This window comes from Lycium barbarum, chromosome 6 (assembly GCF_019175385.1).
Source record: "Lycium barbarum isolate Lr01 chromosome 6, ASM1917538v2, whole genome shotgun sequence".
Taxonomy (NCBI): domain Eukaryota; kingdom Viridiplantae; phylum Streptophyta; class Magnoliopsida; order Solanales; family Solanaceae; genus Lycium; species Lycium barbarum.
The window spans coordinates 119937338-120081516 of record NC_083342.1 but is presented as its reverse complement, the minus strand read 5'-3'; the positions used below and the strand labels follow the sequence as shown (position 1 = coordinate 120081516).

General features: G+C 34.9%; 13 protein-coding genes across 14 annotated transcripts in view; 6 read left to right on the top strand and 7 right to left on the bottom strand.

The window, feature by feature from the left end:
* The first annotated feature begins 4944 nt into the window (after positions 1-4944).
* On the top strand, positions 4945-13139 carry LOC132645927 (cullin-1-like). Of its 2 annotated transcripts, none has more exons than XM_060363185.1 (9): positions 4945-5102; positions 5840-5999; positions 7780-7879; positions 8712-8870; positions 8996-9043; positions 9122-9325; positions 9448-9525; positions 10845-10931; positions 12645-13139. In XM_060363185.1, the coding sequence occupies exons 2-9, from the start codon at positions 5869-5871 to the stop codon at positions 12681-12683; spliced, it is 846 nt and encodes a 281-aa protein (XP_060219168.1). In that variant the 5' UTR covers positions 4945-5102; positions 5840-5868; the 3' UTR covers positions 12684-13139. The 2 variants fall into 2 exon arrangements, with proteins under 2 accessions (XP_060219168.1, XP_060219167.1); XM_060363184.1 differs by having other exon boundaries at positions 4946-5102; positions 8712-8897.
* Positions 13140-22011: 8872 nt separating this feature from the next.
* LOC132645926 (sucrose nonfermenting 4-like protein) lies at positions 22012-33926 on the top strand. The gene is made up of 13 exons (XM_060363182.1): positions 22012-22728; positions 23487-23574; positions 24929-25093; positions 25732-25839; positions 25970-26029; positions 27417-27506; positions 28573-28707; positions 30156-30300; positions 30367-30540; positions 31938-32001; positions 32111-32180; positions 32777-32894; positions 33416-33926. The coding sequence occupies exons 1-13, from the start codon at positions 22613-22615 to the stop codon at positions 33508-33510; spliced, it is 1428 nt and encodes a 475-aa protein (XP_060219165.1). The 5' UTR covers positions 22012-22612; the 3' UTR covers positions 33511-33926.
* A 1945-nt stretch (positions 33927-35871) lies between these two features.
* On the top strand, positions 35872-38475 carry LOC132645924 (microtubule-binding protein TANGLED). The gene is made up of 3 exons (XM_060363180.1): positions 35872-36281; positions 36921-37063; positions 37161-38475. The coding sequence occupies exons 1-3, from the start codon at positions 36192-36194 to the stop codon at positions 38269-38271; spliced, it is 1344 nt and encodes a 447-aa protein (XP_060219163.1). The 5' UTR covers positions 35872-36191; the 3' UTR covers positions 38272-38475.
* Positions 38476-39681: 1206 nt separating this feature from the next.
* On the bottom strand, positions 39682-42945 carry LOC132645925 (chaperone protein dnaJ C76, chloroplastic). Its single transcript, XM_060363181.1, has 7 exons — positions 42548-42945; positions 42289-42369; positions 42050-42087; positions 41793-41872; positions 40806-40889; positions 40488-40596; positions 39682-40217 (listed from the first exon to the last, which is right to left on the bottom strand). Exons 1-7 carry the CDS (start codon positions 42830-42832, stop codon positions 40076-40078), a joined length of 819 nt encoding a protein of 272 aa, XP_060219164.1. The 5' UTR covers positions 42833-42945; the 3' UTR covers positions 39682-40075.
* Positions 42946-57215: 14270 nt separating this feature from the next.
* Positions 57216-61035, top strand: LOC132644527 (receptor-like protein EIX2). Its single transcript, XM_060361117.1, has 3 exons — positions 57216-60169; positions 60527-60692; positions 60892-61035. Exons 1-3 carry the CDS (start codon positions 57216-57218, stop codon positions 61033-61035), a joined length of 3264 nt encoding a protein of 1087 aa, XP_060217100.1.
* Positions 61036-61440: 405 nt separating this feature from the next.
* LOC132645922 (probable 3-hydroxyisobutyrate dehydrogenase-like 1, mitochondrial) lies at positions 61441-62797 on the bottom strand. Its single transcript, XM_060363179.1, has one exon. It carries the CDS (start codon positions 62733-62735, stop codon positions 61704-61706), a length of 1032 nt encoding a protein of 343 aa, XP_060219162.1. The 5' UTR covers positions 62736-62797; the 3' UTR covers positions 61441-61703.
* Positions 62798-66291: 3494 nt separating this feature from the next.
* LOC132644526 (receptor-like protein EIX1) lies at positions 66292-67855 on the top strand. The gene is made up of 2 exons (XM_060361115.1): positions 66292-67210; positions 67326-67855. Exons 1-2 carry the CDS (start codon positions 66292-66294, stop codon positions 67853-67855), a joined length of 1449 nt encoding a protein of 482 aa, XP_060217098.1.
* Positions 67856-68008: 153 nt separating this feature from the next.
* On the top strand, positions 68009-69322 carry LOC132644525 (receptor-like protein 46). The gene has a single exon (XM_060361114.1). It carries the CDS (start codon positions 68009-68011, stop codon positions 69320-69322), a length of 1314 nt encoding a protein of 437 aa, XP_060217097.1.
* A 957-nt stretch (positions 69323-70279) lies between these two features.
* LOC132645921 (DNA polymerase zeta catalytic subunit) lies at positions 70280-90420 on the bottom strand. Its single transcript, XM_060363178.1, is given in 20 exon segments — positions 70280-71950; positions 72360-72458; positions 72936-73288; positions 74337-74454; positions 75238-75930; positions 77296-77462; positions 77795-78409; positions 79277-79580; positions 80869-84503; positions 84726-85100; positions 85185-85276; positions 85363-85534; positions 85642-85794; positions 86938-87006; positions 87843-87885; positions 88348-88460; positions 88543-88592; positions 88971-89028; positions 90007-90092; positions 90192-90420. Coding segments are annotated over 20 exon segments (8490 nt in total). The 5' UTR covers positions 90304-90420; the 3' UTR covers positions 70280-70767.
* Positions 90421-93998: 3578 nt separating this feature from the next.
* On the bottom strand, positions 93999-100247 carry LOC132645920 (probable linoleate 9S-lipoxygenase 5). The gene is made up of 9 exons (XM_060363177.1): positions 99921-100247; positions 99296-99579; positions 98684-98924; positions 97086-97427; positions 96843-96928; positions 96637-96744; positions 96261-96556; positions 95897-96160; positions 93999-95821 (listed from the first exon to the last, which is right to left on the bottom strand). Exons 1-9 carry the CDS (start codon positions 100138-100140, stop codon positions 95071-95073), a joined length of 2592 nt encoding a protein of 863 aa, XP_060219160.1. The 5' UTR covers positions 100141-100247; the 3' UTR covers positions 93999-95070.
* Positions 100248-103309: 3062 nt separating this feature from the next.
* LOC132645919 (probable linoleate 9S-lipoxygenase 5) lies at positions 103310-107073 on the bottom strand. Its single transcript, XM_060363176.1, has 9 exons — positions 106926-107073; positions 106361-106650; positions 106030-106270; positions 105602-105934; positions 105389-105474; positions 105180-105287; positions 104761-105065; positions 104408-104671; positions 103310-104309 (listed from the first exon to the last, which is right to left on the bottom strand). The coding sequence occupies exons 1-9, from the start codon at positions 107041-107043 to the stop codon at positions 103556-103558; spliced, it is 2499 nt and encodes an 832-aa protein (XP_060219159.1). The 5' UTR covers positions 107044-107073; the 3' UTR covers positions 103310-103555.
* A 2644-nt stretch (positions 107074-109717) lies between these two features.
* Positions 109718-122185, bottom strand: LOC132645917 (probable linoleate 9S-lipoxygenase 5). Its single transcript, XM_060363174.1, has 9 exons — positions 121877-122185; positions 117750-118042; positions 112562-112802; positions 112090-112431; positions 111919-112004; positions 111685-111792; positions 111290-111597; positions 110921-111184; positions 109718-110799 (listed from the first exon to the last, which is right to left on the bottom strand). Exons 1-9 carry the CDS (start codon positions 122067-122069, stop codon positions 110046-110048), a joined length of 2589 nt encoding a protein of 862 aa, XP_060219157.1. The 5' UTR covers positions 122070-122185; the 3' UTR covers positions 109718-110045.
* Positions 122186-142466: 20281 nt separating this feature from the next.
* Positions 142467-144179, bottom strand: part of LOC132645916 (probable linoleate 9S-lipoxygenase 5) — a 4031-nt gene continuing 2318 nt past the window's right edge. The window contains exons 7-9 of the mRNA XM_060363172.1: positions 143842-144146; positions 143494-143757; positions 142467-143392 (exon numbers count right to left, since the gene is read on the bottom strand). Of these exons, the coding sequence (XP_060219155.1) occupies positions 142639-143392; positions 143494-143757; positions 143842-144146 (1323 nt within the window). The 3' untranslated portion in view covers positions 142467-142638. The remainder of the gene's footprint in view (positions 143393-143493; positions 143758-143841; positions 144147-144179) is intronic.

The following is a 144179-nucleotide window of genomic DNA, read 5'->3' as shown; positions in this document are numbered from 1 at the left end:
GTGTGTCAACGAGCGCCTGAATAGGCTCCTGAGATGGGTCTGGTGGTGAATATGAGGTAGTCCCCTGGACGAGATCCTGTTCGAAGTCCAAGTAAAAGTTATAAAAATTAAATAAATATTTACCTTATATTGAATAAAATTAATTTTAAGTAAAAAACTTGCATGCGCCTCGGTAGTCTCACGAGAAGACACTTCTGTCTCGGCAAGCTTATGAGAATGCTCCTGAATTGGTCACTCCTGTGGATCCACTGGCGCCGAATCCTAAATTATGAAAAAAAAAAAAAACGAAATAATAAGTAACATACATATTTAAAATAAGTACTTTAAATAATAAAATATGTATATTAAATATTGACCTTATATTGAATAAAACAAATTTTAATAAAAAGCTTACCTGTGGCTCGACAGTCACATGAGAAGACACCGCTGGCTCGGCAGACCCATGAGAAAACGCCTGAGTGGGTGGCTCTGGTGGATCCGCTGGCGCCGAATCCTAAAATATAAAATATTATTAAATAATGAGTAACATATAAGAACAAATAAGTATTTTAAATACTAACCGGGATAAAAAACTCATCGAAGTCCAGAATCCTGGCTCCCTCTAAATTCCTCACAGGCCACTCATCAGCTAATGAAGCGCGTAACGCCGCCCAATCAACGTTATCACACTCCTCCATGTATGCATTTTGGCTCGGCTGTGATGAAGACCCAAGTATCTCAACAAGTAAGAGCGTCAGCGTAAACGTAGGTGAGCTGCCACCGGCCTGGAACGGCTATGGATGGATTAGACCGTGAACGCCCTCTGGAATGGGATCGGCCTCATCTACCAAATGGTGTTCTCCACCACCAGGTCCTCTAACAGCAGCACCGCATCCTCTACGCACACGGCGTCCTCCGGCAGCACGACGTCCTCTGCCAGCACGACCTCCTCCTCTGGGAGCACCCAGTCCTCTTCCTGGCGCTGCCTGATACTCAGCCTCAGGAACATGCTCCTCCCTGCGCCAGAAAATCATCATCAACGGCAGCCCGATCGTCCCGCTGGTAATGTCAGAGCTCATGACAGATGTCAGAGGGTATACTTTGTGTATGCCCAAACTGTCGTAAGACACGCTCGGGCATGTGGTCCTCTACGATGTTCAGGTGTATCAATGGACACCGCGACCTCCAAACCCCCTGACCTGCCCTGCAAAAGGCCGGCAAACCATCTAATATAACAGCGTACGGCGTCCATATAAATAGCTGCATAACATATAAATACAAATCAGTGATCACCAAGTAGAAAAGACGTTTAATTAAATTAATAATGTAAAGTTAAATAGTTTTACCGCATTGTCCGTTATGTGATCAAGCTGGTCCCAGAATGGAAGAATACTGTGGTGTGTATCCACATCCCGGTCAAAACCCGCTATCCACCTCCTCGCATAAGACATGTCAATCTTGAGGTGATGCCTAGGTACGGGCTGAAAAAGCAACATCCTCTCCCACGCCCATAACTGTAAGCGATATTAGAAAATACGATTTTTAAGTCGTCGTTTAAAGAGGTTTGTCTACATTAAAGGAAGGCACACTTAAAATATTACCTGGAGAAGATAAAAAAATCCACACACATCTCTGACAACACCAATAGACGCTCGGCACAGGCATCTGTAAAAATACGCCAAAACAGCATCGCCCCAGCTGTAGTCTCCCAAGCGGTCCAGATGCTCCAAGAAAACCAAATAACGTAAACTGACAAAGGCACCCGATGAGTTCGGAAACAAGATGCCCTCGAATATAATAAGTAGGTACAAACGGGCATGACGATCAACATCGTCCTGCGGGGTGCCGTCCACAACCAGATGCAGACCCTCCAAATAAGTGCAGAGCGCACTAATCTTAGCCCGACTCTATCCCAAAATCTGGCCCTCGGCATCAGGCACGAAGTAGGTGAGCCTAGTCAACTCTGTCGCCCACGTCTGACCAGGAGGAGGCTCGTACCGAGTGTATAGTGGCTCTCCATCTACCCGCAATCCAAAGAGGACCTCCACATCCTGAAGTGTAATTGTGGCCTCACCAGTGCGAAGATGGAAGGTATGTGTCTCTGGCCTCCACCGCTCAACCATGGCCGTGATGAGCGCCCAATCGTGCTATACCCGACCAACAGACACGCAACGGTAGATGCCGCCTCGAAACAATATATCCAAGACGCGAGGGTGTGGGGGGTGCTCGCGTAAAAGAGTCCACGCTCTCTGCAGCCTGCGGGGATGGAACCTAGTAGATATCCCTATAGTACTGGCCCATAATAACTTTGACCTATGATTGCCTTTCAAAGACAATACTGATCTATCAGCGGGCCCCGAGTGAGTAGCGGGCCCCGGGTGATCATCGGGCCCCGGGGGAACATCGGGACCAGGGGGAACATTCGGATCCATGAAAGAGTTTAGTCTCTACAAACTAAATTAGTCATTATTCTTGAAATGAAAGATAAATTATATTAACTAATTAATAATTTGTAGGGAATATGTGAATTATGTAGTATTATATCTTGTGAATAATTCACATGGGATATGCAGTAAATTTAATATGTGATAGTAAGGACACATATGTGATGGCAAAGACTTTTAAGTTAATTACTTTTGAATTTGTGATGGCAAAGACTTTTAAGTTAATTAGTTCGGGAATTGAAATTCAGCAGTAATATTTGTTTAGAACTCTATTTTAAATATGTGATATATTTTTAGTTGACCAAATAGCCAACACAACTACGATAAAATTAGACTAAAAGAGTATATTCGTCGACCACATATTTTCCTACAAACTTTACATTTTTTCGTTAACTTATGTATTTATGAAAAGAAGAACTTTAACTATTCTTTTTTAGATAATATTTTTTTATTTAACATATATATTCACACTTTTAAAATAATATAGATTAACAATTCATAATCATTTACAGCTTGTTTGGATGGTTATTACCTATTGTATTATATTATGTTGTTAGTTTAAATACAATGTTTGCTTTGATTGTTACTTTAATTTTATTGTTAAGTAACGACGAAAGGTCCTATTTTATGTAACCACTGATTTGGTCCTATACAATACAACACAATACGATACATTATGAAACAATACATAACAATCATCCAAACAAAGTGTTAACAAAATAATAATTCATTACCAATCAACTTCTTTCAATTCATAAACAATATTTAACAACTAATAAATTCATAATCAATATTTAAAAAATAATCAATTAACAAAATAATAATTCATTAACAATTCATAAATAATTAACAAATTAACAACTCATAAACTATAACAAATTAACAATTCATAAACATTTAACAAATTAACAATTCATAAACATTTAACAAATAATGAATTAAACAAACAAACAACAAAAAAAATGGAACAGTGGCAAAAGCCACTGCCAGTCCGAACAATAACAAAAAAAAAATGTTTTTTTTTTTTTGGAAAATAGCAAGGATTAAATGTTAAGCATGCTTAGAATATAATGTATATAACAAAATAATAACAAAAGTTCATAGTAGAAAACCTTAATCGAAGATTTTTTGTAGAGTTATTTTAATCGAGTTGTACGTCGCTTTTTCCCAAAATTCGAACTTAGAATCTTGCTCCTTGACTTGAATATACCGAGAATCTAAACTTTCCGGACGAAATTTAATAGAAAATGACGTTTTTGGATGTGGGGAGCACCTCGGTTTCGCCTTCAATGGCGTTTTCAATTTTTTTTTGGCCACTAGAGGGACCAGTGGTGGAACCCGATGGGTTTAATGTGGAGTCCTATAGCGCAGTATTTAACTGCGCTATAGGTGAGAGAAAAATTGCTATAGCGCAGTAAAATACTGCGCTAAAGCACTTAACGAGTCTGTTACGGTTAAGTGCTTTAGCGCAGCTAAAGGTAGTTTTGTAACTTTTTTTGTTGTTGTTAGGGTAGTTTGCTTCAAAATGGTTTTTTTAGGGGCATTCTGATTCCGGACTCAAATTCCAATGGGGGGCAAAGTACGTAAAGAAAGAAGAATTATTTCAAAGTGATTTAAATAGCGCAGTTGAACTGAAATTAGTGTAGTTTGAATTCGCGTCCACTTCACAGCAAAGAAAGGAAGGCGGGAGGGTTAAAACTAATGAAAAGAATAAACTCACTTGCAGCTATTTACGATCTTAAATTTGGACATAAAAAATATTCACTTTTTCCTGGAATAAATTTGGACATTTAATTTGAAATTGTATTTGCCTGTTTTCCAATTCACTTTGAAGTTTAGATACATTCAAGCATGAACATTATTTGACATTCAACTTGAAGTTGTATTTACCTGTTTTCTAACTCACTTTGAAGTTTAAGTAAATTCAAGCATGAACATTATTTCAAATATTGTTTGCAAAAAATTTAACCAAATACAATTTCAATTCCAAAATCAACTCCATAAATCTCAAATATAAAGTGAACAAATTTTGAAATCTATGGCGAAACGTTACTTAGTGTTGCACATGGTTTGGATGAGCAAATTTCATCTAAAAAGCACCAAAGTGACCATGTTCATTTCATTGAATCTATAAATAAATTTTTTTGGGTTTCGATTTTCATTTACTCAGGGTTCTTCATTTTTTCTTTCAACTTTCTTTACTCTTTCACACACGTAGTCCCACTTAACATACATGTTGGTACATTACATTAATAAATCATGGAGTACTACCTAGTGGAAATGCTCCACGTATAATGTATGCAGATAACAATCATAATCACAATTACACAATACAATAAAGTAGAGGTAACATGATACTATATGCTACTGTAATTGAATAATTCTTGCTTCATTTAAGGTGTAACAAAATCATAGTAATAATCTAAGTACTCCACATTTTAAGCATGCACCGAATATCCCGACAAAAATCCATAATCATGAATAAAGCCAAAGAGTAAAACTAACCAAAACGACAGCGTTCAAAGTACACCTGGCAAAACAGCTTTTGAGGCAACTTTCTAACTTTACTTATTTAACTTTTTTCCCCAGTTTTCATGCATTCATTCATCACATATACAAACAGACGTTAACAGCAAACTACTAAATTTCCCTTCCATTTTCTTCAATAAACCCTAACTGGTAAGACTGTTATTCTGCAAATTTCCTCTCTGTTTTATTTGTTTTTATTTTTTAGAAATTTTCACTGATTTATCGTTCATTGTGTTCTTCTTGATCCTTTTTTTTATTAAAAAAACTAAAATGTACATGTATACAATGGTGCTCGTACAAAAAAGAAGTATAAAAATAAGGGTTTGCAGTTGTGTGTGTATATATATATATGGGCTTGTATAGAAAATAGAATTTGGAAATACTAGAGAATAAAAGTATTTGGAATGTATGTGTATGGTGATGTGAGTTGTTGTACTCTGTGCTTGCTCTTTTGTACTTTTTAAGGTTTGCATGTTTATTTATTGTTGGGGTTCTCTTTCGAGCCGAGGGTCTATCGGAAACAACCTAGACCCCACTTGTGGGATTACACTGCGTATGTTGTTGTTGTTGTTGTTCTTGCATATTTGCTTATTTGTTGGGATTGTTTTGTTGATTTTGTAACTTGTGCGTGCTTCTCTACCCCATAAAGGTAGGGGTAAGGTTTGCGTACATCCTACCTTCCCCAGGTGAGACCTGTGGGATTACACTGGATATGTTGTTGTTGTTGTTATTTGTTGTTGGGGTTGTTTTGTACCCTGTGTGTGCCTCTCTACCCCATAAAGGTAGGGGTAAGGTCTGCGTATATTCTATCCTACCCAGACCCCACTTTGTGGGATTACACTGAGTATGTTATTGTTGTTGTTGGGATTGTTTTGTTGGTTTTGTAGAAATCCGAATAGGTTGAAGAATTGAGAGAATGAGTAACGTGAGGAAGCTGGAGGAGTGCATGAAGACGCTAGAGGAGGGCATTATGAAAGTGAAGTTGATTTTGGATGGTTACCCTGCCTGTACGCTCTTCACATCGGAAGAATATATGAGATATTATGAGTATCCTTGAATTTTTGTTATGGTTTGCCTTATTCTTATTGCTATTAGTATTACACTATGTTTTGAGGGGAGATTGTTGTTTTGATAACCGAGAAATCCCCGAGGCCAGTGGTAGATGGTCCGAAACTCGACGGATAATAATGGGCCTACCCCCTCTACCTTCCTCCACTTAAATACCAAGCTTTTGTATGTGGCAGGGGTTTGAATCTCTGACGTGCCTAGCCCACACATCACAAGCTATGTTCTACCGCTAAGCCAAAGCCTTGGGGCTGTTTTGAGGGGAGATGTAAGGAGAGACAAAATGGATGACTTATTGGTAAATTACTTTTAGCTGTTTGGTACAGTGAAGGAAGTTAAAAGTGATGTAATTTTTCTTTGGTGTCCGATTTTGGATGGATCGGGGACTCTCTCTTTTACTCCCTTACCAAAAAAAAAAAAAATGAGCCTTAAGTTTTTACTCCGCCAGCCTCTCATCTTCTTACTCCAACCAAATGCAGCGTTATTTCTCCAGTAGCTCAATTGCCAAAAGATTATTTTTCAGTTCCCAGAAACTGATACTTTAATCAGCTAATGATGGTTCAAATCTTTCGTTTCTTTGTTTTAGCTTGATGAACCTTGCTGGGATTTTGGAACTACCAAGCAGTGGCGGAGCCAGGAATTTTATTAAGGGGTGTCAAATTTTTTATTTTTTTTTTATAAAAGGCCAATGACTGAAGTCAAAAAAATAACCATGTCGCCAACCGGGATCGAACACGCAACCTTGTTAGCCTGAACCTTTGACACCCCTCAACCACTCGGCTAAGCCCTCAACTTATTACAAGAGGTGTCAATAGTAATACATATATGTATAAAATCAGAATTTCACATACCTATACAACGTAATTTTCCGGCGAAGGGGTGTCGCTTGACACCCCTCGGGACCAGGTAGCTCCGCCCCTGCTACCAAGGATAAATTTTCTCTCTATTTATGGCAATCAATTTGGATGTGTATCATGGGTAGACATTGTAGGATCTATTTGGTTTTGCTTTTATTGTTATTGTGATTCCCTTTTAAATGGAGTAACATGATTACGAGGATTCATATAGTTGACCCCAACTTGTTTGGGACTGAGTAGTAGTAGTACTGTTGGTTTGTTAGAATCCTTTCTATTTGTATTTTCCTTATTGGTATTCTAATTTGTTTTATAATGAGCTGAACCTGCTTGAATCAAAATGTGTTGGAAATTATGAGTACAACAACAATGATGGCTGCTTGTTCAAGTAATATGCAATTATGCAGACAGGTTTAATCAAAATGATTTGTTGTTTTATTGTCTGATTACCATTTTAATTTTATTGTCTGAAAACAAAGATGCAAGAGAAGTTAATGCATGTACATTTATCCAACTTGTTTGTATGTTAATATCAGCTTGGCTCCTACCAGCATATTAGCTAACATAATCTTTTTTCCAAGTGATGTGTTAGCAACTTAGCATAACTTCAGAAGTGAATGTTGGTTTTGATTTTGCTCTCTTACCCCCCCCCCCCCCCCCCCCACACCACAACACAAACACAAACACACCCCCTAATAAAAAGAAAAAGGAGGATTGTGAATCACTAAGAAAGAACTACAGCGAAGGAGGTTTATCTTTTTATTATTTCTGCCTTTCTACTTGTCCTGTTTGTTTTTTTAGTAAAGTCTACTTGTCCTGTTTGTTTAATTCTTAAGAAGCAATATAGTCCCAGAAACTCTGGTGTGTTATTATTTCCTCTCGCAGTTTGCATCTTTAACTCTTGACAGCTGTGTTTATCTCTTGTCTATTCGACCTCCCCCATATGATTCGTCAACAGAACTTCTTCAAAGGTATCATGCTGCCTTGGATGAGAGTATATACTTCAAGGTGAGAATTTATGGACACTCAGTGGGATCATATTTTCTCTAAAATTATCACTTTAGTGTAATCTTAATTCTTAACTATGACTATATCTGCTAAAGTTTTTTAATTCAATGTAAAAATTATTGTCTGCTAAAGTTTTCTAGTTCAATGTAAACTTGTAACCTTGTTATCTTTCATTTGGTCATCAGCGTACAACGTGTCACTCTTATATTTTGAAAAGGTAGAATGCAGATGTTGTACAATTTATTTCTCTTTGCTGGTTAATTTGGATATGAAATGCTTCACAAAATTGAATTTTCTTTGTAATATTGTAATTAAATGCAACCAAGATTCTGCAGTAACAAAGATGACTTGGCAAAGGAAAACTTTTTTCACAGAAAAAGGAATAAGAGAATTAATATCAGAGCTCCAGCTGTTCAAAGCACACTGTTCCATTTGATCAGCACAAGCCTAAGTTTAAGAGTGTACTCGGTGGTTGGGTAAATTTAGTAAGTGATCTAGGTGCTCATTGAGCATATTACATATCTCTATATACTTTGACCTATACAACATTTTCTTCATGTTGTAATGAAGTGCCAAAATATTTGGAGAATATATATTCTCAATGATGAGTTCTGGATCAGAGGTTATTTTAGCTAAAGGAAAAATGTTGGTCCTTTTCTCTTGAACTTTGGCCATGGATTGCAGACTAAAACATCTATCCAGTTTTAGTAGTTTTCAGCTGCATTGGCAGTAAAGCAATGCAATGAATGTGGGTTTATCTATTATTAGCAACTTCTTCTCCTTGTCTTGGCTAATATCCTGTGTTGAATATCACTTTTCCCTTTGCTTCTAGGTTCTGCCTTTTCTGAAAGATAAGAGTGGCACCTCTCTGTTAGCTGAATTATTACGTGTCTGGACAAATTACAAAGCAATGGTGAAGTGTCTTGGAGGGTTTTTTCATTATCTTGATAAAAAATGCACCGAGCAGAAAAGCTCTGCACCGCTTAAAGAGGTTGCTCTTTCTTGTTTCCAGAATAGGGTAAATGTCCCTGTATATTCTACAGGAAATCATCACTCATTTAATTCTTTTAGGCGCAAAAACTTCGTAATGTACTAATTTTCATTTGTCCATTTCAGGTTTGCTGTGATCTCCTTCCAAAACTTTTTGATGCTGCACTTTTACTGGTACTTTTAAGTAGAATGTCAAGTTTGTTGTTGATTCCAACTGTGGACAGCTAGTGATTTACAGTATGCCACATGTAGATAAGTCAAGACCGCAGGGAGGAACCAATTGACAGGAGCCTACTACAGGGCCTCTCTACCTTCTTTTTGGAAAATGGTGGGCCAAAAAAAGGAACGTACTATGACATGTTTGAGGAGAAATTGCTTACAGATACATCCAATTGCTACTCTCGAGTTGCCTCTGAGTGGCTCCTTAGCTATTCTTCGACAGATTATATATTGAAGGTTTTCTACGCTCGTCTTAAAAATAGCAGTGTGCTGAATGAATTTGTTTCTTTCATATGATTTCTTATATCTGATAAACCATTCTTCTCTACTATCGTTCTAATTGAAGGTGCTATTGTTAGGTTGAACAGTGTTTGATTGATGAAAAAGTGAAGTTGAGTCAGTTCCTGTATCCTTCATCGGTAGAGAAACTACTTCAGGTACTGCTGTTTATTCCTTTACTTTCTTACAGTTTGTGATCAAGTTCTTAAGATGTTATTTGATGATATGAGCGAAAGACTTCAAATATTGTGGATGTTTCACTAAACTCGTCTGCTCTTATCATAACGGAGAGAAATATGATCGAAGTCTTTATTTTGAGGGTATAAAGGTTCCATCCTCCTTGTTCGATATCATACATGTATGAAGTTCGTAATCCGTGTTTTCACGTGATTTATGTTTTTATTAATTTTTTTCCTTTCTGAGAAGCTAAGGGTCCGGTTTCATGTGGTTTAGGTTAGTCTCATGTCACACATGATCAATTGAGCATTGTGATTGTGAAGATGTTACATGGCTAGGGATATTTTTTTTATCTTCATGAAGTAAGCAGATTCATTAAATTGGCATCGAGTAGATGCAAAAAGTGCAAGAGTGCACCATTGAGATTACAAAAAGAGATTGAGCTAGCTCCAGATAAGTAAATTAAGTTAAAACTAGGGAGCTAGCAAAATTGGTCTAAGCTATTTACAGGGTCAATTTTGATCAACTGAATAGGTTTGTAAGACATCTAGCCTTCAAGGAGTAATTTAGAGTTGAGACGCAATCAAAACATCTCCTGTTCCTCTCTGTCAGTAAACACCAAAAGATACATGGCTAGGGATATTTCATCACTTAGATTAAGCTGATTGTCAAATGATTGTTGAGACTGGCTTTAGCATTGATGACTAGTTAAATGCTCAAGTCAGAGACCTCCCAGACAACCCTTTGCTGACTTATTTTGTATTAACTGCTCTACGTAGGAGAACCACGAGGATAGACCATTCTTCTTGAGTTTCGTGTGCTTACATGAAGCCACAACATTGTGCCAACAAACTTTTAATCAAGTGTAGTTCTCTCTCTAGAATATCATACCTTTTAGCGATACTTTTTGCCCTAATATCGCCTGGTGGTAGAACGGTTGTTCCTTTCCTCTCTATGTTAGTAATAAGTGAGTGCAGCTGCACTGGAGTTTATCAGTTTTGTGACTGGATGCGAGACACTGTATAACTATAGTACTTGAAATAACATCTTCAAGTGCTTCTCATACACATGAGCTTCAGTTGATTTAGAAACCAATAAATTGTACTATCCTCCTGAAGAATGTTACCTTTTCAGAGAATGGTCACTGTAATTTTTTCTGTCACCTAATCTTTTTTGTTTGATAAAATATGCTAGTGAACAACTCATTGCATCTAATTGATGCCATCAATGAAACTACTTACTTAATAAAAAAGAATGTCCTTGGACCAGTTAGTGATTCTCGACTGAAAATTCTTTTCAGGTTGTGCATCTGAAGTTAATTGGTGAAACTACAAGCCAGCTGATTGAAAAACAGAAGGCTGAGAACCTCAACTCAACAAGATATCAGGTTGCTTCTTTTTATGAGTCTCTATATGCTAAAAGAGAATACATATAAATGGTCTCAATAGATTTAGCTTTTCATACCTATCTTGTACCATCTCCAGCAAAGTAGATGATCCATATTAGTCCTACCATCTTGCTTTTGGGTAAGTTTTTTTTTTAATTATAAAGTTAATTGTTACTTTTGGAGTTTCAAAAAAGTATTTTTTTTAGTTTCAAAAAGTTGTTGCTTTTGGTAAGACACTTGATTGATGCATGGGTAGTAGATACATCACCTCCTACAAATTTATATGGCATCAGTATATGCAAAACACCACAACTTGCACCATTATTGTCTATATCACTTGAGAAAATTAAGATGGATTGTTCTGTACCTAACTATCTTTTAATTTTCTTTTGAAGTGGAACATTGAAAGGTAGTGGTTCTGAACTCGTGAGATTTAGGAGAAATTCAATCCTGTTTTCTTAATCCTACAATGCAAGTAGGAAAAAAAAATGAGCTAGTTTTCTGGAGATCAACTTTGTCGAAGTATAGACTACATCTCAATTGGGTTTCTCTGAAGACATCCTTTATAAAAACTTAATTACGATCAAAGCTAGTGTATAAACCAGAATACTGTTAGAAGTGCTTGATAATTAAATGTATCAATGTCAATGCTAGTATATAAACCAGCATATGTTCATATGTACTTGAATTTTTAGTGCATCAGTAACCAATGTTCATCGTGTAGTAAAATTAAGTAGTTATATTATGTAACTAAATGAGGATTCTGTAACTAATCCAATATTAATGAATGTCCATAAAAGATCCTTCTAAGTCAAGATCAACCTTCAAATTTAGCCAACTGAGGATTAAATGCAAATTGGATTAGACACTGAAATCAATCCTGATCCAGTTTAAAAAATGAATTAGATTCTTTTTTTAAGTAAAAAATGAATTTATATTGAATATGATCATAATTTGAGAGTTGACAGATTGAGTATTCAAAACCAATTTTACTTTACATGTGAGCTCTCTCTGTAGAATCTGTAATGCTTTAGGCTCAACTCAGCAATGACCTTCACATGTTTTCTGTCACATTGTCTATTAGTTATGTTCTATTTTATTTCTGTGAATGATTAGCTATTCTCATTCCACCTCGGCCATTAGTTTCTGATGTAGCATGTCTTTTTTTTTCAAAAAACGCTGCTAAGTGTTTCATGATAAATTTATTCAAGTGTTGGATCTTTTCCTTCCCCCTTTTATCTTCCCACATGATTCTCTAAAGCAAATAGGAGGGTAGCATCTGGATGACCCTGGTTCTGGTGCTGTGACGTGGGAAGTTTTAGAATAATAGCAGATGTGCGCTTTAGGACAAATATACTCTAATAGCTTATTAATTGCTACATTATCCTACCATGCCTGAAGTCTCTCTGTCCTCGAAACATATCAAAGATCTTGCAGAATGTTCAACTACTGTTAATTGCATGGTCTTTCATTTAACCTGAAATTCACATTTGAAGAGTAAGAAAAGTCCACTGCCCCGGCTTCCTCCTGGTTCTTGATCCCTGGAGGAGAATATGTGGTAGTTCTGCAGTACCGTTTCTGTAGCATTAATTATAAAAATATTACAAGTAATTACTGTCAAGAGTAATTACATATAAGTAATTTCTGATAAGAATAACATTACATAATTTACTTAGTAAAAAAATAACGTTACTTATTTTGTATTTCTTGCAGGAATTACTGTCCAGATGTGCCAATTTAAGCATTGGGTAAAGTGCCACATTTTTTACCAACATTATAGTGTCAGATACCTCAGGAAAAGGAACAAAAAACACTAACAAAAAGCCCCAACAGTGTTATTGACCAGTGAAGATTTTGATGATCTCTCCCACCGTCTATTTTTTGCGGCTCCTCTCTTGGTGCTGTTTGGAGTTAGGCCCCTAATTCCTTTTTTGGCGATACTCATATCTGAAAGTGTCTAGGTATTTAGCAGAGCAAACATACTTACAAGTTAGGAGTAAATATTCTTTACCAATTTGCATATTTCTGCAGTTTATGTTCTACATCTCTTACGGGGAGAATATACTTCTAAGTTGCACGGATGCAGAAATCTCATACATATTTGCCGACTGAGGAATGGAATCGTAATTACCAAAAACCTGCAATAGCTCAGATATTATAACAGACTTTGCCTGTATATAATTTGATTTAGTTTCAATTTGCCTACAATCTTCATGAGCAAAATTTTCCATCAAAAGCTAACCATTTTACTGTCCTCGGCCCAGTCTCTTGGTCATTCTCTCCTTAGGATGACATATATTCAGTGAGTTAACGTGCAGGATGCAGCATATGAACTTGCATGGTAAACTTGTAATTGCACAGGAGAGAGAGATATACAAGCTTTTGTATCCATAAAATGGAAATGGCTCTTGGAGTAATAGCAGTTTGAAATCGCTAATTATTTTCCTAGTTTCATTGAAAGTTAAAACTTTTCTCCTAGTTTCAGTTCCCTAACTTTGTATTCGTACGATCAACAAAGTCAGCTTGATTTGATATCTCTGGATTACTTTTCATTGATTGCCATTGGTTGTATTTCCCCCTATTTTTTATTTTATTTTGGTTATGTAGTTCCCAATATTCGTCTAGCTGTAAAGAATTCAATGTCTCTCCTTTACCTGGAGCCACCTTCACACACAACTCTTCCTTTTGCTCGCTGTTGCGAGATGTTTCGCCAAATTCATAAACTCTGTTTAGGAAATATTCTGCAAGATCTAAGTTTTGAGCTCTGGCTATCGTATCGTTCATCATTTTTAGCTCTGTCCACATCAAAAGTACCATGATTGGACCATGCTTACGAGTTTTCCCAATCTCCAATTTTTTTTTAGTTTCACAAAGCCGCCTTCTCCGACGAAGTTTATACCAGAACAATCTCTTCAATGGTTCCAACTGACCTCTTGTTAAGGTCGGGTTTATATCCAGACGTTTTGGGTAGGTCCAAGTTAGGCTATGGTACAGGGCAAGTACACAAATAGCCGCCTAGAGGAACGTTGTTTAAAGAATACATAGTTGAAAATCACAAAGTATTTAATATTTAGCTGAAAATCACAAAGTATTTAATATTTAGCTGAAAATCACAAAGTATTTAATATTTAGCTACTTTATAGTCAAATTCAAACCTGCGATACTGAAATTGAAAATTCCAGGAACTTCAAATATAAGGGTGAAGTTTGAGAATGTCAAACCTAAATTCAGATTCAAATGATTGTAGTTGATAAATTGCATGTGCAATTCAAACATCAATCTTTTGAGCTTGAAATTAAGCTTGGAAACTCTTAATTTCAGACCTTTTGAGTTGGGAAGTTTTCAAACTTCAGACATACAGGTCTAACGTTGGGGTCTGTTAAGCCTAACTTCAGACCCGTAAATCGAAAGATCAGACTATATAGATCAACAAGGTGCACAATCCGTGGCGAAGATCGGATTATAAGACAATGGCAAAACCTAGGGTCTTTTCATTTGTTTACTATGTCGTCTTCATTGTGGTTTTTCTCGCAAGCTTTACTTTCACTTTCTTATGTTATAATTATTATTATGATCTTGTAATATATTGATCCATCTTGTACATGTTGAAGTAACAGAAAACAAGAAATATAATCTCTTCTTCTCACATTAACGGTGAGTCAATCCTAAGGTTAATGAGATACAATATATGTGTGAAAGTTGTAAAAAAGAAGAAAAATAAGGGGAAGCAGTTAAGTTTGACGTTTGCCACACTAGCTAAATTGTAAATAGTTTATAATTGAAAATGTCTTAAATAAGGGTGTTCAAAGCGGATACTTGATACAATTCATGCAATACCGTATTAGAGTTGTTGACCGTAATCACTCGGTTCAAAAGAGCCCATTCGAAAAGTTTGATCTTTTTTGTTCGACTATAATTTTTTTATAAGCAACCGTCATTAGAAAGTTACTCAATATTGTAGGTAGAACGATAATTCAAATTGTTATTTCTTGATTACTAAAATATTCAAATTGTGATCTCTTTGATTAGGAAAATATTCTTCCAAAAAGAGAAATATTAATTTCATTGCAAAATTGTGTCAATTCTCGAGAAATTGGGATAATGGCATAAAGGGATGGTGGTCGCTCTTTATTGATTTACAATTAAATGGAATCTAACCGCTTTATATAGCAAAATCTATAATTAACCTTCGTGATTATTTCAATCTAGTATAGACTATTTTACCGGTATTAATATGTTGATTGGAAAAATAAAATGTGTTAAAATAAGTAGACGAAAATATACTTCGATATTTATATTGTTAAAGAGCAGATATCGTGTTCTCCAAAGAGTTTAAAATGGTTAATTATTGAGCTTTAAAATTTTTAAAGGCAATATAGGCAGATGATTATCATAATCTCAAAACAAAAATTGGTTAAACTGTTAATTTTGTAATATGAATTATTTACTTGCACATTGCTTTGAAAATTTTGAAAAGTACAGCTACTAGGATAGACTTCGTCGGAGTTTTCTCTTGACCCCAACAAAATTCAATAAAGAATTTTAAAATAGTCCTTGATATTTTTCACTCATGTATAAGATTCCCAAGAATAAGTCGTGTTAATCTTTGGCTTCCATTTGATTTCCTCAACTTTGAACACATTAATTTCTTTCGTCACTCGAGCTCATCATATAATGTTCTCAGCACCGACATGTCTTATGCTTCTTCAAGGGGATCTTTCAAACTTTTTAGGAAAATAATGCGAGATGAGTTATTTATGATTAAATTCATATAGGACGTGATTAAATTTTTCCTTTTTTTTTAATGGTTTGAAATGTCAGAGAAAAAGAGAGAAAAATGGTGGGATTTGGTGAACTGAAGATTTTGCAATTCCTCTCGAGATGTTTCAAACATCTTTCTAAGATTTTAAGAACCCTCACTTCACCAAATTCCTTTTCTCTTTATTGAAGACTCAAACAGTCATTTTGCCATGTAATCTTCTCTCTTACGTAAAGAATTTCTCGCATTTTCACGTTCACTTTCTCATCACTATTACAGAGTCGTACATGAGATTTCACCTTATACGACTCCTTAGAGGTCACAAATAAATATAAGGGCCTTTCTTATTCTTTATATATATTGTACTTATAAGTTAGAAATATTATTTATGTACTTGTAATATAAAGATTTGTCTTGTATATGTTGAAGTAACCAAAAAATAAGAAACATAATCCTATTCCCCTCGTGCTAACTGCGAGTCAATTCTTTGATTTATTAGTTTCTTCGCAAAATAAATTATAAGTTCAAAAGCAAACAGGTTTGAAGTTTAAAATAATTTTAAACATTGAATGTGCCTTAAATAGGGGTACCCAAAGCGGATACCTGATACAATTCCTACAATAAATATTAGAGTTTTTCACCATAATCAACAGGTTCAAAAAAACTCATTTGAAAAGTTTTATCTTTTTTTTTTTCTGACTATTTCTTTCCTAAGCAATAATCTTCAGAAGATTACTCAATATTACATGTATAACTATTGTTTAAATTGTGGTTTCCTGATTACTAAATTTTTCTCCCAATGAAGTATATTAATTTCATTACTAACTTGTAGAAATTGAGGCAACGTCCAAAAGAAAGACATGGTTAGTCGTTACTGATTTGCTACTAAATGACAAACCTAATAATTTATCTACCAAAATTTATAATTACCCTTCATGATTATTTTAACCTTGTATAAATTATTTCACCAGTACCTGTATATTGATTGAAAAATAAAATGTGCAGCATCATTTTAGAAAAGTGGACAAAAATGTACCTTCTTATGTATATTGCTAGTGAGCAGATATTGTATTCTTTAAAATATGATTAGAATGTAAGAATGATTAACTGTTGATTTTTTTTAAAGGTAATTAGGCGGGTGATTATCATAATAATCTCAGAACAAAAATAATCTGGTTAGTGAAGAATTTGTAATATGGAATATATTTATTTGCACTTGTTTTATTGAAAATTTTGGAAAGTGCAGCTATGAATAAAGTTCATCGGAGCTTCTTTCTTGAGCCCAACTCAAGTCAATAAAGATTGATGTAATTCTTTAATGATTCACTTTTCACACCGTGTGTAACGAAAACATATCTTCGCTTGTTTTTGTTACCCTAAATTCCAACTGATAACAACCATTTCTTCGTATGTGACCTTATTTTTAGATGCAAACTTGAGTTCATATAACGTAAGGGGCTATTTGGTCGATGGTGAGGATGTGATTTATTAAAATCAGCATAACTAGTACTACGGAGTACTATATTAGGTAGCATTTTAGTTGTTATGTATAAAATTCAGTAAACCAAGTACAACGTCCGGTTACCGATTTACAATCGCATAACTATGTTTAAGTTATGAGGGAATTTACGTATTATTTCATCAGGGTAAACCACAAAATAACTAATACACTAAGGGGTCGTTTGGTTTGAAAACAAGTTATGATGAGATTAGTTGTATTGGGATTAATTATACTAGCATTATCTATGTTGAGATTTGTTATCCTGATATTATTTCTTATTGATTATTTGGTTTGTTGTATTAAAAGTAACATTTTTTGCATAATTTTAAAGAAAAAATTGTTTGTTTACAAAAATATCCTCCACCTTATTTAATAGAAAAATGATTTGAGGGACTTCAGGCTATTTTTGCCATTTTCGTTATTTTATCTTGGGATAACTAGTCCAAGGATTGTTATTTCACCCTCTGCCAAGGATAACTTATCCCAGTACTATTTTTTATCCTAGGATAACTTATCCGAGGATTAATAACCAAACAAGGGATATGGTGATACTAAATTCTTATCTTAGGTCTATTTTTCCTTATCCATCACACCAAACGACCCTGCATAACTATTCCTGTATTACTAATATCTGCATAACTCTAACCAGCAACCAAATGAACCCTATCTATATATATATATAAAAGGAGAGTAGTCTAGCTTAATGTTAAGCTAAGTGGCGTAATATAAATAAGTCACTTGACAACAAATTCTATTTGCATTAATTATAAAAGAAGTTATTAATTGTAGTTTGTATTACCTAATTTAATAATCATCTACTACTACTACTACTAATAATAATAATAATAATTAGTAATAATAATAATAATAATAATGAACTCACATAATATACTCATACGATATTATCAACACATAGTAATAGTAGTAGTAGTAGTTGTTAATAATAATAATGAACTCACCTAATATACTCATACGATATTATCAACACATAGTAGTAGAGTTGTTAATATAATAATAATAACAAAAATAACAATAACAACAACAACAATAATAATAATAATCAAAATATTACCTAATTTAATAATCTAAATAGTACTACTACTACTAATAATAATAATAATAATAATTATTATTAATAATAATGAACTCACGTAATATACTCATACGATATTATCAACACATAGTAGTAGAGTTGTTAATATAATAATAATAACAACAGCAACAACACCAATAATAATAATAATATTCAAAATATTACCTAATTTAATAATCTACCACTACTAATAATTAATGATAATAATGAACTCACGTAATATACTCATACGATATTATCAACACATAATAGTAGCAGCTGTTAATAATAATAATAATAGTAGTAGTTATTATTAATGCAAATAATAATGAACTCACCTAATATACTCATACGATATTATCAACACATAGTAGTAGAGTTGTTAATATAACAACAACAATAACAACAACAACAACAACAACAACAACAACAACAACAACAACAACAATAATAATAATAATAATAATAATAACAATAAACTCACGTAATATAGTCATACGATATTATCAACACATAGTAGTAGTAATTGTTAATAATAATATGAAAATAATAATGAACTCACCTAATATACTCATACGATATTATCAACACATAGTAGTAGAGTTGTTAATAATAATAATAATAATAATAATATCTATATCTATATCTATATTAAAAAAATTAAAATAATTGACATTATTAAATGAACTCACCTAATTTAGTGTACATGATTGGAAAAATATAATTAATTGATATTCTTGGATCTAATTTATAATCAAGAATACTCCTTTAAATGGTAAGATATAATATTACATGAAATAATTAATTTTAAAAAAATTAAAAAAAGGTACAGAATTGAAATGTATACGTACTAATTTGGCAATACAATAGCAATACTTAATAGTAATAAATGCATGACATCTTATTTATAGTCACCTAATTTGATGTATTCGATTGGAGAAATATAGTTAGTTGATGATGATGATGATGATAATAATAATGTTGCTCAATATTTGTGTGTTTGAATTTTGAAATGATATAAGAATACTTATATATGACAGAGAATATTCAGATGGTGTAAAATGAGTTGGAAAGTTAATCAATTAGCATTCAATTAACATATATAAAAAAAGTTAATCAATTAGCAATCAATCAATTTTATATCATCTAAATATATAAGAAAATCAAGTTAGTAAATAACTACCTTTGATTAAAGGAATAATTTATAAGTAAATCCAAATTGAACAAATAATTTATTAGAGTTTCAATTATAATACGAGTTTTACCCTTTTTTTTGTAATTATAAATTGTATAAATTGAGAATGAGTTGTGATGAACAAAGTTGAGTAGTACTCCTTCCTTTCTCTGCTTTGCTAATTTTCCTTTCATATCTTTTGTTTCAGATTTTTTCGACTGTTGTGCAGATATTTGTTTTAAAGACTCAGGCACTGATTTTGGTGGAAAAAGAGGTACGGTCTAGATGAAATGTTTGATCATCTTATATGTTTACTTTTGGAATTTGAGTTATTAATGTTTTAACTTAAAACACTGATGTTTGAATTTTTTATGGTCATTTCGTATTTCCTTTGCAGTAGTTAAATATTTTGAAGAGCTTTAATTTTTTTTCTTGATTTGAGAAAATTTAGTTATTAACGATTTTTTCTTTGTCTCTTTCGTATAAACTTGACAATTCGATTTTCATATTGTTAATAATAACATGTTGTTTTGTGTCGATGCTCTCATTGAGTTCTCAAATGAAGAAGACAAAGCTTAACCTATTATATATTGAAGCCAAAGTAAGTTAAATTTACATTTTTTTTTGTTTTCAAAATATATTCTACATACTTAGGGAGGAGCATATTTGGTTCTTTATGAGTTTTAAAGTTGATAATTTCAATTATATGTTATTTGTATGATTTTGCATCTTTCGCAGGCAAGGAGATTTTAGAAAATCAGAGAAAGAATAGGGAGGGTATAGGATTGCTTTAATATCTAATTTATTTTTATGTGTAGGCGTTTAAGAAATTGATTTATGAAGGGAGAAACAAATGGCTTCAACGAAAAAAAATTAGTATCATATTGAATAAATTAGTTTTTATGTGATATTATAATAAGATATAAATATCAATATGCTACGATTAGTTTCTTTTGATAGTTCTAGGCTTAACCTCCTATATATACCTTTGCAGTAACACATAAGTTAAATTAGATTTTCTCCTTAAAGTCACTCTTCCTCCAATCACCACTTCTTTCAAAATTATGTTTTCTTCCTTTTTTTCCCTTTCAAAAAGATTATGTATGTACACTGGTTAAAAGAATCTCCATTTATTTCAAATTTTTTTTTTATTTCACTTTGTTTTATAGTGCTACAAATGTATGGGAAATGATAAAGATATAGTAATTTTTTTGTGTGATCTGATTGAAGAATTTGTTTGTCATCGGTTAATGGTGTCATGAAGGTTCTATTTTTTTTTCTTTTATTTAATATTTAAATAAGATTGGTATAGTCACAATTATTATATGAATGTAATTCATTTCATGTTACATGTATTTTTCTGCTATCCATCATGTTTAGTTATTTGGCAGTACTTAATTATTGTTGTAATTTCAAGCTATTAGTTGATCTTTTGGTTGATTGTATGTGTTTTTATTGTTGTTTAATGATGGTGATAATCTATCTATTAATCTAAATTTGAGAGAAATATGAATGGACTACCCATAGAAAAGAAGATTGAGGACTTGGTAATTTAGCCTGTTAACCCAAGCTTATAAAAATCTTTCTTTAATTTTTTTTAAATGTTTATTTTAGAAATTGAGGTGCTTGGCTAGAATTTTAGGAAAAAATCATTTTTTTAAAATAATGAAAATATAATTCCAAAGTTGAACTACTGTGCAATTTCCATCCTTAGCTTACTTTTGAGCCTATCATTTGTTTCAAGTATACTTTGAATTAACTTAGATAATATAATTAATAAATCTACAGAATATTATTATAAAAATAGATGCAAAATTATAAATAATAATTTTTTTGAGATTATAATAAACAATTATTTCAAGAGTAAGAAAATCTATGTTATACATTTTATTAAATAGACAGAAGTGAACAAAAGACAATTTAGTATGAAGTCACATGTCAATGAAACAATATTAAGTAATGGATAATGCAATGACCATAGACAAAATCGTAGAAAAGAGAATTTTTCTAAAATTATTTTTGATAGTGTAGATATATTTGGATAAGATTATTCAAACTCAAACCATAACAGACAAAGTTAAAGATAAGAAATATTGAACAACAAAAGAATTCCAAACCTTGGCAATGTAATGATACCAAGTACTGAATATAATACCTATAACGATAAACAAAGAATAAAAACGTCAAAACTTTAATGTAGAAATATAGAGAAATAAGACTTTTGTATATATAAAAAGATTGAGTATAAACTCAAATAGTTAATACTCGTCACGTATCGCGCGGGTACGTATACTAGTAGTATATGAAAGGGTAAAGTGAAACTATTATTTTAAACAAGGAAATTTCAGAATTTAATTACACTAAAAAAAAATTATGGTTTGGTGAATGGTGAATGGTGAGTTACATTTACAAAAAGTGGGCTTACATAAAGGAAGTTTTAAGTAAGGCTCTAACCTCTTTCTCTCCGTACACGTAATCCTTTTTGTACATGCACGCACATACATACAATTATTTCACCTTTTTTTTTTTTTTGGTTTTCCCAATTTGTCCTTTTTCCTTTTCTTTTTCCCCTTTCTCTTTAACTTGTTTTTTTTCCTTTTTTTTCTTCATAGAGGATTCTCTTTTCTCTACTTTTGGCCACATTGCATACACATAACTTCAAAGATCTATCATTAATGTCGATACTCTCTATACCCACTCATAAAAACTGAATCTTTATTTTCTTTTCTTTAATTTTACCTCAAATTCTTAATTTAGGGTTTTTTTTTTGTACGGAAAAAATCTGGATTTAAGCTTAGATCAGAGTTGGAATTGCATTGTTTAGGGGGTTTTTGTTCAATCTTGGAAACTTGGGGGGTGAATTTTTAGTTTTTTTTTTTTTTTTTTTTTTTTTTTATCTTTTTTTTTTTTTGGGAGATTGGGTATTGAGGATTTTGTGTTAGGGTTTCGATTTTTGTGTTTGCATGTGTAGAATGTAAAGAGGGGTCCCCTGCTGTAGCATGGAGGATCCCAGAATTTGGGTTTTTTAGAATTTTCTTGGAAATTTAGTGGGCATTGTTTGGAGAAATTTTAGTTTTTTTGCAAGATTGTTTTATTTGGATAATTTTTTTTTTTAATTGAAGTGGGAATTTAGGGTTTGTTTTTTGGGTAAAGTTATAATCTTTGTGAAGGGGAGATGTTTAGTGAAAGTGGGCAGAATCATAGTGGGGTTGCAGGTACTGTTTTGATGCCAACACGTTTTGTATGGCCTTATGGGGGAAGAAGAGTCTTGCTCAGTGGCTCTTTTACTAGGTGAGGACCTGATGTTCTTACTGGTAGTCGTAGTATTACTCCTGTGGTTTCTTGTCTTTCCATTTCTGTTATTGTCTGTTGTTTCTTTGTACTTCGATTATCGTATTCGTTTGTGGTGGTTACTGCTCTTTTTTTTTCCGGACTGCTCTATCATGCCTTTTATAGTATTTTTCCACGGTTTATTTGCTATCGTTATTTCTTATTTCTTCAAATCCTTTTTTCCTCTTGAGCCGAGGGTGTATTGGAAACAGACTCCCTACCCCCACAAAGACAGGGTAAGGTCTGCGTACATCCTATCCTCTCCAGACCCCACTTGTGGGAATACACCGGGTATGTTGTTGTACTACTTTGAATTGCTTGTTCTTGTGCTTGAGGGTCTACCAGATACTGGCTCTCTACCTCGCAAGGTAGGGATAAGGTCTACGTACACTCTACCCTCCCACCCTCCCAGACCCCACTTGTGGGATTTTACTGGGTTGTTTATGTTGTTGTTGTTGAGTTTTAATCTTTTTTCTGTTTTTATTTTTTAAAAATAATGGAAGATGGTTCGAAACTAGGTAGATGATGGGTGGGCGCCTCTATCCTTCTCCCTTTAAATAAGGGTTGAAACCGTTATGCCTAACCCACACATCGCGCTGCGTTTACCGCTATATCAAAGCACTAGGGGCTATTCTTTTTTCTGTTATTATTCATTTTTTATGTTGGTTGTGGATGAGAAACTTTCTTTCTTTGTTTAAATGGAATTTGGTACTATGCAGGTGGCAAGATCACATAACAATGTCACCTATGGAGGGCTGCCCAACTGTGTTTCAGGTTGTCTGGAACTTAACACCAGGATATCACCAGGTTTGTGTTATAATGGAGCATTTGTTAATGCTTGTAATATGGACTTTGTGAATTTTTTGGTAGCTTTCAAACAAATAGGCTATGTTGCTGACAGTTGTTAAGAAAAATGCTTAGTGACGTCGTTAACTATGAGCTTTATGAGCTGTTATTTGGCGGGGTGTGATTGTCGGCAGCTTTGCTCCAAAAGTTAGTTCTTTTATTTTGTTTGATAGCTAAATAGGAAGTAAGTTTTTCGAAGATTGTGAAGCGTAGAGGCTATTAGGAAATTAAATGTTTCTTAGGAGCTGTGTTTTGTTTTGTCGGATGAAGGAGATTCATGGTTCTGCTTGGTGGAGAAGAGTTCGAATGTATTGGGAGGATAATTACAAGGAAAAGCAAATTTGAGTGAAGTTTTCTATTAATGTTTTAACGACTTAAACAAAAAAGATCTAAAATCATTACATTAATTGCAGGAAATCCCAACGTAATCCTTATGATGTGCGTAAGAACAGAAACTAGTGAATCTTCCAATTGTAGCATACATATTCATTGTAAACATACCAAGGAAGATGATAGTCTCTTTAAATATTTTATTATATTCACACATGTCTCTGCTTATGTGTGGAGGGATTTAAACAACCACAGTGAAATAGGAATTTGAAATGTGAGTGGTTTACTAATCAGATTGAATGTACTATCTTTTGGGCAAGTCATATTAATAGCAGAAAATGAGGCAAACGTTACCATATTATCAGACATATACATGTGGAACTACATCATAAACACAACTTAGTACAAGATAGAAGGGTTGAAGTTCTAGCTATTCGGGAACTCCCAACTCCTAGTTCCTTTTGATCTTAGGGATCAACTTCCACTATATCAGCCTGCTGAAGAAATCTTACGAGTTGTCTGCTCGAGGAAAACAGCTACCCTTTGTTACTGCATACTAGTCCTCTCAGTCGACAAGTGTGCTACAGACATGGCAGGGCAAGTTTAATGATTCATTTAGCAAAAAGCAATTTGTTCATTGCTTCATACGATCTTGTTTGACTATACTTATGCTTGCTTCTAGTTCAGTGTAAAAAGAAAGAAGAGAAGCAATTCTTTGTTGCAAATACGTAGTTCTTTTATCTCATTTCCCTCTTCTTTGATTGATTATATGTTTTCAAGAGGCGAGTTTGCATTGTTTTTTTCCTTTCATTTCTTTTGAACTACATTTTTCATCCCTAGTTTGTTTAAACATAGTTGAGATGACCATTATATGAAAGTATTAATACTTCACTTAACTTCAATTGACAAGTCAATAAAACTTAGGATTTTGATAAAATATTTTGTAATAGTGCATAAATTGATTTGCGTTTTCACTTACCTGCAGTATAAGTTCTTTGTTGATGGAGAATGGCGTCATGATGAGCGTCAGCCATTTGTAAGTGGAAATTATGGTGTAGTCAACACAATTTTCCTGCCCAGGGAGTCAGATGGAATTCCTGATGTGCCCGTTGGATCTAATATGGATGTCGATAATGATTTTCTTCGTCTGGTAAGAAGATTAACATAGCTCATATGAATAAAATATTCTATTATTTTTATGCATTTGGCTCCTTGCCTGCTTCACTTATCTTAATTCTTAAATTTGTTTCGTATATCTTGATACCTTTTCTTTCTGTTCTTGTTTTTTCATGTTTTTTTTTTGACTCATGCTGATGTTCAACAGTTCAGTATCCCCAGGGATTGTGTGGATAAGATCTCTGGGGAAAATGAATATGCTCAAGCTATCTAGTGGTTTGTTCGTTTTTTGTTGTTGCTCTGTGACACTGATAAAAAAAAGAAGATACTGCTCTGCGACACGACTTTCTCTTTTCTCAGCTTACCTTTTGTTTTAACATTATTCACTGTCGTTGGAATATTATGCAGAGGTTGAAGCTATTTGTCTATGCAATTTCTTGTCCTGGGATACATTGTATTTTACAGTAATTTCAAAGTCTTTTTTTTTTCGGCCAGTAGGGGAAATTTAAGACTTTTAAGTGTTTGAAATTTTACCTGGTACTTTGGTAGGAATTGAGCTTTGATAGTCAATGTTGAGAACTTTGCTTTTCAACAAATAAACAGTTACATCTCAGCATTACTAGCTTTCTATGTGATGTACAAATTGGTCATGCCATCTGATATTATGTGCAGGATGCAGTCCCACAGATATCACAAGCTGAAATAGAGTTATCTCGTCAACGTATATCTGCATTTTTGTCTACACATACTGCTTATGAGTTACTCCCAGAGTCTGGCAAGGTAACTATGCGCTGATGTTGTCTGTATTCTCTGCCTATTAGTCCAGGATATTTAATGAGAAGATGTAAAAGTTTTCTTTTTCTTTTCTTTTTGATAAGTTAAGAAGTAAAAGTTCCTTTTCCTTCTGTAGGTGATTGCGTTGGATGTAAATCTCCCAGTAAAACAAGCTTTTCATATTCTTTATGAGCAGGTAAATACTGTTAGAGCCCGTTTGGATTGGCTTATAAGTTGCTTATAAGCTGTTTTCAGCTTTTTTGAGTGTTTGGTTGGCCAGCTTAAAGTCATTTTGTGCTTAAAATAAGCTCAAAAAAATAATTGGGCCCATTTGACTTAGCATATCTAAAGCAGCTTATAAGCCAAAAAAAATAAGTTAGACTACCCCAACTTATTTTTTTTAGCTTATAAGCTGCAAACAGCTTATAGGCATAAGCCCATCCAAACAGGCTCTTAAGCATATTGAGGACATGCTGTTATAGGCTGTAGATCATTGATTATTTGCATCCTGTTTGTATAAGATCTGGATTTCTACCTGATGGAATTAGAATTTCTAGCTAGTTGTTTGGAAAATCATAATACTCGGTCTGTACGTGCTCGTAGTGTTCGTCACCTTCGAGGGCTTGAAGTAGTTTTCTTTTCTATGTTTTTTTTTGATAACCAAATGAAAAAAACAAGAAGAAAAAAATAGTTGTTTTTCTATGTAATTGATGATTATTCAGAACACTGAATTTGTATATTTAGATTTCTCGAAGCAATCTATGCCAACCCTTCCTATGAACTTGGCTACAAGTTATCCAAAATACTAAGGAGTTCCACTTGTTCAAAAGAAAAACTTTCATTTTTCATGCCTGCTTATAATATCTTTTGTAATTCTTGTCAGAACATATATCCCGCTTAATTAAGCCATTCGGTTTGTATACAAGCTATACATGAACTACAATACAAGGATTATTATATGGTAAATTATAGTGTTGTTGTAATTGGATATTTGGTTAATCGTAATATATGGATATACGATATTGATCTAAAATATTTTGGTTTTAAATTGAATAAAGATTCTCCAGTATTACTCTTGGTGTATTTACACCACTTTACCCAATTTAATGTATATTATTAGCATAATTTGTGATTAAAATTAATTAGCATTATTTTAAAAAAAATTAAATAAAATTTTATAATTATAAATGTTTAATTGTCTTCATTATGGAACAAATTTAAGAGTAAATTTAGAATTAGGTAGATAAAATATGGGATAATTGAATAACTAAATATTGCATCATTGTTTGGGGGTAAGGCATCACTTTATGACATGTTGTCTTTCAAAAACGGAAGTGGAGTGCATATTTATAAAGACCAACATTTTGAAGCAGTTGATTGGATTTATATGCCATTTGTACATGCAAACATTGATAATGATTGTGTTGAGTTTTGGAAATATTGGGACAATATTTACTTTTGTCATTGCGATTGTAGCTCCTGCCTTCTTTTTACTGATGTGAACAGTAATGGAATTTATCTTGCTGTTCATTTCACCAAGTAACAGCTTGGAATTGCTGACATCTGATCAAAGCTTTTCCCAGGGAATCTCTGTTGCTCCTTTGTGGGACTTTTGCAAGGGTCAGTTTGTTGGAGTTCTCACTGCGATAGACTTCATCTTAATCCTAATGGAGGTACGCATCATAGTAACAGCTTGGAACTGCTGACATTGCATTCATCAGTTGACAAAGTTTTATCTTTAAACATGCTCAAAGGAGCAACGTGGCTCCCTTTCTAGCGCCAAGACAAAAACATTCACTTCCCTGTGATAACGAATCACATCCAATGCTACACCTCAAATGAAATGTAGTACGGTCGTAGCAATAATAAACCCAACAAAGGTTGGGGTCGATCCCACGAGGAGTATGTGTGTGTTAAGATGTCAAAATATGTGAGAATTTGTAATTTCCTAAAGTATTCTTCAAATAAAAGGATGATTGATCAATTAATTCTAAAACTAGACTATTAAGCTAAGCTAGGACTTTATCAAGCACTTAGAATGCAAAATATTTTGTTTGTTTTCAAATAGGACCGGGGTTGTGACCTCAATGCGACATAGTTAGTTCATGGACATAAGTATCTTGCTTAACTACTTTCTTCAAGTCCACCTTAGCTTTGGTTTTGATTAAAGAAATCATTGGATCTGTCCGGAATTTCTCCGTCGATTTTGGTCAAAGTACACAAAAACAGTTGACCAGATCGGGTACGGATCTCACACCCACACCCATGTCGTGTCAACACGGGAGCGGCACCGAAAGTGAAGAGTCCGAGTAACTTAGGACATGATATGTGGTTATATCCTAGAGGACTATTATCCTCAGTGGAATCAGAGTATCTTTTCTTTTTATAGGTAAAAAGATATCTTATAGATCAATTGCACTAAGCCAGTGTTACAAGCGTACTTACAGGTTGTGTAAATCAGCTACTTTGTCTAACATTGCATCTACTTCTTGTACAAGTTTGCACCAAAAAACTAGAAAAAAATATGCATCTGTGTTTGAGGCAATGAATGATATCAGAGTATTTCTTATCCTTTACTTCGTTTTAGAGGGGAAGTCAAGTATGTTTCTAGGGTTCAAATGTATGGTTCCATATTTTTTCAACTAAGTCTGCAGTTTTTTCCTTCCCTTTCAATTTTAAGGGACTTGACATCATTCTTTCTTAAATTAATACAAATACTAATTTGTTGTCCAACTTCAGCTTGGGAATCATGGATCTAACTTGACGGAGGAAGAGCTCGAGACACATACTATATCTGCTTGGAAAGGGGGAAAGTTACGCCTCAGCAGACAAATTGACTGTAACTTGAATCCGTATTCAACAAGTCTTATCCATGTAAGCAAAAATCTCAGCTAATCATTAACAATAGTTTCATTATTTCTCCTGACATTTGCTTATCATGTCTTCTTTTTCCTGATTTAGACCAAAAGGTATTAGGAGTTATTTTGCTTTCAAGAATTTTATTCGTGTGCCCTTGAGAACTCTTTCTATCCTCTTGAGAGCCTTAGGCAAATCTTTCAATCAAAATCTGCTAAGGAAATCTAACAGATAGGAGAGAAGTGAGAAAAATGAGAAAAAAGAAGAAAGCCTTAGAAATTTTTAACTGAGTCTGTTTGAACGTTATTAGGTTGAATATCTGTGATGTTTGCTGTGGAGCAGTTATGTTGATTGCTTAATTAAATCAGATATGATATTGTTATTGAATTCCCTAATACACTACTGCTTGTAGCATTAAATCTATTTAGTCAAATATATTTTTGACACCAAGTTACTGACAAAATTTTGGCCTAGATGCATGTAAATTGATGAAATGACATAAAGAAATCGCGCCAAGCGTTGATTTTTTCCATTCCATAAATTTTAAGCGACTATCCTATCTGATTACGGAGACCCTGCGATGTTCCTGATTAGCGTTACACTGCTTTCATACAAGCCAGTCTTTTTCCTCTTTAAAATTTTTCTTGCTCTTTGTGTTCTACTTTTTCTATGAAATCTGAAGTATGTGCAGTTAGCACTAGGAGTGAGGAAACAGAAACAGAATTATGACATTAGCGAATGTGAAGTAAGATTTGTTGGACTAAAATGCATTTGTGTTGGAACACAGAAGTCTAAGCCTCTGGTTGTCATCTTGTTGGATAGAAGCATGATAAACAAGACCATAAAATGGGATTTGAATGATGCCAGGTGGATAAAAAAGAATGAATTAAAAGAGATATTCCATACCTATGGGTGTACTATCAAAAGAAACAGAAATGCCTTCCAGAGTGTCCTTTAAGTGGGTACATATATAGCATATTCTAGTTACGGCTGTAAAATAAACAGGCTTCTGGTTGGAAGTTTGGCTTCAGAGTCATGAGATGCACTGCAAGCTACGTTATCTGGTTGGACTCCTGATTGGTGTATAACCGTTTCAGGGGCAAGCAGTATGCTTATGCAACATAATAGGCGGAGCTGCGGCAATTGTCTGAAATCTTACTCCACATCACTTGAACTTCTTTCTGTTTTGAAGAATCTTCTTTCCAAGGCCTCCTTGAGAGTCCTTTCTGCATCTTGATTAATTCTTTTATGTGTAAATTTGTTCGTATCAGAACCACTTGAATTTCTTGCGCTTGTATTTTAGCCTTATGAATTTATTTTTGGGATGGGGAATCGATGTTTGACATTGGTGTAAAAATGTTGGTCATTTGACTCGGTACTGGCCTTAATTGTTATGTTGCTTTGCCCTTCAATTTAGCTTCTGCATATCGTTGCTCGCATTAATTTCTGCCTTTCTCATCATGCAGGGTGGGCCTTATGACTCTTTGAGGGATCTTGCTTTAAGATTTCTGCAAAACAAGGTGTCAACTCTTCCCATTATCCATTCTTCTTCACCCGATGGTTCATTTCCTCAGCTGCTACACCTGGCCACCCTTTCTGGGATTCTAAAGTGTAAGTTACTCTTTCATTTGCTGAATAAATTGTTTGCTCTTAAACTAATGTCTACGAAATGTCCAGGTATCTGCCGGCATTTTAAACATTCTTCTAGTTCCTTGCCAATTCTTCAGCAACCAATTTGCTCAATTCCTATTGGTACGTGGGTTCCAAAAATTGGGGAATCAAGTGGAAAGCCAATATCAATGCTAAGACCAAATGCTTCTCTTGGTGCTGCTTTATCTTTATTAGTTCAAGGTGATTCTTCCCTGTATTATTACTTTTCTGAATCATTAGTTAAAGTTGGGATAGTCCTTGTTTGACATACCTGTGTTTGCTATTGTATTTTTCTGGTTTCATTTTTTTTTTTGTTTCTTTTGGTTATTTTGTCTATTATTTCTTATATAACCTGGTTTTCTCTTTTTGCTTTCTGTAAGGATGTTAAAAAGGAGTAAAGAAAAGTTTGATTAGTGAATGAGAAGGAAAAAGTCACTCAGACAAAAAGTTTCTTCTATTTCAGATACTTGAAGCTAATAAGATATACGACTCCAAATTTTAGGATAACAATATGTTTGTAGAGGTAAATCCCAACTGTTTTACACCCAAGGCGAAGGTAACAGCAAAGAGATACTAAGTTGGAATGCACTTTGCTCTCGTGCATTTCCATCCCAAACACTTTACATTGTAGTAGACATAGCACTTCTTTTTTTGAAATGACAAAGTACTTTTAAGACATATACCTCATATGCTAACACCAAAGCCCCGTATAACGTTCGGAGTCATTCATAGTTGAGAGGCGCATAGCACTGGGACTGGAGTAAACATTTTGTACTACAACACTTAGCAGATGAGCAGTCAAAAAAGAGATCAAGCTCCTCACCTCACCACAGTTCAGATGGAGCCTTCTTTGGTCTTGGTAACTGTAGTGGGTCATTATAACTCAATTTACAGTTAAGGACCAGCTGCGCTCCATTTTGGGGCTCAAGACTAATAAACAGATGACAAGGACGGAGGAAAAAATATTGGGAACTTTTCCCAGTGTAAAATCGTTGAATAAGACTCAACAGTCAAGCTACCTAGCCCTCTAGATTTCAAGTTTTCTGATCAGAGTAGGTTGAGAATTGAACACAGAAAAAGAATTGATGAAAGTTAGAAATTAGTCACTTCTCTGTCACTCAGCTTTCCAGAAAAAGAAATCAGGAATATGAGGAATAGAGTCCTCGTTAAGATGATAAGATGCATTAGTCAAATATCATGAACCAAAATAGTACACCTTTAACTTAAAAACATTAGATCAAAGTCCAGCAATTGCTTAAGCTCCTCTATACTCTAATAGTTTTGCAACAATATTCTTCTCCTGAATCTCCTCTATTGCAAGACTTCCCTTGCGGAGGACTAGGACCTATGACATAAAGGTTTAGAGGCAGTCAGATGCCATGGAGATTTCATTGTTTATTTGCTTTGTTGACTGTTCAAGCATTTGTTCTAAGTTTCTCAAAATTGGTTGAATTTACTGGTAATCGGTCAACTTGCAGACAACTAGGGCTTCAGTGGAGCTTTCTCATAATTCAAATGAGATATTTTAGTAACTTTTGCTCCAACTATGTCCTTATGTTCACGTTGCCATCCAACCTATTCTTTATTGTGCATTACAGCTGAAGTTAGTTCGATACCGATTGTGGATGATAATGACTCCTTGCTGGATATTTACTGTAGAAGGTAATTAGCTCTATGTGAATCTGTAGCTATTACTTTGTGTAACCTTGTGACGTATCTACCATTACAATCCTGGTTCAACATGATGTGCATTTTTGTGATTTTGCCACAGTGACATTACTGCATTGGCAAAGGACAGGGCGTACGCACAGATTCGGCTTGATGAATTGAGTATTCATCAGGTAAACGTGTTAAGAGCTATTTGAACTACAATGTTAGATATCTTTGTTGGTACTGGACCTCTTTATGTATGTTCACGTCAAAGTTTCCTGCTACTTTTTTCTTTTTCAATCTTTCCACTGTCTAGTTCCATTTGATAACGCAGTTCTCTTCATCATATGTGGATCCGTATTCATGTAAGATGGACTGAACTGCAAGTGCAAAGTTTGAGCTAGTGGGAACTTTCTTGCGCTGACTGACTCAGTAATAGCTCTAGTTAATATGATTCTGATATGAGCAGACTATATACATTGGGGAAATACAAAATTTGTCTGTCTACACATCCTTTTGATCTTCATGTTAAGTTGTATTCAGAAATTTCCCTGTTGATTGCATCAATATTTTGCAACATTCCATGCCCTGTGAGAATAGTACGAGTTTACTTGTTTCTAGCTGTCTGCATTGCCTACCTTATGCTTTTCCATAATGTTGTAATGCCGAGGAGTTTAGACAAGAATTGCATCGACATGCATGTATATGGCACCTTTCATGCGACTTTAGGTTGCTATATATTGCCAAACTGTTACTAGATTTCTCATTTTATCTGCTTCTTTTGCAGGCAATACAATTGGGACAAGATGCAAGTTCTCCTCATGGATTATTCAATGGACAGAGGTGTCAGATGTGTTTAAGGTCCGATCCTTTGCATAAAGTAATGGAGCGACTGGCTGTTCCTGGTAAATGTCTTCAGTCTTCCATTTGTTTGAGACTTTCATTCGCATTCTGTACCTTTGCTGTGATAATTACCTTGAGACCGAGATTTGTTGGGATAACAAATGATGTTTTGGCTGCTAAACTTGTGCCAAAGGAAAATCTCTTTCTCGTCTATCTGTTTCTGATGTGATGGGGTTATGGAAACACCGAGGAATACCACCTGCTTTATCTTTTAGATGGAAATATCCTATTTGAACGACCTTTACATGAGGGCTATTATGTGTATTGCACATGTTTGTACCATTGTCAGCCTTCTACTGTTTTGTCTCTCTTGTTTGCCCTTATTTTATTTCTCGACATTGCATTTCCTTTCTGCTCATGTATGAGATTGCTATAGCTGTATTCCCTGTCACTTCCTAGTTTATGTTGCTTCCGTGTGAGTTTCTACTATATGAATCAAAGTTTACCACACATTTTCCTGCACAGTTTGTAGCCTTCAATAACTTGAATTAGAGAACCATTAATGATGTTGGGTATGTTTCAGGAGCAAGGAGACTTGTCATTGTGGAGGCTGGCAGCAAGCGTGTGGAAGGCATTATTTCAGTCACTGATGTATTTAGGTTCTTGCTTAGCTGCTGATACAGCCTGGTGGCACCTGGCCTTTTTGGGCTTTGTTGTGGTGGCTTTAATGCAGAAGCCATTGCTTGGCACTCATGTTAGTTACTCTTCAGCAACGCCCTTTTGTCATAGTTGCATTTGTAATTGGTGTTGAAATTTGTGGAGTCCTGATGGGCTCATGCTTTTGACTCCCCCCTCTTTTTCCAGGATGTGAGTTCAGAAAGAAAGGTCTGTAAATTGAGAGGATCCCCAAATTTTCCCTTTATTTATATTTTAAATTTTCACAACCTTATTATCATCAACTATGTGGTAGTATAGCTGCTCTATTTTTATATCATCTAGCTAACAGAATGGTGATTAAGGTGTCGATAGCTGTGTAGTTTCTCATGATGCTGGTTGGTTGCTGATGGAAAGTACTCTTGCTTTCCTTTTTTTTTTCTTCTTCCTTGTAATATCTCTGGTACTTAAAGCATATCTTGTTCACGGATGATGCATTTTGGTGACCCTCAGTCTGTTGTCACCTAGTAGATATACATTTATGGTTATAAATGGTCAACAAAACTTGGCTGGCTTAATTCATTCACTTCCTTAAAATGGAACCATTTGCAATATACTCGTTTCCCATTTGGATAGACTATTTTGGTGGAACGAAATCTTCAAATTAAAACAGTTGTGCATCCATTGTTTGGTGTAAACATCTAGTACGGGCAAGTGTTTCTTCTCAAATCCTCCTTTTGCACAATCTATCACAATTTAGTTCTTGATTAGGAGAAGAAAATATGTGAGGGTACTTGGCGGCTACTTGTGAGATCCTCATGTATGTGATGCACTGCCCAAAGGAGGAAATAATTATTATGGTGCGTCAAAAGATACTTCTTCCATCTTAAATTATTCGTCTAGTTGCGCTTTTCTTATTTTGACATATTATTAATAAAAAGTTCCTAAACTAGCTTGCAGTATCTGTAACATAATTTCGATGACCTTATATTCATTCTAGTTGTTGAATTTATTCATGTCCAATTTTGTCTAAAATGGTCAAATTAATTCTTGAGAAGCAAAAAGTAGACCAAGTTCGTCTAAGCTCTACTTGTGATTATTTTTGTCTAAAATGGTCAAATTAATTCTTGAAGAAGCAAAAGGTAGACCTCTTATAAGCTCCACTTGTGATTGTTTCTAGGCCGCTTCAATTTTTGTGCATCGTTGACCCTCGTCCCTCGAAATGAATCAAAATCACTTACGCTATTTTTTTCATATCCTTGTAGTTTAAAATACGAAAAAGGCTCAAATATGTCATTCAACTATCGGAAATGACTCATTTACGCCATCGAACTATAGGAAGTGGCTCATTTATGCCATTCATCAATAGTTTGACTCATTTATGCCATCGCTAGTTACCAAAATGACTCATCCATGTCATTTTTCATTAACGCTAGTTTTAATACCAGATATGACACGTGACTTTCAGTTAGAGGTCTACATTGTTTGATTAAACTAACCCAATTTGAAATACCAAGTTAATAAAAAATCCAACCCATACACCTTACCCACCCACAACCATAATCTAGTTGGAGGTCTCGTGTCATATATGGTATCGTAAAATCAGCTTTAATGAAATATGGCATGGATGAGTCATTTTGGTAACATGCGATGACATAAATGAGTTAAACTATTGATGAGTGGCATAAATAAGCCATTTCGTATAGTTCGATGACATAAATGAGACAAACTATTGACGAGTGACATAAATGAGCCATTTCCGATAGTTAGATGACATATTTGAGCCTTTTCCGTTTAAAATAATTACTTTTGTCAAGCTCAAAAGAGATTTGTGGAGAGTGCTTTTCATGCAACTCTCAATTAGTCTAGCTAGTGGTTTCTGAATGTTAGATACTCCCTCGGTCCCTCCGTCCATTTTATATGAAGGTGTTTGACTTGGCTTGAAGTTTAAGAAATGAAGGAAGATTTTTGAAACTTGTAATCTAAAATAAGACATAGAAATTTGTGTGGTGAGAAATCATTTCATTAAGGGTAAAAGGTAAACTAAAAGTTGATTGTTACTAAATATTAAAAAATATTATTTTTTTTGGGACTGACTAAAAAGCAAAGAATGTCATATGGCTCATATGGGTAGTTAAAAAAGAAACAAACACATCATTTGTGACTGGCTCTCTTTGTAGAAGCTCACACAAATAAATATCGATAAATACTTACTCTCATTTGTTATTTACACCAAACCATACAGTGCATTTATTGATTTGTATACCCCCATGTTTAACGGACCATCACACGATTGGGCCATATAAGCACTACAAAAGTCTTTATTTTTGTGTAGCCCAAAAAGATTTCAAATAAAGTAATCCGCCCAAGAGTTACAAAATAAAGAAACAGCAAATATATTTATTCTTAAATTAGCCGTTTCCTTTAATTTTGGGCGATGAATTCGACCGTTAGACCCAAATATCCGTTGGCAACAAAAGTCAAGACACACTTTTTCCTTCTTCTATACTTCTCTATGCTTCATGTACAAACTTAACACCTAGCCCCCCCTAACTCCCCCCCCCCCTCCCCCTCAAAAAAAAAAAAAAAACACACTATAGTGTGACTTCCACTTTGGAGACAAAGGTAGTTTTGAGGAGCGTAGAGAAGAAAGAAAAGACCCACAGTTTGATTTTCTTTAGTTGGGATTAAGAAGTGAAAGAAAGATGGTAGCAAGAACCCCACCAAAGTTGCAGCACAAGAAAATGGTGGTGCCTCCTCTTAACCCCATTCTTCTTAGAGAAACACTTAACAAGGTAAGTGCCCTTCATTATTACAACCAAGAAAAAAAATAAAGATATTCTTTCCTCACTCCTCTCCACATCAATGACGCTCCTTCATCTTTTAATCCTTTTAACTTGTTTTATTACTTTCTAAAGTGGATTAGGAAATTCTATTAAAGTACCAGTGATGGGTATTTCTTCTTTTTGTGAATTGCGTTCTTTTCTTTTTTATAAGTGCTCAATTTTTTCAACAGGGGATTTTCTGAAATCTCTGATAGCAAGGTTATTTGATTTCAGTATTGGATTCTGTCAATTCTGAGAAATGAGTTCTTGTTTTGTATTTAAACTGGTGTTTCTGATAAAGGGTGGTCTATCTTTGGACTTCAAAAGTTTCAATTGTCCGTATGGGAATGATAATTTGTTAATTTATTTTGATTTTCTGATACTAAGTTCCTTTGATCTTTCCCATGGTGTCTGCTCTTTCTGACAAAAAAAAAAAAAATCCTTTCTCAATTTATTTATGCTTTGTCAGGCTCAGAACTTCAATTTATTTTCTGGTGCTTCAGTTACTAAAGATCTTTTGATTTGAATTCTAAAAAGATAACTTTTGCTAGAAACGTGTTGATAATTTCAAAATTATAGCTGATTTTTCTGTGGTGATGTTGTTTGAAGGTGGACAAGTGTATGGCTCGATTACAAGAGCTTCAATATACAGTTACAGGTGGTAATAAGGTGATTTCTGGTGTAACTCTCAGTCCCCGCAGCACTAGAGGCTATTTGAAAGCTAGCCTCAGATGTAAACAAGAATCTTTGAGGTACAAAGATATCCTTATTCAATCTAGCTGATCTTTTACCTTCCTTTTTTACAATATAATGTCTTCATGTAACTCAATTCTCTGTACAACTTCAAAGGATCAAGAATGCTACTTCCCGCAAATCTCCTCCAGGGAAATTGCCGACAAATGCAGGGGAGTGGCGGCGAATGTCATTACCAGCAATGCTTCTGGGAGAGACAGTGTCTGAAATTAAACAGGCAAGTCAATTTGCTAGAGATATAGTGGAGGCAGTAGGTTCCAAGGGGAAAACGCCAGCATCCGATGACCCGAAAACTCCACTCACATTGAGGCAAAACCAGAAGCCAAGCCCTGAAAACTCCGAGCTCCGATCACGTAGAAAGAGAGAGAAACAGGTAACCATGCAAACAATGCGGTCACCACCATCAAAACAACGAGCAAAATCACGAATAAACTTCAAGGTTTCTTCTCCATTGCAGCAGAGGGAATGTGAGAAAGAAAATTGCAAGTACATTGCAAATAGAGTTTCCCCAAGGAATAGGCCATGGGTGAAAAAGACTGTCCTTTTCCCAAACCCATTGTTCCATTCATCATCTCCAACTTCACCGCAGCAGAAATTATCTAAAACACAGTCTCCCATTACTGCAAGAAATCGACAAACACCCCATAAGTTCTTGGTGAAGTCCCCGCCCAAGGCCCCAAAGCTTCAAGCGAAAATCCGAAGCCCCCAAAAACTTTATGCATCTCCTACTAGAGTAACAAGTTTGGGCACTAAGTTCTTGGCAAAGTCTCCGCCCAAAGCCTCAAAGCTTCACGCGAAAATCAGAAGCCCCCCAAAAGTTTATGCATCTCCTACTAGAGTATCAAGTTTGGGCACTAAGTTTTTGGCGAAGTCTCCCCCAAGGTTTCAAGTGAAAATTAGGAGCCCTCCACAAATTTCTGTGTCTCCTACTAGAGCAACAAGTTTGAGCAAGAGGTCCCCAAAGATGTCAACAGCTGCCAAACTGAGAAGGTCATTTTCACCAACAAGATTGGCAAACAAGATAGCTTCTTCACCCTCCAAAATGAGGTCATTTTCGCCATCAAGATTGGCAAGTAGGTTAGCTTCACCATTAAAGAGCAAAAAATCTGTACAGAAGATTGATGGGATGAGGATGATGATGAGTGGACTCAAACAGCGACCACGAGCTTCAACCACATCAAAGCAATTCTCAGTTCAGGGAATGTGAATTGATGATCATTCATTGTTTGTGCTTAAGATTGAAGGATTCTTCGTTGTTTGAAGATATTTTCTCAATGTCCTTTGTTTGGTACAACAGGAGTATTTTCCCCCTTTCTGACTTCTATATTTTTTTTCAAGGTTGTATAATTTGATTTGTAAAACTGAGGTACTTCCTCGATAAGGTAAATAAAAAGTTTTCATGTAAATGAAATTTGCTTTTATCATTTTGTTTCTCGTCTGTTAGATTAGACTAGGAGTCTCAATCTATCATTTCGTGAACCCCGTAAGATGAATGTAGGCGTACATTCTCATAAGCTGTAAGATAATGGAACTATTCCTCAATGAATGGTATGCCTTTGTGCAGAAGATAAAAGCTGTGGGCTGTGGCGACCAAGGAAATAAAATAGAAGCTGCAGCTCCGAATTGAAAGAATTCCAATCTTGAAAAGCTTATGCCTTTTTCTTAAGGTTCGCATGGCTTTCTGTATTTTTGGGGCTACACAAAAAGTCAACTATTTTTTATTTACAAAATAACCTAGTAACATGCTTGGATGGACTGACATTACTGGAAGGTGTTAGTAATCTGGAAAAATCTTCAACTATGTTACTTCTACTTCTAGTAGGAAGAATTTACCAACCAACTTAGTAAACTGAAAAAGAACATTAGTTAGAACAGAGGGAATATGCTAGTCTACTTAGAAAAGTTTCATTGAGATGACTTTACACAGTGATTCTTGTTGATAGGTCTCTGAAAGTTAGCTATTCATTTAAAAAATATAATAAAAGCTAAATGATGTGTTCAACCTTCTTTCTAAAGATGGTTTGACGCTCCTGCTGGCCCTTAACATTGTTATTGCAAGATTCTGTTTTACTTTATTATGCATCATCAGCTCCTCGCTAAGATACAGTGCTTTTCTCGACTTATATTGATGTGTTCTGGCTCATTTTATCAATTTTTCCCTTTCTCTACTGGAAAATGAAATATTGGAGAAAAGGATTGTCTAGGATTACAGAACTTGCTTCAGAATTATCGCAATGTGGTATTGTAAATTGTAATGATTAGGAAGTACGTATGCAGTCAGGTCAAAAAATTTGGCCCTTCAGATCCTATGGTGTTTCCTTCTTGCTGTATCAGAAGTTAAATTGGTCACTTTATTCTATAGATAGTGGATCAGTGGTTTGTGATATGAGAAAGTTACTTCTCGAAACTTCTGAGATGAGAATCTGAAGATGGTGTGATCTTTTGAGGTTTGTTCAAACTTCGAATGTGGGAGTAGATTGAAGACAGAGGCAGTATATTTCTCTTGTTATACAAAGCCGGTACCTTTCTGGGAAGAGCTTAACTTCTATACATTGACAGTGCAAAAGTTTTTTTTTTTATATTATCAGGTCATTTAAAAGATAACCACAGATAGCTGTCCATAAAAAGTGAGATATGTAAACAAGAACATAAGGCAAGTTACAACAGTTGAAAATATACTGATATGTAAAAAGAAAAATATGCAACAGATGAACTTTCCTAATCCAATCAGTAATTTTCCATATTTATATCAAATCTCATATCACCCAATATTCAGACAGTCAGTTGCAGCTGCTCTTCCTGACACTTGGTGGCGCATAACCACAACATCTCATATGCTGCAGATGCAGACTATTTTTAAGGACTTTGGTAACACAGCATAAGGTTGACAGTCTACGATTGAAAAATATTTTCCCTGTCATCCATGTCATAACTTAGCATAACATAGCCTTTGAAGTGGTAGTATCTGTTCAACTTCCAAGTTTCTCCTTTCCTAGGAGGACTTTCAAGATTTAGAACCAGTCTACGCGTTTGGTTGAGGCCTTAGGTTGCTTCTTGGGCTTCTGGTAGCGATTGTTCTCAAAACGGGCTTTTACGATTAGCGAATAAAGCAAGTCTTCTTCTGCTGATGTATCATAAGGTTTGCTCATGATGCTACAAAAAATAAAATTTCACGAAAGTAATGATAAAAAAAGGGAGAAAAAAAAAAAAAAAAAAAAAGGAGGCAGCAGCAGCAAAAAGAAAATTTAAATATAATCCACAACAGCTTGGAAAGAAAAAGTGAACAGACTGCATTATAACATATGATGCTATCCTGTGTAAATATATCTATAAACTTCTTTTGTGGGATACTTCTAGTTTGAGAGTTTGCCTTCTTCTTTTTTACAAAAGCAGGATGAAAGTTGAGTCGAGCAGTAAAAATACCTGCCAAGTAGCTCTTCAAGTATTATTCTTTGAGAAGGTGTAACATAATGTATGCAACTCCTGGGGCATTGACCAACTGCAAGCTGGACTTGATAATCTTCACCATGGCCTGAATATATAGAACTTTTGGTTCAATGGCTAGAAAAAGAAGAGGATAAAACCTTAATAGGCCAAACAAAAATATTTTAGGTAATTGTCTTTCAGTTTGCTATGTCTCCTTTTATTCACTAAAAATCATATTTTCACTAGAATCTTTTCCTGTTAGCAGACTATGCTATGATGATAGTAACAATTCAGTATTTAGTAAGACTATATGACCTTGAGAAGTTGCCCGTGCAGTTCCCATTAACGAGGAAAAAGTGAATGCATGAGGTGCTTTCTTAACGCATGAAAAGGGACAACCTGCATATATTGTAAAAGAGGGAGATCAGGAACTATGCAAATTCTATATTATTCAAAGGATTCTGACAAATGAGGAGATGTGCTTCCTTTAAAACAGTCTACAGGAAGAATCACTTGCAGGTTATGGCTGCTTTTTGAAAGATAATTTCACAGAAACTGGTGAAGGAGGCAATCACTGGATTCACAGTTGAAATTAAGTTATTAATAAACCGCTGCAGTAGAGCTTTGATATCTTTGGAGATTAGAAAACTACTATCAGGATAAGTAAACCATGTTCACTGGATTTTGAAATGCCCGAATTGGGAACACATTTTAAGAGCAACTCCCATATCCAGAACTTAAACCATGGTGGTTCTCTTGTATGGATAAGTAAGTCTCAGACTCTCAGAAAAGGTAATATTCCCTTTTGGGTTGCAGAAATTTTTAAACTATATACTAACTCGAAGGAGCTATGTGAAATATGGCAATCAACTTCAGTCAGATTAGGTGAAATTCTTGGATAATCTTTGAAACAAGTACACATTTATGGTAGTTCATGGGCAAAAGGTTGGAATTTATATGAAATGCTCCATTGCATGAATGGGCTATGTGATTAATAGAAACTCCTGCAGAAATGTTGTTGATGGTCTAATTATAGACTAATTCATCTCCTTTTGGCCTTTGCCACACTTATATCATTAATATAATGCAGGCCTTTAAGAAGCTGGTAGCAGGATTTCACAAGAAGCAAACTACTACCTATTGTAGTTTTACAAGTACTTTAGAGAAAAAAAACTATCGTAGTTTTCAATTCTTGGGAGCTCGGGAAAAGAGAGTATAAATTCAGCAGACTGTACTTTTAACATCCTCTATTTTCAAGTGGTGATCATGATGGAATTTCTCAAGTCGTAAACGAGTTGTTACCTTTTCCAATACAAACAGTCTCATTAACAAAGAGATCGAATGCCTCACATTCTGGCTGATCAAATGGATCTAAGCATTCCCTGCAGAACTCAAACAGTGAGTATGGCAGAGAAATATTACCTGAAGGACCAATACTCTAGAAAAATAAAAAGACGAAATGCTGCAGTGATGATCACTAGATTGGGTTGAGAAAATCCAATTGAAAGGAATCTCAGGATTTAGATTCATTAAAGATTATAAACTTATAGCCAATTTACCTTTCAATGATCTCTGACTTCGTGAAGTTGGATAACATCTGCTTTCATTTCAAATGATGGGAGTCAGCTATCATTTGAGAATGGAAATTTAAGCAACCAAAAGAAAGCATTTTGATTTGGCATTTCCTCTGTAAACCAAGAGTCCTTCAATTTTTCGAAGGGTTTATGAAACAACTTCAAACTTTTTTATTACTCAGGACGAAATATTCCTAAATTCCTTAGCAACTAGGACTACTTACCTCATAGGCTTGAATGACTCGGCGAATCATTTTATCTGAACTATCCCCATCTCTCCTTACATCAGGATGAAACTTCTTAACCTGTGTCCATCAATTATTAAACCAAACAAAATAACCATCATAATCAATTTTTAAGCATGAACGGATGAACCTTGAAAGCTCAAAATGGTATAAAAAGATAATCTTTTTGTAACAGAGAACAGGAAAATGGGCATGGATTCTTGAATGGTTTATCCAAAAATGCATATTTTTTAGTTACCTTATTCCTGAAAGCAGATTTCAGCTCATCTGCAGAGCAATTAGGAGCAACACCAAGAACATCATATGCCAAAAAAGCAGAAAGGGGTTCTTCATCCCCATAATTCTGACCATAACACTTTGCTGTAGTTGTAGAAGAAGAAAGGGTAGCAAAGGGGTTTTTAGAAGTTAAAGGAAAAGAACAGGTTGATGGAAAAGTGTGACAGTTAATATTCTCAGGAGTTCTTGAGGAGAAACCTGAAGTTCCTATTACAGAATTTTTGTTGTACAGAGATGAGCATTCCATTTTTTTTTCCCATCATTGAGGAAGACAAAAGAAGAAGAAAATAGGAGGCTAAAAGTAAGATATTTTGTCTCAACATTGTAGCCATTCAAGTGGTCCTTCTTTGCCTGTGAGACTAGGGAGTCCGCAACTTAAATAATCCACTTTGTGGGATTTTAGCATAAATATCCACTAAAAAAACAAACAAAAAGAATTGTTATCCTACAACCTTTTGCGCAGGAATTTCTGCGCAAAAAGAGTTTCTACGCAATAGGGGTTAATATAAAGCTTAATGCTCTATTATTTTCAAGTCACTCTTCACCTCCTCTATTTCACTCTTTCAATATACTTTAACTCCTGAAAATCATATCTCAAAGCTCCGAAACATCAAACTTTACTATAAAACTCGATGTTTGTGAATGCGGTTATTATTATAAGCTAAGAACATCAAGGACCCAAGATAATTCGGGTCATCATTTTTGGCGCTGTAAAGTGTCCGAAGTAAGTGCTTTTACAAGTTTTTAGGGTTTAGGTTTTTTTTTCACATTATCTACATATTTTACTTTCAAAAACCGATTTTCTTATCATGTTTATAGGATATGAATGGTTGCAAACATTTTCGATGAGAAGATGACATTCCCGTGGATAAAATGTCGGCGGCAAAGTTTAAAAAGCCTCTTGTTGATAGAGATACCGCAACTTCACGTATCACTAGATATACCATGAAGTTTGACTTGTAGTTTAAGCTTATGTAAGCTCAAGAAAAAATTGACGTTTTGGAGGTCTTGCTAAAAGAATAAAAAAAAATGATTTTTTTTCAAGGCTAACCTTAGAGACACTCAACACAAGAAAAATGCTTTGAAAAAAAAAAGCTGAAATTTTGAAAGATTATTTGTGCTATCTTGTTGTTGTTTATAAATTCTATGTATTTTGTTTATTAAGTTATTATTTCTTATGTATTTTCGGTTTAGTTTGTTATTTTTATGTATTTTGTTTTTCCTAGTTGCACGTTTTTATGTATTATGTAATCAACACCTTTTATGTACTAATTTATTTTCGTTTTCTTTAAAATTATGAATTGTTGAACTTTTTATGTATTATTACCTCTAAGAAGCTTATATATATTAATAATAGACTATAACAATCAAAGCAAATTTAAAACATACTTGTTGACACCCAATTTTGTCCCGTTTCTCCTCCGAAATACCCATTTGCGCTTCTAATATTTTTTGGAAAATAAAAAATATATACTTATTAGTCTTTTATCAATACCGCCATTGTATCATTCTATCAATTATTATTATTTACCGCATTTTTTTATTATTATTATTATTATTATTTATTAATATTATTATAATTCACAATTTTTATCATTTTCGGCATTTTACCAGCTTACGCATTTATCTTTGCATAATTAAATAATAGTATTTATTTAGTGCGGATTTTCAAAGAAAAATAATATATATTATTACACGGCTATTATAACACCATATGATTTTATTACCCGAGTCTAACAATCACACATTTTTGGTATTAAGCAATATTTTGTCACCCTCGGTATATCATTATTTAAAATGGGTCTTTTTATCCAAATTTAGAAGCCAAACTATTTTTTGCACTCAGTCCGTATTTTGATTATTCGGATTTCAAATCAAAGTCCAATCAACTCATAAATATTTTTTGACCAGCCTATATTTTTTTACCCTAATTTGTAGACCAGTCCGTGTTTAATTCGCTAGCTATTCTTTTAATACCTGGTCTAAAAATTGACCCAGTCCGCAAATGGACTGGGTCCGACTCGTTTTACTCAAAATAAGGGGAACCCTTTTAGGGCTTCCCCTCATTTTCTTCTTCCGCCTCATCACCTCCTCTGCTCCGCCTCCTTCACACCTCTTTCCCTCCTCCATCTCCGCCGCACACCACCCCATCCCCTGTCTCCCCCTGTTCTCCTTCACTTTCCTCTCCCTTTCCTCACTTCCCTCCACATTACCCCTGACACCCCTCTTTCATCGTCAACCTCCACCACACCCACGTTTCTCCTCTGACACCACCCCACACCACGTTACCACCCACTTCATCTCTGACACCTCCCACGCCACTGCTACACCCATACCTCTCTGACACCCCACTCCTTTCTTCGTCTCCACCATACCCTGTCTCATCTGTCCTCCACCTTCGCTTGTCCCCGCTTCTCTCTCCCCTTCACAAAGAAACCCTAGATTTCCCCTATAAAACTGGATTTTCGATGTTCGTTGACGGGGGGATTTTGGGAGAGAAGCGAAACCCCCCCAGAATCTGATGTTCCATTTTGATTGTTGAAAACCCTCCAAGAACAGAGAATTTTTTTTTGGTATCGAGAAAACCCCCAAAAGAACGAAATCTTTGATTCAGAAAGTTTCCTCAATAACTGATTTTCGGTTCAAGGAATCCCTTGCAAAGTAATTTCTTTTAGCTGTCACAATATCACGAAACATCGAATCAAAAAATACTCAAATAATTTTTTTCGTCTACTATGCGTTTGTCGCGAATTCGAGTCTCGCGATATCGAATTTGAAGTGTTCGAGCGTGAATCGAAGGCCCCGTACTCACTTCGCTGCCTCCGAAAAAGGTGAACTTCATTCCTTTTCCTCATTTTTCAGTTTATATGTAGTGTGTTTATATGCTTAGTTTGCTATTTAGTTTAATTGTCATTATGATATACTTAAATGTTTCTACGATGTAGCGTGCTGTTTCATTTGGTTATTTGCCGTTAGTTTGTCTTCATTATGTTTACTCGTCCAGTTTTGTGCTAGATATAAGAGTTATACCATGCGAGGTTTAATTTGCCTTAATAGGGTCAGGTGTGCTAGTTTAGTTGGTCGTTAAGCATGCTGATTATAGTTAGATGAACAAAGCTCTCCTACCTTATTTAATAATGTAAATCTGTTTGGTGTGCCTAGATTAGCTTAAATCTAGCAGGTCTTATATGATTATTTCATTCGGTTAAGCATGATTATGCGTCAGTTAGTCTAGTTTTTCTTCATTTAGAAGGTTTATGTGGGTCTGCTTAGTACGCTTACCTGATAACTGGGATGAATTGTGCTCCAATCAAACATGTTCATGTTGGTTTTTGTTGCTTTAAAAGAAGAGATGATGTGGTTGTTCTGAAGTGTTTTCTCCTTTTTCATACTCTAATATTTTGTCCCATTGATTAGAATTCTTAGATGAATCTAGGTTAATATAAGTTGGTAAAGAATGGGTCATTGGTTGTTCCCATTTCAGAGCAACACAAAATGCTGATGGTTGAGCTTGGAACTGAAAATGCTCATCTCTAAGTATAGAATGTTGATATGAACCAATGTAGACTAATTTTGTTTAAGAAAGATTGAGGAAAGGAATTTCAACTCTGAGTCATGTATCGAACTGTTTCTACTATATGACTATAACTCACTTTCTGTTAAGAAGTAAGGGTTCAGCACCTGTTAGAACTTTGCGTTTATAACTTAACTACATGAATGTTCTCTTGCCCTACTCTATTGTTCAGATTATTTGAAATTATTAACTTATTAACCCTTCTTCTGTCGATAGTTTATTATCCTGTGAGCATTTGGTCTACAATGAATAAATGCATCATTGCCTGTGTTAGCCGTAAAAAATAGTAAATGTGTTTAGGAGTCTTAAGGGGGTTGTGCTATGCTCCATTTTATTTAAATTGATCTAAGCTCATCTGGGAACTTAAGGGCTGGTATGTCTAATGGTATACTTGACTGATGTTGTGTGCCCCTATTTGCCATTATATGATTCATGAATATATTTGCATGCTGTAAACCTCTGTTCGCTGTTTTGTTGTGCATAATCTTTCCATTAAGAGCACTTTGTAACTGGTTTTTGTACGTGACTATATGTTTCAATACATTTATACAGGAGGTATACTTTAAATATACACAGTATATATATAGTCTACTGATTTATTTTGAGTTTATACTTTACATGTTAACATTATTCATTGATCATGTACTGATTATTTTCCTTCTCTTTCATTTTATGCATGACCTTCACATACGAGTCCGAGGACTCGTCTTCCGCATTCAATGTTGGGCTAAAGCCCAACGAAACTCTCTTATCGAGTCAGCCCCATCAGTTTGCAAGAAATGATATTGGGCTAAGGCCCATGCGATAGCAACAGTCCACAGCAGAGGAAACAAATATTGGGCTGTTGGCCCAGGCAAACAGCTATCAATCCGAAAATGGGCTGAGCCCATTTAATTCTTTCCCCTTCTATTTTATTTTGAGCATTTAAGTTGTGTTGTATGACTAACACTTTTGTTTGTTAATTTAGATAAACTTTAGCAAAATTAGTGGGTTTTAATTTAATAATGGGTAGTTAATTTAAGGAAAAACCAATTAATGCCATAAGGTTCATTGTTATTGATTTTCAAAAGCATGTCTTTATAACATAAAAAATGTATATTCTATATCCGTTCTTGCTCTATAATTCACCCTGCAAACAACTTTCTAGAACTCACGTTGTAATGCGATATATTTTCAGATATATATAAATGCAAATTCAAGTATATTTTATGAACATATTTTCAAGAATTATTGCATAATTTAGTTAAACAGAGTTAATGAAAGAGAAGAAAACTCACTTTTACATTCTGTTTATAAAAATAAGTCTAGATTTTTCTATATTGCCATATTCATGTAACCTAATCAAAAATTCAAATTTGTTAAGCCCTTTCTCAAAAACTATCACATTGTACGCAAACTATTACATTTTTATACAAATCTTATGTTAAACAGCATTTTAGTTAAAAGTTTAGTCATATTTATAAGTCTTCTTTAGATGGCATTTTTATCTTAACAACGCTTGTAAGTTTTATTTCATGAAATTATCACATTTCCTAAATCTTACTAAATACTATCTTTCATTTAAGGCTTCATCCATATTTTCAAGTCTCATTTAATTTTTTTTTTTTTTAGAATCTTCTTTGTACGTTATTATGTTTTTCTATGAGTATTATTTTAAACAACACTATTATACTTTCGTCTAAACCTTAACAAACATTCATAAATCATATTTTCAAAAAATGGCATTTAAAGTCTCTTTTATACAAATTATTATATTTTCTGTAAATCTTATTTTAACTAACATTATTTTCTTTTAAAAAACTTTAGCAATATCTTAAAATTATTTTCTAAATTTTAAGCATTATATTTAACTTTAATTAATTAACCTAAGTTTGGCCGGACAACCGTAGTTAGCGGATTCTAAAGGATGCCTAACCCCTTCCCTTTAGAATAATATAGAGCCCTTACCTAGAATCACACTGGTTAAACAGACTATTAATTGAGGTTTAGTTCTAACTTTGCCTTAGTTAACCTGTAGGTGTCCTAATTCACCGGTAAATTAATTAGGTGGCGACTCCTCAAATAAAATAAACAGGAATCACCAATACGTCATACCTCCTAAATCAACCCGGTTAAAAAGGGGTGTGACAATACTAATTTTCTTCAAATTGATGACTTCATCATAAATTAAAAATATAAATTAAATCATGGGGCCGGAACTTAAATGACCCAAAACCTAAGCAAGTGAACCAAAATAATCCCTAATCATGATCAGAATCGAAGTCCTCAATATCATTCTCAAAATAATATTTTGGGTTTCTTAAGACATATCTTTTTTCTGTAGATGTTAGCTCTCTACTCGTTGATGAGGCTTGTTCTTCGGCCAGCTTTAGCATGTAAAATCTGCAACGACTTCCTAGCATTCTGTTGTTTTCTTTTCTAATCCTTTGTACGACAACCTCGCAAGAATGTGGATCAGTTCGAGGCATGGTCATTGCGAATCTTGTTGGAATTTAAGCGTTGAGATTTTCCAAATCACGAACAAGACATTTTGATTTGGCATGCCGATATGTCCATTCTCGACGTAACCCGCAATAATATTCTCGTGGATCTGAATATTTCACATTGGAAAAATCATCATTACGCTATATAAAAAGGTGGGATTTCAAATCGTCTATCTTGAATTCATTGTTACTAAGATAACTCGATTCACCGGAATAGCTGCTATGATTTAAGCTTTCATCACCACTGTTATTCGAATCATTTGGAAGGAATACCGACCAATCTACATTTCTACTACTCAACATTGAATATGTTGTAGTTCAATAACAAATGAAAGACTACTTATATAGTTGCAAACCCCTAAGTACTCTTGGGGTCGTCATTATGACCATACCTATCTACTTTATTATAAAAAAAATATTAATAGGATCACAGGGATTCATCTTCATCGAACATCTCACAGTCCGAATCCCACTTGGATTTGAATCTGACGTAACCATGTTGACCAAATTCTACCCTGAGGCAACGTATTTTCATCTGATTGTTCTCTTCGCGAAAACGGTTGAGAGCAAAATTGAACTCTTGTGGTGTACCATGAGGCATTGACGTAGCACGACTTTTTGGACGTTTGAGTCCGAGTGCCCTCAATTTTTGTTCTAGCATTTCAACCTCCCTAACTAGCCAATTCCACTCAACTCTCATTGTATTATTGTATTCTTGATTGTATCTGTGGTTCGGGTTATTTGAGTAATTAAAATCATCCTCATCTAGTTCTCATGTGCTACCCATTGCTTCGAATATATTTGTTGGGGTAAAACATGTAATAGAACTAATATCAGAAAATTGGTTCCAAATTGACATAATAACTCGTTTAATGTGAATGCTAGTTGTTCGTCATTCATGTTATATACTATTCCTTGATTTGACAACACAATGCTCGTTTTGACCGCTTTATATGACACATTTATATTGCGCAACATTTAAATGCACAAAATATGAGTTTTTGGAATGAGTTCCTTGATTTGACAACACTATGCTCGCTTTTGACCCTTTTATATGACACTTATATTGCGCAATATTTAAATACGCAAAATATGAATTTTCGGAATGACATCGTTGATTTAACAACACTATGCTCGCCTTATATTGCGCAACATTTAAATGCACATAATATGAGTTTTTGGAATGACATCCTTGATTTGACAACATTATGCACGTTTTTGACCGCTCTATATGACACTTTTATATTGCGCAACATTTAAATGCGCAAAATATGACACACTTATATAAATGAACTTTTATATAACTCTTTTGGTTAAGAACTTTTATATAAGTCATTCGGTTAAAAAAATTCACATTTTAATAATGCCTAATTCAAGATGCTTCATTAAAAAAAATATACATCATTCATTACAAGAAAAAAAATACTTAAGATTCATATTCAAGACAATTTGAATGCATCAAGAAGAATTATAATACATCCATAAAATCATGAGGTTCTTTAACCACGAGAGGCTCTTTCACTACGAGAGGTTCTTCCACCACCAGAGGTACTTGCACCACCACGGCCCCGTAGGTTACACAAACGCTTATCATGGCCAAACTCCTTGTTGCACCCTATTTTTACCAAGGCTAAATAAAGTACAACTTATGGGGCTCTAGAAGGATTGATTATGTACAGAGTCGCCACCTAGCATTTAAGGTATACTAGGATACTTGTAAATTATTAATGTATGTAACTTAAAATAATCTACGAAAGCAAGTGAGATTCTAAATAAGGATTCAAATTATTCCAAAGGAAAGGTGTTAAGCATCCTTCAGAATCCACAAAATATGGTTCCCGACTAGACCTAATTTGCTTAGGTGAGGGTTGTGTAAAAATGATTGGTTATTATGTATATGTGCAAAAATGTTGATATAATTTATACTAAGGAATAACTAACATGAATGTTTACGTAGTGAAAGGTATAAGTACTTGTATATGTATACAAATACGTATTGCGTGATTATTTACAAGTAAATAAAGTGCACGATTAAAGTGACTAACAATTTTAGCTTTAAATAAACATAATATAAGGATATTTACTTTACAACGAACGATTTGCTTTTGAATGAAAAAAATAATAATTTAAACATGTGATATAAACAATTAATTTAAAAAGTTATCTAGAACTTAATAGCTTGAGTATATGAAAAGGTATAAGGAATGGACATGAAATATTCTGCAACTTAAAGTGAGTTTATTTTTTTATTTTTTTTGGTTAAACGGATATTTATATTAATACTAACTTGTTTCATACATAGTACTTGGTACATAGTTGCTATCAGAGATAGACAAAACATTAATATTACCTAGTTTGACTAGACTACTACATGCTACCGTAGATATCATTCTAGAGGTTGCCACTCCATGCTTGTCCGCTTGCAAAATGTTGTTGATGGTAGGAGGACACACTGATAGATAAGTGACTGGATTATGTGGGATGAGTTTGGATCCTTGCTTTGACAACGCATCTGCTAGCTGATTCCCTTGCCTAAAGTTATGTCGCACCACTGGATTCCCCAACCTCCTCAAAAGCAACCTGCAATCCATTAAAATATTGTGATAAATAGGTTGTGATTTTTCCAGCAGATGCAGGACCTCCACCGAATCAGTTTCTACTTCAAGTGGAGTGTAGCCTTTGTCCAAAGCTAACTGGAGGCCCTGCCAAAGAGCTTGCAGTTCCGTCATTGTAGAATTTAAACTATGAATGGCCTTGGAATAACCAAACAACCAATCCCCATTATTATCACGAAATACTCCACCAATGCCTCCTCTATGAGATGTAGGGGAAAAAGCTCCATCAGTGTTAAGTTTAGTATAACCAGGGGTAGGGAGGTGCCATTTTATTTGAACCTCTATTTTAGTATTAGGGAAAGACACACGAGAGGTAGAGTATTTATATTCAGAAGCTCGCATAACAATGTGGTTAATGTGGATATTGATAGAATCATTGTTGAAAGTATTATGATTACGGTTTAACCAAATGTGCCAGAGAATAAAGGGATATAACTCTGACCAAGTAAGGTGAGCATATATAGGGGGCAGGTTTAGGTTGTGGAGGTTTTGTAACCAGTGGGTAGGAGTATTGAGAATGTTTTCCATGTTAAGACCCATGTCCAGCCAAAGCATCCTGGCTATCCTGCAATCAATAAAGATATGAGCGATATTCTCTTCGATTGTGGGACATGAATGGCAGGAGGAATCAATGTTGATCCCAATGCGGTGAAGGTACACCTAATTAATTAATTATGAGAGTACATTCTAAAACCTAAATATTGAGGTAAATATTTAGGTTAACTTAAAGTGAGTTAACTAATTTAATTAGCTAAGTATGTACACCTAATCAATTAATTATGAGAGTACATTCTAAAACCTAAATATTGAGGTAAATCACCCGAATTATCATTTAGGTAAATCACCCTAATTATCACTTAAGTGTGCCAAGCAATTAAATTAAAATTCTAAATAAACATGATAGCTATAAATTCTATAAGTTTCGATAATTAATAAACGAGCAAGTAATTAAATAATCTCTGCCCGGCATATCAGAGAAATAAATGTTCACCTTGCTTGTACGCTTTATATAGATTTAAAATGGAAGTAGATCTAAAAAAAAGAATAAGTAGCTAATGACAGAATTTAATTATAAAATGAATAAAGTATAACAAAATTATTTGCAAGGGAGTTAAAAAAGGTTCGATTGAGTGACTAGTAATATCAACTAAAAGAATTGGGAGTTGACCGAAGACTCAGGTAGCGTAAAGGTTTTTCTTTAAAAAAATTATATATAATAATCTTTTTATTTTTTCAACAGCCCTGACATGTTTAAAGGTTACCTACAAATGCTTAAGAAAGTTAATTTTAAACAATGATTTTAGTAAACAAAAATAACATGCAATGTAAAGAATATTAATAAATACGAGTACAATATTATAAATAAGATGTGATATAAATAAGGAGTTTAAGTAAATGTTTTGTTTTTGAAATAAAATAATAACAGTGTATGTTAATTTGCCTAAAATGCGTAATCACATAACCGGATCATAAATAAATAAATACCACCTATAGGCAGCCCCCCAAAAAAAGAGGAAAATTTCACTGTACTTTATGCTTTGCATAGTTTTAAGAACGTAAAAATAAATATAGATAGAAAATCTAAGAAGATCTTCGAGAGTCTTCTTTGAAAAGTAACTTCGGATACCTGTATAAGACTTAGTAAAATGTTAGTAAGGGATAAATATTCTCCTAAATGAATTAAAGAAATGATAATAAATATATAATGGGATTTAAAATAAAAATCCGTCTTATGTGCAGGGGAAGCCACAAAAATTCGACGAAAATTTCTTCATCGGCCAAAATATATTATTTGTTTTTTAACTCACAAAAGATTAGTAGAAAATTCATGAACAAACACCCAAAATGATATAAAACAGTACATCAACCCAAAATAGTTCACCGGAGATGGAGGTTTTTTTCTTCAGTAAGGTAGTGGCGTGGGAGATCCTTGAGCTTGGGTTGGAAGTGGTGAACAAATAAAAAGGAGAAATTGTTTCTCCCAAAATCAAAAAGATGTTTCTGAGTATGAGAAAGTCGTCGTCTTCTTCTTCTTCTTCTTCTTCTACAGAAAGATGCACGAAAGAGTTTAAAAAGAAAGATCAGCAAAGTCTTCAAAGTTAGGTAAGAAAGGAAAAAAAAAAAATTAGAAGCAAAAGTCCTCAAAAGGAAAGAAGGATTAGGATTTCTTTGACTTTTAGGAAAAATGAAGGAAAACAGAACTCAAGGTGCAAGTACAAGAGAAGTTTGAAAAGGAAGGTGTTGGTAAAGAAAAAAAAAAGATATGTGTAAGAGTGGCTTTGAAAAAAAGTCAAAATTAAAGGAACATGTTTCCTTTTGCTTGGGAGTGAGAATAGGGATGTGATTTGATATCACGGATAATTTAACCAAAAATGTTAGAATTAATTGTATTTATGATAAACTCTTCCAATTTTCTGTACTGACGGACTTTATTAAATTATAACTAAATATATATAAGAAATGTAAGTATTAATATGCAATTAAAATATGTAAATAAATATTTGATTGTTATTTAAAAAATATATTGTGTTGTAAAGAAATAAAAAAACCTAATTATTTACTTAAATAAAATTACAGTGTTGCCCCATGTTTGTGCAGATGACTGTGAAAAAGTAATGATTATCTAAATTAATTTGAATGACAATAAATTGATAAAAATTCTAATATTTTCATAAATATGGATAATTATCAATAAATTGTGTTAACTTTTTCTTTTTTTATAAACAAAAAGGTGTAACAAGTTGTATTTTATGCCGTTTAGCGATCAGGGATCCCTGAGAAGTTATTTTCAAGCACGATGAGCAAAAAATGGGTGTCAACATTCCTTACATGTCGAGCACCTTTGAGAGTATGTCCTATCCAGAACATCAATTTGATTGGCAATCCGAGTTCGTACGTTAACACATATTTTACGGATATACTCCTTGTTAGAAATCATTAAAAATGGCTCGTTTGGCCAATAAGCCTGATCGGTAAGTGGGTAAAAACAACCGGCATACGGTTTAAGATAATTTTTGACCCTGTATTTCCGATGCCACATAATTTGATACCCTTTTTTCAATTGCCTCAAAACACTTAATGGCATGAGAACACGACATGTGGTATGATTTCCACTTACCATAACTACACGTTCTCGTCATCTCATAAACGGTATGAACGTTGCCTCCCCGACCTTGGTAATAACATGTCCTGCCTTCAAACACATGTTCAGTATAGTTATACTCTACCATCTCGTGTAGCTCACATTTTTTTCCAATGATGCTCGAACATTTTTGCAGGATTTGGCATCCATTTCCCACCATCTGCTAATATGGCTTTAGCCTGTCTTGTTCTAGCCACGCACCGCTCCACAACTTTCTTGTAAGTCACTCTCACCATTGCAGCAACGGGCAACCCCGGTGCAGATTTTAGCAAACCATTGAATGACTTCGAGCTATTTGTTGTTAGCATCCCCCATCTCCTGCCTTCATCTGCATATAATGTCCATTTCTCAACGTCGATTGTTTTCAACCAATCATATGCTTCCGGTTTCACTGCCTTGATCATCTCGATCTGCACAAGAAACTTTTTTTCTTGATGCTCTATTGCAGTCACCCCTATCAATTTGTTTAGTGTGCTTTTTCTAAAAGTTGTTTGAAAAATTACCTTTATGTGCCTTAAGCAGAAATGATGGTAAGCAAAGGGAGGCTGTCACCCCGCCAAATGAAACATATTATCAATAAAAACACAAAATTGAAAATATTACCGGCCATACAAGGTTTGGTGTCGAGCTTCCACTCTACAACAGTACTAGGATTGAATTTTTATAGAGCTGCCATATACCTCGGTAACTGCTGGAACGAGCCCTCCCATGTACCGTAAATCATCTCAAAAGCGCGCCTATACCCGAGATATCCCTTTCTCTTGCTTATCGTTTTACGATATACTCTCCCAATGTTTCTAATGCAATCTTTGATGGGGATCCTAGACAAATTGAAACAAATAATAATTAGCAATGATAATTTAATTGATGTCACAATTATAATGAACTTGGTCGAATAGGTTACCTTGGGGTTTCGGCAACGTTAACAAGTAACACTTAAGCAATCCTATTTGTATCCAAATTAAAATGATCTCCTCGATTCTCTTCCATGTCACAAGTGTGACGTGGGTGGAATTTTGTGATAATCTACATACTATCATGAGTAACAATACCCTGAAGCATCCATTGACAACCTTGATACTGTCGTCTGCAAACCAGTCTCCACATCTTTTGGGTTGAATCATCAAACCCTAAACTCCCTTTTTCCTTGAAGCTATAAATTTTGATGGCCCTTTGCAATGCCATTTTGGGTTCAAACATCATGCCTTTTGCAAGGTGAACTTCATCATTTACAAGATCGATCGGTTCTTTCCACATTTTTTGGCGAATTGAATCATCTTCTCCGGTGAAGACAAAGGCATCAACACGACCTTGAAGATTGTCAAGATATGGAATCACGTCAGAATGCCATTGAATTGGGCTTTCTGCCATCGGTTCGTGCTAGTGAATTGGGCTTCATGCCAGCAATTCTTGCTGGTGTGGTCGACTTTGCATCATTTCTACTACCTGTTTTTCCTGCCTATGAGGATGAACATCAACCCCATTATCTGATATATTTACGTCGTCATCATCGGATACCTCTGCATTCGTTATACCATCGCTATCACTCGATGATGTTTTTATATGATTTGGATAATCATCACCACTTATTAAAGGCCTTTTCCTACATGAAAAATAGGTAACATATTTTAAATACCAACATCAAAATACATATGGATTATTTAATATCAAGGAGATGAACCTACTGATAATGATCAATATTGAGTTGCATCAAAATTAACGTTTGGTACCACTGGCGAGTTTCGTGAATAATTTTCACTACAGAGGCAGTTCAAGTATTATAAATGCTAAACATCAAAACACTTATATTATTTAATTAATAAAAAGTATACCTACCGATAACTATTAAGTCCTTTTATGCAGAAAATTACTGTGCAAAAGGTTATATGGTAACTTTTTTTTAGCGAATATTTTGGATCAAAATCTCACTTTGTGGGTCAATTGGACTCGTGAGACTAGTGGTGAGGCTTATTTCCACAAAAGTTCGCGTCAGTGTCCTTTTTTCTTTTTCTTTTTCTTGCTGATGACATTTGCATTTACTGTAAGCTGACTTTCTTCTTGTTTTCTATGGAATTAGAGTATATATTTTTTAGCTTTTAATGTCAACCTTGGGTACTTCATGTGCGTTGAATAATCAGTCTCACAGTGTCTTATCTTCCTGCTAGTGTTAGCACGTGTTACTTCACAGGGCGACTTAAAGTTTTTAAGCGCTGATGGTCAGAACGTAATTCAACGCGCTGATGGTCAAACTCTTTCACATTATCAGGTCATTTATAAGTTAAACTAACATAATATCATAGGTTAAACTATGTAAAAAAATAATTATACTGTCGATGCTTAGCATTACTAATTATTGTAACCTTGCCTGATAAAAGCCTTTTTAAAAAACCAAATTATATCATAGCACTTCTAATTTGGTTTTAGAATATACAGAAGAAATTCAAATTGAAGTTTGTACTACGGCATTTATGTCATTCAACTAATACTAGCAGGACTTTCATCTCACCCTGCGTTAAAGATAATTAGTTGAATGCAGCAACTTTTATTGTCCGACTCCCTTGGATCTACTGTGAAAAGTCTACAGACTTGAATGAGTCACTACGACTTGTATCCGAATTAGACCAGTGCCTTCTCAAATAGGCAATGAATGAACCACTTGGCAGGCAGGACCCCTCCATTTGAAATTTGGAGAGTGACATCTTTGAATTATTTATCCTCTGTTATAGTTGTTTTTCTATATAAACAGGCACCACACAACTAAAAGCAATATACTTTAAACTTACCATCTCTATTACTACTTATAAGATCATCTCAAAATGGCATGGGGGAAAGTTTTAGTTGCTGCAGTTGTTTTCTTTCTTCAATCCTTTCTTCTACTTGTTGCAGCTGAAGCCACTAATACTGCATCTGTACCCCTCACAAACAACACTGAAGCCAAAGTAAGATGTGTTGAGAGTGAGAGAAAAGCTCTATTAAGATTCAAGCAAAATCTCACCGATCCCTCTGACCGACTGGCTTCTTGGATTGGCAAAGAATGCTGCATATGGAGAGGTGTTTTTTGTGGCGTACAAACTGGTAACATCATCAGGCTTGATCTCAAAGATACATCAGGCAATTGCTATCAGAAGAAAATGGGATATTCGATTTCAGGCAATTTGTCTTGCTTGGGTGGCAACATAAGTCCTGCACTACTTGACTTGCAACACTTGGAGTATTTAGACCTTGGTGGCAATGACTTCCAAGGACTTGCCACTCCCACTTTCTTGGGTTCTCTTGAAAAATTACAGTACCTTAACCTCAGCCATTCATCCCTTGTTGGTATTCCTCCTTCATTTGGAAATCTATCAAGTTTACAATATTTAAGCCTACGTGCATATTCCTATCCTTATGATACTGTTGAAAGCAGTGTTAAAGATTTGAATTGGGTTTCCAGTCTGTCTTCTTTGACGTATCTTGATCTTTCTTATGTGAACCTTTCTTCTGCAACACATTGGCTTGAGTCTGTTAATAAGCTTCCATCCTTAGTGACTCTCAGTTTGCAAAGCAGTAGTCTTCACCGTCTCCCTCACTCCTTCCCCAACTGGAATATGACAAACCTTTCAATTCTCAGTCTTTCAAGAAATAACTTTGTCGATTCTGTTCTGCCTAAATGGTTGTCTAATGCCACCACCCTTGAGACACTTGATATAGGATTCACCAAAATTGAAGGTCCAATATCAAATGTCGAGTGGGGTAAACTCTGTAATCTGCGGGAGTTGTACCTAACAGAGGATAAAATAAATGGAGACATTAGCCGATTGGTGGAAGGGTTGTCCAGCTGCAGCAACACGACCATAGAAGTCTTAGGTCTTGCTGGAAACCGGTTGACAGGGCAGTTTCCAAATTCATTAGGACATTTGAAGAACTTAAGGACGATTAGTATATCTTTTAACCAGATATCTGGCTCGATTCCCACGTCTATTAAGCAGTTGTCAAGGTTAAAAATTTTGGATTTGGGACAAAATCAACTGAAGGGAGCCTTACCTGAAAGTATATTTAATTTTACTGAATTAACTCAGTTATTCCTTGCAACAAATGATTGGGAAGGCACTCTTTCAGAAAATGACTTTGCAAGACTCCATCAGTTGAAGTTTTTAGCCATATCATGTGGACAAAGGTTTGCGGTCAACTTGAGTAGTGAATGGATTCCTCCATTTAGCCTCACATCTATCGAGGTTAGAAAATGTGGTTTGGGCCCTAAGTTCCCGACATGGCTGAAAACTCAAAAGCAACTTCGGGTTGTTATTCTTTCCGATGACTCCATTTCAGATCCTATACCTCCTTGGTTTTGGACAATGTGCTCACAATTGCAGCTTCTTGATCTATCAGAAAACGGGATTGGTGGAAATCTTCCAAGGTTAGTAAACTTTCCATCATCCCAAAGCCGGACAGTGGACTTCTATTCTAGTTACAACGATGGTGTTGTGGTGGACTTGAGTTCCAATATCTTCCATGGTTTGTTACCTCTTTGGCCAAATGTGACACATATGAATCTTGCAAACAACCTGTTTTCAGGATCTATTCCCATAAATATTGGTCATGTGATGACAAAACTCCGAGTTCTAGATCTTTCTGGAAATACTTTTACAGGATCTATACCATATTCAATAACAAGAGTTAAGCAGCTAATGAGATTGGACCTTTCAGATAATCATTTGTCTGGAAAGATCCCTGACTGGTGGAATGATTTGCAACAACTTCATGTCATAGATTTGTCAGGAAATAATCTTTCAGGGGATATTCCTCCTTCAATATGTTCACCACCTTCACTTTTTTGGTTGAGATTGAGTCGCAATAACCTATTTGGAGAACTTCCACGATCATTTAGCAGTTGCAAAAGCTTGCTTACACTTGATATCGGAGAGAATAAAATCAATGGCACCATACCTGAGTGGTTCGGAGAAAGCCTCTTATCTTTGCAAAAGCTTAGCATGATGGACAACATGATTGGTGGACGCATTCCAACCCAACTTTGCCAACTTTTTGGCCTTCAAATTCTTGATCTTTCCCATAACAATTTGACAGGTCCTATCCCTACCTGCTTGGGAAGTTGGAGAGCTCTTAAGTCCGTGAAAATTTACAAGTGGCATCCCAATTACTACCATTTCAGCTATGTCTTTACACCCAAGATGGAGTTGGTTAAGAAAGGAACAAGGATGACATACACTTTTACCATAGATCAAGTGAATCTTATTGACCTTTCTTTCAACAACCTTGATGGAGAAATCCCGAATGAGATTACAGGTCTCTCAGCCTTAGGTACTCTAAATTTATCTGGGAACCAATTATCAGGAAGAATTCCAGAGGACATAGGGAGCATGCAGCTATTGGAGACACTGGACGTATCCTCTAACCATCTCTCAGGTTCTATCCCATTGAGCATGGCTTCCATCACTACACTGAGCTATCTTAACTTGTCATATAACAACCTTGGTGGCCCTATCCCGTCAAAAAACCAATTTGGAACCTTCACTAATCCTTCAAGTTTTGAAGGTAATCCAGAATTGTGTGGGAAACCATTGATTACAGATTGCTCTCGACCCAGACAAAGAGAAATGAATAAGAAAACTGAAGATGATGAGGATGAGGATGAATGGTTGGGGTTTTTAGTGAGCGCGGGAATAGGATTTGTTGTAACGTTTTTGGTGACGTTTAGCAGCTTGACGGTAAAGAAGTCCTGGGGATATAGTTATTTCCATTTCTTGGAGAAAGTTGGAGAAAGAATTATCAGGTGCTGTATTGCTTTCAAGGCTTGGTTGTATAGGATTTTCAGAGTCAGAAGGAATTAGTTTCTAAAGTATTTATTAAAACCAGGAACTGTTTCCGCTTAATTATACATTTTATTGTTCTTTAGGTGTGGCGTTTGTCTCCATAGTAGTAGATTTTATTGCAGTAAATAAAGGAGTAAATAAAAAAGGATGACCTTTGTCCTTCTGTTCCTCCCTGGGGTTTCTAGTGTTTCTTAATTTTAGAAACGCTATATTTGAGATCATGTAATTCCTAAATAATAAATCCAATCACTTCCATGGTCTGTTACCTATTTGTCCAAATTTGAGACATTTGGATATTGCAAACAACTTGTTTCCAGGATCTATACCCTTAAACATCGGTCACGTGATGGCAAAACTCAAAAGTTTATAGATCTCTCTGGAAATACTTTTACAGGATTCATACCATATTCCATAACTAGACTGAAGCAGCTATTGAAATTGGACCTTTCAGAAACATTTGTCTGGAAAGATTCCGGATTGGTGGTATGATTTCAGGTCGTAGATTTGTCATGGAATTATCTTTCAGGTGGTATTCCTCCTTCAGTATGTTCATCACCTTCACTTTTTTGGTTGAAATACTTAAGCAACCACAAAAGCTTGCTTACACTTGATATTGGGGATTACAAAATCAATGGCACCATACACGGTCCAGAGAATGTCTCTTATCTTTGTGCTGGCTTAGGCAAGAAGCATCGCTTGTCTGGAAAAGGCTGCTGATAATAGCTGCCATGGCAAGAAGCATTGCTTGTCCTGGCAGACAAGACATGAAGTTGCTGACAATCAAATAAGCAACAACCCAAATTTAGATATGAGGTTTTGGAATTGATATCCTGCAATGCTGTTAACTTTCTTTCAACTATAAAGTTCTTTTCCTATCCACTCATCAACTTTCCTTGAGGTAGGAAATCATTTATCAAAACAAAATACTGGTGTAAACACCAGATTAGAGCATGAATAATACGTTTCAGTATTTAAACAAAATGGCAACAATGCAACTGAACAAGAAAGGTAGTGAAGCAAATTGACGTAAAATGTGATGTTATGATAGTTTAGCTAAAAATGTCACTGTAACAACTACATTAGATCATTGGTTTTCCATTAGTCTTCCTCCTTGGAGGAAAGCCCTCAAAAGGTTCTTCAGCTGCCTTGCAGAGAGCGCTTGTTTGGGCAACCCAAATACAGGGTCATATGTTCAAGTGCACCCAATCAGATCCAGAGTCGAACAAGTATCTGTGCCTTTTAATATCCTCATTAATAGACGAAATGAACACTAAAGAAACTGTAGCAAACAACTTCAAGTCTCAGCGCAGTGACAAATCGAGATCTTTTGCTCTGGAAATCTCATCAAATTACTAGAGATTATTACTCTCACCTTCTTTTATATGCAAGAACATTAACATTCATAACTGGATAAACGGATACAGAATACAAATGTAAGAACATTAACATTCATAAACAGATACATACTAGCCATGGATCAAAGATACAACAGGTCTAAAGTTTGCCAACAGGAGAACCCTCAGATTTAAGTGACAAATTATTAATCCTCTCAAGCGCTAAAACAAGAGCTTGAGTACCCAAATCGCCCTCACCATGAGCTTTAAGCGACAGATAAAGCTGCTGCGCCAACGCTAACCCAGGTAAAGCTAAACCCATATTCTGACATTCCCTCAAACATATCCCCAAATCCTTAACAAAATGATTCACATAAAATCCAGGTTCAAAATCCCTATTTAATATCCTGTTCCCATACAAATCCAACGATTTCGACCCAGCAGCACCCGTCGAAATCGCATTCAAAAAATGACTCAAATCCAAACCAGCCTTATAAGCATAAACTAAACCCTCACATAAACCCACCATAGATGAAGCAATAACTACTTGATTCCCTAATTTCGTAAACTGCCCTTTTCCAGGGCCACCCATGTAATTAACATTCCCAAGCAGGTTAAACAACGGATTAAGCCTTTTAACAACCATTTCCTCACCACCAGCGAATATCGATAAAGCAGCGTTTTTAGCTCCCCGATCGCCGCCGGAAACCGGTGCGTCAACGGCGGAGCAACCGGCGGCGGTGGCGGCCGAGTAAATTTCAACGGCTAACGAAGGTTCAGAAGTGGTCATGTCGACCACAACGCCGCCGTGACGGAGACCGGAAAGAACACCGGAGTTAGGGTTAAGGATGACGTGGCGAACATCGGAAGGGTAACCGACGATAGAGAAAACGACGTCGGATTGAGAAGCGACGGCTTTTGGGGTGTCGACCCACTGGGCTCCCATGGAGATGAGTTCTTGGGCTTTGGATGGAGTTCGGGTGAAGATGGTGAGAGTGTAACCGGCGTTAATTAAGTGGGCGCACATTGAACGGCCCATTACTCCAGTACCGATCCAGCCCAAACGAGTGTTGGATGGGTTAACGGCGGTGGTTGTCATTGTACGGTGGATATGAGTGGTACTGCCGGTAGAGTAGCGATGGTTGGGAAGTAAACTTAGGAGCCGCACAAATTTAGATATGTTATGTGTCATAGAGAAAGGAAGATTTATTTACTTTATTTTGAGGATAAGAAATATGGAGGTAAATCGGTTCTAGATAATATGCTGAAATCAAGTGTTGAATATATGCTACCACCCTCCAAATTTATATGATATAGTTTGATTACACGTAAAATTTAAGAAGAAAGAAATACTTTTAAAATTTATGATCTGAAATAAATCATAAATACTTAAGTGACTGTAAATTATTTCATTTAAGAGTTAAAAAGAAAGTTTTAAGTCATTTATTTCTAAATATATCATTCTTTTACGGATTAAAAAATATATATTAAATAAATTGAGATAGAAGGAGTAGTTCCCAACAGTTAATTCCGCATATGGAAATTCCTGCAGCAACTTTTTAAATTTGTTTTGGCGTGAAATAAAAAGTTATTGCTAATTCAAGAGGAAATGATTAATTTTTTCTTTGATAATTTTCTTTGATAACTTTGGACTATAGCGTCCAGAATAACTTGCGCGCCTTAATTAATTATATATCTTGTAATTTATTTATTATTTCCCAAGGTTTGAGTCTTGAATAAATTTTGATGGAAAGGAAGCACAGAATCTACAAGGTGCTTTACAAGGGAGAAATGGACAAATAGCAACTTTTTGAACGACTAATGAAGTTTTAGCTGCCATTTGAAAACTAATTAAATTTTAGGCATTTTTTGATGCACAAGATATCAAAGGGGCCTGAAAAAACGTAATAGAAAAAGATATCAAAGGGGCCTGAAAAAACGTAATAGAAATAGTATTTCAACGATCATACCCCTAGATTAAAACACAATTTTTTTTAAAACTTTGGTGCATCTTGAAATACAAGGACATCAGGAAATGTTATTGGAGTTAGAATTGTTACAGTTCAAACTTCAGATAAAAATTCCAAAGTTTGATCTATGCAATTCAAATTATAGGAAAAATTCATGGAATTTTAATTTTTATTAGTTCTAACTCTAAGAATTTTCATGAAGTTTCAGTTCACTTTTATAAGTTCGAACTCCGAGACACATTTATAGAAATTCAACTTATAACTTCAAAGACATTAGTAAGATCAGTTGCTCTAATTGCAAACCCTTTATGCTCATAATGCAGTTCAGGATAGCATAATGATTAGGAGAACTTGGAAGATAATTGACCTTCCTCTTATGCTGGGAAGAATAAGATAAAGATATGTGATGAATCGATATACAGGATATATATAACACCAGTTGACCTTTGATTATAACTGCATGTTCGGCTTTTAGCAACTCATACAGTGATACCAATTGTCTTCTGATCCTTCTATTTGTACTCATTTTTGGTAATATATAATGAACGTACAAAGATGGACTGAATTAAATTCCTGTTTCATGTCCGTAATTGTAGAATTGAAGAAGGCATTACTTGGGACAAACTATTCTCAACAATGGTCATCCTTAAGCTCAAATTTGAAATTCAATTCAAAATCACCTTAAATCTTCTTGAAAATCTCTACAATTTGAGATTTAAACTCATCAAAGATCTCTAACAAAATTCAACAACACCCACTTGAAGTGAAGCACTCTTTCAAAAACTCATTTTTTCAAGCTTGTAGCTCATAGCTCCAACAATGGCCGTCAATAAAGTATATTTCAGATGTAGGAGGAAAAAAACATGAGAATGAATGGAGAGAGGGGAATATAATTTTTTTTTTATATAAGGTAAAAGATATATTTTTAGATTTTTATTTTGGTTTATTTTATTATTTCTTACTTTGGATCAAAAGTGTATTTTTAAAACTTGGGGGTTGGTTTGAAAGCTTGGAATAGTTTTTATTTTATTATTTTTTGAATCTCGAAAATGTATTTTTTTAAAACTTGGGGGCTTATTTTGACGCCCCAATGACTTATCTCCACTTAATTAGCCTTAATTTTAAATGAAATCCTATTACCTAATAATTAAAACTGGAGGTCCAGATTTTAAAAAAAAAAACCTAGCAATGGGCCCTGTCACCACACTTGCCCAAAGTCTTTAAAGATGAATAAATTTTGATGGAAAGGAAACTCACAATCTATAAGGTGCTTTTGAAGGGAGAAATGGACAAATAGTAGCAAGGGTTTTGAACGACTAATCAAGTTTTAGCCTGCATTTGAAAACTAATTAAACTTTAATCACTTTCTAATGTAGAAATTTGAACGATTGCCCCTAGATTTAAACACAAAAACTTTTAAAACTTTGGCATAGCGTGAAATACATGGACATCAGAAAAAAGTAACTGGATTTTGAATTGATACTGTTCAAACTCCAAAAAAAAAAAAAAAAAAAAAAAAAAAGGAGTTTGACACAGCAATTCAAATTGGAGGAAAAATTCATGGAATGTCAATTTTTATTAGTTCAAGCTCCTAGAATTTTAATGAAGTTTGAGTTCCCTTTATAAGTTCGAACTTTTATCAAAAGAGGTACCAATCATGAGATAAACTTTTTACTTTATTTCACGTACCACGTCATGGTGGAACAAATTTTATCAATAAAATAACGCGATTAGTAAGATCAGTTGCTCTAATTGCAACCCTATATACTTATAATGCAGTTCAGGATAGCATGATTAGGAGAACTTGGGAGATAACTGACCTCTTCCTCCTAAGCTGGGAAAAGAATAATAAAGATAAAGATATGTGGTGAAATTGATATACAGGATATACAACACCAGTTGACCTTTGGCCATACATCAAGTAGGGATTGTAGAAAAGGATAGATTAATAAATGATACGTTTGATCAAACACATTCTTAATTGTTATTAACGTTATAAATGAATAGAGGAGGAACTGAAAAAGGCAAAGAAATACAGAAAAATTTCTGCAGAAATAATAGATTAATTTAGTTTTCTCTTCTTGGAAATTTTAATCTTTAGTAAAGCATATTACCATTCTTTGCACCTTCCAATCTAATTTTTCATTGGTAGAGTCAAACAATATTACTAATAAACAATGCCAAAGCACAGAAAATTATTTTGAACTGGAACTCAGAAAAGCTACATAAGAATAGAACACATGAGAATGTTTACTCTCTCTTCTAAATACTCTTATATTTCAGTACTAGTTTTTACATAATTATTACTAAAAAGAAATGCGCTTGCATAGTAGAGGCCCTCACTTTTTCTTTAGCGAGTTTGACGGAATGCCACAAAAAAATATCTACTTTGGTCGGAACCTTTTTTATGGCATTACATACTTCAATTCAAGGTACATAATGCATGGCAGAGGCATAATTAACTTTGGAGACATTTTAGGATAAATATTGTTTAGCTTCAATGTCAAACTCGGATACTTCATCTGAGTTAATAATCACCGTCATTAATCAGTATGTGTCTTTATTGGCTCCAGATAAGGTATACTGATGATCTCAAATAATTCTAGTCTTAATCGTCCATTTCCAGCTGGTTATCACTAGTCCTACAGATGACTTGACTTTGAAAAAAGCTTCCTCTTTTAATTGCATGAAGTACAATTATGGGTTTATCAACAGGCCAGAAAACAAAAACCAATATACCTTAAACTTGCCATCTCCATTAGTATAAGATTAACTGAAATGGCATACTGGAAAGTTTTAGTTACCCTGCTTGTTTTCATTCTTCAATCCTTTCCTATACTGGTTCCAGTTGAAGCTACTAAAACTGCATCTTTACCTCTCGCAAACACTACTGAAGTCAAAGTGAGATGTGTTAAGAGGGAGAGGAAAGCTCTATTAAGATTTAAGCAAAGTCTCACAGACCCGTCTGATCGACTGGCTTCTTGGATTGGCAAAGAATGCTGCACGTGGGAAGGTGTTTATTGTGACATCCAAACTGGTAATGTCATCAGCCTTGATCTCAATGATAGATCAGACAATTGTTATGGGAAGAAATGGGGAGATTTGATTCCACGCAATTCAAAATGCTTGGGTGGCAAGATAAGTCCTGCTTTACTTGACTTGCAACATTTAGAGTATTTAGACCTTGGTGGCAATGACTTCCAAGGACTTGTCACTCCCAATTTCTTGGGTTCTCTTGAAAAATTACAGTACCTTAACCTCAGTCTTTCATCTCTTGTTGGTATTCCTCCTTCATTTGGAAATCTATCCAATTTACGTTATTTAGACCTTAATCTATATTCCTTTCCTTACCATACTGCTGAGAATAGCTGGGTCAAAGATTTGAATTGGGTTTCCAGTCTGTCTTCTTTGAAGTATGTTGATCTTTCTTTTGTGGACCTTTCTGTAGCAGCAAATTGGCTTGAGGCTTTTAATAAGCTGCCATCTTTAGTGACTCTGATTTTGGCAAACAGTAGTCTTCACTATCTCCCTTACTCCTTCCCCAACTGGAATATGACAAACCTTTCTCATCTCGACCTTTCAGGGAATAACTTTGTTGATTCTGTTCTGCCTAAATGGTTGTCTAATGCCACCACCCTTGAGACGCTTGATATAGGAATCACCAACATTGAAGGTCCAATATCAAATGTTGAGTGGGGTAAACTCTGTATTTTGCAGGTGTTATATCTATCGCACAATAAAATTAGTGGAGACATAAGTCAAGTGGTGGAAGGGTTGTCCAGCTGCAGCAACACGACCCTATTGTACTTTAGGTCTATGCGATAACCAGTTGACAGGGCAATTGCCAAATTCATTAGGACATTTGAAGAAATTAAGGATCTTTGCTATTTGTTTTAACCCAATATCTAGCACGATTCCAACAACTATTGAGCATCTATCAGGCTTGGAAGTTTTGGACTTGGGACATAATCAACTTAAGGGAGCATTACCTGAGAGTATTTTTAATTTTTCTGAATTAACCGAGTTGCGGCTGACAACAAATGCTTTGGAAGGCAACCTTTCACAAAATCACTTTGCAAGACTCCATCAACTGAAAAAGTTATCCCTATCTTGTGGAAAAAGTTTTGCAGTCAACTTGACCAATAATTGGGTTCCTCCATTTAGCCTCATAGAGGTTGAGCTTAGAAGTTGCAGTTTGGGTCCCAACTTCCCAACATGGTTTGAAACTCAAAAGCAACTTCAGGTTGTTATTCTCTCCAGTGACTCCATTTCAGATCCAATACCTCCTTGGCTTTGGAATCTGTGCTCACAACTGCAGTATCTCGATCTATCAGATAACTAGATTGGTGGAAGTCTTCCAAGGTTAGTAAGTTTTAAATCATATTATTCAAGCTGGACAGTGGACTTCTATTCTAGTTACAAATATGGTGTCGTGGTGGACTTAAGTTCCAACCACTTCAATGGTTTGTTACCTCTTTGGCCTGATGTGACACATATGAATCTTGCAAACAACCTGTTTTCAGGATCTATTCCCATAAATATTGGTCATGTGATGACAAAACTCCAAGTTTTAGATCTTTCTGGAAATGCTTTTACAGGATCTATACCATATTCAATAACAAAGGTAAAGAAACTTTTGAGATTGGACATTTCAGACAATCATTTGTCCGGAAAGCTCCCTGATTGGTGGTATGAATTGCAACAACTTCATGTCATAGATTTTTCGGGGAATAATCTTTCAGGTGGTATTCCTCCTTCAGTGTGTTCACCACCCTCACTTTTTTGGTTAAGATTGAGTCGCAACAACCTTTTTGGAGAACTTCCAAAATCATTGAGGAATTGCAAAAGCTTGCTTACACTTGATATTGGAGAGAACAAAATCAATGGCACCATACCCGTGTGGTTCGGAGAAAGTCTCTTATCTCTGCAAAAGCTTAGAATGACGGGTAGCATGATTGATGGACGTATTCCACCACAACTATGCCAACTTTCTAGCCTCCAAATTCTTGATCTTTCACATAACCATTTGAAAGGTTCTATTCCTTCCTGCCTGGGAAGTTTGAGAGCTTTTAAGTCCGTAAAATTTTACAAGTGGCTTCCTAATTACTACCATTTCAGCTATGTCCCCAAGATGGAGTTGGTTAAGAAAGGAACAATAAGGACATACACCTTCACCTTAGATCAAGTGAATCTTATTGATCTTTCCTGCAACAGTCTTCACGGAGAAATCCCGACTGAGATTATTAATCTCTCAGCCTTAGGCACTCTGAATCTATCTTGGAACCAATTATCAGGAAGAATTCCAAAGGACATAGGGAGCATGCAGCTATTGGAGACACTAGACCTTTCCTCTAACCATCTCTCAGGTTCTATCCCATTGAGCATGTCATCCATCACTTCATTGAGCCATCTTAACTTGTCACATAACAACCTTAGTGGCCCTATCCCATCAACAAACCAATTCGGAACCTTTACTGATCCTTCATGTTTCGAAGGCAATCCGGAACTTTGTGGGAAACCACTGCTAACGGATTGCTCTCTAGCCAGAGAAAAGGAAACGGAAAGGAAAATTGAAGATGATGACGATGATGATGAGCAGGAGATAAGGCAATGTTTTTTTGTGGGCGCGGGAGTTGGATTTGTTGTCATGTTTGTGGCGACATTTAGCAGCTTGATGATAAACAAGTCGTGGAGATACTGCTGCTTCCATTTCATGGAGGAAGTTGGAGAAAGAGTTATCAGTTGCTGTTTGGGTTTCATCGCTTGCTTGAATAGGATTTTTACAGTGACAAGGAATTTATTTCTATAGTGTTATTTAAATCAGGTTCAATTTCTGTTTTATTTTTATCTTTTCTTGTTCTTCTGTTTGGTGTTTGTATTGTCTCTAGAACTTTGATTTTGTTGTAGTGAAGATATAGCAATGGCTAAGTATAAAAAAAAAGGAAGAGCCTCGTTATTATGTTCCTCCCTTGATTAAGCACTATATAAAGAGAGAAAATTAGACAAACAAAACTTTGATTTCTAATTGCTGCTGCTGACCTTTGACATGCACGTGGGCGAGACTCCTTTAAATTACAAAAGAAGTTCGCATACCCGTTCTGAAAGATGAATCTATAAACTTCGAATGTACATCTACCAGAGCAAAAACTCTCATTGAATATCCGGGTAGATTTTTGGAAAAAGGACTATTCGAGACCCTCGGGTTCATTTAAGGCACAGAACTACCCTTAATCATTAATCAAGTAGATGTAAAATGCCTTCGCCAAAACGCCCTTCCAGTCTACAGTTCCTCTCGTACGAAGAATAACAAATATTGCCCCTTAACTATTTGAAATAGGATAAATTTGTCCTCCAAAAGCACTAGAGTGGTATCTTGACTATGCAACTCTTACAATGCAGATGCTTGATTTAGCAACTTTAACGAAATAGAAATTACTAGCCTTGCTTTGCCAATAACTAAGGTATAAGAAGAAGTTACTCAATAAGCTATTCATTCTAAATCGCTCCAATTGTTAACCGCTTTTCTTAACTTCGTTTGAACAAGCTAATTACCATTACCATCTATTAAGCAATTAGTAAAGGCTCCAGAGGCATAGGTTTCAGTAATAATTCCAATCAGTAGAAGTAGCTTAATGATGTGGTGTCTTTACATTTTAGTAAACAAATGAACCGATACCATTCAAATAAAAGAAGCTCAAAATTTCTACGACCTTTCTTTAAATAAAATAGGATTTAGGCAACCAGATAAGCTAAGAAATCTCTTAAATCAGGTGTAATTCTGTTGGATACTTTCTGCATACGAATAACAGGGACCAATATCAATAGTTAGCAAATTATTGTTTACAGAAAAACGTCTATAGTTACAACACATAGATCTTATTACCAGCTGAACTAAATGAAACACTTCAAAGAAGATTGAAGATACTGCACCTTTGCGGTCACGCATAGGGTTGCTACAAGTTATCGCCTGGGAATCATTACTTCTTCCCGGTTAGCTTATTTGTATGAAGCTTTCGCCAATCAATTTGTTTATACTACAGCTTGTATACACCCAGTCAGGGAAACTGTAGCTCATCTCTTAGGGTAAGAAGCTTCTAACACCCAAGCTGACATGATCATGGTTATTCAGAAGTCGACGTGCTGTTTCTGACTTCCAGAAAGCCCTTCTGAAGATCTCATTTCCTCACTTGGGAGACCCATAGCGCTATTCCTGCAGCCAATCAACTCTTGAAATGATAAGCTATAAGTTGAGACTTATCGTACATTAATTCTAGGCCTCCTATGTCTTTCCTCGTCTAAGTAACTATCTGATCGATCACCATAATTACTATTTCTTCCTCGTTGCTGTTTATAAGATGACTCTTCACGTCCACGGCTTCTATAATCGTTATATCCATTATCTTGGTTTCTTCTGCTGCTTCCGCGTGAGTCTCTGGGAGTTCTCATGTTATCCTTAAAAGAGGTTCTTTTATCTCTTGTCCTATCACCACGACCTTCATATGAGTCCCATCTGCCATTTTGACCTGCCTTACCACCTCTTTGTTTATTTTTGTGAAATGACCTACCATTGTTGTTCTCCAAGTCGGAGAAGGGCTCATCTTCACTATAGGACCCGCTTCTCCTTCCAAAATCCCTTCTTGATCCCCGTTTATTCCCTTTAGTCTGTTGACTTCTGAAATCCTCACCATCGGAGTCGGAGCTGAGGCCATAATCGTCATCTGAGTCAAAACTCGTGGCACCTTTGTTCCTAGATCTTGGTTTAGAATAAGAAACCTGACTAGATTTCATATTAGTTTTAATTGGAAGGTCGTCATCTGTGTCAAAATCCACTTCAGCATCCTCAGAACCACGAAAAGCCCCTTTCTGATGCCTTGGTCTAAAATCTGCATCACTTGCGAGGGAACTGTTCCTTCTACCAACAGGCAAAGTGTCATCAACATTATCAATATCTTCAGAATCCGAGTTGACCTCAATATCCGAGAAATCTATTCTAGAACTTCTGTTTGCTCCACTACTGTCTATCTCATAGCTGTCAACATCATCTTCTTCATCATCAAAATCGTTAAATCCTACCCCTGGTTTCCCAGGTGCAGGGTAATCAGTTTCGTAACCTTTTGAAGGCCTGCTGCTCTTGTAGAAACCATCTTCATTGCTCCTAGAGGTATCTCTTTGTTCTTGCCTATCTAAGGGAAAACCTTCATCCCGTTTCTGAGAATCTGCATTCTCGAAGGCAGCAACGTCCGCACCATCTGATTCATCATCATCAAAATCAAAATTCCATGCATTAGAAACATCCTGGCGGCGAGATATTTTATCCATGTGTGTCCTGGGTCCTTGTTGCCTTCCCTGCTGTTGAACGACCATATAGTCATCAGCTGGGCGCTTGCATTCACAATGAAAACATACCACATTTCTTCTATAGTTCAAGAAATTACACCTGCCAATTCATAAAAGGAAATAACTGTTTTTGTCATTGCCACAAAAAGGGTAAATCAATATATAAACGAGTATGTAAACGAGTGTACAAGTTTAACACGGCATTCATCCAATCATAAACAGAATTTGCAGCTTGTTCTAGGCACAATGGAGAATAATGATTGGACATTGAAGAGAAGACAGAAAAGTTGCTTCTTAATTGTCCTCCCCATCTAGATGAACTTGTTAAACTTGCCACTGCTACTAGATTCAAGCCTCAACCTAGGCATCTATTCCGGCGCTTAAATACATACAGCAAAAATAAACACCATTTCCTGGCTAATTTAACGTTTTGCTACAGAATCAACAATTTACTCATGTCAGCAGAAAAATAGAAAGACTTGCTAAGAAAAGGCAGGTAGAGGACATACTGGGGACATTCCCACTCTCCTGGAAGCAGCTGTCTCTTCGGCCGGTTGGCATCACATTGTAAGCATATGGTATTCTTCGCGAAATTCATGAAGTCACACCTGACAGTGTAACTTGTAGTTAGCAATGTTTCAACTCTAAATTTGACAAATTATGTTCAATTTATTTTCTCAGCCGACCCTCTAAGTTCATAAGTCATAACAACCTAAATACAAGTCAACGGACATAAGGGTCAAGAGTGAACTAAGAAAGACGATAGACAATTTATCACCATGCAATTCACCCTGATCAAGGTGAAGCCTTGCTTTGTGCTGGCCATATTAACCGGTCACAGCAGACCTTTCAGGGCCATCCAAAGGAAAAAAGTTGACCAAGTAAAAGCACATCATGCCATATAATGCTTTACAGATGTCCATTGGGACTGCTTTCTAAACAATGACATTTGTACAGCATAGATGTCCAAATAAAGTTTTAAAATGGATCAGGAAATACAACTTGATAATATTGAAAACCCTTTTATGGATTTCCAAAGAAGTATGATAGCAGACTTGGTGCAGAAGAAAAGAAATGAAACCTACTTTGGACACAGCCAATCTCCTTTTTTCATCTCAATGTCGTCACGTCCTACTCGTTTTCTCGGAGGGGGAGGTGGCTGCTTCACCTTCGGAGGTGGTTTTTTAAAAACTGGAGGTGGAAGATTTGGATCTATTGGAACAGCACTCAACTTGACTACTTCGTGAAGCAATTTACGTACAACAGTCTTTACAGATTTCTTCTTCATAAGGCTCTCATTAGCAACTGATCCATTAATTGCATCGAAACCATAAGTCAATAGGACACGCATGACATCCATTGTCCTTGCTTCATCCTCCTTATTGGTAAGTAAATATGCCCTTTCACAAGAACTCCTTAAATTGCAAGAACTGCAAACCTGATACAATCATGCCATACCTTGGATTGGTTATTGAATAATAAAGATAGCGAATGCCCAGATCCATAGTATACTCAAAAAATCATGTCAGCATAGTGAATATTCACTATACAAAAGGACAACGTTCATCTCTTTACCCTGGCTCATGCCATGTTATGCCTAATGAGGTGGTTATCTTCAGATGCTTAACAGATGCAATTTCAAGCACTCCAAGTCCAAGACAAACGTTACCAACAATTCAGCTAATCTGAGACCATCTTCATATGTGACTCAAGTGAAGAACTTGATTTTTCTTTACAGACCTTAAGCTAATATATTGTGGAATTGAGTAGCCGCCTCATATAAAAGCATAATCTGCTACAAAAATGAACAATTTTATATAGTTAATAGAGAGCCTTCGGTGAAACAGAAATGACCTTGCATATTTGAGGAATAATCTTTTGTTTCTAGTTCATTTTGGTGCACCCATGGGATTCCTATTGTATAGAAGATTGGGTGCTTCTTAAGAACCATTTTTAATGTAGGCTCTCTACATTTTGGTACACAGAATATTCCCATATTAATAAAGTTAATTACTTTTGAAAAAATAAATCCCTCTCGTGTACGAGTAAATTCTTTTACATGGGCCAAGAATATGGAGATGTATTGATGGAGGAAGGCAATGAGACTCATATTCAAGACTATGCTACCATAATAGTACCATTTAAGAACACTACTGATTAGTAAGTTATGTCCTTAACATATATACTTTTTTCATGTATATTACCACTCCATAGGTTGTTTAGATAGTAATAAACGAGCCAACTGGAGCCTACTGCTTTCTAAGAAGTAAGAACTATAATAGAAAAACATTCTATATCAAAATCTTGTGCTGCTAAGTTTAAAGTTTATCACTTTCTGAAAGAAAACTTCAAGAATATAAATTGAGCCCAAACAAGAAGTAAATACAAGAAGTGGGAATGAAGAATCCATATTTCCATAAGGAATCAATAACAGAACTTGTGATAAGGCATGCAATACATATTTACAACAAAGAATCCAAACTTACATCTCCTTCATCCAGATGGACGTGTTTCCTCAATAACTTGGAAGAAAAAACCACCTTCTTGTCTGTACTAGCGCATCCATAACCAACCAAAATTTGGAGATCCTGTCTCGACAATGACCTGAAATAAATTAATCACTCTATGTATCAAGAGTTATTGTTTGTCAATAGAATATCGTGGCACTCTCTAATTGTCCTTTAACAAACAGCTAGAGCATAGAGCCCTAGTTCGGAGGAATCTCACCTCAATTCCTTCCAAGTTCAACCGTAGGGAGGGGCAGACAAAAGGTGATGGTAATCAAAAAAAGAGAGCTAAGGCTTCCTTTTGGACAATAAGAAAAAAATCCACTCAGTTAATTACCGTATCAATGCTTTTGAAAGAACAGTGAAAACTCACTGTGGGATCACTTTGGTGGTGGCCTAACCTCCAGCATGTAACGTATCGGTTCCCCATCAGGTAATCCCATCCACCATCCCCCCCCCCCCCCCCAAACTATGTTCAATTAAAAAAAAGAAAAGGAACAGTGGAAACTGCACAAGTTAATGAACTACACTCTCAGGTTGTTACCCAATTTCTTTGTTTTTTTTTTTTTTTTTTGTAACCATGGATCTCATTCATCTATCAAAACTTTAGAAGTACTTCTCACAATATAGTCATACAAGAAGAAAGCAAGAACTTCTCAATAGTGAAGTCAATTAAGTTACTAAAATAACTACCTAAGGTAAACTTGAATTAAGGGGGAAAAAATGAAAACCATCATTTCTAAGCATCACAACTAGGCAAGTTAAATGGCTCAGCAATAAGTACGATGCAGCTCAATAGAATTCATCTAATTGCTAAAAGTTCAATCCAAGCAAGCAAAATGGGAACAATAAACTACCAAAAAACTCGTTCTTTACAGACCTTAATATATCGAAACGATCTTTGCCAAAATTGAGAATAGCAGTCTGAACAGTCTTCCAATCCCTAGTAAAATCAAAACCCTCATCTTCAGCTACGTCAGCTACATTAAACCCCAAATCCTCAATCATTTTATCCTCATCTTTTCTCTTATGATCAAAGTAATTCTGCTGAACCAATCGCTCCATTAACTCGATCCACTCAGGCCATGGATGCACCAATTCCACCTTCTTACTCATCAACCCACCACCATCGCCATCACCAACAACAAACCCATCATTCTTTCTTGATTCTAACTCCATTTCAGATGCCCCCACATCAGAAAAACCATTCTTTCTTGATTCAAACACTATTTCTGATGAACCCACATCAGAAAAACCTGTTCTTGAACCAACCGGTTCTTGATTTTGGGCTTTCTTGGATTCACGCCAGGCCCGAATACGTTGAAGGGTTTGGTCCTTTTCGGCTTGTTCTTTTTCAATGGCGTCGATTTGATCGAATACGAAACTCATACGAGCTGATAAAGAAGAAGGTTTAGAGGGTGTGGTGGTGTTTGGGGTAGCATCTGAAGGTGAAAAGGAAGAGAAGGTTTTCGTTAAAAGATAGAGTTTTGGTTTAACGGAAGATAAGCGTCTGAGGAGAAGAAGAGAAAGAACCATTTTTGTTTGGATTGGGAGGATGGACAATTGTTAAACCCTCACTGCCATTGGAAGAGGAGAGAAACCTTAAACCCTTGCAAGTGAACAGAATTAAAGAAAAATAAAATGTATCTCTTAAAATTACTGCTCCCTCTCAATTTATTTGCGGCATCATTTGACTAAATTAGAAGTTTAAAAGAAAAGGAAAAAAAAGAGGAATTTTTTTGAAATTTGTGATTTAAAAGCTAAAAAGAAAAGTGTAACATAAATTGAGATAGAAAGAGTGTTACTTATAATCACGATGGGTTTATGTGATTCTTTACAAAATCTTCGAATACAAAAACATATGAAAATTATAGGGCAATTTGCAGGATTGCCCTTTGCTGGGGTGGTCTTTAATTTTTACCCCTCAAAATGGTGATCTTTAAATTCTGCCCTTCAGCAGAAATTTTGCCTGTGCAGCCCAAATTCTGTCTTAAGGCAAAATTTTGCTAGGCAGATTTGCAAAGTCTGTCTTGCGAATTCCTTTTTTTTTTTTTTTAACTGAGCTGGAATTCACACCCAAGGTTAGACGAGGGGTAAAATTTAAAGACCACCAATTTGAAGGATAATTATTAAAGACCACCCCAAATAAAGGGCAATCCGTGCAAAAAAAAAAATTATAGAGCATTTACCTTTCAAAAAATCAGTATAAAAATATGTTATCACTAAAATTATAGAGGGAATTTTAGAAATTGTTATCATTACAGCGTCATGTATTCATGCAATTAAACTGATGAATGTCTTATAAATATGATTTTATCTTAAAAGGAAACTTTTCTAGAGATTGTTTCTCACCAAATAATTAAACATAGGGGTATTTAGTCCTTTGCTTTCAAAATAAAAAAGTAATACAATGTTTTATTTGTTGGTACTAGAAAATATAAGTATTTTCTTCTTTTGTTTTTGTTAAAGATGACCGTGTTTTGAGTTTCAAAGGCCCCTTTAAATTTGAACAAATTACACTACTACCTTGCCATCGGGGTTCCAACTATATGCTCGAGTAATATTTATCCGATGATAATCGTATGATGAAGCGGAATGGGATTTTGAAACATCAATTTGCCATCACGCTACTCTTCGATATGATTTATACTCCCACAAAAAGACTTAGCATCACACGAGAACAATTTTATTTTTTAAAAAGTAAAATAAAATATTTCTTTACAACATTTGGATTACACATTCCATAATACGAAAATCAGATACGTATACAAGGGTTAATTTAATTTATAGGACTATTGGAAGATCTACTAAGGAAATATATGTATATTTACAAAAGATTCACAGAATGTGATACAACATATGTATAGACAGTGTTCTTTAGATATCTAAATGCCCTTCCACACTACATCTTGGACGCAGAAGAGGCATTAGTTAAAACCATTCCACCATACACCTGGGATAAAAACCTGCTTCGGTAGTTACAGCAGAGAGAGAGCGCAGTTCTTTCTGGATTTTCCTCCTTTCGTAGAAAACAGAGCATGCGAGAGATATGCATTTCACCCCACTTTCTACGAGCCAATCTCCTCCTCCACAGTGCCGACATATCTAGAAGGATGTGATAATCATAAGCATACATATCGGGAATAACATGCTATTAAGTGTAAAAAGAAATTGGAATATCTACGATGCAGCAAAAGTGTACGTGCCAAGGGGGGAAATTTCCCACAAAAACGGTGTTCTGTTTAGTGGATCAGTCATTGTTCTATTGATAGCAGTATAAAGGAAGAAAGGAGAAGCTCAATTAGCAGGTAGGGGAGAAGAAGAAAGGATCATTATCAACCCAGATTTTGCGGAGCCATGCATTTGTGCTAAACCAACATCTAGCAATATCAATTTTATAACAAAGAAGATAAACATAGACGAGTTAAAATACTCACAGCAGCAAGGTGTTGGATGTTTCTTTCCAATACTGCAGTTCTTCCTGTTAATGCAGCAGCAACTACAGCTTCATTTCTGGAACAATTTTGACAGACGTAACTAGATGCCTGGATCAGCTCACCGCATAGGATACAATGTTTTGACAGATAGTAATAATCAATTCTAGTTCTGTGTGCATTTGCAGCAAATGCGTGACGTTTACCAGCAGCCTCCCGCTCTGGACGAGGCATATCTGAAAACCACTGATTCAAGTTAGCTCGAACGAGCCCGAATACTCGTTGCAGAGCTGGAATTATCTGTTTCTTGATGTAATATATGTCATTTAACCTGTATGGTGAATCAAGTGAAAGAACATCCAAGGGATCTACCACGACATCAGCCAGCCTGGCACCAGGTTCACCGTGGACCACAACATAAGGCACTCGCTCTGCATACCGAGGTTCTGCCCTAGGGTCGACCCTCATTGCTTTAGTGGCAACAATTGCTGCTGGTGGAAGTGAAGAAGCCTGTGCAGAATAGGTGCCTAAGCGTACCTCTTTTGCAAAGACAAAATCCTGAAGAGATACTCTGCCTGATATAATCTTTTTCCACTGACGCACCAAGTAGGATTTCACCTGTGCACAAATAAAAAAGAACTTTTAGAAGAATTAAAAGATACTACATAGTTTGGAATTCCCATGAACGTACACATCAATTTGATGGCATTGACAATAACTGTTTCAAGCCGAACAGAGTATCTAGTAGTTTACTAATTTAACTGGCTTGAGCTATTGTAATACTTCCTCGCAATGACGTTCTAGAGCTTCCAAACTTAGATTCACAAACAGCATTCACCATACAGATAAGTAAGATCAGCTACATCCAAATCCAAACTAGTTGGGTCCATAATACAAATCATCCCCGATTGGAAAAGGTGCATGCAGGTAAGCGATGTTCATCTGGAGGACTCTATAAATTGCTTCCAAAGGAATTTCCTTCAAGACTTAGCAATCCATGTAAGTTATACTCCATGGTCTAGAAGGCTAAAGGAGCATAATGCTATGGTTAGGATGAGAGATTTATAGGAATTGAGGATAAATATTCGGCGAACACATCACATGCATATATACATACCAAAAAGACTGCTTAATCTTGAATACCGTCTGGTTCTAGCCAAGATTAGATAGAAATCAGTCATATCAGTATAAAATAACTGTTGATACATCAGCTCAAGACTTTATTTTGCCTATTAATATTGTGATAATGCAATTTACTAGTCGGGAAATTTTCCCTGCTTAGACAGGCCTCGTGCAAAGAAGATGGTTTGTAAAATGCCTGAGAAATGTGTACGATCATGCATAGAGAGACATGTCCTGACATGACAGAACTCGCTATAGAGCCCACAGCACTACTCAAGCATGTTCTAACTTTGTCAGTTTAAATATTCAATGAATTTAATAACACTAAAGGAAGCCACATAGGTCCGTGCATATGAAAATTACCTTCTCAATATCCTTATATTCAAAAAAGACTCTTAAAGAGCGCTCCATTATCTTGGACACAGCCGCACATGTATCTCTTCGTACTGTCTCAATACCTTTAGCATCAAACACTGGTTTGCTTTGGTCAAGGTTCTCGTAACTATAACCAACATATCGTTTCTTAGTAAGGAGGAAGCATGAATGGTAAACCTTTTCCATCTTTAAAGTGACTGGATTCGGATTCATTGCAGTTACTTCTGATGCAATTTCATGACCAATTCGAAAAGCTTCTTCAACAGACCGTCCTTCGAGGAGTACAAACATGCTGCGAAAACAAAAGCTTGGATTAAACTTGAAGAATGAGAACAACACAATACTGGGCGAAATGAACTCTAAATTATCAAAGGCAATACATCCAAGTCTAATGAATGAATCCATGGGTTTTCCATTTTTAATGGTACAGTATTTGGGTTCATTACAGGTGCAACTCTGTGGCATGGTTGTAAGCTTGTTTATCATGTGTCCTTTGAGGAGAAAAGACAAGCTACAAAGACAAATGAAATACCTACACTAACAAAGCTCTAAATGCTTCATATTGCAAAAAATAAACTACATTTTGATTTGACCAACGAATCAGCAAAAGCTGGTTTCTGAACTTCTAGTCAAACATCTCTCTGTGATTCCATCTCCCAAATGAGACAAATCAGATGTTTCTAACCTCAGAAATATCTCATATAATGCAGTCAAAACATGCTATTGAGAACTTCATTTTGTATTAAACAGGACACTTCAAAAACTAGTTGATGGCCAACGATTAACCACCACTTTCCAGTAGCATTCACAGACAAGATCAGATGATTGTAGAAATAAGAAATATCTCATACGATGCCATATGCTAGTGAGAACTTGATTATGTTCCCACATAGACATCTTAAAAATACTGGCAGTCCTAGCTTAGTTACCAATTCCACTACCATTCCTTTTTTTTTTTTTTTTTGATAAGGTAAGGTAATTCCACTACCATTCCTTATCCATCATATCTTGCTGCTATTACTGCTTATTATTATTGTTTATTATTCCCGATGCTTTTTCATCTCTCTTTGAGCCGTGGGTCTATCGGAAACAGCCTCTCTACCCGTCAAAAGGTTGAGGTAAGGTCTGCGTACACTCTACACTCCCCAGACCCCACCTGTGGGGTTATACTGGGCGTGTTGTTGTTCCTTATCCATCATAAGCATGTGAGATATTACAGATCACACTGTCCCAGCTCAGTCAGACACACAAAGCGCAAAGTCGGAAGCCACAGAAGACAGAGAAACGAGAGGAGCTTGAAAATAAATTATTATACCTTATACTAGACTGATTGGACAAAAAAGAATCTTCAACTCCAACAAGTGCATGTGCATGAATAAACTCATTCATATAAATCCATGTTTCAATAAAACTAGATGGTTCTTAATTATTTTCCACTACATTACACCTCCTTGCTATTTCATGTAACTCAAACAACGTGGCATTTCAAGATCAATGCAAGCATTAGATATTGATTACTGCTTGTTGAGATTTTAAAACCTGGCAAGCATTTCAATTAGATAGTCAGCATAAACTAATACCTGTCCGTATCACCATAAATAACTTTAGCGTTCCACCTATCATTTGTGTTAACAAATGAAATTGCATTTTCCAATGTTCTGCGGGCACACTGGACAATACTGTCAGCGAGCTCAGCACAGGGCATGCGTCCACTAAATCCGGCAGCTGTATACCCATAGGTCACATTTGCTATTAGCTTCAAAGCTAGTTGCCTCGCATTGAATATCCGGTGAAGAACTTGCTGTCCAGGAGCCAATTTCTTCATTGCTGTTTTAACCATAATTCTAGTATCTAAAATTTCTTCCAACAAGCGAGGTAATACCCCCTTCCGGACCCTAGGGGGTACATACATAACACCATTTGGAGTGAGCAGCATTTCATCCTTTAAATTATGCATCACCATTTTATCAGGTGAATATGAACTAACACCGAGGATATTAGCTTTCGCAGCAGTAACTTTACCAAGGCAAGTACAGAAGCAGAGGTTATATGCAATTATCATGGATGGATAAAGTGACTGAAAATCCAAGACGACAACAGGGTCTGCATAGAATCCAGATTTTGGTTCCATGACCAGGGGTATACATTCCATGGCAGGTTGAGAAGCAACTTGTTGGTTTCCAGGAGAAATGGCAACATAATTTTGTGCATGAGCCAGCCTCAGGAACATTGATTCAACACGGTACTGTGATCCCCGAGAAAGAACTGAAAAAAAGTCAATGCCAAAAACCCGTGCAAGCTCTGATGTTCGATTTACCACATCAAGATTATTCATGATCTGAAGGTTCAGTTTTGCTCTCTCAAGAACGTATTCTATACATCTGTATCTTGCACGTTCAGGACCACTTAAAAACCAATTTGTCAATACCTTGTTAGGAATTAATGGAAATTTCCGTCTCAGCACTGCTTCAGCCACGGCCTCAAGTGTGTAAAAGTTCAACTTCACTTCACCACGCATCAGCCGCCAAATGTTAAGAACAATTCTACCCCCTACATGGACACCACTGGCGTGAGTTCGGCCCCATTCATCATCAATTATTGCAGCATCTTCATGAAACATTGGGTCAGCAGCAACACCTTCAGAAAAACTATGACTTATTTTTCCTCCTTCAGAGTCTCTTGAAGCTACATTGGCCTCAGATGGAGTGCGAGATATTTTGTTAAGCAAACCAATGCCAAGGTATGCAGCCCGTTCAGCAAGAAAACCAAGGGAACCACCTTGAATATCCCAGCCCATAAATATGTCTGGATCAGAAGAATTAATCATCTTTATGAAATGAACAAATAATTGCCACTCTTCAGAGAAAGTTAATACTTCACATTCAGATACTCCATCAAGGTCCTTTTGAACAGATTCACCATTGCAATGTACAAGTACATGAGTATTAGATATAAGATCATCATCTTCCTGAAAAACGAGAACAACAAGTCTTACGGCATCAAATCGAGGATCAGGTCTCAGATCACCCCTGGATTCTGCTTGGACCTCTATGCTCAATATTGTTAACTGCTGTCCACAACCAATACTAGCCGGATCTTGAAAGCCAGTTTGACTTAAGGGAGTTAGCCTTGATTTTCTATCAGGACCGGATATCTGGGAGAGATCTTGAGAGCCACGCATTGATGGTTCACATTTCAAAATGATCTCTTCATCTTGTTGTTTTATTCTTGCATCAGGGAGAACAGGAATGATTCGTACACTATCCCTTTCCTGATAATTTTCTTTAACTTGAAGTTCATTTGGATTAGGTTCTGAAGCAGACACAGAATCCATCAAAGGCTGATCTCTAGAGGTGGATTGAGAACCCTGTGATTCTGCTACGTTATCAGAGCAACCCTTTGTTGACGGGTACACCGGTGGGCCTGAAACTACATTCATTTTAGAAGAACCTATGGAATCAAGTGACAGCCATCGTCGAACACATTCACTTCGTGGTGGTGAATATACAGGAGTCAACATGTATAAATAAGACCCGTCATTTTGATAGTGAACAGGTACACCTAACACATTTTCTTGACAATGAACGTAGTTGCTTGTTCCACAATTAGTACTGCAAATCTTTTCTCCTACTAGACAATTCCCCTCAAAGAAAGGGGGACATTCATCTAAACGTCTATCCTGAGCACATGTCCTTGTTTTATTTTTCTTGTTCACCATATGGTAACTAGGGGCACCACATGCAGACTCAGCATTGCGTCGAGGTTCATCTGTGAACTCCACCTTAGGAGGTTTCTTGATGGAGGTCATGCCTATAAGTTCCTCAACTTCACCAGATACACCAGTTACTGTAGATATTGAACGACTAGGACCAACATGAGATTGACTTAAACCTACAACATTCTTTTGCAGCAATTTCCCACAACCAGTAAATCTATCTTCAGTTTCAGATGTGAACCGAGAATATGGAGGAAATATAGAAGTACAAAGATCAGGATCTGAAATTTTAGTACATTTCATGCAGCTGTCAACTTTTTCACGACTACAGCATCCACAGCTTCCCATGTAAACGGTAGACTTTTTATTCTCAACATTAGGAAGCTGGGATAGAACTTTAATCCCTTGTGATGTCGATGCACCACTCATTCCATAATTCTGCGAACTTGAAGATGCACTGACAACCTCAATGTCAGGTCCTTCAGAAGAAAGAAATGCTCCATCTTTTGATGCATTTGCCAGCAGAGAGCTGGATGAAAGTCGCAACTTACTATATGAAGGGCAATTTAATTTGTCAGCTTTGATGCCATCAGGCTCAGCCTGCATCTGAAGTGCAAGACATGAGCTCCTCTCATGACATTCTCTCGGTTGTTCCGTGATTGCTGATCGATATATCAAGGAATCAAGAGGCATTTTCTCTTTCTCATCATGACTAGATTCTGAATAAAGAAAAGAATCTTCTTTTCCTTTTGAACCAAGTTGTAACTTTTTTACCTGATTCCCATATTCAGGAGGCTCAGCCTGATAGGATCTTTTTACCCTCATTAAATCACGTGTAGAGCATTCAACTATCATACTAGATTCCACATCACAATTAGCAGATTCATTCAAACTTCTCGTTAGAAAATTGGGGTATTTGTTACAACTCATGTGGGAAGAAGTTCCTCTGCTATCTCTTTCGTCACAAATGTGACTGCTAGGTGTGTTAACTGGATTTGGATGTGAATCACTTAGATTCTGACCCAAATCAATGGGTAAAGAGCACCATCCTGGTTTTCTCTTTTTGTGGTTATTGCTGGTAGCTAAAGTAGCCTTATTCCAAGAATCTGCTTGGGAAGATGTCCCGAGTTTTTTATGTGTTTCAGATGACTCATTAACAAACGAAAAGGGGTTTGGATCATCATTGGAGCCATCGAGCTGAGGAATCATCATACTTGATGAACTTCTGCATGAATGATCATTGCTGATGGACTGAGAAGTCTTCCTCTCAAATTCTTCAAAATAACAATCGCGAACAGAATCAAGAATGTCCTCACACTCTTTCTGAGATTCATTCTCATAGGCTACATTTGCCTTCTCCAACACCGTATCAATAGTTGTTGCTGGCATTAAAGGGCTCCAAATGGTTTCCCGAGCAAGGTCATCATCGGAGTTTATGTCTTCTGCAGCTTGAGAAGATGCAAGCCAATTTAGAAGTCTTAAGGCGTCCTGATCTGAAGCCTAAATTACAAACAATATGAATCAGATATGGATTCTGGAAAATTAAGAATTGGCTACTTGGAAGACTAAAGAAATGTAACGCAAAAAAAAAAAATGCGCAGGATGTCCAACCAGAGATCACATCTAAGCAAAGCTTGAGCCCTAGTAAACAAAGTAACAGCATCTGAAACAAAAGTCATGTTGCACAGAGTGAGCGAGTCGACAACCAGGGGCCTAATTTACCTTCACATCCTGTGAGGGTACCACGGAAACAGTTGCTTCCAATTGATCAGCTAACAATTGCTTGGAACATGCATCAGTTTCCTCCCTTTTTTCCACACAATGATCTTGAAATAATCCTTCTCTTGAGCATCTGGATGGTTCGCGTATACTATTTAAAGAGCCACAATGTCCAATATTGGCAATGTTCCCATCATTCATTGATGAGTTGATTGACTGCAGCATATCAGAAGAAACCTTCACATCATTGCTTAATTCCATTAAAATCTCTTCATATCCAAGCCCATGTGAAAGTGTTCTCAAGACATCATCTCGAAGTGGTTTACCAGGATCACGAGGCAAGCCCACTTCATGCACACCATTCCTTGCAAACTCCTCCTGATACAAGAAAGTAGGATATAATATAAACCAGAATGATTAGGAAAAATGAATAGGCTAAAATGGACTTGATTATTAACAAACCTCCCAAATCGGTATTAGTGACTGGACCATTTTCTCTTGGGAACAGGTTTGTGAAGGGGACACATAGGACCTCAACTGCTGGTTCATAATTGCTGCATAAGCATACAACGAATTTAATAATTTAAGCGAAGTGCATGCACATAAAAGTTGTCTGTCAAGTCAAAACCAACCAACCAACCGTCAACAATGGCATCTCCTTCAAGTTCTGAGATACTTTGTCGCTTAATGTTAGGGATATCCGGGTCTGTTGAAGGATCAGCCTGACTAGAGTATTTCCACATCCAATTGTCCGGAATTGTAGAAGATATCCAAATTGGCGTATCGAAACAAGCTTCACCATCTAAATCAACCTAAGAGAAAATTCCCGTGACACTGGGTAACCAATATTATATGCCATTACTGTAGCACGGATTAAACTAACAGCACATGTATCTGCTATAGTGAGAAAGCACTTTACCTGAAACTCTGCAGTCATGGAAGTGGGCATATTAGAAGGCCCTTTTCTGTCAACGTAGTTAGCCTTCCTTGGGGAGAAAGTATCTGGGACTGGATTGCGGAACTTCATCTTTGATACATGTAGATGGCCCATCCCATACAAGTTATAGTCAACCTGAACGTTTTATGCATGAAGGGTAAAAGAACATGTTATAACTAGGCTAGAAAGAGAATCAAGCATCTCAAATTCTATTTAGAAACTAAGGCTGCATTTTTAATGCACTTGTGAAGATAGTATAGTATATTCACCTAAGAAAAAATTTAGACACTAAGATGTCATATCTTCACACTTTAGCGCATGTCCAACATCACTAGTTATTAACAATGAGAGTCTACTAAAAAAAAATCGGAAAAGTGAAGTGTCATGATATACAGAGACAAGTAAATAAAAGGCATATATTGATATGAACTTTTCAGTTAACCACGAAAATCTAAAAGAAATAAAGCAAAAGAGAAAAGAAAAAGAGAGATCAACAAAATTGTTTAGAACAAATTTGTGTAATAAAAAATCATTAGCCAAACAAAAACAACCAAACATACTAATCACTTCTCAAATAAGGTTCAATCAGAAGACATAGCAAGGGATCAACTAGAACAGAACGTGCAATCCTAGAATATCTAAAATTGTCTAGGTGGAAACAGCTTTCATCAAATGGATCAATAACAATAAAAAGTTGTTCAAATAGGAATTTGACGTTGAAGGTCACAGAATTGTTTATATAGAAGCCACCAGCCGGTAACCAGTTCCCAAGGACGTAACCAATACAGAATTGCTTTCTTAGCTTTGAGTAACTTAATTTTTTCAAAGTTAACAACAGATTTACAATTCCCTTTCTTAGTTTTGAGTAATCACTCTAGATTTCTGAACTTAAGGATCAGCAATTGACAATAAAAATAAAAATAACGGATGAAGTGAAACATGCCCCTTCAGTTTGACATCTGATACATGGACCTTTCCACAACAAAGAATTACTAAAAGGGAATAAAGATTCCAATATTCACAAAGGTGAGCCAAATAAGAAGTCAACTGCTTAAATGCACAAGTGATCATCACTAGATGTACTTGCTGCTAATACTAGATGTATAAATTCATTCCCCAATTGAAAAATTTAACATATCTTTTCTCCTTTTAAGTACTTCTAAACTTCAATATATGCTTGAGATACACTTTCCCCCCTGCCCCTGAAGAACTTTTAACCCCTTTTCACTTTAGAATGTAACATAGGAGTTTACTATCCATGAAGTATAAAGTGATTACCAAGAATTGAAGAAGGAAAGGTATATGAGATTCGTGGGACTGCAATGACTTATCCAGTACTGCACCTCCCTGCATAAAAGAAACAGAAAATTGTAATGATAACAGGAAAAGATAAAATGATTGCCCATCCTTCAATTCCTAAGTTAGTAAAGACAGCGAAAGAAACTTCAGTGTCGAGGAGACAGGTGTTTCTTCGCCATCAGCTAGCAGATATATCACATTTTAATTTTCCAAGGAATAGATTAACTATTTATTGTGTAGTCCAAGCACCACAGTGTGCCAAAAAAAAAAAAAAAACTAACTCTAGTTAACGGTGGATAAAGCATGAAACTGCTAAAAATGGTTCAACAATTTGATCTAAAGATGTACAGTGGAGGCCATTCATTGACCAAGTTCAGTTACAATGCAGTTCAACACCACATTGATATTTTATTGGCACATAAGAGAAAGGAAAAAGAGCTATAGGCAAGACAAAATTCCATAAGCTTATGTTTGGCTTGACACAGAAGATTTACGGAGTGTTGTCCCCACCTCCCCCCTTTTATATGTCAATGATATTTTTCTCACCGGTAGTGATCAACAGGGAACACTTGCTCTTCTTTCGTTCTTGCATGCTCATGAAAATATGAAAGACTTGGACCTTCTCCACTACTTTCTTGGTATGGAAGTGTATCGGCAGCCACCAAAAAAAAAAAACCAATTGCATAGACCTAATTAGCATCTTAAATACTGTCATGGAGTTACATAATAACTACTAACATGCACCTTATCATGGGAAGATATATCTTGTCTAGAGTTCTAAGTAGTACAATCACAACGGCATAATGTTAGGAAATTTTTGAAAGTGAACAACTGCTACCTCTGTTATGTTCAATATCTAGAGTAATAGAACTTCTTATACGTACCAGAAGAAGATTGGCAGCGCGTGAGACGTCCTGTGGATGATAGCTTATATTTCTGTCAAGGAACTCCTAGGCGAACCTCAAAATAATAAGAGACATGAGCACAACACCAAATAGTTTCTCAAGTAAATATTATACATCTCATTTTATTTAACCTGCTTTTTATTTTGGTACTTCAGATTTGGAGTTACATCTTCTCAACCAACTCTTAAATGTTACACTTAAAACTTAGTAAAGATCAATCCACCACATTAAAAATGGGATGGAGAGAGTACAAGAAAACTACAAATAACTCTGCCCTCGACATCCTTAAAAAATAAGATGCTTCATTCCATAGCGGGCTGAACGACAGTTCAGGGCAGTTGTTTAACAAACCTCAAGGCTTGAGAACTGAAGATGCAGGGACCATCTGACTATGCCGATTTTTTAAATTTACTATGCCTGTTTACTACGTAATTACATTAATTCTCGGCAAAAATCACTAGCATAAGGTAAAATTGTAGGATACAGATAGATCTTCAAAAACAGTTCCTCTGAAGAATGATAACCATAAAATTTCCTCGCTCGTACAAGGCTGCAGCCATGGACATGTTGACGTTTTGAGCCAGCATTTCCTTTAAGCTGAAAGAAATTTTAAGACAAGTCCATGCATAAGTTAGTAGAATCAAATGCTTAAAAGATACTCCACTCAGATCGTACTTACCTTGAGCACCTTCTCAAGAGCAAGAGCAAGAGCATTCGTGCATTCGCTCCCTAACCGATTTTGAATCCAGAAAATTAAATAGAAGAAACAGGGTGAGACATCAACGTCAGTAGAAAATAAATTCTCTAATAAGCTTCTAAAATTTATTATGCCTGCCCAATTCTAAGTTAACTTGTTCTTATTATGGTCTACAGACCATGTGAACTACTAATGCACCCCACGCTTTCGTACTATAAAAACCAATAAAATCAATCAAAGTACATAACTCAAGGCGTTTAAAAAATTTGTAAGTATTTTTCCAATTGACATAATTCTTTTGGATTAACTATAATAAAAGGCATCAATAGATCAAGCATATACCACTTCACCTGCCTCTAACTCTCCACACCATGGGCCCCAAAAAAGAGAGAAATTAAAAGGTGCATTACCTTTTTTATCTGATTGGAGCAAGAGCTCCGAGCATGGCACATAAAAATAAGGCAGAGCCTGCAACATTATGTATGTTAGGTCAGCCAGAGAATCGAGAGCAAATATTCTGTATAAACATGTTAACTTGTTCAATTACTATGGCAACAACTTTTCGTCATAAGGGTGGCAAAGAATGTTTCATGCCAATGTAAAACAGGAAAAGAGAGAAAAAAATATTAGCGGACTAGGATTTCTGTCCTTACATCAAGATCTATATAAGACATACAAACCATCTCAAGCGTCCTCTATTTATGCTTCTTGCAACCTTTGTCAGATTATGCTTTTTGACATTTATGGTTTCATAACGACCCATAAAACTTGTCAAAGTTTGCTACATGCCTTCATATCACAGAGAGCTCCTATAACATTCCTGTATTTCACCCATCCTATAATAGAATAAGCTAATGCATCTTCATCTAACATGTCATTCTACAAAAAAAACTGAGTCTATATATCTGAGATCCTTCTTTCTCTCCTTATAAATTCTTATAAATCTATGTTGGTTACCCTTGTAATGTCCTTAAATTTATGCTCTACCCCTATTTCCAAAATTCATCGTGTGACAAGTTCACTAACTAATAAAATATAGTTACCCCAATTTTGAATATGTAACAACAACATACCCAGTGTAATCCCACAAGTGGGGTTTGGGGAAGGCAAAGTGCACGCAAACCTTACCCCTACTTTGGGAGGTAGAGAGGTTGTTTCCGATAGACCCTCGGCTTGGAATAAAGCAGGTCAAATAGGAAAAAGGAACAGTAACTACAGCGAAACAGTCTGCTAAGTGAAGAACAAGAGACGGTAAATAATAACAGAAATGGAAGGACAAGAAAATAAAAGAGAAATACTATGACTACTAGTAAGGAACGATAAGCGAGACAACGCTCTATAATTTTGAATATGTAAATAGTCCTTATATCTCAAAACCAAAGTAGTATTACTCCACTTGTTTGTTCTCTAGTATAAAAATATCAAGAAGATAAAATTGGGGCATACTCCATGAAGGTGCAAGCAGGTTTTCTGGCCAGCTGGAGTGGCACCATACACTCTTATGACAGGCACCTCATTTACTCTCCCACCTGCTTCACACACACATACAAAAAAAAAAAAAAAAAAAAAAACAATTAACAATCACAAACATGTGTTCCGAATTGAAGGGAGCGTGTGGTGACAATTAAAACCTTGGAAACTGCTGTAACAAATGTCGAAGGTAGGAAGGGGAGGGGACATGTAATAGTCTATAGAAACAATTCGAACACTGAAGAATTTCGAATCGCTCTGAGAATCCGTCATTTTGTTTTCCAATTGGGATGGGTTTCGTTTGGCGCCGCTTTTGCGCTTTTTTATAGTAGACAGGCGTTGAAACTATTTTGCTTTTCTTTTTTCGAATTGGAAACTTACCTTGCAAGATTTGGGTCGGTAGGCCAGGGCCAAACTCTACCCCTTCGATGTGGTTTTCACAAGGCACTGGTCTCTAATTTTTATCCCTCTAATTTTATCTTTTACTAAAAATTTCTTAATTTCATATTCGAACCCTTGCTTATTTAAAAAGTAAAACAAAAAAAATCATAAAGTAGAGTTTGAATTCGTAAGGTAAAGTTTTACCTCAAACTCTACCTGATTAGGCAAGTTTTGTCTTATACCTGAAGGCAAAATTCTAACTTAAGGTAGAGATTAGCATTAAGGTAAAAAAAAAAGGTTAAAATTTTGCAAAACTCTGTCTTAAGGCTTTACTTTTTCCCGAATAGACCTAATTTTGCTACGAGACTCTCCCTTGCAAAATTCTTTTTTTGTTTAATTGAGCCGAAATTTGAACCGAGGACCTCAGGGTATTAGGTAAAGGGCAAAATTAAAGACCACCAATTTAAGGGGACAAAAATTAAAGACCAGTGCCTTTGAAGGGAACTTGTGCAAATGGGGTCTTGATGTTTTGGTCCCGTTTAATAATCTGTGAGTTTCAATTTATTTGTCTGATTTTGATTTGGCACAAAGTTTAAGAAAGTAAAAAATAAATTAAATTTTGTGGTTTTAAATTAAAAATATAGAATGTCTAGAAATGACGTGTGGTCTTCAACATGTCATGTGTAAAGTTTGAATTAAGGAATTGCCAAAAAAGGGAAAGAGACATTTTTTTAAACGGCTTAAAAGGGAAGTAAGACAAACAAATTGAAATAGAAGGAGTAAAGTTTTTTTTTTTTAAATAGCGCGTGCTTCAGAAAATTAGTTAGACAGAGTTTTTGTTGTCCATCGAATATAAGTTGTGGACATAAATTAATTTGTCTATAAGACAGAAGTTCAAGATATATCCAGATAGTGAGCCTGCTCAATTGACCACAAGTTTTGTCTTATAGGTAAAAGCTTATGCCGGATGGGTTGCAAAAGTTATTCCTAATGAATTTTTCCAAGTTAAGGTCATTTTTCTAAAAACTTTATTAAGCGGGACAAACATTCAAGACAGGACAATTTTGAGACACCACGGGTCATTTCGTGCCTTCAATGTATGTTTTCCCTTTGAAAATGAAAATTGGCTAAATTAAAGAAATAAAATATTTTCTTCTTTTCCTATTTCTTCAAAAAAAAAAAAAAACTTAAAAGTATAATGCTGCCCTAAAAATTTCAAAAAATTCCTAAGATGCTTTCTCCAAAATATTTTTGAGATTTTATTTTGCAAGCTTGAGAAAGAAAACATCTTTGTCATTTTCATAAAAATGAATATAAAAATAACTACAATAAAATAGGAAAAGACAAATAATATAAAAGATAAGAGTAACTATAACTTAAATTGAATAAATTATAGTGAATCAAATTTTCGGAAAGGGATTTTATAAACATTTTTTTGCGCGGATTGCCCATCTTTTAGGGTGGTCTTTAAATTTTGCCCCCTCATATTTGTGGTCTTTAAGTTTTGCCCTTCGCTTGGATATATGAAGTTCTGGGTTCGAACCCCCGCTCAGGCAGAAAAAAAAATCGCAAGGCGGGATTGGGGGAGTGTATGCCGGATCCGGCATACAGTCCTTAAGAAAAAACTAAAGTTATGCCAGAGGGGGCAGACTTTACTTTGAGGCATATATTTTATTTTATTTTACTTTTCAAGACAAACTTTTAGTTATGCCTTCAGGAAAAGTTCCGCCTTATGGGGCATGCTTTTAGTTATGCCTTAACTAAAAATATGTCCCATAAGACATAACTAAAAGTATGCCCCATAAGACGGAACTTTTCCTTAAGGCATAACTAAAAGTTTGTCTTATAAGGCAAAGTCTATGCCTTAAGGAAAAGTTCTGCCTTATGGGACATACTTTTGGTTATATCTTAATTAAAAGTTTGCCTCATAAGGCATAGTTCTTTAAGGAAAAGGTCTGCCCTATAGGCATAATTAAACTATGCCTTGAGGAAAAGTTATGCCCCCTCCGGCATAACTTTAGTTTTTCCTTAAGGACTGTATGTCATATTCGGCATACACTCCCCCAATCCTATCTTGCCAATTTTTTTATTTATTTTATGCTTGAGCAAGGGTTCGAACCCAGAACCTCAAGTATTCAAGTGAAGGGCAAAACTTAAAGACCACAAATATGAGGGGCAAAATTTAAAGACCACAAATATGATGGGTAAAATTTAAAGACAACCCCAAAAAAGGGCAATTCGTAAATGTTTATATGGAAAAGGGCCTAAAATGTCCTTGAACTATTAGAATATAAAAATGCCCCTCGTTTACCTATCGGGCTAGAAATGCCCTCGCCGTCTTTAGCTCATAAATGTCCTTATTTCTAACAACCCTATTTAAAAATATAATTAAAAAAAAAATCATTTATTACGTGGCAGGATTCTATTGGTTAATTTTAAAATAAACCTAATTAATTAAAATCCCAACCCATAAACCGAATCCACATAAAATCGATACCGGCCCCGCCTAAATTCCCCCAATAAACTAAAACGAATTTCCAATAATCTTCCTTGTTCTTCAACTTCCTCTTGCCTTTCATCATCTTCATCACCAATTTATTGAATTAATCTCATCAAATCGGATAATTCCAAAAACTAAAAAAAAAAAAAAAAAAAAAAAAAAAAAAAACGTACAAAGAAACCCATTACCGAAAAAAGCAGAACAATGAAACCCATAACCAAAAAATTAGACTAGAACAACAATGCCATTTACTGAAAACTTCACTCCACTGATGCATCGCAAAATCATCAGTGCAGCAAATTTGGGTGAATTTGGGTGATACGATTTTTAAGTTGGTAGCATGAATAACCATAGAATTGGAGCTTAGAACCTGAGAAAAAAAGCTGAATAACTCCAGGTAAACCATTGACGAAACTTCAAGCTTCAAGTTAGAAGAAGACCTATCTTATTTTAAAAGAAGACAGATTGGATCTGTGACATGGTGACGGTAGAGATTTTCTCAGACGGGTTGGGTCAAAATATAGGTCATGGGTGAATTTTTTTTTTTAATTTGGGCCAATTAAATTAGGCCACATCATAAATAATTATTTTATTATTTTATTTTAAGGGGACCGTTAGAAATAAGGGCATTTATGAGCCAAAAGGTTGATGATGAAGAGCCAAAAGGTTGATGATGAGGGCATTTTTATCCCGATAGATAAACAGAGGGCATTTTATATCAAATCCAATAATTCAGGAGCAATTTAGGCACTTTTCTGATGTTTATATATAAGGATTTAGTCAAAAGAAGTGAGAAAAAATAAGGATTTAATAAAAATGAAAAACCGAACATATTTCTACCTATTTTCTTTTTTTAAATTTTCACGGCTCAGATTCAACACCTCATGGATAAGGTCCAAGATGATCCACTACACTGTTGGTGGCAGCGATTGAGAAAGTTATTGGATCTACATGAATTTTGGAAAATCTCGGGATTTAGACAACTTACAGGCAGGAAACCATTTGTGTAAAAAAAACAAGTGTTAAATACCTTAAAAATCTTCTTGACTATCCATGTTTTGCAACTTCATTACTTAGAGCCTGTTTGGATGGGCTTAAAAAAATAATTTATAAGCTGGAAACAGCTTATAAACCCAAAAAAAAAAAAGTTGGGGTAGTCCAATTTTATTTTTTTTTGGCTTATAAGCTGAAACTTTAGATAAGCTAAGCTAAACGGATTCAATTAATTTTTTTGGCTTATTTTAAGCACAAAATGACTTTAAGCTGACCAGTCAAACAGTCAAAAAAGCTAAAAACAGCTTATAGGCAACTTATAAGCCAATCCAAACAGGCTCTTAATTATGGGGTATTGATAATTGATGTTGTCACCACAGTTATAACATTTTCTATCTAACACCCTCATGCAGTGCCAGAGTGACTTTTACATTCATTTTGTGAAATGATTAATCTTATTTCTACTTGATATTTTTCTTTCTTGTTTTTCTATTTTTTTTCTTCCTCAAAACGTTACATCTTTTGCTAACAAGAATAAACTATACTATATTTGTAGTGTGTTGTATTATAAGCACTAGTATTTGCAAATGCAAAACGTAAAATAAGATAAATGAAACCCTAAGACTTAAGAATAATGATGTAGATGTATTGACTATCAGATATTCTACTAACAGTTGCATGCCATTTAATAAAATGAGTGTAGTTTTGCAACCATTGAGAGTTAATGGTGGACATATAGCTATGGTCCTATGGAGTTTGTCATTGTCATACTTCGTCCCTTTTAACACGAAAGTTCATTTAAAATTCATGATTTATGATTGTATAGAAATTGAACTTTTTCTTTACTGGCTGTTCAGCAGCATTTATATCCAAGCACAAATCCTCGGCGCGGGATATAATCCTAAAGTACTTCAAAGGTAGAAGACAGTTCTTTACCTTCTGATTTCTGAATATAGTAATACAAAACATTACATTCATGTTTGCTGCATGTCTCTTCCCAGTAGTTATAAATGACTGCTCAAAAGCTTCTTATTTGGCCGAAAGGTAAATCCATGGTTAGAGTTATTAGGTGCAATCTTATTATATGTATACATGGTTCTTGTCGTTAGCAATGAACTCACTTGAACCCATAGAACCTAACTAAGTCGGCCTCTGCCCGATAAGAATTATATTGAAACACTGTTGGGAATTCCGCGGCCAGTAAGTCCAAGCTCACTACTAGGACATAGCAAAGTGTAGGGAATATTGGCAGGTCCAACTCTGTTCTTCAAGTTTGTATCATTGTTCATTTTAATAATCTTATGTTCAATTTCTTCTAGCTTCTTCCCAAATCTTTCAAATGCTTGTAGTGGTTCTTCATCTGTGGTCCATTCAGGAGCTCTTTTGCCAAGGAAGACTTCATCAGATGTATGCAATGACAATGCTTCTATCAAGCCAATACCAAGTATGCTTTGTGGCAGAGGGGTGATTGTCTTCAAAAAAGCCTTCTCAGGGTTGGACTTAAGCTCTTCATACTCAGAAGTTTCGGGCTCGGGCATGAACCTCCTGCTCATCGATGGACGGTTTGGAGGGTATCCTCCATAAGGATACTGCCCGAAATTTATTGCTGCATGAAGTGCTGAAGCTATCCATATTATGATTGTGCAACAATCTATGAGTTGTTCACGAGTCTGCATCTGAGGCCACCATGGTTCATCCTTCTTGTCTCCGTGCCCCTTCTCCCTTACTTCGTTCCACCAAGACTGCAATTCTGTGTCGTTCTGGACCATTTCATCGGTCTTGTAATAGAAGTTGCAATAGTCTGTCACCCAATGTTTGATTGCAGACCAAATCTCGAGCCCGTCTACGGCATATGGATAGTCCTCTATTACTAGCTTGATGCCATGAGGTTGGCTTGAGTCCTCCACAGCCATTCCTCTGAACAGATAGAAAATAATGATTTAGTGTATTCATATTACTCTTTGCTATTTGGTGTTTGGACATGTGATGTACCTCTTGATGAGATCTGCAGGCAAAGCTTGCTGGGGGAAAACCCAGTCCTTGTAAATGGTAGCTGACATTTCCAGAGAAAACTTCCCTGGAAAAACTGTCATTTCAAGAATTCCATCAGCATTGATGAGCATTTGACGGGCCAATGCATTAATGTACATTGTGTCGCGGAAGTGAGGATGCAGAAGCTTATAAATCGGATGAAGAACACTTAAATGTCTGTTTGTTGCTATGATAAATGGTTCGGTTACTGCATGAGTGTGCAACCTGTGGTAAAAAAGACCAGATTGTTCATGAATTAACAACTATATGACTCAGGCATTGCATAATGATGAGGAGTTGAGGACTGTGTAGTTAAAAATTTTACCAATGGGAAACAAGCTGATGATAGCCGGAGTCATCCACTGTGACATAAGCTTTTGCAAGCCGCCAAATGTTTGCTTCAACACCACTTTCTGCAGGTGTATATACTTTGTGAACAATTCTGGACTGCTTGTCCTCTCGAGTTAACTCAATAGCAAGTGGCTTCAATGTACCATTTGCTTTCAAGAAAAGCAATGTTCTTGAGGCATATGTCTGTGTGGTAGTTGTGTTTATACGGTTCAAGTATGGCATAAGGCTGTCATGGTGATCCAAAATGAAAAGTTTCTTGTCCTTGATTGCCTACATTGTATGTTTCCTTGTTCAAGCAATTACCATTGACATATCTGAGGAAAATAGTTCAAAGGACCTTTGATGTTTACCTGGCCTATGGTTAATCCATCTAGATTGTCCTTTATATGTTCCTCGGTGATTGTACTCCTCTGCTCACCAAATAGTGTAGGATCTAGCTTGCTTGTCGGAGGAAATTCCTGTCACAGAAAAATTAACAGCTTGATTAGTTATATAACGTTAAGAATATTCTGTTGGCTATCAAGGGATGACTTAGAAAATGAAATCTTGATTGTACTTGGAGACAACGGATAACGACAGGATTTAGTCCAGCCAGCATTTCTCTTGCAAATTCTTCATCTGTCCCCCATGCCGATTTATCCTCTGCCCTCCAAAGATTTCAATGTGAAGAAGTTGTCAATTTACTAAGTCTGGTACCAGTTCAATAAAGTTTAATAACCATAACACATGCACATTGCCTATGCTTATTTTGATTTCTTTAGAAAACAAACAAAAGTGTGCTCTCTTTTTTAGCACTTACCTCTGATTACTTGTGGCATAGGGAACTTAAAAACATAATCACCATCAGATCGTAGCAGTTCTTTCAGTAATTCCAATGGAAGATGGTCTCTTACTTTGTCCACGAAAGATTTACTAGGCAACTTGATTCCACCTTCATAGAGTTTCAACATATCCTTAAATGAATCAAATTCAAAGGGTGTTTTATGAAAAAGACCCAAAAACCCCGGGACAATGAACTGAAATGTGGTTTTCAGTCCTGTTGCTGCAAAATCAGACATCTTTAGTGGGCTGAACCTCTCATCTCTAGGCACATAAATATCCAAGGTTTTCCTTAATGGCATCCGGCTTTCGCATTTAGGATCTGTAAAAGAAAACACCCTTCTTGTAATGAATGTCCTAAGTGAAAAATCCATGGGAAAATACATAAAAACCGCCCAACGTATACTCGGATTAATTATGACGCACCCAACCTTTGCGGGCGACCTATTACCCCCTGGCCTTATTTTTTCTGCATTTTTGTACCCTTTTTAGGTCATTTTTACACGACCCCCACTTTTTTAGTGTTAGGTGTGATACACGCGCCCAGTCTTCTTCTTCATCATTTTTTTTCAGTTTGCTCAGGTCTTCTTGGATTGATTACTACAAAAAAAAATTGCAAAATCAGAAAATCTAAAAATAGAAACCACTGTTGTTGGTGATTTTCTTTAAGTAGTGTGTCATTGTTTGAGTTTATATTAGTCACGAACAGATCTAAAAGTTCAAAAAAATTTTTTGTTGAAAACGTGATTTAGATCTATGCAAATCTATTTGATTTTTGTGATTTAGATTGGGAGTTATTGTTTGAAGTATGAATTTGAGCTGAACCTAAGTGAACTTTGAGATTTGAAAACTGAATGTGGGCTTGAAAACGTGAACCACCATTGCTGGTTTCTTCATTGTCCGAAAGCTGCGGATTGAAATTTGGGTGTTGCCCATGTGTTGTTGAAATCAGCTTGTCATGATAGATTGGAGCTAAAACTCATTTTATTGACTGATTAGAGAAGCTTGGAAGTGATAAAGTTTTGAAAACCTCCATTGTTGAAATTTTGAAGAAGCCGGAAAGATGAGCTAGTGTTTTTTGGATTCATTTGTTGGATTGAACCTATTGGAGAAGGACGTCGAAGCTAGAGAACGTAATAACCATGGAAGGTGAAAAATTCAAAGCAAAGCAGTCCAACATTGACGAGCTCCATTGAAGCTTCGAGTTCGAAGTTTCGGGTTGCCACAAATGAACTCCGATTGAATGGGTAATATCTCAAAAGAACTGAAACGTTGAGAGGAATTCGAAACCTGAAATTTGGGGCTGTTTGGTTGAGATTTGAGGTGTATTTGGTTGGACTTTAAGCAGTTTCTATACCCTCACGCGCTGCTGCTTCTGGTTGACACGAAAATGGCCGAAAAAGGGTACAAAAATACAGAAAAAATAAGGCCGGGGGGTAATAGGTCCCCCACAAAGATTGGGTGCGTCATAATTAATCCGAGTATACGTTGGGGTTTTTTTTATGTATTTTCCCAAAAATCCATGCTGCTATCAATGATAAAAATTAGACAGATGATTAAACTTTGAGATCTTCTAACCAATTTTTGTAGGTGGCCGGCCTGTTCTTCCTCTACGAGGATAAGGGTAACCAGATGATCCTCCAAGAATCTTCCGAACGTGTGTTTCACCCTTCTCAGGATCACCTAAATCATTATAGACATCGTAGTCGTAGACCCTGTCCCATTCCTCACGCTTCCCAGTTCCATTTCCTCTCAGATTTTCCAGTTCCTCTTCTCTATAATACTGTAAGGGTGCTGGTGTTTCGCTTGGAAGGTAAGTCTACAGCAGGAAATTAAAGGTTTTTTCCTTAGCAGAGAACTAAATTTACATTGAAGTTAATAGGTTAAATATGCCACCAACAGATATTAGCAAAAAGAAAAGAACAAACCCGCGGTCCAGCACACATCTGACAAATATCTTTCTCAGAGGACTTGAAAAAGTCTATATATATCCCAAAAGACAGACATACAATATATAGCAATTATTATGACTTTACCAGAACTAAGTTGAGTCATTTGCTACACAATTAGGACATTATTTTCTCACTTTTAACAAGATTCTATAAAGCTCTACACAATGTTGGCTGTCTATCAAACACTGGTAGAAGTCACTTTTAAAACTCAACTGGGAATGTCTGACTTTAGTCTAACCTGGTTGGCAAAGAAAACGCGATCCTTTTTATAGTACTCAGAGTGGTAGATCCAAGAATTGCAGACAAAATAAACTTTTCCATGGCCTGGAACAGCATCTAGAGTCAAAGTTTTAAGATAAAATTCATTGTGATGAGAGTTCTTGATCAAGAAAGCCCCTGGGACTCCAATCTCCTCATTCCATTCAAAGTTGACACTGAAGGTAGCATCTCTTTCTGTTAAACTTGTAATTTTCCACCCTTCCAAGTATGCTGGCTTTCCAAGCTTCCCTCTGCCCTTATTACCTGAAATAGTAGAAAAAAATGTCAGTCTCATAATCTATCTAAGAGCTTAACTTCCATATGACAGCATCACAGGTCACCTAAAAGATATTACACTTAACTGTACAAAAAATTGGAATTAGTAACCTGAAAAATAAGGCTGGTTACCTATTACAACCGGTTAAAATACACTGATAACACAGCGTCAATGTATATAAGTTAAATACATCAAGTAAGCATAGTGTCAAGAAGACTCAAAAGAAAGATGAATTATCTTTGTATAGCCTTCTGGTTCATCTCTAGTTAAAAAATGTAAATAATTCTAAGCAAGTTCTAAAACACTAAATATGAACTGTAGATCATACCAAGGTCAGTTTTAACGGCACTGATGAGCTGCAGAGAGACCTTATGTCCAAGAACCTCATCAATTTGGTCAACAACAGCATCCTTGGCATCAGTTAAATCCAAGAAGTTCTTCTTCATCAAAACAACTGTTCCCCTTATGGTTTTGGTTTCACCAGCCTCATACCTTGCCTTTTTACTGGCATTTTCATCCATGCTTGGATGTGAAAGCTTCCTAGACATAGTTGCTCAGAAAAAGTTTCACAAAGAAAGACTTTTTTTTTTTGGTCAAAATCACTAGGAAAGACCAAGTAATAGCAGTGAGAGCCAACTTATCATACTGAAAATGAGACCTTATAGCACTTGTATTTATAAGTAAAGAGAAATATTGATGCTATGCAACAAGAAGCTTCACTTGTGCATATCACTCCTTGAAATTTTTCCTTCTTTAATTAATTAGGAAGACTCTTGGCACTGACTTGATACTCGTTTTATTATACCATGGGCTGCCCAATAGTAACTTCTGAAAATGTTACAAGAATAACCTACCTTTCTTTGTTCATACCTGGTTATTAAATTTAGCGTTTAACTCCTTCACACTTCACTGTCAGGTTATTTAAAAATTAAATCGTCCCCGAGAAGTGAGATAGGTGACCTGGATTTATTGATTTTACAATAAAAGTCTACATAAGTTACACTATGCTAGGGTGAAGTTTCCCGGAACATGTATCAATTTCTTCATTTTCATGGATACAGCAGTACGGGAGACCATTCATTTGGTTTCATATTGTCATTGACTACTCAAAGATCTAACCAACCACTTCAATTCTTCTAAACTCAAACTACTCTACTAGTAGTACCTTTCTTCCAATGATAGATCTTCTTGTGACCAAAGATCCAATATATATATATATATATATATGTTCTTTACATTTGTTTACAATCAAGTTATTCAATGTCACATATGTACGTTTCAGCGATTTGAATTTTCTGTCTCTTTTTTCACAGCAAGAGTCGTAAATATGATGTCCAAAGCCCTTCAAAGTAGCAGATTAGTTTTTTTTAGCACACAATTCATGCCAAAAATGAAAATGAAAAAGAAGAAACAGATTATTATATTGCCGATTTTACTTAAACAAAGCATTTTCATCGTTTTGGCTCAAATCTCAAGTATTATTCAAGTGCACAGTTTGAAAGTTTTCTTATTGTAAAGTAAATTGAACTTGTGTACAATTACAATAAAGAAACAGCCTGTGTCATTGGATACTCTGCGACATTTTAAAAAGGTAATTCGTATTTATCAAGAAAGTCAATTAAACTCAACTTGTTTTGCTCCGAAGTTGTAAGTCCCGAATTGGGCTACTTAGTTTAATGATATCAGGTAGTTTACCCCTGTTTGGACGGTGGTTTTCCGTGGTTCATTAATGTATGATTTTGTATGAAATCATATTTGTTTTCATTGTTCTTAAAATTATGTGGTATTGTGTTGTAAACTCGTGGTTCATCACATGGTTATATAACCATGACAAGTCCCAATTTTTGTAACCACGGATTTGGTGGTTTTTCCGTGGTTACTTATTTCATTTTCCCATTATACCCTACCCTCCACCATTCACCCCACCCCACCCCTGCGGCACCCTCCACCCTACCCCACCCCATGCCCACCCTACCACTTACCCCCACCCCACCCACCCCACCCACCCCACTCACCCCACTCCCTCCCTACCACCCAGCCCCTCCCTCATCCCACAACCACCCACCTCACACCACCAACCCTCCACCACCCAACCTCACCTCCACAACCACTCACCCCTACCCTACCACCCACTTCACACCACCCACCCTTCCACCACCCACTACCCCTCACCACCACCATCCACCCTACCCCTACCCCCCACCCCATCCCCACCCCTACCACTCACCCCCACCCCTCCCTACCACCCACCGCCTCGCTCATCCCACAACCACCCACCTCACACCACCCACCCCTCCATCACCCCCGCTCACTACCTACTTATTTTTTAAAGTACCTATTTTATTCTTTACCTAAGTTTTATCACTAATATGTATAAACTAATTTCTAATTAAGAGTTAAGGGTATTTTAGTAAACTTATAAGTTATTATACAGTACCATACAGTCAAACCAAACAATACAAATGTTATTAAACCACAATAAACGATACAGTCTATCCAAACATTGTGTTCATTAATACAGTACAGTACAATACAACACCATACTGTACATTAATGAACCACAGGAAACAACCATCCAAACAGAGGGTTAATGACCTTTTTTTTTTGCGCGAATTGCCCTTCATTTGGGGTGGTCTTTAATTTTTGTCTTTCAAATTGGTAATCTTTAATTTATACCCTTTGCCTAACACCCCGTGGGTTCGAACCCCAGCTCAGATAAAAAAAAAATTGCTAGGTAGAATTCCGCAAGACAAACTTTGCAAAATTCTGCCTTAATGGGCAAAAATTCTGCCTGTGAGGCGTAAATTCTGCCTGAAGGGTAAAATTTAAAGACGATCATTTTGAGGGGTAAAATTTAAAGACCACCCCAGCGAAGGGTAATCTTGCAAATTGCCCATTTAATGATATCAGTGAGATTATAAGATTGAATATTTATTAAGTATGCTGTCATGTTAAAAATTCATAAAAAATGGCCATGTTCTAAGCTAAACTAAAGGAGTAATTAAATTGGTTTATCAAGAAATTCAATTAAACTTAACTTTTTTGGCTCCAAAGTTGTAAGTTTGTAATTGGCTACTTAGTTTAGGATGTCAGTTTGATTACAAGATTAAATAACTACGTAGGCGGCCATGTTAAAACTTTGATAAAAAGTGGCCGTGTTCTAGGCTAAACTAATGGAGTAACTGAAATATTAAATTGGTTTAATGTGATGAGGGAGCTTGACTTGCTCTACACAATCAACTGACGACTTATAAGTCCATTTTTGTAAATATAAAAAATACTGAGAAACAAAGGTGAAGTAAGACGTGAGGCATCAACCCAATCTCACTAACCATAAGATTGATTAAATAAATATCCAGGCCTCAAATTTGGCTTGAGTTGGCAAATATGCTCTCCAACTTTGGATGTAAATAAGTAGGCACCTCAATTTGTATACAGTTGAATACGTAAACACAAATGCTGACGTGACACATAAATTTTGAAGGTGTCTAGAAGATCATTTTGTAAGTTGGAGTATTCAACTGACAAAGTGAAGACAAGTTGAAGTACCTACTTGTGCAAACCCAAAATTGGACGGCATACTTGACTGATTAGGCCAAATTTGAGGGCATGTTTATGTATTATGCCCGAATATTTTCTTTAGACTTTACATAAATCTACAAAACACAAAAATATTGGAAAGAAAAACAAATAATTCAACATTTTTATTCTCTTTAGTCCATTTGGTTGTCAGGTTTGGAAATAAAAGTAGGGAGATCATGGGATTAGCGATGATATTATAAGTAATACCATAGGATTACGGATCGAATTGGATTAGGGGGATTATACTATTCTAGCACAAATGAGCTTAAATTGATGTACCCATAATATTAGTAGATTTTGATTATATCGATAAATTGCTAAGAAAAACATACTATGGATTTACTAGATTGCATCAGGTTAATGCTTATTTAATCAAAAGCTTTATATGGACACACTGTTGGGAATTCCTTTACCAGTTAATCCCATTTCACTTGAGGGGTAGAGTGAAATGTAAGGTATCTTAACAGGCCCTGACCTATTCTTCCAACTCTCATTACAATTCATTTGTGTAATTTTTTCCTCAATCTCTCTCAGCCTCTTTCCAAATCTTTCAAAAGCTTGCAGTGGTTCTTGATCCGTTGTCCATTCAGGGGTGTCGCGTTGTCCTAAATAAACCTCATCTGAAGTATGCCTAGACAACACCTCTATGAGGGAAATCCCGAGCAGTGTCTGCATCTGAGGTGTGATAGTTTTCAAGAACGCCTTGTCAGGATTCATCTTGAGCTCGTCGTATTCAGGAGTTCCCGGCTCTGGCATGAATCTTCGGCTTAATGTGGGACGATTAGGGAGGTAACCAGCATAAGGGTATTGCCCAAAATTGACTGCTGCATGAAGTGCTGAGGCTACCCATATAATGATGGTGCACGAGTCTATTAGTTCATGGACCGTCTGCATTTTAGGCCACCAGGGCTCGTCTTTTTTGTCACCGTGTCCCTTCTCTCGCAGCTCCTTCCACCAGGATTGGAGTTCAGAATCACTCTGAATCATGTCGTCCGATTTGTAATAGAAATGACAGTATTCCTCAACCCAACTTTTAATTGCTGACCAGATTTCCAAGCCATCAACAGCATATGGATAGTCTTGAATTAACAAACGAAGACCGTGTTGTGAACTTGAATCCTCAACTGCCATTCCTCTGAAAATGAGTGGTATGATAATCAACAAGTCATGTTAGCAAGGTTTGAAAACAATGACAAGTGTGCAGACTAATACATGTGGAGCTTTACAATTTACCTCTTAATAAGATCAGTTGGAAGTGCTTGATCAGGGAACACCCAGTTCTTGTACATTACAGCTGACATTTCCATGGCATATTTGGAAGGAAACACTGTCATCTCAACAATTCCACAAGCATTAATCAAGGTCTGCCTTGCAAATGCATTTATGAACATTGTGTCACGGAAGTGGGGATGCAGAAGCTTGTAAAGCGGATGGAGAACACTTAATTGCCTATTTGATGCAATCACAAATGGCTCAACTGCTGCATGAGTATTCAACCTGTGATCCAAGAGAAGCAGCAATGAATAACGAAATAGCAAGTAGCTCATACGCTGAAGAAATAACGGTTATCTAGTTATAGATTTTACCAATGGGAAATAAGCTGATGATAGCCAGAATCATTTACTGCAACATAAGCTTTCGCTAGTTGCCAGACGGTTGCATCATGACCATCAATTGCAGGTGTATACACTTTGCTAACAGCTCCTAGTTGATCACCTTCTGGATGTGGCAAGCTCAGTTCAACTGCTAATGGCTTCAATGTCCCATCTCCTTGCAGAAAAAGTAAAGTTCTTGTGGCATAAGTCTTTGTAGTAGTAGTGTTTATGCGTCTCAGGTATGGCATCAGAGTATCATGGTGATTCAATATGAACAGTCTGTTCTCCTTGATTGCCTGCAAAAGAAGCTAATACTCATCAGACATATTGGTAGAATGCATGAGCGCGAAGTTAGAGCCTTTTCTTTCTTTTAACACATGAATAAGCACCAAACATTAATACAAGAATACCAGTTTAACAGTTAATCCATCTATATTGTTCTTTATATGCTCCTCTGTAATTGTACTCTTCTGGTTGCCAAAAACTGTAGGATCCAGCTTACTCGTCGGAGGAAACTCCTGTGTGTATGATAAGTCAGCAGAATATGATCATTTTTTTTTCAAAAATGGAAGTATACAATAGATCACACAGTAAAGATAAATGGCAATCTTGACCATACTTTTAGAGCACAGATAACAAGAGGGTTTAATCCAGCCAACATTTCTCTTGCAAACTCTTCATCAGTCCTCCAAGCAGATTTATCTTCTGATATCCAAAAAATCGAGGTAAAGGGATAGGTTACATCAAAGCTATAACATAAAAATGAAATTGATGAAAACAAATAGATACATTCTCAAGCTATAGAGAAGTTGTGCTTCTACTTTTTTCTTACCTTTGATTACTTGTGGCATTGGAAACTTACAGAGGTGCTCACCGTCTGATCGAAGTAACTCTTTCAGCAATTCCATTGGAACAAGATCCCTGATTTTATGAATAAGGGATTCAAAAGGAAAGTTAAATGCATCTTTATATATTTTCAGTTCATCCTCAAATGTGTCAAACTCAGTAAAGCTGGAAGCCTCAAGCTCAGCAAGAGAGAATTGAGACAATAACTTCAATGCAAATGCTGCAAAATCTGACATCTTCAGCTGATTGAACCTCTCATCTCTGGGCACATAAATATCCAAGCTTTTAAGTAGTGGCAGCCGACTCTCACTTTTAGGATCTGCAGGCACAATAGTAGAATGAGTCCTAGCGAAAGAATTTCAAAGTAGCTGCTTCATTGCATAAACATAGGATAAAATTCCTGCTTTTCATAACCTGTTTCTGTAGGCAAACGACTTGTTCTCCCTCGACGAGGATAAGGGTACAAGGTGGATCCTCCAAGAATATTGCGCACGTACATTGGACCCTTATCAGGATCGCCCAAATCATTATAGACATCATAATCATAGATCCTGTCCCATTCCTCCAGCTTCCCCATTTCATTTCCTCTCAGATTTTCCAGCTCTTCTACTCGATAATAACGAAGAAGCGCTGGTGTTTGGCTTGGTAGGTAAGTCTACATGAAGAAACAAGACCACCATTTTAGCGTATAAATAATTTTGACAGCCTCCTAATGCATGTAAAATTTAGCGATTGCACTAAATACCTGATTGGAGAAGAAAATACGATCTCTTTTGTAGTACTTAGAAGGGTAAATCCATGAATTGCAAACGAAGTGTACTCGGCCATGGCCTGGAACATCATCAAGTGTCAGTGTCTTTAGAAAGAATTCCTTTTGGTGGAAGTTCTTAATAAGGAAAGCCCCTGGAATTCCAGCCTCTTCCTCCCATTCAAATGTGACTCCAAATGTAGCATCAGTTGCTGTCAAAGGTGTGATTTTGGTTTCCCAATTTTCCAGGTGTGCTGGCTTTCCATGTTTTCCCCTGTACCTGTTATCTGCAAAAAGATATTTTAGTTAAATAAACCCGGTTTACTATGAACAAAATGAAAATAAATAAACCATCGATAGTAGTTTACTGTAATCAAAGACGGATGGAGCCTATCTAATCCAATATTTTAGGCTCGAAAAACAGATATTTATGTGAAAAATCACTGAAGTTACAACAAATATTAAATGATGAACTCATAATATTGGCAAGAACCTTAAAATGTTGAATAGTTCAAATCCTGAATCCGCCTCTGACATAATTGATCTCAAAACTGTAACATACCAGGGTCAGCATGGACAGCACTGATAAGCTGCAGAGAGACCTTATGTCCAAGTATCTCATCAACACGGTCGACTACAGATGCCTTGACATCATCTAAATCCAAGAAATTCCTCTTCATCAAAACAACTGTGCCTTTAACTTTTTTGCTTTCACCAGCTTCAGAATGAAAGCAATATGTCATTCAATAAGGGAATATAGTACTTATAGCATAAATAAGCATTTGCATGGAAGTATATACGTTCTGCTCATTCTATCTTGTTTTCTATGGAATGAATCCTCGTTCAGTTAAAACTACATAGTTCAATGAAAACGGGTCCTTACTAATGCTTGACAATGCCATGCACAATTGTTTAAGTTTACACATGATCAGAATGACCTATAGTGTGCTTATTATCTCAAAGTTCTTTACACTACATGTGCATGAGATAACATAATTACACTTGACTAGGTAGTAGAAATGTAGAATTTACAAAGGGGAAAAAGGTGGGACAAGAAATGGAGAAATGTTGAAATGGAAACTCTTACTTGAATCTCCTTCAACAACAATGAATTGCTCAAAAATCTCATTGGTTTCATGTTCAATCAATTCTGGCGAACCACTGCCCAGAAGAGTTTTTTTAATCATTTTGCACAAGAATTTGACAGTGGATGCCATATTTTCTGTTTGGTCCTTAAGTTTGAACTTAATTACGAGCTAAAGATGATTAAGATAAGAGCTTTATATTAATGGGGAGATCAACAGGCGAAAAATTTGAACTTATCTATTTAGGAAGTGTTGGAATTTGTGTTTTTTTTTTTTTCGAAAAAAATATCTTGGACTTAATATTGGAGCAGTAACTTATTGATTATTTAGATTGGGAGTTAGGACTGCACCTAACTGAAAGGACGTCCAAGTTAACGAAGTCTAATACTACTATTTGGTATTGTTGGATTATAAAGTGAATATAAAAGTCGTTGTAGATCAATTATTCTCACAATTTTCCAAGAATTATCGGAATACGTTGTTTATTTGACCATTTACCTTTCCACTCCCTCCATTCACTTTTACTTGTGCACAATGAAGTTTGCACTTTCTTTAAGAAATAATAAATTAAATAAATATTTTACTATAATATTCATATTAATTGGTATATAGTTTCAATAGACTTGAAAAACAATTTGAGAGGAATGAGTAGTTAATGTTAAAAGTAAGATAAGAATATTTTTTTTCCGTATAATGGATTAGTAAAAGTGAACCGAGGGAATACATTATTATTAGTGTAACAGTAGTACTTCTAGTCATTTTTTCATAAGCTGCCTAATTAATCAGCAAGAATGGCACAATGGCAGTCACAGTTAGTTAATTTGATTGCCTCCTCACGAGGTCATTTAACAATATATTGACTAATCAAACTGGGAAATACATTTGACTCACAAAATGATTTTTCCCGATAGTGGTATTTTATATCGAAAACTTCAAATTATAAACAAACTCTAGTAAGTTTGTGTTCAAACTCGTATTTGAGAATGAACAGACGGTGCGAATTATTTTAAAGCCACTAATATAGGGTATAGATTTTAGGATGTTTGTTAAGACTGGCTAATTCGTATCAATGTTGCACTCCAAAAGCTGGGTATTGGAAGTAGAGGTGTGCATTATTTGGATTAAATCGAAAACTCAAACCTAATTTTAATTTGGATTGATTTTTCGATTTTCTAGTTTGGTTTCGGATTGAGAAATTACAAAAAATGGGTTTTTGGTTTGGTTTGGTTTTGGATTTTGAAAAATCGAAAAAATCAAAATATATAATTATCTAAAACTAATGAGATTTAGAAGCAGAACACTGAAAAACCAAAATTGATAATATAAAACCAAATCGAAAAATCAAATGCACACCCCTACTCACAAGTGGAAGAGGACAAGGCCATAGAAACCCCACATTGAATTACATACGTCAACGGAGAATTGAGTAACATACACTACAACTAGGATGATAACACTGGAAAGAACTTAGCGACACCAAATTTAAAAATACATGACAAATGGCAATCTTTAAATTTACATAATTTTTGTCACTTAAACAAAATTATTAATAATAAACTTTATTATTGATATATTTTACTTTAAAATTCATACTAAGTATTCATGATAAATAAAAAAAGTAAGAAATAAAATGAATTTTAAAACATGACCAGTAAAAATGAATATTAAATACCATAATTCATTAATCTAAGATTTTAAAATACGTTAGTATTTCTAGTTGAAATTTTAGTTCTAGTAAAGTTTAGTTTTTGTGTAAATACCGAGCGAGAGAAAACTTTTTCATAATAACATTCACCATGTTTCATGAGCTAAACTTTAAACCAGTCTGTAACAACACCTAGGCAAATCCCCATATAAGCAAAACAAGAAAAATATTCTGGGTATTTAAGGAAATTGATTGTTGTCACTTTAGGTCCCACGTGGAATGTGTGGTCAAGATTAATCTTTTGAATGAATCAATACATGATTCAACGTATATAAATAAACTTGTTGGGTTTATCTCCAAAGGTTGTGGTGAGGAGTTAAAGTAACACTCCGGCCTTATAAGAGATTTCGAGTTCAAGCACTGAAAATGAAATCGCCTTTCGTAGGGATCCCAGCACAAATCCAAATTAGTGGAGTACACCCAATTGGGACATAAATATAAGGGTGAAAATTATTTACCCTTCCCAATACAATACAATAAGAATGATAACAACCATCTAAACTCAACAAGCTGTTATGTAGAATAGAAGAGCATACAACATTACACGCTTTATTGTAACTGGAACTTTCTTAAAATAGAGATTTTTTTTGGTATCAGTAGCTATTAGGAATACCAAGAAACAATATAAAAAACGGATTTAATAAATTGATCGAGAGAGTTGCTAAATGACCACACTAATTTGACCCAAATTTGGCCACACTTATGTAAAAATCACCATAACCTCTATTATACAATTTTAAATTAAAATAAATTTTGAGAATAAAAGATAGAAATGACATTAAGTAAGTATAAATTATTAAATTTGACCTAAATAATCACATGAATTTACCCCATTTGGGTCATTGTGGCCAAAATAGTGTGGCCAAAAGACCTTTCCGATTGAGCTATAGTTTTATATAGACACACTGTTAGGAATTCCTTTCCCTGTAAGTCCCTCTTCACTTGTGGGGAAGAGCAAAGTATATGGAATTTTAACAAGCCCTGACCTGTTCTTCCATTTCTCATCACCATTCATCTGCATAATTTGATTCTCAATATCACTTAGCTTCTTTCCAAACCTCTCAAAAGCTGAAAGTGCTTCTTGATCCTTTGTCCATTCAGGTGAGTCCCTTTGTCCGAGGTAAAGAGTATCCGAAGCATGCCTTGACAAGATCTCTAAGATGGAAATTTCAAGTAGTGTCTGCAGTGGAGGAACGACTGTTTTGAGGAATACCTTGTCTGGATTTGTCTTGAGCTCTTCATACTCAGGACTTCCTGGTTCTGGCATGAACATTCGGCTTAAACTAGGACGATTGACGAGGTAACCAGCATAAAGGTATTGCCCAAAATTGACTGCTGAATGAAGTGCTGAAGCTATCCATATTGTGATGGTGCAAGAATCTATCAGCTCTTGTCGAGTCTGCATTTTAGGCCACCAGGGTTCATCTTTCTTATCACCATGTCCTTCTTCGCGGAGTTCCTTCCACCATGCTTGGAGTTCACTGTCTTTCTGTACCGCGTCATTAGATTTGTAATAGAAGCTGCAATATTCACTTACCCAACTTTTGATTGCTGACCAGATTTTCAACCCATCAACAGCATATGGATAGTCCTGAATTAGTAAGCGAATTCTATGTGGAGAGTTCGAGTCCTCAACAGCCACTCCCCTAAAATTGAGTAACATTTATGGTCAGGTTAGCAAGAAAACAACACCAAAAATATTGTTTTAGTGAATTAATATTCTGATTAAATATAAATTTTATAAGTCCTTTGTTGCTTTTCATTTACCTTTTGATGAGATCAGCAGGAAGTGCTTGTTCAGGGAAAATCCAGTCTTTGTAAACTACTGCTGACATTTCCATGGAATATTTGGCAGGAAAAAAAGTCAACTCAACAGTTCCGCCACTATGGATCAAGGTTTGTCTTGCTAAAGCATTTATGTTCATCGTGTCACGAAAATGAGGAAGGAGAAGCTTATGAATGGGGTGAAGCACACTTAGTTGCCTATTTGTTGCAATCACAAATGGCTCGATCACCGCATGTGTATTCAACCTGAGTAGATAACAACAAATGTTTCCAATTACTATAACTAAATAATAGATTGAATTTGGTTATGGGTAAGTTGTGTTTCATATAAAGCTTTCTGATAGGTTTTACCAGTGACTAATGAGCTGATGAATTCCCGAGTCATTCACTGTTGCATGGGCTTTGGCCAACTGCCAAATAGAACCTTCAACACCTTGATTGGCAGGTGTATATACTTTGCTAACAGTACCAGATTGATTTCCGTCTGGATGTGGCAAGCTTAGTTCAATTGCCAGTGGCTTCAAAGTTCCATTATCTTGTAAGAAGAGCAAAGTTCTTGAGGCATAAGTTTTTGTGTTTGTCGATGTGTTAATTCTCCTCAAGTATGGCATAACAGTGTCATGGTGGTTCAATATGAATAGCCTGTTAGCCTTGATTACCTATTAAATGATAGTACCAACTCTTGTCACTACAATTTACTCAGAGAACTAGATCGAAGAATCTAGCTAGTATCAGAAAATATTTACCTCATCAACTGTTAGTCCATCCAACTTATCCTCTATCTGCTCTCTGGTAATTTTACTGTTTTGGTTGCCATATATGTTAGGATCTAGCTTGCTTTTCGGAGGAAATTCCTGCAGATATTACATAAGCTAACACCTTGATCAAAATGCGTAAGGAATAATCACGAAAATAGAAGTAAACTTAAGCAAGATCTTGTAATCCTATAAAAGTAGCAATTCAGATGGATTAAAGCTTACTTGGAGTCTACTGATTAAGACAGGATTGATTCCTGCCAACATTTCTCTCCCAAATTCTTCATCCGTCCTCCATGCAGTTTTACCCTCTAAATACACCAACAATATTTAGATTAACAAAGGTGAGGCATGAAAAATAGTACTTTTGATCATATAGAAATTTAAGAAGAATACCTTGAATGACTTGAGGAGTTGGGAACTTGAATAGGCCTTCACGATCAAAATGAAAAAGTTCTTTTAGTATCTCCAAAGGAATACTATCAGTAATGGCTTTCAAGAAAGGGCCTTGAGGCAACTTGATTCCTTCCCCATAGAGTTTAAGTACATCCTCAAAGCTATCAAACTCATTAGGTGTGTTATCGAATAAAGCTCTAAACCCAGGGCAAATCAACTGCATAATGGATTTTAAGGAAGATGCCAAGAAGTCTGACATCTTCACATGACCAAATCGCTCGTCCCTTGGCACATATATGTCTAAGCTCAAAACCGGTGGAATCCTACTCTCAGAATTAGGATCTGGAGAGATTAAAGAGAAAATGTCAAGGCAATTTGCTCTTCCGAAAAATCAAACATGAAAATGAAAATAGTAAAAGATGAGATTATTATACTTGTTGAATTACAGAATTTCTTTAATCAATGTCTTAACCTGTTTTGGTTGGTTCGCGACCTGTCCTGCCTCTACGAGGATACGGGTACTCCGAGGACCCTCCTAGGACAGGCCTAGCATGATCTTCGCCTTTATCTGGATCACCTAAGTCGTTGTAGTAAGCATAATCATACACCCTGTCCCATTCCTCTAGCTTTCCGGTTCCATCTCCTCTTAAAGTTATTAGCTCATCTTCTCTGTATTTTCGTAATGGTTCTGGTGTATCACATGGGAGATAGGCCTGAATCAATCATCAAAACAACGCAAAACATGTGTTTAAACACTAAAATAGTCTTGTTACATGCTCAAATATCCCATCGAATTATCAAAAAAGGCTCGTTCATGCCACTTGTTAATAATTGGGCTCAAAAATGCCACAGTCGTTACCATTTTGGGTCATATATATCATTACTCACTAACATAACTCTACTGTACTATCAGATTTAGCCACGTGACATTATCTAAACCCTTCATTTTACAAATGACATAAATGAGTCATTTCGTAGTTCAGTGGTATATTCGAGTCTTTTCCCAATTCCTATATAAATCTCAATATTTTGTAATTTTATGTAACAAGTTTGTCTCTTACACTAATAGCATTTACCTGAATAAACTATATACTCTCTTATTTAGTTATATTATGAATCTAATCTTATTCTACATCATTCACAATTATTATGAATCTAATCTTATTCTACATCATTCACAATTTTCACATACTTTATGACCTTTAAAAAGATCTAAAAACACATAAAAGTTGTTTAAGAGAAAAAAAAAAGATGAGTTTAAAAGAGAGTACACTAAAGAGGTGAGATGGGTATTGAAAAAACATATTAGTGTGACCAATTTGAGCCTTCTCCCCACCACTATTAACACCCCAAATTTCACTCATATCTCTCCATACCCATCTACACCTCATTAATGCACTCTCTTTTAAATTTGTCTCTTTTTTTCTTAAATAAATTTTATGTATTTTATAAATTTTTTTAAAGATCCATAAAGTACGTAATAATTGTGAAGAATGCAGAATAAGATTAGATTCATAATCCAATTAAATAAGAGAGCATAATTTTTCCAGGCAAAGTAATAATGTTATTAGTATAAGAGATAAACTTGTTACATAAAATCATAAAAGATTGAGATTTATATTGGAATGGGGAAGAGGCTCAAATATGCCACTGAACTATGAAATGACTCATATATGTCTCTCGTAAAATGAAGGGTTTAGATAATGTCACGTGACAAAATCTGATAGTATTAGAGTTCTGTAAGTGAGTAATGGCATATATGACCCAAAATGGTAACAATAGTGATATTTTTTAGCCCTACTATTAACGAGTGGCATGAATGAATATTTTCTGATAGTTCGATGGCATATTCACTGCAAGAACGTATAGAAGTGGTAACAAAAAATTTAATATTTGACAACTTAGTTTTATTATTGGCAAATGCTCTCCTTTCGCCCTAACGTTGACTTTATTTTCTCTTCCCGTTAAACACTAACCGAACTTTCGCCGGCGATCCCCACCCAGGTAAGTCCCCGTTGTTCTTTCTCCCTCCCCTTCCTTCTCCCTCCTCCTCTCCCCCTCTCATTTCTCTCTCTTTCACTAATTTCCCATCTTCTTGCCCTTTCACTCTTTTCCGGCGAACACCGCCACGGTTCGCCGACCAGACAGAGACAGACGAGAACCCAAGCCTTCAGGCTTCTCTGATCGGAACCCTAACTCCTGACCGGAATAGACTATGAGGGGTCTGGAAATCCTGATTTTGGACCGGAATTCGAGCCGGACAGGTTCATTCCTGGTATCTCTGGTTGATTGCTGCTCTTTGTTTTCCTTTTTCTTTAGTTAAATTGCTTGCCTTTAATTTGCTTGCTTGCTTGTATTGTTGTTTTGAATTGTTAAATTGCTTTTATCCTCTTAATTTTCTGGTTAGCGATAGCTTACCTACGCTTTGTGGGTAATCTGTTTTGTTGGGTGGGACGTCATGTGTTTCTATCTTTGTTGTGTGCTTCTATCTTTGTTGTGTGCTAGGAGCCCTGGTTATCATGTGTTTACTTTACTGTTGTTATCGCTTTTGTTTGGTGTTCTGTAACCGGCACCTTCTTACCCCTTATTTTTATACTGCCTTAGTGGTTTCCGGGCATGATGGTAGTTTGAGGTCATGTCCTCGGCGGGGGGCAGAAGGGGGGGCTAGGAGCAGAGGTGGTGATGGGACCAGGGGGGCTCATAGGTTGAGAGTCGGGTCTTGGAACATAGGGACTCTGACCGGAAAATTGATAGAATTAGTGAAGATTCTTAAGAAGAGGAAGATCAGTATAGCTTGTGTTCAGGAAACCAAATGGGCAGGAAGTAAGGTTGTGGAGGTAGATGGGTATAAGTTGTGGTATTCAGGGCGTGCGAGGGATAGGAATGGAGTAGGTATTTTAGTAGATAGGGATCTCAGGATTCAGGTAGTAGCGGTTAAGAGGGTGAATGATCGGATGATGACCATTAAGCTAGATTTAGGCGGGTTAACTTTTAACATAGTTAGTGCATATGCGCCTCAGACAGGTTTGGCGGAGGAGGATAAAAGGCGTTTTTGGGAGGAGTTGGACGAGGTTGTGAGGGGTATCCCACAGACCGAGAACCTAGTGATAGGAGGAGTTTTTAATGGGCATATAGGGTCTACCTCAGGAGGATATGATGATGTGCATGGCAGGTTCGGCTTTGGAGAGAGAAATGAGGGAGAAGTTTCTCTTTTAGACTTCGTGAATGCTTTTGAGTTAGTCATAGCTAACTCGAGCTTTCGGAAGAGGGAGGAGCACTTGGTGACCTACCACAGCGCAGTGGCTAAGACTCAGATGGATTATTTGTTCCTTAGGAAGGGAGATAGAGGTGTATGCAAGGACTGCAAGGTTATCCTGAGCGAGAACCTTACTACCCAACATAAGTTTGTGGCTATGGATATAGAGATCAAGATAAAGAAGAGGAAAAGGGTCGCTTATGGACGGCTAAGGATTAGATGGGAAGGCCTGAATGGGGTTAAAGCTCAAGAGATGAAGGAGAAGTTGGGGGCTATGAGGGCATGGTGGAGTAGAGGGGACGCGGATAGTATGTGGGCTAGGACTACCGAATGCATCAGGGAGCTCGAGTGCAAAGGCGGGGATAAGAAGTTGTACAGGCTCGCCAAGACGAGAGAGAGGAAGTTGCGTGATCTGGACCAAGTGAAATGTATCAAGGACGAGAATGGCGAAGTGTTGGTAGAAGACACACACATTAGACGAATATGGCAAACGTACTTCCATAAGTTCTTAAATGAGGAAGGGGACGAGGATATCGTGCTGGGGGAGTTAGAGCACTCCGATGGTCGTAGAGATTTCGGGTACTGTAGGAGAATAAAGGTTGTGGAGGTTAAGGAGGCTATTCGTAAAATGAGGAGGGGAAGAGCGACTGGCCCAGATGAGATCCCGGTAGACTTTTGGAAGAGCGCGGGGGAGGCAGGTATGGAATGGCTGACTAGATTGTTTAATGTCATTTTTAGGACGACTAAGATGCCAGAGGATTGGAGGTGGAGTACGATGGTCCCGTTGTACAAGAACAAGGGAGATATTCAGAGTTGCAATAACTATAGGGGTATCAAGTTGCTAAGTCACACCATGAAAGTCTAGGAACGGGTGGTCGAGATGAGTATGAGGAGGGATGTGTCAATATTCGAGAACCAATTTGGTTTCATGCCAGGGCGCTCGACTACGAAAGCTATACATCTTGTTAGGAGATTGGTGGAGCAGTATAGAGACAAAAAAAAAGACTTACACTTGGTGTTTATAGACTTAGAGAAGGCATATGATAAAGTCCCTCGGGAGGTCCTTTGGAGATGTCTGGAGTCTAAAGGTGTGCCTGTGGCCTACATCAGGGCAATTAAGGACATGTGCGAGGGTGCCAAGACTCAAGTTAAGATAGTGGGTGGTGATTCAGAACTCTTTCCGGTCGTGATGGGGTTGCACCAGGGATCAGCCCTTAGCTCGTTTTTATTTGCCTTAGTGATGGACGAGTTGACGAAGCATTTTCAGGAGGAGGTGTCGTGGTGTATGCTTTTTGCAGACGATAGCATTTTGATTGACGAGACGCGTGGTGGAGTTTGACGAGGATGTCGCACATCGGATTGGTGCAGGGTGGATGAAATGGAGGCTCGCCTCTGAGGTGCTTTGCGATAAGAAGTTATCACCTAGGCTGAAAGGTAAGTTCTACAAAGTGGTGTTTAGACCAGCTTTATTGTATGGGGCAGAATGTTGGCCTGTCAAGAACGTTCACATCCAGAAGATGAAGGTAGCGGAGATGCGGATACTCAGATGGATGTGTGGTCATACTAGGAGGGATATGATTAGGAATGAAGATATATGGGACAAAGTTGGGGTGGCGTCCGTGGTGGACAAGATGAGGGAAGCGAGACTGAGATAGTTCGGGTATGTGAAGAGGAAGAGTGATGATGCACCAGTTACGAGGTGCGAGAGATTGGCGGTCGCAGGAGTTAGGAGAGGTAGAGGTAGACCGAAGAAGAACTAGGGGGAGGTGATTAGACAGGACATGGCACAACTTCAGTTGACGGAGGACATAACCTTAGATAGGAAGATTTGGAGGTCGAGGATTAGGATAAAAGGTTAGTAGGTAGTTGATTTTCGTCGCGCGAAGCCTTTCCATCTCTTCTTCTTCTCTTTCTTAGTAGTTATAATTTTATTTTGGTACCGCATAGATCATTATCCTTATGCGTGTATGACTGTGCTACCTTATTTGTTTGTTATCTTCATATTTTGCTGTCTTATTTCTCTTACATTTCTGCATTTGACTATGCTATATTTAGCCGAGGGTCTATCGGAAACAGCCTCTCTACCCTATAAAGGTAGAGGTAAGGTCTGCGTACATCTTACCCTCTCCAGACCTCAGTATGTGGGACTACACTGGGTATGTTGTTGTTGTAGTATTGATTATTGTTGCAAAAAGTACTTTTGGCAATAATAAAAAAAGTTGTTGCACGTTGTTCCAATAACAGCCTATGAGAAAAGTCTATGCAAAAATTTTTTGTTGCCAAAAATACTTTTTGCAATAATAATCAATCTATGACAAAAAAAATAAAAAATAAAAATTGTTGTCAAATATATTTTTTCTTGTAGTGATTTGAACATTTTTCCCAATAAATAATTTAATTGTACCTGATTCGTGAAGAAAATGCGGTCGGACTTGTATTTATGAGCAGGATAAACCCAAGAATTGCAAACAAAATGAATTTTGCCATGATTAGGAACATCTTCAAGGGTGAGTGACTTGAGAAAGAATTCATTATAATGCGAATTCTTGATAATGAATGCTCCTGGAATTCCAAACTCCTCATGATCCCAATCAAATGTGACACTAAAAACTGATTCACCTGCTATTACTGGAGTGATGTTTGTAAGCCAGTTCTCTAAGTATGCTGGATTGCTGCGTTTTCCTTCTGACCCATTTTCTGCAAATGAAACAAATCCCTATATTTTAGTACATAGAAGGGTTAATTATGAAAAGAAAGAGATGACAGAACAAAAAGGACAACCCAATAAACTAAGCTATACGTATTTGATGACTCTTTATAGGATGTTCCCAAAAATATATGTATATATATGAACATTTTTGGTTCGATTTAGTTATAGTTTTTAATTTTGAAATTCGAACAAAATTTGGTTTGGTTTTAAGCAAACAATAATCGAAAAAATTGAACTAACCAACTATATAAATATCTATTTACAAATTATAATTGCATATATATTAGTATATAATTTTAAAATTTTATGGTACATATTAATCTCTTGCATTCTTGGCTCATAATCTATGTGCTTTCCTTTCCAGTAATCCAGTTCTTGCCTTTACTTTCTAGTTTAACTTGTAGTTTTTATTTTGATAATTAAGTCCAAAAACCTATTTCATGTTAAAAATAACTTTTCTTTAAGTCATTAATTATTCATCATTGTTTATTTCAATTACTGTCAAGATATTTCAGTAAATACAACTCTTTATTTTTTTGCACAAAAGTTTTTTGTTTTTTTGAGAAGTTTTATTTAGTTCCTTGAAAATGGCTAAATTCTTTGACAATGCATAAGATTTTTTGGAGGAAGCTATATATATAAGTTACTTACATATATAGTTCTTTCTTTTTTAAGGAGTAACTAACTTGGTAGTGATGCTGAACTAGAGAATTTGTTTGCACTTCGCGCGACCGTGGAACCTTATTCAATTTATGAAACTAATTTCTTTTCATACTGACAAGTCGTGGATTTTCGGCTTTTTATGACCACTACTTATCTTTTTTTGGGAGTCTTTTGAAGCGTTTGTCTGTATTTCTACTAGGTTGTTTCATGTTTTCAGGTTTTTGAGTCAATGACACAAAAAGGACAAAACGACGGAAAAAAAAATGCTGACATGCAATGAGTATGCGGGATCGCACACTCTGTCATGCGTCCGCATACTCGTCATCAGAAGGACCAGTGAGCAGCACAGTTTTCACAAATATGCGACGAGTATGCGGGACCCCAAACTTGATGTGCAGTAGCATATTCGTCCTTCCACAAGCCAGTGAGTAGAGCAAACTGAGCAAGAGTACGAAGAGTATGTGGCTCCGCCAACTAAGTTGGCGCTCGCATAATCCCATGGGAGACAGCAAAAGTGCGGTGATCAACAGAGAGTATGCAAGCACACACTCAGTATGCGGCCGCACACTTGTCCCGCACGAGTGCATTAAAAGTCACTTTTTCACTTTTTGGCCCCATCTATAAATACTAGTCCTTGGTTGTTGTGGTGTTAGGCATTGAATATTTCTTACTTTTCGGAGCATTGAATACTATTATTATGGAAGCTTTTAAGAAGATTTTCCATCTTTTTGTCATCTTCTCCATTAACATTATTGCAAGCTTCATGAATATTCTCTTTGTTACTACTTTATATTTAATGAGTATGAGTAGCTAAATCATTTAGCTAAGATTGTGGGTCCAAATGTGTTAGTAATGTGATTGGATTTTTGCATTCAACTAATTGCTTTTCATACCAAAATATTATAAAAATTTATCACACCGAATAAAAAGGAGACGACAACAACAACATCACAAAAGAAGTTTCATTTCTAGGAGAAGTAACATCTACTTTGAAGTAAAAGCTATGAATAGCATACGAAATAGGGGGAAGATTCAAGGAAAAGAGTGTCGCAAGCCTACAACACACACAAAACAAATGAAGTCTTTTCCAAATAAGATCCAGAGCACAAAATAATATTATGCATTGTCATTTAACTACATTACTATTTATCTTTATTCTCAATTTTTTGGAATTTTCCTTTCTTTTGGTCTGGAAAAATGCAAGAAAATTAAGGTATCTTATTTATCTCTTTTTTTACTATTACTACAATTTATTATTTTCCTGAAACTCCTCTTCATGAAATGTTCCTGCACTTTAAATAATAAACGGTTTTTCATCTCCCCAAAAGAAAGAACGAAAAGTTGCCTCACTTAAAATAATGCAATTGTTACTACTGTTGAATAATAGTGATCACTAAACTTGGGAAGAAGCAATATCAATCGTACATCTCTCTCTTTACACTATATCTTTCACCCATTTTAACCTTTGTCTCAATCAACCACCATATATATATATATATATATATATATATATATATAATAGCCCACCAAATATGAGGGAAACAAACATGAGGGCAACATCAACTGCTTATCTAATGGGGACAAGAGTTGTTCTTTGGAGTTGTATTATATTAAAACATTATTATTACGACTTACATGATTCAAACTAAAAATTAAATCACTGTGAAATAAATGTTAGTTCAATTCTTCTATATACAACTACGGTAAAGTCAGTAGTCGTCCTTGTTAGTGAAATGAACTTGACTTTGGTTTATCTCCCTTGTCATTTGCAGAGGGAGGTGGAATGTTACTGTCAAGTTTGTTTCTTGAATTCATAGCAGCTAGCTTGACTTTTTAAGAGTATATGCATTGGAACTTTTATCTTTCTTTGTTTTAAGTAAGAAATCGATATACTTTGACAGATGACTTTTATCGGAAAGATCTAAAACTTTAAAAGTGTGAGGAATTTAGGAATTTTCCGTTGTCAAACATGCCTCGATATCACAGTTAAAAGTGTGAGGAACATGTAATATATGAAAATCAACAACGTTTAATGAGAAATAACTCATGTGATATCTATATTAAATAAAACATGTCACACCTCCAAGAATCTTTAAAATGAAAATACTCCAGTGCAATTAATTTCAATGAGAGCCTGTCTACTTTATATTTATTTTCTTGAAAACAATATCGGGCATCAGAAATAACATACCTGTTTTCTCTGTTGAGTATTGTAACCTATAAAGAGAACATAACTAAAAGGAGGAAAATAATGTAATCTCTAATAAGTCAGATAGCCACATCCAAAACAAGTACCCCGGTAGAGAAAATTATTTATCACTCGTGAATGTTATATTTAATTTAGATTTGAAATATTACTATTCAAACAAATTATTCTGAGAAACCTAACAGCAATACATGTACCATATAAGTTACTTTAAAATTCTTATCCAAATAGAGCGAGCAAATTAATCAAAGAGGGGATATGTGTGATGAAGTTGTACTGCGGTTGTAATAGCAGTTTGTTCTAGTTCATGACCTGTTACTTCTTGTGTCTCCAAATGAAAATGACGAAGCAAGCAATCTGAACACTGACCATTGGCCAGCTTAATTAGGAACTGCAAAATCAGCTTGGAATGGTTTATGGGTGATAGGAAAGAATAATTGCTTACAGGCACATATGGGTGAGAGGAGTTCCCTTATTAATATCAATTTTTACATGGCAGAAATACTCATTGATGAGATGCATCGTGCATGATGAGAATGTGAAGGGGAAAGGTTGAAACTGTAGAATAGCTGATGAATTGTAATTAATGACTTTTATTACAAAAATGTCTCATAAATTCTGAAAATTTAGCCTATTGAACCAAACAAAAAGGTTTAAGAAAAGGAGAAAAAGCCAAAAAAGGGAGAAAAAAAATAAATAAGAACGGTGATCATAGCGAGGTGTCATATCACCTTATATATGCCTAGCTTTATATATAGATTATAGTCACTCGAATATGTGTTTGGAACTAGTATATTTTGGCATACTTTTTTTTAAAAAAACTCCATAAAAACTGAATAGACCGAAAAAATCAATAGAAAGCGAAATGATGAAAACCACTTAATTGATTTGGTTTGGTTTGATTCCAACATGTGAAAAATCAACAAATCGAACCATGAACACCCTTACTGACCAGGATCAGCATGAACAGAACTGATCAACTGGAAAGAGACCTTCTGGCCAAGGAACTCAACAACATCATCAACAACAGAAGCAGCTATGTCATTGAAGTCCAAAACATTCTTCTTCATCAACACCACTCTTCCTTTCACCTTTTTCTCTTCATCTTCTCCAGTGATCGCATCCACAATCTTGCCCAGAAACATGATTAAGATATTTTCTTGTACACGATTAGCGTTCTCACCTTATATTTTCTTGACCTTCCAAGAGAACTATAGAAAAGGGATATTTTGGTTGTGAAATTTCAAGTTTGCATGTCTCATATTTATAGTAATACTAGCTAGTTGAAAAATAATAAGGAAATCTATATATAATATAAAGTTAGGTATAGACAAGGTGATGTGATAATTTTTTGGAAATCGATCATTTTCGAATTTTTTTCTATTTGATTACTTGTTCTATTCTAAATCACTAAGGAAAAAAAAATGAGCACCTCTCTATGACCTCCGTTAGTATTTATCTTTTTTCTCAAATTTTTGACCCTTTTCTCTTCATTCTCTATTTACTAAATAAAATAAAATATTAAAGGTTCATCCCTACATATAATAAAGACTCACTCACCATTTAATAGCATTATTTGCCATTACTTCTCATATAATGATTGTAATTACATTGTATTAAATCTATATCTATATATCTATATTAAAGCTAGGTATAGAAAAGGTGATGTGACACCTCTTAGATGCAAGGAAACCTATTTATCTTTTTTCTCATTTTTTTTGGAGTGTTAATCCTTATTTTTTTCATTTAAAAAACAACATAATTTAAAGTTAATCGGTTTATCTCTTTCATTTTTTTTTGTTTGGTTTCCCACCCTGTGTTCGGTAACGGTATTGGAGTCCGACTATATCCGAATTCGCGCAGCGTAGAACCCCATTTGGGGGAAGCGATTTCTTTCGTTATTATTACGTTAGTATCTGCAGTCTCTTTATTGTCCAGGTATTGCCTCCGTTTCAATTTTTTCGTCCACACAAAATGAATTAAATACCACAATTGTGAGTGTTAATGAATGAGCCGTTTTCTTCTCATCTTTGCTTACAAATGAAAATCGTAGATGCCTTTTTCCCTTTACAGGCGTTGGTTTCTTCCTCTTTTCCTTGTAATTTGGATCTCTTCTCCATCTTGATCACATATGAGTTGCAGTATCTCTTTCATCATGTAAAAAAAGAATTTATATATATATATATATATATATATATATATATATATATATATATATATTGTGATGAAGATGTTCTTGAATCTCTAACGAAAATCGTATAGTAAAAAGGCAAGATAAAAGGAACAAGAATAAATTCAACAATCTGCTTTATCACTTATATCTTTATTTATACTCTAAATTTTCTTTTTACCATTTTTCTTCTATGTTTTTTCTGCTATAATTCATTTTGTGTACTAATTTTCTTTTTAAATTTTGAACATGCAACACGAGGGTTTGCTCTCATCAAGGTTAGTTCCAATTGGCTCTCTTCCAATTCACTTACACTTGTAGATTACATGATCATTAGTTTTGGATTTGAATCTTATGATTTTTATTGCTAATTCAAATGCGTCAAATACCTAACTAATTTCTTCATTAGTAAAAATAAAAAATATCGAATCTATGTAACGCAAGTTATATTGCATTTTTGTTTGTACACGAGCACAAATATGACTATGAAAACTAATGTTGTAGCTTTGTTCGATTGTTTTCGAAACTTAAGTTTTTGTTTTATTCTCATTCTATTTAATTATTTTTATTTTTTTCAGTGAGAAGCACTAATGATTTATTGTCTATTGGCTATAAATTAGGTGCATTAGACGAAGAGGACAAGAAAAATTGGAAATAGAAGGAGAAGCGAGGGCATTTAAGGAGGATGGAGGTGAAATCAATGGACGGATACAACAGTGGCAATCGAAACAGTTTGTTTTTGAGGATGAGGGTAATACTGGCTCCCACTCCACTATTTGAAAGGATACTATATTCTCTATATTCTCTCTCAATTAACCATGCGTCTTTTTAAATTAGATAAATATCTTTTCTGTTTCTTTTGAAATGTAAATTTGCATTTATTGTGCAAGAGAGCTATAAGATCTCCAATTTTCTTTCAATATGTTATCAACCAATTAAATTTCAAATTCAAAGTTCCAGCGTATTATTTTGCATCATCTTGAGAGGCTGAATTGTTTTTTCAAATTTTGAGTACATATATAGATTTGAGAAATAGGAGGAATCGAAAAATGTTAAAATGGGCAGTCGAAAGTGAAAGACAGTAAAGTATTCAACTATCTCTAGTATTATCATCATCCAAAGGTCATAGAAATGGTGACAAAAAAGGCGTAACACCTTTTAATTTATGATAGAAAGGAAAAAAAAATAAGAAGAGGAGGAGATCGATAATACGGCACTAAAATGACATAAAATTAATTGCTCTATTATTTTTAACGGGGTATTACCATATTTATTTTTTATTGAATGTCTATTATGATCAAATATGGCATTTGGATATCTTCCAATTGTATTTAAACAGCAAAAAATATCAGCATCCAATTATTTATTTATACAATCACTTAATTTTTTTCATAGGTCAAGAAAGGAATAATTCTAGAATAAAAACATTCAAACTCATTGCTCAAGTGTACTAAAGTAAATTACTGCAAAGAAATATTACATTTTTTATTAATTTGAAATAACACTTTTTGATATTAATACATAATATTTTTAAGTGTATTTTATGATTTTGTAGGCGTTGTGCTTCATGTGTGTCAAAACCGGGGGTTCGACTATAAGGATAATAAAGCAATCCCTTAAGGCCCCAACTTTTTTGGGGCCCTGCTTTTTTCTAAAGATGTATTATATATATAACTGTTGTCCCGATCGAAAGAAGTTTTTAAAATTAAAACTGATAAAATCTTATCTAAGATAAACATGTCTCAAGAGTGCAATCTTATCAATTGAAAATGATTTGTTAGAACAAATCGATTATAGAACAGTAGTTAATGACTTCACATCTAAAAAAGCTAGAAAAATAGATTTTTAAACAATCTTTCCTTTAAAAAAGATTGGCTAAATACCTAAATAGCCCCTTAAACTTGACAAATTTTGTAAGATGGACACTCAAACTTAGTTAGTGACCAAATAGACACTTGAACTTGACAAAAGTGTGTCTTTTGGACATCCGTTACATATGGCCAAGTGTGTGAATTACACCTCCGTCAAATGTGTTAAGTGGACCAATCGTTAAATGACACATGTAATTTCAAAAAAAAAGGACAAATGTAACTAAAAATATTAGAAAAAAACTAAAAAAAAATGTAAAGAAAATGCGATAAAGGCAAAATGAAATAAACCCTCCTCCCATTATCCACTGCCCTGGCAGTTCCCCTTTCCCTTCCTTTTCGCCACCCTCCCACCCCCTTTTCCGTCTTCTTTCCCAAGAAAATCCGTCCAAGATATACCATTTATTGAGTACAAGATTTAATTTTTAGAAATACCCATTTCTTGAGGGCTGTTTGATTTTTACAACATGCAACTTGAATAAATTCGAAGATTTATCTGTATTAATTATGTTTTATTGAGTTTTCTTCCCTAACAATCGATAGTCTACTTGAATTTTTATGCTTTTTGGGTGACATAGTACTAACCTAATGATGAAAAAGAAGTTGGTATGAAAAAGAAGTTGATCTTTGTAAAAATGAAAAACATGAAGCTAATGATCAAAGGAGAAGAATGATAATATTATACATTCTGTCCCAATTTATGTGATATACTTTCCTTTTTAGTCTGTCCTAAAAAAAATACATTTCCTTATTTGATAACAATTTAATTTTTAAATTTTATCTTTTACGCTTAACGAGATGATATATAAGCACACAAATAGTTTTGCCTTATTTAAGATCACAAAATTTAAAAATCTTTCTTTATTTTTTAAATTTTGTGTCTAGTCAAATTATATTACATAAATTGAGATGGAGGGAGTAGTAAAGAAGGAGTAACCTAACACTGTAGGATCCACATGAAGTAATATATTGAAAACTGAAAGATCAACTACATTAATACACGTAAGAAATCATGGGGAAAAAAAACAGAAGAAATCACAACTTAAGTTGCTCAATGGCTCATATGCGCGTGCAGAAGATACCATTTGCCATGTCAACATAAAATGTTTAAGAGACACACTTGTGTCAAGTTCAAATGTTTATCTGGTCACTGGTTAAGTTTGAGTGTCTATCTTACAAAACTTGCCAAGTTTAAGGGTCTATCTAGATATTTAGCCAAAAAGATTAATATCTCTTTCAAAAGTTTGGCTTTAGGCCCCCAATGTTATTGAGACGGCCCTGTCGAAAACAAATACTTTAATATACAATCTACTAAAATACTTTTTCAAAAATACAAAGGCTACTATTTATTTATATATCTTTGAATATGCCTACACTTTATTGCGATATAATAAGACGACTTAGGAAATTTCATATGTCCCGTCTTATTAGCACCGCGCGAAGAGCGGGTGAGTTGTCTAGTAAAGTTAAAAAACGAAAGGAGACGAGAAGAAGAGAAAAGCCATATCCATAACGCAACCCCTGTCAATCTAGATGCAGTCCCTTTTCATCTTTTGTACTTTTCTTTCCTTTCCTTTGAATTTTTCCTTCTTGCTGTTCGCTATTTTCATTGACAATGACATTGAAAAAGAACACAAAAAGAAACTCAAAATATCCAAAATATGAAAGTTTAGCTTTTGAGTTCTTAACCAAGTTTGTAAATTTTGTAGTTCATTAAGGAAATTTTGAATGAAATTAAATTAAAAGTCGGTGTCATTTATTAGATTAAGAAACTTTGGCTCTCCATAGAATCTAATGCAATTTAAAACTATTTGGCATTGATGTTCGGCCTAAATACATATATTTATTCATTGGTTGCTTCATATTTTAATACTTTTAATTGTCTTTTGAGTATTAATTATAATGAATTGTGATTAATATTATATTTTATTATATAGGAATAAAGAGGTGTGAAGATGAAGAGATTTGAAGCAAACTTGAATAAAATGTGGGAATAAGAGAAAAAGAAAATAAAAGAAAGAAGACAAGAGGGTGACATAATGATTTAGATTATGATTGCTAATGATTGAAAATTAAAAGGATACAAGGAAGAAAGCAAAGAATTAGAGGAATTGAAAAGGAAAAGAGAACGTGACTGGCAGCAATGACGAGGATAAATTGAATCACTGGAATACATGCCTAATGCGATGCGCAGTGCGTTTTCTCGGATTAAACTTATCCCATTTAATTTTGGGCCGGGTTACTTTGTATTGGCCTTTCTCCTACACTTATCAATATTTCATAAGATGGGATTTTTATATAATTGTGGAAAACTTAAAATTCAGAGTTCAGAACTTTGGATATAGAGAGAGTTTGAAGCCGCCGTGGAGGCTGAAATTATAGGATTTTACTTTCTCTTCTCTGTATTACTTGTTTTGACATTTTTATTCGGATGATTTGTTGTTTTTTCTCCATGTCTATGTGGAGCTAAACTCTTTAGTTCTAGGGTTTTGACACAAACATGAAAGTTAACGTTTAATTATCGTTTCTATCAATTAGATTTTCATATTTTTGGGTTGCTTATTTATTCTTGTGCTTAATTGTTTAATTACTTGGTCACTAATTAGACACTATATGTGGCGTGTAAATTGAACTAGAGATAGGAAATTTGCATGCGTAATAAGAATAAATAGAGCTTGTTCGATTAATTGTTTCGCTAATGAGGATAGGAATATTGTTCTGAAGGCCTAGCGAGTTCCTTTTTTTTTTTTTTCAAAGGCAGTCCTTTTCTTTCCTCGGACCGATGACTCGCTTGTTCAGTACTGCTAACTATTATAGGAGGATGTCGCCCCCTCGGGACTACCAATAGCTTCGGTTGTTGAATCTCGTGCAAGTTAGGTTATGGTTGTATTGGCTGCAAGCGGAAGAGAAAAGGACCAAAATCATCCATAATGTTTGGGTTTGGATCAAAATCATACATATTCTTTCACATGGTGCACTAATAGTACATTATGTTTGCATAAGTGGTGCACTTTTAGTCACAATCCCAAATAAATTTAACGAAAAAGAACAAAAATGCCCCTGAACTTTTAGAAAAGGTATAAAAATACCCTTTATTCATCTATTTTGCTAAAACTACCCCTCAATTCAACTTTTTGGCTCATTTATTCCCCTTGACTAACGGACAACACTAATTTAAAAAAAAAAAAAAAAAAAAATTGCACATGACATTTTATTACTGAAAAATTGATTTATTCTTTTAAAAAGAAATCTGAAACCTTGGATTTTTTTAAATTTGGAAAACTTTTTTTTAACGAGTAAAATCTTGACTAACGGACAACACTAATTTTTTTTCTTTTCAAAATGTGAAAAATTGGATTTTTATAAAAATCTGAAAAAATTAAATTTTTTATGGAAAAACTGTGTTTAAAAAAAAAACTAGAAAACTATCTTTTTTTAAATCTAGAAGAAAATTATGGAGTATTAGTTTTGCACATTTTACTTAAAAAAACAATCAGTTTTTCAGATTTAAAAATTGAATTTTCTAAAAAAAAAATGGGGTTTCCACCCGTTAAATTTTTTTTTCCAAACTTAAAAAAATTCCACATGTTTTAATGAAAATCCAATTATATATATATATATATATATATATATATATATATATATATATATATATATATATATATATATATATATATATAAAAGGCTTACTACATTTGTTTTTTTAAAGAAATGGATGTTGAAAAATTATTTTTCCTTATTCTACAAATAACGATTTTTCAGATTTCTTTTTAAAAGAATAAATCAATTTTTCAGTAATAAAATGTCATGTGCAATTTAATTTTTTTTTTAAAAAAAATTAGTGTTGTCCGTTAGTCAAGGGGAATAAATGAGCCAAAAAGTTGAATTGAGGGGTAGTTTTAGCAAAATAGATGAATAAAGGGTATTTTTATACCTTTTCTAAAAGTTCAGGGGCATTTTTGTTCTTTTCCGTTAAATTTATTTGGGATTGTGACTAAAAGTGCACCACTTATGCAAACATAATGTACTATTAGTGCACCATGTGAAAGAATATGTATGATTTTGATCCAAACCCAAACATTATGTATGATTTTGGTCCTTTTCTCGCAAGCGGAACGTAGGCGCTTTAGGTATGTGTTGACCATACCTTTTAGCCTTGCTTAGTTGAATACGGAGAAGTAAATGTGTTCTTGTTACCTCTGACGACCATAGGAATATAGACGTTATAGTAGCATATACAGGCTTGTGAGCAACTCGGAAGATACTCATAAAGCTAACATCAACCCGTCAACTAGTAACCCATAGGTAGAACGATTTGAAGATTTAACTGGATTGTTAGTGGTCATAGCCCTAGATCTATCTGTTCTCTGATAAAAATCTGCTCTTTCTTGGTTGAAGTTCATTATTTGCTGTTCTTTTATTTTTAGTTAGTCTATAAATATAACTTTGGATTCTATTTCTTGTTTAGATAATTAGCATTAGTTTAATTTAGTTCACAGTTAATCATAAGTCTCTGTGGGTACGCTATCTGGACTATAAATCCTATATTACTTGTTCGACAGTGTATACTTGTGTGTGTGTTTGGGAGCAACAGGAATTTAAATTATGGTGAGAATTTATCCGTATAGAGAGATCGCATAATTTTCGTAATTTATTTTTTTAAGACTCTTGTTTATCTACTTTATATTTACCTTAGTAAATTCATTTTTTTTTTTTTTTTGTAATGATGGTGTCTGAGTCAATTTGTACGCACCTCAGTCTTTAGTTTAATTTTATCATGCTCGAGAGATTAATAAGCATTTGCATAGATAACATTTTGAAATAAGGATTGGGTAATAATTATTATGTAACAGTGCTCCCTATTCAACTTATCTACATATACTATATCAAAATCACGAAGGACCTTAAAATATTGATTGGACTTTTTACCCTTCATTAAAAGACCCTACAATAAACAAAATAGTTATTTACTAAGTTTTCTAACATTTAAAATTTATTTGAATTTGATTATTAAACATTTCCTTATTTGAATTATATGACTAAAATTTAGGACTACTTTAAATTATTAAAGTAGCACATGAAATTAGTAACACCTAATTTGGTACTGATTTACCACTAGCATAAATAAACACGTAACAAATTATTAGGTCACGTATGTAATTACTAAAATTAGTAAGAAAATAAACACTAGCATACATATTATGGTTAGTTAAAAAAATAAAAAAACTATCATAAATAATTCTTTAAAACTTGTCCTCATTATTACAAGAGTATTGCTCCCTAATATTTAGGATTTTGAAATGACCTAAATTTTTTACTTATTTAAGCTTGGTAAAAAATTCTACGATTTAACACTTCCAAATCAAATAGAATTTTACCTTGTATAAAACAAAACTTCTACAATTCTATTTAAGTAACTAGACGGCCGCTGCACGGATCCAACACTTTAGATTATAGTGTATGTACTTGTCTTTGAATAGTGATTTATATATATATATATATATATATATATATATATATATATATATATATATATATATTATGTTCAAAACACAATTAATATAACATTGCAGTTTGTGCTCCGTATCTAAAAAATTATTATATTAATGTTTGCTACGAATACAAAATCGACAAATTTATTAATATTTTTTAAAAGAGAAGACTTGTTTAAAAGGAAACTATTTTCTTCTCTTTGAGATAAAACAATAACAATATTTAAGCATCAGTTGATACTTTCAATTTTAATTCGATTAATTTAAAGGTGTAAAATACTTATTATTTTTTTTATCAAATTTTGATTTGGATAATTCTAATTCAAATTATTAAATTAATTTTACATGTTTAAAACGAAACAAAGTAGAAATTGATTTTCTATTTAAACGAAGAAATACTATTTCTTAATGTTTGGTAAATATTCTCGGTTTAACTCATTTTACTTGTCATGTTGTCTTTTGCATGTTTTTTTAAGAAAACGTCGATTAGAATTATAATTTGACTAATTTACCTTATTCATTATTTGATCTCCATTTGATATATTTTTTTTACGACATTAATCTCTTTTCACATTTATTAGAGTAAGAATAAAAATAAAAAAGTAATTAAATTCTATCTTATTTTAAAATATAAATATTTTAAGTATATTTATTTTAGTGAACATAACAAATAAATGACATGGCGGTATAGCAAATACAACAGTTTAATATCTAGATTAGATCTCAGTTTAATATAAAAAAAGGAAAGAAAACTGTATGGTTTGACTACTTAGTTTTTTGAAGAAAAGCAATTTCATTTGCTCCCACTAATGGATTGATACGCACGTGGCAATGAATCCATCATTATTGACTTAATGAGATACTTTGGAAATTACATGAATATTGTTTATTTTTTAATATGGAGTGCACTTTTTTTTTTGACATTATTAATTTGCACTATATATATATATATATATATATATATATATATATATATATATATATATATATATATATATATATATATATATACTATGTTCAAAACACGATTAATATAACATTGTAGTTGTACTCCGTATCTAAAACTTTAGTATATTAGTGTTTACTACGAATACAAAGTCTGCACTTTTTAATATGGGGTTCACTTTTTTTTTATATTATTTTTAATATGGGGTTCACTTTTTTTTTTTTTTGATATTTCTTGATTTTATTAATATGGGGTCCACTTTTTTTTTTACAGTGAGTTTGAAGATGGAGGGTTCCGCTTTTTATTTTTTTATTTTTTTTTATGTTGTTTAGTATGAGGTCCACCCTTTATGGGGTGCACTTTTTTTTTTTTTGGACATTATTAGTTTGTACTATTTTTATGCATATAATATATATACATGTACTATGTTCAAAACACGATTAATATAACATTGTAGTTTGTGCTCCGTATCTAAAATTTTATTATATTAGTGTTTGCTACGAATACAAAACCAACACTTTTTTTTTAACATTTATATTTTTTTTAATATGGGGTTCACTTTTTTTTTTTTTTTTTTTTTGATATTGCTTGATTTTGATAATATAGGGTTCACTTATTTTTTCCCATGAGTTTGAAGATGGTGAGTTCCACTTTTTTTTTTTATTGCTCGGTGTTATTTAGTATGGGGCCCACCCTTTTTTTTTAAGGGACAACGGACGACGAAGCATGGGTCTAAACCCATGTTTTATATAGTTTCTTCTTTCTTATTTTATTTTTATTTTTTATATTGCTTGGTGTTGTTTAGTATGGGTCTCCACCCTTTTGGACATTATTAGTTTGTACTAATTTTATGCATATGACATATATATATATATATATACTATGTTCAAAACACGATTGCTATAACATTGTAATTTGTGCTACGTATCTAAAACTTTATTATATTAGTGTTTGCTACGAATACAAAGTCTGCACTTTTTTTTTTACATTGTTTATTTTTTTAATATGGGATTCACTTTTTTTTTTTTAATATATTGCTTGATTTTGTCAATATGGGATACTATGTTCAAAACACGATTAATATAATATTGTAGTTTGTGTTCCGTATTTAAAACTTTATTATATTAGTGTTTGCTACGAATACGCACGTGGCAATGAATCCATCATTATTGACTTAATGAGATACTTTGGAAATTACATGAATATTATTTGATTTTTTAATACGGGATGCACTTTTTTTTTGACATTATTAATTTGCACTATTTTATGCATATATATATATATATATATATATATATATATATATATATATATTAGAATTATGGGGCCCACAATTTTTTTTTGCACTTTTTTTTACATTTTTTGTTTTTTTAATATGGGATTCACTTTTTTTTTTTTTTAATATATATTTCTTGATTTTGTCAATATGGGATACTATGTTTAAAACACGATTAATATAACATTGTATTTTGTGGTCCGTATTTAAAACTTTATTAAATTAGTGTTTGCTACAAATACGCACGTGGCAATGAATCCATCATTATTGACTTAATGAAATACTTTGGAAATTACATGAATATTGTTTGATTTTTTAATATGGGGTGCACTTGTTTTTTTTGACATTATTAATTTGCACTATTTTTTTTAATATTAGTTGTTGTTTAATATATATAGGGCCCACATTTTTTTTAATTAAATTGGAACTGATATATATATATATATATATTAGAATTATGGGGCCCACAATTTTTTTTAATATTAGTTGTTGTTTAATATATATGGGGCCTACAATTTTTTTTATTAAATTGGAACGGACGATAAGAAAGTGAGCTCAACCGGCTCTTCTTAATAGTCGAAATATTTTGGTAGGGTTACGGTAAAAATACGGCTTCTTCTGCTTTTTGTTTGTCTTCTTAGTTCCTATTTTGGTTTGGATGATCCTTTTGTCTTCTTAGTTCTTATTTTTGGTTTTCTTTTACTTAATAACTTTTAAGATTATACATGAATTATACATAATTAGAGATTATTTTTATTGATTGTTATCAGGGTCGGAATTGATGAATGATGGCAAAAGATCACTTTAAAATTTATGTAGATTATAGCGTTGCTCTATGTTGAACATCACAATCAATTTTATGTTATTAACTAGTTAATTTGTCCGCGCTTCGCGCAGTTAGGATACATTCTTTTGTAAATTGTCTTGATATAAAAGGGTTAAAGAATGTAACTAAATTTTTTAAAAATAAACATACATATAAAAAATATTATAAGACCAAGGCAAAAGTATAAAAATATACTAAAGCAACCGTGCATTTGAATAACATTATATAAATTCTTACAAACCTTTTTTCACTTTTGTTTTTAAATCATCCAAATGCTTTTTCATTTTGTGTGTTAAATCATCCAAATGAAAATAAATTAAAAACTATATCAGAATAATAATCTATGCACTAAACGTCAAATCAGGAAAAACTTTTAAAAATTTGTGCAACTATTTTCTTTTTCTTTCTTTGACGATCCATACAAAAACCATACATCAGAGTAATAATTTTAACACTAAACAAAACAAAAAAAATTGTTCACAGAATTAACTGCTTATTTGCAAAGACAATAATCATGAAAGTCTCTAGATTTGATCATAAACCATGTAGTTTGATTTTTAAAGAGATCGAACCTCGCAATATAATTTTTGTCTTTGCGCATTAAGAAGAGAAAGAAATTTACTCTAATCCCTGAAATAAAGTTGACCATTTCTTAGTGTCATCCAAGTGATCAGTTATTTCACTTGTGTGCAATTTTTTTCTTTAGCACGTTTGAGATACATTTTCCAAAGAAGTAGAATAATTGCAGCTTCATAATATTCTATTTTAGATAAATTTCAAGTGACACTTCTTTCTATAATTGAACAAATAATAAGGTAAGACTACTTTGTTACCCCTGTAGAATTTCGACACTTTGTTTGTTGACAATTTAGAATGACAAAAAAAAGGTATATTAGAAACAAAAAGTAGAAGTCTATCAAAGTACAACACCTCTTGCAGCTATATACAACAGAATTGATGGTTAAAAAGGAAGGAAAGGACATCCCTTTTGTTTTAGGATACAATTTCTAGTTTAAAACTTTGATTACTAATTAATATTTAATAATTTTTTAATATCTACAAAACATGAATCCAGTTGTGAAATTTGTTGTTATAAAAAAAGTTTGTTATTATTCATATATTGAGAAAATTAAAATGATGGGAGAGTTTAAGCTTGTGAATAACCTTTATTACAAAATAATATGTACATTAATTGAAAAATCGACATAGAGAATAAATTTCTTACTATCAAATAATGCAGTCAAAAGCAGGGTATCTTATGGTAATATGTCATATTACCAAAAAATAATTACAGAAATTCAAGAACACAATTGATATTATAGGCTATAATACCTTGATAAATTTACTTTCGGTTTAAGAAAATCCATTCATATTAGAGATCAAAATAAAAAGTTTCACTTCCAGCCCCAGGTCCTAAAACAGAATGAAACAAAACAGAAGAGAATAAGATCAATTGATAATCATAATTACATGTTGATGAATCGACAAAAATCAAAACAAAGTAAATAAAATTAGTTCATCCCCCAAATAAGATTAGATATAGAAAAAAAAAAAAACTGCGTTTGAAGATAATTATTATCAGAAAAAATATCATATATTTGAATTACCCAAAAAGGATATTAGAGCAAATAAGATTACATCAAAGTAATGATATTCCAAGCCAAAAAGTTACAAAAAGATAAAAGGATAATATTCCAAACCTGGCATAAGAAATACTATTTTGTCTCTGAATAACTTTTCACCTTACTATCATAGTACTATGAAAATGAGTTAGTAACAAAAAGATTTCTACGGGCAAAAAATTAACTGGCGATTTCTAAAGCTTTACCTGTTACAAGGTCCTTCATCGGATGTATTTGTAGTTTCGCTCATTACTGCCAGATTGATCATATGTTGTGCCTTCAAATGTGAGGTATGAATTGGTAATATATTGCCTTTGTAGTGATTAAATATAATATGTATAATAATGATAGGTACTAAATAGGATAGTAAATATTGATCACTAACTGCTAAATCTGGGTTACGTGCATGTATTGAGGAATTGTAAGAGTCAATATTGGACGTGGCACATTAAACATAATTAAGAGAGTTTAATGAGTGATTTATTAAGTTTCTTTACATGACATATAAATGAAAAAAATAAGTAAAAAGTCAAAAAAAGGAGGAAAAAGATAAATAACAATGGAGTCCATAGAGATGTGCCACATCACCTTGTCTATGCCTAGCTTTATATTATATATAGATTTCACTAGATTCATTCAATAAGTGTATGTGTTCATGCTAATATTATTATCTTCCTCTTTTCCATATGCACTTTCAGTTTTTTTTTTTTTTTTGTCATCCATCTTCAATTGCAATGTCTTGATAAATCATTTACGTGGACTATTATTTTTGTATCAACTTTATTATGAAATTCCAAATTATAATGATATTATTAAATTATTAAAGTAGCACATAAAATTAGGAACACCCAATTTGGTACTGATTTACCACTAGCATAAAGAAACACGTAACAAATAATTAGGTTACGTATGTAATTAGTAAATTAGTAAGAAAATAAACACTAGCATAAATAATATGGTTAGTTAAAAAAATAAAACACTACCATAAATAATTCTTAAAAACATGTTCTCATTATTACGAGAGTATTATTCCCTAATATTTAGGATTTTGAAATGACCTAAAAAATTTACTTATTTAAGCTTGGTAAGAAACTCTACGATTTAACACTTCCATATCAAACAGAATTTTACCTTCTATATATATAAAACTTCTACAATTCTATTTAAGTAATATTTTGGTAAGTTTACGCTAAACATACGGCTTCTTCTGCTTTTTGTTTGTCTTCTTAGTTCTTATTTTGGTGATCCTTTTGTCTTCTTAGTTCTTATTTATGGTTTTCTTTTACTTAATAACTTTTAAAATTATATATGAACTATACATAATTAGAGATTATTTTTATTGATTGTTATCAGGGTCGACATTGACGAACAAGAGATCATCTTAAGATTTATGTAGATTATAGCGTTGCTTTATGTTGAATATCTATCCAATCCTACAAGAGGTACTTCACTTTACAAGCAATTTTACGATAATATTTTCACTAGATTCATTAAATAAGTGTATGTGTTCATGCTAATAATATATCTTCCTCTTTTCCATATGTACTTTCAGTCTTTTTTTGTCATCGATCTTAAATTGCAATGTCTTGATAAATCATTTACGTGGATTATTTATTTTTATATCAACTTTATTATGAAATATCAGGGTCGGAATTAACGAACAAGAGATCACCTTAAGATTTATGTAGATTATAGCATTGTTCTGTGTTGAATATCTATCCAATACTGCAAGAAGTACTTCACTTTACAAGCAGTTTTATGCTAATAATTTCACTAGATTCATTAAATAAGTGTATGTGTTGATCATGCTAATATTATTATCTTCCTCTTTTCTATATGTACTTTCAGTTTTTTTTTTTTTTTTTGTCATCGATCTTAAATTGCAATGTCTTAATAAATCATTTACGTGGACTATTATTTTTATATCAACTTTATTATGAAATTCCAAATTATAGTGATATTATTTTTTGTAGTATTCGTCATGAAACCAACATTTGTTTACTGTCATGTTCGCCTTGGTTCACGCGGAGATGGCAATTATGGAAGACAGGAAGAGAGGACTTGATTGTCATTGTTCGGTTAATTATTACAAAAACGCATGCCATACTATTGATCAAAGATGCAGCTTAAGTTATCAATTGCTTGACTTTTCCTCTTATATTGTTTTTGTTTAGGGGTGTGTCTGTGGTGGATGGGTTGCGGGGGGGGGGGGGTGTTGTAAGTATTTAGTACAAGTGACAATAAATTTTGAGAAAACTAAGATATTAAGCCCGTTTGTCCATGACAATTATTAGTTTCTTTTTTGGAATATGTTTTCACTTTTTTTACTTTATGGTGTTTGGCCATAAATATTTCAAATACAATTTTGGAATGGAAAACAACAAAATCTTTTATTTTTTTATTTTTTTCATTTTCAATACATTCAAACAACCAAATATTCTTTGCAAAAACTATAACCAAACACAACTCCATCTTCAACTCCAACTCCAAAATATCAAATAAAGTGAAAAATAATTGATTTTCATGGTCAAATGCCTACTAAATTTATGTATTCTGTTGAGATGGCAGTATTCTTTATAGATTTAGGAGTTTCTTTAATAAACTTTTTACAGATTAATTCTCTGCAAATTCACATTACGAAAATTTTTGGACGCTTTCTACTCCTTTAACTTCTAGGAGTTTTTTTTTTTTTTTAATAATTTATACAATGTGAAAGTTTGAATAACGCACGGACATCTTTTGAACTAATATAACATTTATGTGAGTTTCTATGTGAGTTTTTAGAAGTTTATTCTTATTAATACAAGGGATACGCGCAACAGGCGTACACTAAGGACTAATATAAATATAAATCATGGTACCTTTTGTATTCAAGAAGATCTTTTATGTAATTAAAATAAAAGGAAAAAACTACTAATTAATGTCTTCACTCTTTTCAAACAATTAGGGAAGCCTATTATCGATGGTTAAAATGATAAGAATGTCTACTCTTGTGAAGATGGGGATTAACTTTAGTCATTATCGTACAATCACACCATTATTGCTGAGCAAGAATCCTCACAAAAGGAAAAGATGCTTTCCTTTTAATCTTTTCATATGTAGCTAATAGCTGTTTGGCCAAATTTTTAAAATTTGCTTATTTTAAAAAGTATTTTTTTTAAAGTATTTTTCAAAAAAGCACTTTTAGTAAAAAACAGTTTGTGTTTGGCCAATTAATTAAAAAAGTACTTTTGAGCATTCATTAGTGTTTGACCAAACTTTTAAAAAGTGCTTCTATTTTTATTTTTCTCAAAAGTACTTTTCAAAAAAGTGCTTTCGGGCAAAAACTGTTTTTTTTAGCTTCTGAAAAACTGCTTCTGCTACTCCCAAAAATACTTATTTTCTCCCAAAAGCTTGGCCAAACACCTCACTTTTTTTCAAATAAGCATTTATTGAAAAAAATTATACTTTTGGGGGGAAAATAAGCTTGGCCAAACAGGCTATAAATATGGGGAAAAGGGCCTGATTTACCCCTCTACTTTAAAAAAAAGTTCATATTTACCCCTCGTTATACTATCAGGCCATTTATACCCCTACCGTTACAATAGTTGAAATATTTGCCCCTATTTTTAACGGAGGGGTAAATATGAACCTTTTCCAAAGTAGAGGGGTAAATCAGACCCTAAAAAATAAAACACCCTAAAGTTTCCAAACAAAACTTACTTCGGGTACCTTTTCAACCCCTAAAATGACTATCCGAACGTCTACATATCTTTGATGTATTGAGCCTACATTATTGTACGCAGAAAAAATATCAGGTTCTATATAAAATATTGATGTTTCGGAATCTTGACACACCACTAATCATTGGTCAAAGTATGAATAAAAAACTAATGTTTTTCAAACAAAACTTACTTCGGGCACCTTTTCAACCCCTAAAATGACGATCCGAACGTCTACGAATCCTTGATGTATTGAGCCTACATTATTGCATGCAGAAAAAAATATCAGGTTCTATATAAAATATTGACGTTTCGGAGCCTTGATACACGACTAATTATTAGTCAAAGTATGGAAAATAACACTAAGTTATACTGCGTTATAGGAGCACCAAATTTTTTTTCTATAACGCAGTAAAATACTGTGTTATAGCACTTAACTGGTCTGTCTCCGTTAGTGCTGTAGCGCAGTAAAATATTGCGCTATAGGTACTTTAGTAACTTTTTTTTTGTTGGGGTATTTTGATTCAAACTGTTTTTTTAGGCATTTTGGTTCTGGACTCACCAGTTTCGTTTGAAAAAACTTAGTGTTATTTTTCATACTTTGACCAATGATTAGTCGTGTGTCAAGATTCCGAAACGTCAATATTTTATATAGAACCTGATATTTTTTCTGCGTACAATAATGTAGGCTCAATACATCAAGGATTCGTGGACGTTCGGATCGTCATTTTAGGGGTTGAAAAGGTGCCCGAAGTAAGTTTTGTTTGAAAAAATTTAGTTTTTTATTCATACTTTGACCAATGATTAATGGTGTGTCAAGATTCCGAAACGTCAATATTTTATATAGAACCTGATATTTTTTCTGCGTACAATAATGTAGGCTCAATACATCAAGGATTCGTGGACGTTCGGATCGTCATTTTAGGGGTTGAAAAGGTGCCCGAAGTAAGTTTTGTTTGAAAAAATTTAGTTTTTTATTCATACTTTGACCAATGATTAGTGGTGTGTCAAGATTCCGAAACGTCAATATTTTATATAGAACCTGATATTTTTTCTGCGTATAATAATGCAGGCTCAATACATCAAAGATATGTAGACGTTCGGATAGTCATTTTAGGGGTTGAAAAGGTACCCGAAGTAAGTTTTGTTTGGAAACTTTAAGGTGTTTTATTTTTTAGGGCCTGATTTACCCCTCTACCTTGGAAAAGGTTCATATTTACCCCTCCGTTAAAAATAGGGGCAAATATTTTAACTATTGTAACGGTAGGGGTATAAATGGCCTGATAGTATAACGAGGGGTAAATATGAACTTTTTTTTAAAGTAGAGGGGTAAATCAGGCCCTTCTCCCATAAATATGTATAATTCAATCGGGAAAAGAAGCTTAATTGGATGAGTCATCATGAGAGATAGATTTGATGAGCATAACTCCAACCGTGATTAGTTTTAAATTTGAAAACAATACAAGTATAATTTAATCATTTTTTAGTTGTGTATTTTAATTTTGTTTATTTCAAATACAATACACACACAGACACACACATCCTTTAAGATTTCAACACAGTTTGACCCCCCCTTTTTTTTTTTTTTTTTTTTTTAAAGATTTCAATATAGAACTCTTAAAATTCATCTTACAAGGGTACAAGGAGCAGGTCTTCCTATTGATTTTTATTTTCTAATAAATTTTGTAGCTTCTTAATATATGGCTAATAAAAATTTAAGTATTTTTTATTTTTGAGAATTAGTATGTTTAAGATGTGAAATAAATTGAAGTATTTTTTTAATAAAACGAATGTCTATTTCTTCTCACAGCTGAGCGAAGCGCGGACTGTTTTACTAGTTAAATAATAGAGTATACAATAGTGACGAAGGACATATAGATTACTGAAATATTTAGGTTTGTTTCCGTGATATCACATGAATGAGAGCTATTTGTATCGCCATGATTGTAGAGATCATTGCTATTTTCTTGATACTTGGATCTCAATATATTATTCACGCTTTAGTTGGTAGTGATGAAATACAATATATACTATTAATCATGTGTTAGATATAATATTTATTACATAACAATTGTTTATTCCTTTTAATAAAAAATTAAATAGATCATTGGTTGATGTATCCGTTAACTTATAAAGTACTAAGATGATTTAATGATGCAACAGTTTGAGTCCTTCATTATATGTGCGATCGAGTTGTCATCACTGTTTCTTAATCTCTTCAGATTCTTTATGTTGATCTTTCTCTTCTTCGGCTACTACTTCCTACTCTGCTAAAGTCTCCATCTCTTTATCCAATATACCTAATTCTACTAAAAGTGATCTAAATCCTCGAAAAAGAAAGATTTTCCAAGATCCACTTTACAAAATATAACTATACTTTTTTTTTTTTAAACAATGAATCAACCCATCTCTAAAAATCACAACTTTCATTTCCTATAAGAAATACTGTGAAGCAGCAACATTGTTTGAAAAAATTGGTGCAATCAAGATTGATCTTCAATTGTTAGGCATTGTATGCTGGGGCATTTTAGGCACTATTTTGAGGCGCGTGAACATATGACTTCACCGTAAAACTAGGTATTTTATGTATATATTCTTTAAAATTAGTATAATACTATCTACCGGAACACATATATACTACAAAAAGGCTAAATGGAAAGTTGAGTTATTTACCCAGGGACTAGAGATCAATTCTCACTTAATACAGTTTTTTTTAGTGGTGACCTCTGATTGTATGTCGGAATACCGAGCATCAGATTCCATTTGTTATGCTTCTCTATATGCCTCTTTTTCTTTTATTCTTTTTTTTTTTAAAAAAAGTTGTATTGTACCAAAATAAATTAGAAAAACTGAATTAAGTGAGGGCGCATGGAGCAGGACTTGCCAAAACCATCAACAGGGTCAGTAACATTCATAGTTCAAGTAAGCCTCTTAGGCACTTGGCAGGCTTGTTTTTTTTTCAAAATGTTTCTTTGTACTTGTTTTCAGTTTATGTTCTTCAGTGTCCAGAAATTGCATTCTCCCTCGAGCTGGTGCTTTTACCAAAAGATTCATCAAATATACTGAATGCAACATGATATAGAACCCGGTCAAAGACTTCTATCCTTGCACCTTAAAGACACCTGTCCTTCAGGTGTCTGGAGGAAACCTCGTTGAGTTCAGGGGACTTGATGTCAAAGCGGTGCAAGTACAGTGGTACGGGTGTCTTTTAGACTTTTTAATACACTGTTGTTAACAGGGTTAACTAATTTTAGAGTAAGCGTATTAAGTGTTTGATTTAAAATATATGGGTATATTTAAAACAAAGTGATATTACAAGGGTGCTCAGCATAATTTACTGGTAAAGAAAAAAGTTTCTAGTTTAGCTTTTCCGCCATTAACACTAAAACAGCGGAATCTATCACTATCTTTCTCGGTTTGATGTAAACTTGTTTGAATTAGCACACAGCAGTGCACGTATGTTGCTGTGTTTAGCATTAAATTGTGTCAGCGTTTCTCATACAGATAAAGAAACTTATAGTGAATGTTCAAATGAAAGAAAAAGAAAAGCTATCTGTGTTTCTCTTTTTTATAGTATCCTATTTGGTGTCTAGCAAATTTGTGCAGAGTTAAGACTTGGAAGAGAAAATGCAGTCACTCCAAAATCACAATGCCAACTTTCATAGATAGTAGAAATATTTTTCCAGAATACACTAGATAATTCAAATATTAGTCACAAACTGGTGCTATTTTAGTCTTAACTTCCAAACTAGATAAAGGAAGCATATTATTGAAGCCTAGTGCCAAATGATGGTAATTGGTAATATAACAACTTTATATTGAGACACTGTTGGGTATTCCTTTGCCAGTAAGTCCTGGTTCACTTATAGGATAAAGCAATGTATATGGCATGTTGATAGGCCCCATCCTGTTCTTCCATTTCTTGTCATTGTTCTTCTTTATAATTTTTTCCTCAATTTCAGCCAGCTTCTTTCCAAATCTTTCAAATGCTTGTAATGGCTCTTTGTCCTTAGTCCACTCAGGATTGTCTCTTTGGCCAAGGTAAATTTCATCTGAAGAATGTGTTGACAAAATCTCAATAGCAGAAATTCCAATTAGTGTCTGCAGTTGTGGTGTAATTGTCCTCAGATATCCTTTTTCGGGGTTTGTCTTCAGCTCTTCATACTCGTGGCTGCCTGGCTCGGGCATGAACCTTCGGCTCATTGAAGGACGATTTGGTAGGTAGCCACCATAAGGGTACTGCCCGAAATTGATGGCTGCATGAAGAGCAGAAGCAATCCAGATAATTATAGTGCATGAGTCAATCAGCTCTTTGAGGGTCTGCATTTTAGGCCACCATGGCTCATCTTTCTTGTCACCGTGCCCCTCTTCTCGGAGTTCCTTCCACCAGGCTTGAAGTTCAGTGTCTTTCTGAATCATGTCATCTGTTTTGTAATAGCAGATGCAATACTCCTGGACCCAACTTTTGATGGCTGACCAAATTTCTAGCCCATCCACAGCATATGGATAATCCTCGATTAGTAGGCGGATACCATGTTCCGACTCAGGATCCTCAATGGCCACATCTCTAAAACACAATACAAGTCAAAAAACCATTTCAGGAAGATTTGTTCCATTGTGAACTTTTCAGATCCTTTAAGTAAATTGCAGAATTAAGTAGTGAATTACCTCTTGATAAGATCAGCTGGGAGGGCTTGATCAGGAAAAGTCCAGTCCTTGTAAGCAACTGATGTCATCTCCATAGCATATTTTGTAGGGAAAACTGTTTGCTCAAGAATTCCTCCAGCATTTAGTAGGGTCTGTCTAGCCAAGGCATTTATGTGCATCGTATCACGGAAGTGAGGATGCAGAAGCTTATAGATAGGATGAAGCACGCTTAGCTGCCTGCTTGTCGCAATGACAAATGGCTCAATTGTAGCATGAGTGTGTAACCTGAGGAAAAAACATATATATTGTCAAAGAGGTTCTTGATAACAAAACTAACTATATAAAGGCCTTTTTTGCAAGTTCAAACACCAGTGGCTGATTAGTTGATGAACTCCAGAGTCATCGACTGCAACATAAGCTTTAGCCAATTGCCATATGGAACCCTCAACACCATCTTCATGTGGTGTAAAAACTTTGCTAATGGCACCATTTTGATCTCCATCGGGATGAGGCAAGCTTAGTTCAATGGCTAATGGTTTCAGCGTCCCATCTTTTTGTAGAAAGAGGAGAGTTCTTGAGGCATAAATTTTTGTACTTGTCATATTGATCTGCCTCAGATATGGCATAACTGTGTCATGATGATCCAATATAAAAAGCTGATTCGTCTTGATCGCCTAATAAGTTACAAATTTATTAGATACAGGTCC

What these genes read in the sequence shown, in the direction of transcription:
- LOC132645924 (XM_060363180.1), top strand. Translation starts at nt 36,192, where the DNA reads ATGGTAGCAAGAACCCCACCAAAGTTGCAGCACAAGAAAATGGTGGTG. An exon ending in TTAGAGAAACACTTAACAAG is followed by an intron (nt 36,282 to 36,920) that starts GTAAGTGCCCTT and finishes TGTTGTTTGAAG; the next exon opens with GTGGACAAGTGTATGGCTCG. An exon ending in TGTAAACAAGAATCTTTGAG is followed by an intron (nt 37,064 to 37,160) that starts GTACAAAGATAT and finishes ACAACTTCAAAG; the next exon opens with GATCAAGAATGCTACTTCCC.
- LOC132644527 (XM_060361117.1), top strand. Translation starts at nt 57,216, where the DNA reads ATGGCATGGGGGAAAGTTTTAGTTGCTGCAGTTGTTTTCTTTCTTCAA. An exon ending in GTTGGAGAAAGAATTATCAG is followed by an intron (nt 60,170 to 60,526) that starts GTGCTGTATTGC and finishes ACTTGTTTCCAG; the next exon opens with GATCTATACCCTTAAACATC. An exon ending in GGAAAGATTCCGGATTGGTG is followed by an intron (nt 60,693 to 60,891) that starts GTATGATTTCAG and finishes GTGCTGGCTTAG; the next exon opens with GCAAGAAGCATCGCTTGTCT.
- LOC132644526 (XM_060361115.1), top strand. Translation starts at nt 66,292, where the DNA reads ATGGCATACTGGAAAGTTTTAGTTACCCTGCTTGTTTTCATTCTTCAA. An exon ending in AATATCAAATGTTGAGTGGG is followed by an intron (nt 67,211 to 67,325) that starts GTAAACTCTGTA and finishes ATTGTACTTTAG; the next exon opens with GTCTATGCGATAACCAGTTG.
- LOC132645920 (XM_060363177.1), bottom strand. Translation starts at nt 100,140, where the DNA reads ATGTCTAGGAAGCTTTCACATCCAAGCATGGATGAAAATGCCAGTAAA. An exon ending in GCGTTTTCTTTGCCAACCAG is followed by an intron (nt 98,925 to 99,295) that starts GTTAGACTAAAG and finishes TTCCTGCTGTAG; the next exon opens with ACTTACCTTCCAAGCGAAAC. An exon ending in CCGGCCACCTACAAAAATTG is followed by an intron (nt 97,428 to 98,683) that starts GTTAGAAGATCT and finishes TTTCTTTTACAG; the next exon opens with ATCCTAAATGCGAAAGCCGG.
- LOC132645919 (XM_060363176.1), bottom strand. Translation starts at nt 107,043, where the DNA reads ATGAAGAGGAATTTCTTGGATTTAGATGATGTCAAGGCATCTGTAGTC. An exon ending in TGCTGTCCATGCTGACCCTG is followed by an intron (nt 106,651 to 106,925) that starts GTATGTTACAGT and finishes ATCTTTTTGCAG; the next exon opens with ATAACAGGTACAGGGGAAAA. An exon ending in TTGTTATCTGTGCTCTAAAA is followed by an intron (nt 105,288 to 105,388) that starts GTATGGTCAAGA and finishes TCATACACACAG; the next exon opens with GAGTTTCCTCCGACGAGTAA.
- LOC132645922 (XM_060363179.1), bottom strand. Translation starts at nt 62,735, where the DNA reads ATGACACATAACATATCTAAATTTGTGCGGCTCCTAAGTTTACTTCCC.
- LOC132645917 (XM_060363174.1), bottom strand. Translation starts at nt 122,069, where the DNA reads ATGTTTCTGGGCAAGATTGTGGATGCGATCACTGGAGAAGATGAAGAG. An exon ending in GCATTTTCTTCACGAATCAG is followed by an intron (nt 112,803 to 117,749) that starts GTACAATTAAAT and finishes TGATTGATTCAG; the next exon opens with GCCTATCTCCCATGTGATAC. An exon ending in ATGGACTAACAGTTGATGAG is followed by an intron (nt 111,598 to 111,684) that starts GTAAATATTTTC and finishes ATCATTTAATAG; the next exon opens with GTAATCAAGGCTAACAGGCT.
- LOC132645926 (XM_060363182.1), top strand. Translation starts at nt 22,613, where the DNA reads ATGTTTAGTGAAAGTGGGCAGAATCATAGTGGGGTTGCAGGTACTGTT. An exon ending in CTCAGTGGCTCTTTTACTAG is followed by an intron (nt 22,729 to 23,486) that starts GTGAGGACCTGA and finishes GGTACTATGCAG; the next exon opens with GTGGCAAGATCACATAACAA. An exon ending in TACTCCCAGAGTCTGGCAAG is followed by an intron (nt 25,840 to 25,969) that starts GTAACTATGCGC and finishes TTCCTTCTGTAG; the next exon opens with GTGATTGCGTTGGATGTAAA.
- LOC132644525 (XM_060361114.1), top strand. Translation starts at nt 68,009, where the DNA reads ATGAATCTTGCAAACAACCTGTTTTCAGGATCTATTCCCATAAATATT.
- LOC132645927 (XM_060363184.1), top strand. Translation starts at nt 5,869, where the DNA reads ATGAGTAACGTGAGGAAGCTGGAGGAGTGCATGAAGACGCTAGAGGAG. An exon ending in ATGAGAGTATATACTTCAAG is followed by an intron (nt 7,880 to 8,711) that starts GTGAGAATTTAT and finishes CTTTGCTTCTAG; the next exon opens with GTTCTGCCTTTTCTGAAAGA. An exon ending in TCAACTCAACAAGATATCAG is followed by an intron (nt 10,932 to 12,644) that starts GTTGCTTCTTTT and finishes TATTTCTTGCAG; the next exon opens with GAATTACTGTCCAGATGTGC.
- LOC132645925 (XM_060363181.1), bottom strand. Translation starts at nt 42,832, where the DNA reads ATGGAATGCTCATCTCTGTACAACAAAAATTCTGTAATAGGAACTTCA. An exon ending in AATCTGCTTTCAGGAATAAG is followed by an intron (nt 42,370 to 42,547) that starts GTAACTAAAAAA and finishes TGATGGACACAG; the next exon opens with GTTAAGAAGTTTCATCCTGA. An exon ending in CTTGAAGAGCTACTTGGCAG is followed by an intron (nt 40,218 to 40,487) that starts GTATTTTTACTG and finishes TATTTTTTGTAG; the next exon opens with CATCATGAGCAAACCTTATG.